Raw genomic sequence first — 144,179 nt, 5'->3', positions numbered from 1 at the left:
GTTTATAGCAAGGATTGATTTGGCAGTTGCAATAGAGGCTTTTCTAAAGCCAATATTATTGTGTATTTGACTAAGATAGCCTACTAAAATCTATACGAACATAATCTAGTATAGATAAACAGATAGTAAATCATATTAATAATAATTTTAACGTTTTATCTCATTTGTCATGTTACTTTTTTCATTCTATAAAATAAGGAAAAGTTTTTCGATAGAACCACATAATAAATGTTATTAATTCAATTATAATTGAGATTTATTAAAGAGTCTGTTTCGTTACCGTGTAATTGATCGTGGTGTATATTATCGATGTTTGGCATAGAGTATGCAAACAAGGGTTGTCAAATTATTTTGCAACTGTCATGCACCACGACACTTGTACTTCCGCCTTCGCCCGGTCGTTCATCTGCTATGCGCGAGCGCCCACCCTTGAAAACACGTGTATCCCAAATCGGATAAGTAATTACCGATTGGCGTAAATTCTATTTCTGAACATCGATATTTTGTGTTAACGGAATTTTCCCTAATGAGGTAAAAGCCACTCGCTATTTCGGCTTGTTGCGATTCTACAGTCTGTTATATTAAATTAATATGCAATGATAATATTTCATAAATTATTTTTGAAATATTTATTTTGGTTACATGTTTAGTTATGCAGATGACAGCACTATTGTCGAGAGATATAAATCCAGTGCCCGTACTTCAAAGGTTGAAATTGAATGTCTTCGGGAGGAAATGATCGATCGCTTAAAACCTTACACTTCAGGCTGTGTCCGATTGGGGCGATGCCAATCTTGTTGGGTTTAATGCAGCGAAAACTCAAGCGTGTTTGTTTTCCGCAAAACGGAGTTCTATATCAACTACTCCGACCTTCCGAAATGTGCCACTAGTAATAGCCGACTGTCTGGAGTTGCTTGGTGTCTCCCTTTCGTCTACACTCAACTTTGGGCAGTTTATTGAATCCAAGGCCCATCTGGCCGCAAAAAAGCTCGGAATTCTGAACAAGGTTAAGCAGTACTTCACACCGGGACAGCTTCTTAACCTTTACCAAGCTCAAGTCCGTTCGTGTGTGGAGTACTGCAGTCACTTGTGGGCTGGCGCCGCTAAATGCCACCTAGGGGCTTTGGATTCAATTGAAAGACGTGCCAAACGTATCATCAACAACCCTTCTTTAGTTGAAGCTCGGCTCTTGAGTCTTGAGCATCGTCGTGAGGTGGCATGTCTTTCGGTGTTCTACAGATTGCATTTCGGAGAATGTGCGTATGGATTACACAATTTAATTCCTCCATCTCCATTTCATAATCGTACCTCGAGGCGCTCCGAAGGATATCATCCTTTTATTGTGGATATCCCCAATATTCGAACTCGCCGCTTCGAGTCTTCCTTCATCATAAAAACAGCTAAGCAATGGAATTCACTCCCTAACACCATTTTTCCTAAACAATACAACTTGGACCTCTTCAAAGCCAGGGTGAATAGGCTCCTTCTAGGCAGACGTGCAACCAAGTAGGCCACATCACCGCTTCCCATCAGGTGGGATTGTGGCCAAACCTCTGCCTATTGTTAATAAAAAAAAAATAACCATATTTGTGTGCAATTAATTAACTGTGGTTAATTAGCGAATGGAAACAAAAAGCAACAAAAATAACGATTCATTGGTAGAATTAAATTGTTAATAAAATATAAATAAATTCATTGAATACACTACCAAAATATAAATAACTAGCGGTCCGCCCCGGCTTCGCCCGCCTATACGAATTCGGAAGAATCCCTTCAAGTAATGGTAAAAGAAATTTTGAAATCGGTCCAGTAGATTAGCCTATTCAATATAAAAATACAAAGGTTTCCTCTTTATAATATTAGTATAGATATGGATAATAAAAAGTGGTCTACCTATTTTTAATAATGATTGGTTATAGCACAGACTAATAATAATATACTACGTATACAAGTTATCTTATACATATAGTTAATTGCGACAAACAAATTTATTATAATAATTATTTAAAAGAAAAAGACATTTCAAATACTTAATCACCATAAACTTAAACACCTCCATGGACGTGGAAAGTGAAAGAACTGAGGAGACACGGGTTCGATTTCCGGTATTAACAAAAGTAAAATGTCGATACTAAGATAAATAATAATATAAATATCAACCATGAATGCAAATATAAAAATTTACTTCTCAAAATATTCGAAATTGTAGTAATTTACAAGCATTTCAGAAATTCAATCAACATTGTAACGTTACGTTGGAATGCTATTAAAATATATGCAATGCAAAAATGTCTCATATTGTAAGATAGAGCATGTAGTTTTAAGTATGTCTCAAGAAAATTAATTGTAAATTTTGCCAAGGCATATCGTAATGTTTTTAATGTACATTTTAAATAAAATTCTCGTGTAAAGCGCATCACACACGGTGAAGATACTATAATATTTTATGTTAAGATTCTCTTATATAAAATATCACAGTATCTTAAGGTATCCGGTATCAGCGTTCTGACCATCATTTTTCTTTTTGTCATTGCGTACTAAGACCCCTGTAGAACCGCCATCCTGTTACAAATGACCCGAAACACTGACACAAAATTTCGGGTCATCATCTTACATCTTACATCCAAACTTGCGTTTGTGTACAAGCTTATTATTATATTTAAACTATTAATACCCAAAATACGTCAAGCGGGTCCACACAGAGCGAGCAGCCTCGCGAGGCAAATTCTGCTCGAAGCAACTCGGTCAGTGAGGACATTTCTCTACCAAGTATATAGTGGAATTTACACGCGATTTCCTCGACCGAGCTGCTTCGCGAGGCTGCTTGCTCTGTGTGAACCCGTATTTTGACGTATTTTGTAATAGTTTGAATATAATATAACTTCTACAAACGCGCACTTGACCACGAATTTGTACGCCAGAAACTTTCCAAAAGTCAGTGTTCTACTTATTATTTTTAAGGTATTATCCCTAATTTTTGGGATCGTTGAAGAGCATTTTAATAATTTTTTTGTGACATTGGTTCAGTCGGGCACAACAAACCCACATTTTATTTTATTTTACAAAGTTATTTATCACCGATTGTAGTTCTGATTTCTTTTAGATAAACTGCCGACCCAGAAGTTGTATAAATCACTTACGTGGAGTTAAAGTTGTCGATGGCGGGCTTTTCTTTTTGCGACATCGTGGCAGTTCAATGAAATCTGAAATTAAACAAAGACGTGTAAATTTGAGTAACTTCTATATAAAAACTACCTAATCTATGGATGATAGATATTGAAACAAATTTTGCTTACATCAGATATAAATAATATTATTAAAATATGAATTTATTACATCAAATTACTACATAACATTATTTCAATATCCTCAAATGATTATCAAAAGATAGGCGAAGTTCTCTATAAAAAATATTTGCACTATTTGAACGTGTACTCAATGCGAACTATGTGATTAGATAATGTATATTCCAGTGACCTACAATTTGGCATTTGACTAACATGTTAAATATATTTTCTTATATTGGGCGGAAAATATCTAAAATATATTATGCTACAGTTAGTGCCAAGTTAGTTTGCGAATAAACTTTATTGAATACAGAGATTCCGGAAGTTTGGGGACATAATGTACAGTACATTATAGTGACAATGTATATTATTATGATTTTGTAATAATCAGAACAGTCAGAACGGGTCAAAATTTCAAGGGAACAACCGCAAGGCTAGCTTTTAAATAATAAAAAAAAGTATCATCAAAATTGGTTCGTCCAGTCGAAAGTTCTGACAAACACAAAAAAATAGAGTCGACTTGAGAAAATACTCCCATTTTCAATTTGATTAAAAAACAATTCACTGGTGATAGTGACATTTTTGCTAACCCGCGGTATTACGAAATTAAAATATGGTACTTGAACTGTATATTGCATATAATATCTACCAGAAGTTAGTTTTTTTTTAAATCTTTATTTTATTAATTAACGAGGGTTTGCCTCCTCCTCTCTTTGTTGATCATGCCACCCTCATTGGCATTACAAAAAGCAAATATCTTCGCTTCACACCTAAATTAACAATTTTATAAATAAATATAGCTTCCTTAAGGAGTTGGTTAAATTGCTGCACCCGTCTAACACGTGGTATTTCGAAAATGATATGGTACTTGAACTGTATATTGCATTCTATCAGAAGTTATCAGAATTTTTATCTAAAAACTGGTAGCTCTCTTGCCAAATATAACTTATCTTATTATTTTAAGTGTAACCTTCAGTTACTTAAATCGTTTTACGTGACTATTATTGAATTTATTTTTATTTAAAAAAATACTCAATTGGTCACGTATTTAAATAATTACTGATGTATTGAAATGATGATATTTTACCACATGAGACGACTTACCAAAATCTCGCTAAAATGGTTAATTTTATAATTAAATATCCAAGTGTGCTTAAACACAAGTGTAATAATAAACTGAAATAAAATGGAGTATGGAGATGCGTTTCAAAGATTGATTTTCTTTTCAGGCGAATGCCGTCTGTGCTCTGCCAGCCTCTAAGTATAATATCTTCTTACCAAGAAGTCTAGGATTCCAGAGTTCGTAAGAAGACCCCAAGTTATAATTTGAGTTACCTACTACACTGAGTATAATCAAATATTGCACGCCTCATAAGCGAAGCGTTGAGGTGGGTACTACTGTCGCTTCGCGCAAAATTTTTAAAATTGCGCCTCATTTTACAAATAATATTGACTGATATAATTATAAATACTGATGTAAAGTTTGTAGTCCCTAGTTAAACACATTTGAATATTAATAATCTGTTCTATCACTTCTACGATAATTTTTTTGACCTTATGTAGTGACTTTAGTATTTTAAATATTGATTTTAAAGTTTGAAATGGATAAAATATGTTTTTGAGGCATTACTGAAACTTCTCATCTGTTATGAAAAACTCGCATCTTCATAATAACGAACTAGTAGTTTACATAAATTATAGAATAAATATTTTTGCAAGCAAATAAAAAATATTGACAAAATAAATATGGAAGGATCCGCTATCAAGGAAAACATTGTCAATCTGTCGAGTGTCCAAGGAATGTTGGAAATTGCTATCAGCTGATGAAAAATTTCCACGTGTTTTTTTTTAATTTATAGTACATAGTAAGTAGTTAATCATAACTAAAATTAACTTCTTTATGCTAGGTATACGAAAAATTAAAGGTAGGCTCCATGTAGGCTCTAATCACAAAAAAATCTGTATTCGTAAGATATACTGACTGACAATCGTTCTAATATTAAACTCAATTTCATAAGGTAGGTAAATAAGGTCAATAATTGCAAAAAAAAGGTTTAAAATTATTCTAATATTGTAACCTAATTGTGTATTCGACGAAATTAAACCTTTTAGTATGAAGGAAAGTTTATTCAATACCTGGAATACTCCGAAGCTTAACAGGATACTCTACATAAATTATCGTACATTTTTAAAATTATACTGAACTAGCGGTCCGCCTCGGCTTCGCCCGTGGTACATGTTTACGTTTTCTCTACATAAGAACCATCCTCGTACTTCAAGGAATATAATAAAAAAAGAATTATCCAAATCGGTTCAACCGTTCTCGAGTTATGCGCTTACCAACACATTTTGCGATTCATTTTTATATATAAGATAAGTTCATTTAATCAGAGAAAATACAGAGAAAAATACAGAAATTGATTGATTCTTTTATCTTTCAGATAAAACAGAATATCTATAGCTTGCTTAGGTATTGGCAGTATCTACTAAATATCGTCATATCCTACAAATATTATAAATACGAAAGTTTGTGAGAATGAGTATGTCTGTGTTTGTTACTTTTTCAAGCAAATACTACTGAACCGATTACAATGAAATTAAGCACACATATAGAGGGTAACTTGGATAACACAAATGAAAGGTTTTATTTTTAAAGAGCAACTATGGAGTTTCTTGCCGATTCTTCTCCATAGATACTGCTTTCCGAATCGGTGGTAAATGTTAAAAATACTTATGTAATGACGATTCGAAAGTGCTACTAAATAGTAGTCTAATTGAATAAATGAATATTTGAGTTTGAGTTTATCCCGGAAATCCCACGGGTACGGCAACTATGCGGCTTTTCTTTGAAAACGCGGGCGAAGCCGCGGGCGGAAAGCTAGTATTCCATAAATTAAGTATTTTACCTACAAGTGTGATAACAACAATTACCTGTAGAAATAGCTAAAAGTAACACAATGTACCATTTTCCAGCATCTAAATGTAATTATAATAGTCCACGAGGAAGATAACGTGGTGATTAACACATAGTTTGTGATAATTTTGTATATTTCAATGTTTTAGATATTGTTGAAACTTACGTTTAAAAATGTAAGTAAAAATAAGAAAATACATATTTTAGATAATATAACAATATAGAATGCATAAATTACTTACTATATTGTGTTATCTTCTTATATATAAAAACTAGCGGTCCGCCCCGGCTTCGCCCGTGGTACATATGAAAAATAGATGTTGGCCGATTCTCAGACTTACCCGATATGCACAGAAAATTTCATGAGAATCGGTCCACCCGTTTCGGAGGAGTATGCAGACTAACATTGTGACACGAGAATTTTATACCTATATAAGATAACAATATAGAATGCATAAATTACTATTGTGTTATAATATTATATTTCTTAAATATCTACACGCAATGACGCGTTTACGCGAAAATATTATGTTATATCTAGTTCTCTTAATTTGTATTGCTTGTATATATTACAATTAAAAACAATTAACTCCGGCTCCTTATTGAGTAACAAAATGTTTTTCAGAATCATGTATATAATATTTATTATGAGTACATTTAAATATCATTAGCATCCAGAAAAAAACATCTCGAATTTCAATCATAAATAATTTTGGAGCTCTATAATAAACTTTATAAAAGTAGAGATTAAAATCATGAAATCGCAAAGACATACTTCTAATAATTTATCATAATTTATTGATGACAGTTTAAACAATTAATTAAGAGTTAAAATACAATCAATCATCCAAGTTAATTCTAGGAATGAGTTGTAAATGTGTGTAAATTCGTAAAAGCTTTTGTTTGACTATGACAGCCTTTCCCAACCTTTTTCAAAGGCGGACCCCTAGCGCCACCTTACCATGATCCGCGGACCCCTAGCGCCACCTTACCATGATCCGCGGACCCCTAGCGCCACCTTACCATGATCCGCGGACCCCTAGCGCCACCTTACCATGATCCGCGGACCCCTAGCGCCACCTTATCATGATCCGCGGACCCTCAAAAACACGTATTCTTATAAGTCAATCTATATTATTTTAAATATTGATTGGTTTCTTGCAGTGTTTTTGTATGGAATAGCTTAACCACTTATCACTTGACAGATTATTCCATCTTAAAACTGAAAAATACAAAGTCCGGCCCGCAGAATAGTCTGGTCTCTAAAGGCTTACGTAATTTTCTTAATTTTTCTGAGGGGTCCGCGGGCCCAGGTTGGGAAACGCTGGACTATGACAATATTATAAATGGCATGTGATGTGACTGGTTTAGAAATGGTTTCGCACCAGCTTGTATTTAAGCTCGTAATGCTTGAATTTAGTCATTAGTTCTAGTTCAATCTACATAATCTAGATATAAGCCATTTTGATTGTAGGTTTGCTTATGTGCCTACGAATCACTACGTAGTATAAAACAAAGTCGCTTTCTCTGTCCATATGTCCATTTGTATGCTTAAATCTTTAAAACTTCGCAACGGATTTTGATACGGTTTTTTTAATAGATAAAGTGATTCAAGAGGAAGGTTTGAGTATATAATTTATTAGGTTTTAGACAAAGCGGACGAAGCCGCGGGCGGTAAGCTAGTTTCGAAATAATACGATGTAGGCACTTGAAGTGTGTGATTATGGCTCAATAATGGCTAGCTAAATTATCGGAAGTATAATATTATGTAAACGCATGTTTATAATAAACACTAGCTTTCCGCCCGCGGCTTCGCCCGCGTTTTCAAAGAAAAACCTGTTCCCGTAGGATTTCCGGGATAAACCCTATCCTATGTCCTTTCTCGGGTATCAAAATATCTCTATACCAAATTTCATGCAAATTGGTTCAGTAGTTAAGGCGTGATTGAGTAACAGACAGACAGACAGAGTTACTTTCGCATTTATAATATTAGTATGGATTAAATCATTATATAGGGTGTCCCAAGAAGTATGGATAATACTGTCGCCAGGAGGTAGAAGACTTAGAGGGCTATCCTAAATCCGAATCACCCCCATGTATATTATGCGATTTTTTGTATTTTCCGAGATATGACGTTTTTTTTTTTAATTTTCACCTATTGCCGAGTACGATGAGATTTTTATTTATGGTGACGTCACTTATTGTGGTAGATGCTTGATTTTTTTTGTGTGCTAAGCTGAAAGATAGGCCAATTCAGTATGGTAACATTTCCTATCGTTAGATCTTTGAATCGAATAAAAAAAAGAATTGAATGCCAAAAAAAAAAAATTACCCAGTATGTTCACAAATTCAAGGGCCCGTAAAAAATAAATTATTAGTAAATTATTAGTATTTCATATTACTTTACAAGATTCAGAGCAACAGCCAACATAACTTTCTTTACGGAGACATCGAAATAATATTGGTTAAGGAATAAGGAATCAATCAAAATATAGACATTCTCTATTATTCTTGTTTATTATATACATTTCAGAACTTATTTATTTTTCGTTTGTTTGTGATCATAATATAAGTATAAACATTTAATAAAAATACACGCTACACGCTCAATAATTAAAACAACCCAAAAATTACTTAATTTATAAAAACGACAATGAACTTCCTTGTAATTTAATATACCTAACAAAAGATAATCTTGTTATATTTAATGCGTGTGAGATTTTCTTTTGTTTTCATATTTAACCACCTTTTTTCAGATTAACAATAATCCCAAAAATCTTAAAATATATAAAATATAAATCTTGTGTCACAATGTTTGTCCTCAATGGAGTCCTAAACCACTTAACCGATTATAATAAAATTCGCACACCATGTGCAGTTCGATCCAATTTGAGAGATAGGATAGTTTAAACATGTAGGTACCACGGGCGAAGCCGGGGCGCACCGCTAGTATTTTTATATGTATTAAACTAGTTGCTCCGCGCGGTTTCACCCCCTTCACTCCTGTTGGTCGTAGCGTGATGATATATGTATAGCCTATAACCTTCCTCGATAAATGGGCTATCTAATACTGAAAGAATTTTTCAAATCGGACCAGTTTCCCGAGATTAGCGCATTCAAACAAACAAACAAACATACTCTTCAGCTTTATAATATTATTATAGATTAATTTTATTAATATATTTCGCCGCCGGTTGTAACTTGTATGCTTATAAAGACTTTTTTCGTGAAAGAGTAATATTAACTAATGAATACCCTATACCTATATTATACTAGCGGTCCGCCCCGGCTTCGCCCGTGGTACATATTTCGCAATAAAAGTTAGCCTATGTTCTTTCTCAGGGTCTAAAGATTATCTGTGCCAAATTTCATCAAAATCGGTCCAGTAGTTTATGCGTGAAAACCATACATACATACATACAAACCTTTCCTCTTTATAATATTAGCACAGTATTACCATTATTTCCTACAGTAAGGAATCGCCTTTGATGTCGCGCGATGCCGCCGCCAGCGTAGGTAATGACGCTGCCACACGAAAATACGCTAGGGTTGCAACAAATGGGAAATAAAACAATTGTGATTATTAATATTATGATGAAATCTTTATTCATATGTACATTCAAAATAATTGCGATTATTAAATCTGATGTAATTATTTGTTCATAAATATATACTTAATTACAGATATTGCACTGCTAAATATTATTTACATGGACACTTTATTTTTGGATGTTCTTAATTGTATATTATAACATTTAACTAAGTAATGCATTCGCATTGGGATGTACAATCTGATTAGAAAATAATGAGAACAACATATATACATAGCTTTGATTTTAATTCAACAGATACATTAATACAATCTTTTTGAAATATTGTTTCCTTCTGGGATTTCAATGTAGATTTACATCCGTAAACCGAACAGTTTGTGCGCGCCATAATAGAATATGTAAGTACCTATGTATAATAAAATTATTACACAAAAAATACGACTGCGACATCCTTTCGCGCTAGGTAAAGCAAACTAAGCGTGTTTGCTTTACGCGGCCCGCGTCGCCCGACCCCCGCCAGTTCCCCTCCGTTTCTCTGCACAAGTACATTCGTCGCACTACTGTAGGAAATAATGGTAATACTGTGATATTAGTATAGATTATCCTCCAAACGTTTGCGCTTACAATAGAATAAGATTATATTTTGTAAAAAAGCACGCTATATTGATTAAACCTGATTTTTTAATTGAAGTCTTAGGTTTTGAACATGTAATAATATTCGCGATAAAACTTTATCTACTCAATATATTTTTTAAAGCATCCAGAAAGTAATTGACTATCTCTTCTCTTTCTCTTATATATAAAAATGAATCGCAAAATGTGTTGGTAAGCGCATAACTCGAGAACGGCTAAACCGATTTCGATAATTCTTTTTTTATTATATTCCTTGAAGTACGAGGATGGTTCTTATGTAGAGAAAACGTAAACATGTACCACGGGCGAAGCCGGGGCGGACCGCTAGTAATATAATAAATTTCGAACAGCGATTGTTAAATAAAATTTAAAATGTTTCTAGTACAATTGCGTAACATATTGGATTATTATAAATGCTAATTATTTAACAATCAGAAAATATAAATGTATTATTTAAAACCACACATATTAAATACAATTCTTTGAGAAGTGTGGTTTTAATTAATGAGTTAATAATAACACGAAATCAACAACGGGTTTGTTCATGTATCTTCATAAAATACAATGAACTAGCTGCTCACGCGGGTTTGTCCGGAATTAAATTAAAATTAGCCTTAGCAACTCAGAAATTATTGTAATATTTTCGCTTGGTTCCGATATCTAAAAAAAAATCGTTCAAACAAACTCTACTATTTATTTATAGAGTTTTTATTCTATTTCTTATTTATAAATTGACTGACCGGTTGGCTTGGTTGGTAGTGGCCCTGCCTTCCAAGCTAGAGGTCGTGGGTTCGATTCCCACCCGGGGCAAATATTTGTGTGATGAACATAGATCTTTGCTCTGTGTCTGGGTGTTAATTATCTATATAAGTATTTATTTAAAAATTATATATTATATATGTATGTATCAGCCATCTGGTTTCCATAACACAAGCGAAAGCTTAGTATGGGATCAGTTTGTGCCGTGTGTGAAAATTGTCCTGAAATATTTATTTATTTATTTATTTATAAATATCTTAACATTAACACAAACTTAAAACAAGTAAATCACGAATTTCTATCGATAGTACTGAATAAGTAGACCTACACTAATAATTATGAGCATCACTACATAGTACCTATAAAACAAAGTCCACCTTTCTCTATCCCTATGTCCCTTTGTATACTTAAATCTTTAAAACTACGCAACGGATTTTGATGCGGTTTTTTTTAATAGATAAAGTGATTCAAGAGGAAGGTTTAAGTATATTATAATTTATTAGGTTTTAGACAAAGCGGGTGAAGCCGCGGGCGGTAAGCTAGTTTTAAATACACCTGAAATAGATATTCAAGTATGCTAAACATAAATCAATGTAGTTCACTAATTAGATAACTGCAACTTGAATTGTTACAAGGTCCACTCACACCTGAGGTCAAGATATTCGAGACAACATTTTAAGTGTGTCATAATTAACGACATTAATTAATGTGATTTTAATTGGTTATTTTCCTATAGTTTAAATAGCTATATTTGACACTGGCTTTGGTTAAAATTTAACAAATTATGTACCTTCCTCGAGAACTACTCTATCTGTTAAGTGGCATTAAAATCCGTTGCGTTTTTCAGTTCTTAGTATGAATAGGGACAAAGTATAGACATACAGAGCTAAGTGACTTTGTTTTATATATTTACTAGCTTACCGCCCGCGGCTTCGCCCGCTTTGTCTAAAACCTAATAAATTATATACTAAAACCTTCCTCTTGAATCACTCTATCTATTAAAAAAAACGCATCAAAATCCGTTGCGTATTTTTAAAGATTTAAGCATAGGTACAAAGGGACATAGGGAAATAGGGACAGAGAAAGCGACTTTGTTTTATACTACCTATGTAGTGATTTATATTATGTAGTTATGAGATATAGTGATAATGTCTAAGAAACAAAAAAAGATTAATTAATTAGAAATTAGTTATATCATGCTGCCTCACGTCACGATATAAAAATAAAAGTTCAGGTGTTATGATTACTTATTGTTTCCTTTTGATGAATATTATATCAAAGTGCAAGTCGCTGGATGCAATAAAAATATTTACCGTAAATTTTATAATGACTAAGTATGTACTTTGTTTCACAAAAGCCTTATATTGTGATAAATGACCACTAAAAGTAGACCCCTCTGTTGTATCACATCGCTTACATAAACAGAGATCAAGTTAGAATTTTCTTCCGCAAATCATTTCTTTTTAGAATTTTTAAAGAATATCCCATTGTTGTTTCGAATTAATAACTTTGACATACAACAATAATTTTTGTATTCAGCACTTGGATATTCTTTTTGAGTTTTGAGTTTTCATAGAGTTTTTAGCATTTTCAAGAATTTATGAATTATTATAAATAAAGATCTTTAAGCTTTATACATTATAAATCTTATTAATTATATAATTAAGGCTCTTTTGCAGAGATTATTCATAAATTATTTAATATTTTATAAGGAAATATTTGCCAATTACAATGTAAAAAGTGTTGATTATGATAAAACTGTCCAGCATTTAACGCCATTGGTGATATATTAATTTTCCTATATTACATTAGCATTGAACAAGAAATAAGTTTTTTTTTTATATTAACCTCAATTTAAACTGGATTTAATTTAGATCCAAGGTACTTTGATGTTTGAAGTGACTGAATCGGAAGCGATCGTAATTTGCCTTTCATTGTACTTTCTTTAATCTCATGTCATTTTTCTAAAATAACCTTTTAGTATTAAGTTTTAATCTATTGCAGTGGCTATAACAGATTATTCAGGATTAATCTGTAGTTGTTTAAAATATTTTAATTATCAGTGCATTTAAATACAACAGAACAGCAGCCATCTTTCTGAATATAAAACTTATTAATTATTCAATGAAATTAATTATCGTAATTAGCATTTAATTTTATATTAATTTTATTCATGATACATCTCGAAAAAGTTGTACACTTATTAATCAATCTGTTTGTCGCAATGACGTTTTTCAATCATGACATTATAGTTTACTAGCTGCGCCCCGCGGTTTCACCCGCGTGGCTCCGCTCCTGTTGGTCAGCGTGATAATATAATAATATAGTCTATAAGCCTTCTTCGATAAATGGGCTATCTAGCACCGAAAGAATTTTTCAAATTGCACCAGTATTTCCTGAGATTAGCGCGTTCAAACAAACCAACAAACAAATAAACTCTTCAGCTTTATAATATTACTAGCGACCCGCCCCGGCTTCGCACGGGTGCAATGCTGATACTAAATACACTACAGAAAAACTGTGAACGTTGTATATAAAAACATAGCGGCCCGCTCCGGCTTCGCACGGGTATCTATACTAATATTATAAAGCTGAAGAGTTTGTTTGTTTGAACGTGCTAATCTCGGGAACTACTGGTCCGATTTGAAAAATTCTTTCGGTGTTAGATAGCCCATTTATCGAGGAAGGTTATAGGCTATATATCATCACGCTACGACCAACAGGGGTGGAGCCACGGGGGTGAAACCGCGCGGAGCAGCTAGTAAAATATATAGCCGTGCGGCGCGTATTTCCAAACTATACATAGCCAGAACGCAACCATAGGAAACTGCTCGTGTATACTTTGTAATGCTGTTTTTTAGTTTGTTATTACAATATATACACAAATTTTGCGTACTGATCGTGTATACTTTGTAACGCGGATGCTTGCTTCTTCTTTCCAAACTATACACGATCAGTACGCAAAATATACCTACTAGGGTAAAAGCCGGATAGTTGCGCCAGTGGGATACTTGCCGCAGTTTCGAATACACTATGTTACGGACATTAGTGGCAATAACGCTTTACTATAGTTGTAAGTACCCCTCCCGCAGACCTCAGTGCCACGTCAATCGTTTGTGTAGAATCACGCGTTTCATCTGTGCGAGCGAAATTGTTCCGCGGTGAAACTTCGATAGGCGTTGAAACTATATTGGTAAGTCATTTGTACTGAATATTTTTGTTACTAATTGTGATTTCAATATAGTTTATGTTTCTTTTCGTGCATTAGACTTTAAATTATACTGTTCATTACATTTTATTGCAAAATATTGTTGATTTATTTCGCAAATAAAAAGGGCAAGTATCCGTATCAAAAAGGATAGTCGCCTTAGAAACTTGTGCGGATAGTTGCTCTCGGGGCAACTATCCGCAACTACAAATTCTTTCACTAGCAAATATTAATATTATTGCGTTTTTATTGGTAATAAGGCATCTCCGTGCGGGTACAATATTCATTTCGCTAATTTTTTATTTAACTTCCAGGAAAATACCCTGTCCTTGATTTTGAAAATGAAAAAAAGACTAGTGACTCATATACTAAAGCTCGGAGACGCAGGATTTCCTCCTGAAAGAAATACAATTCGTCAGCTAGCTTACCAGTTTGCCGAAAATTTGGGGTTAAAGCATAACGGCTGGGCCACAATGGTTAAAAAGCTTTCTGGAAAGAAATCCCGAAATAGTTTTGAGGCAAGCTGAGGGTTTATCAATTGAAAGAGCGAGGGGTCTCAACAAGAAGACGTTGCAAAATTTTTTGATCTACTTATTACCTACTGTCTTAACTGAGAATGAATTGCTGGTTAAACCAGATGGAATATTTAATATGGATGAAACTGTATTGCATGCGATGTGGAAAGATGAAATCCCTCGCTTCTGATGATTAATGCCAAAGTTGTAACAAATAATAAAGACTGATTAAGTGAATTGATATAAATTTGTTTTTTTATTAAAAAAAAATATTGTGTGGCATCTATCCCCTCACGAGGCAAGTATCCTCTGAAGTATTATTTACGATAGGCAACTATCCGCTAGATTAGGCAACTATCCTTCATTTGAGAGGTCAAATAAAACAGGATTTACTCAAAACCTTTAATAATTATGTTTAATAAAATAGGCTAATATGATGGTTTAAAGACCTATCTTTTGATATACATGTTTCATTATTCTTATTAAGTACATAATTTTTCATAATATAGCTTTTTTGAAAAGTGGCGCAACTATCCGGCTTTTACCCTACACCACTTACGCTTGAGCGAAATAATAAATACATAGGCAATCAAAGACTTGTACAGCTATATCTATCTACTTTTATTCTTCTTGATTGATGCAGTAAAATATGGAATAAAAATATTATTAGGTAAGCTTAGAAAAATAAATAGGTAACAGATAAGGGTTACCTATGGGTTAGGTTAGGTTCGTGTTTTTTTTAACTACACAAAAATAGGAGCCCCGCTTCGCGGGGCTCCGTCGCCTCGTAACCGTCTTCTTCTGGACTTATTAGATTCTTACATTTTAGCACAATTGTCAATTGTAAGTCGTGCAGCATAGTCGGGAACGAAGACACAAGCATCCTCGATACAAAGAATATACGATCAGTACGCAACATTACATACACAATACACATTCATTTTAATAATAGATTTCAAAACAGCTTCAAAGCAATACAATAATATAAACGCGAGCAATGGAAAGACGCCGCGCTTACTCCGAAACATACACGATTAGTCCGCATGCGTACTGGCGCTGTATGTTTTGGAGCGCTATTCTTACTTCACTACAAAGTATACGCGAGTATTTGCGTACTGCTGTTGTATAGATTGGAAGAACTTTGTAAAAAAGTTATTTACAAATTATACGTGATTAGTTTCACACCGTTGCGTACTGGCCTTGTATAGTTTGGAAAGACGCCCGTGCGGCCGGCCGGTACCGCGCGCCGCAAACGCTACGTCCCGCAATTTTTAAATCTGTAATAATATCTTAAATCATACGGTGTAAAGAGCCATATAGATCTATATTAAATGAACAATGTATTCAAGGTATTTAATTGGTTAAGGATTAATGCTGTATTGGTTAAAGTCGCTTCGAAAATTAGCCATTATTTGTCGTAAAAAGTAAAGGACAATAAATGATTTATTGTGGGTTATCCATAAGAGATAGACATATACCATCGCGGACTTTTCTGTAGACCTTTTCAATGTTTATAATACTTAGTACATTATTTTGATAAAACTCGTAGGGTTCAGCCTGCGTTTGCAATGTAAGCGGAAAAAATGTAAAACCTTCCTCTTGAATCACTCTATCTATAAAAAAAAACCGGATCAAAATCCGTTGCGTAGTTTCAAAGATTTAAGAGTACAAAGGGACATAGGGACATAGGGACATAGGGACAGGGAAAGCGACTTTGTTTTATACTATGTAGTGATGATAGTATAGAGTAAAGATTAAATCGTATTCAAATTTTTTTTCTGAAATACAATTTCTTCCAGAAATAATAATCTCTATATCTATGAAAGCGATTTATCATCATTGCTCATTGATTTTCTCAGAATCTTTGTATCTTTGTATAGGCATAAATAATATTATGTAAGAATATATTGATATCACTTTATCTGCTTCTGAAGATAGTTGGGAGATGATAGTTAAGATAATAATATAAGAAATTCGTTTTATGGATATGTGATATTATATTTATTGAGATTTGCGTGTTTCATTTAACTCTCTAAATTTTGTTTAACTATGTATTAAAAAAATGAAAGCTAAGTACCTACAATTATAGTCAGGCCAATTTAATAGGCAACATTTGACGTCTATCAATTTTATCTTCGAAGAGAGGTAACCAGCTTAAAAACATCGATTAAAGTGAATTAATCGATACGGATTTAAACATTTGTCAATAGAACTTGAAACACATGTCAATTTTAAAATGTATCAGGCGAATCCCTGTCCCAGTAATATACTTTCTTTCGTTAATTTAAGGAGCAAAATAAGACAAGTACTTATAATACGAAACCACAACGCATTTATTAATTTATGATAATTTTTATTCACAAGTAATCTTGATGCATTCGATTCTAGATGTCAGATTTGATTTTTAGAGTACCTAACGTCTCTGGTATTTAAAAAGAAAAAAGGTTTATTGACACAAAGTTGTAGTGACGTCAGTTCTTTAAATCAGAAATTGTTTTATTATGTTTAAAATGGTTTATCAATAAAATCAAATATTAAAATTACTTGTATCGGTCATTATTATTATAAATATGTAATCGTTATTGAAAAAAGTCAAGCAAATGTGCAGTTCTAACGAAACGAAATAGTTATCATGTTATTCTATGTCGTCGTTACTAGGTTACGTTGTTGAATTTTGTTGAACTGTCAAATGTTGCCTATTAAAATGGCTCTACTATAATATAGGCTAGGTATGATATTAGTTTTTATATTAGCTGTAGTTTTTCATGTCTCTGTAATATTATTGCTACGTAAATTTTACTAGAAGATCAATGAAGGTTATTAATTAAAGTTTTTAGACATTCTAAGAAATAATTCTAGTACACTGTTAGAAAATTATACCGTGTGCTATTGTTATGATTCTCTGAAAAGTTTTGACAAATAACATAACTTAAAATACACTTCATTACATCAGGTTATTTAGGATTATTTCAATTACTTTACTTGCTCAATTTGGAAAATAATTCGAAGTAATTGAGTTTATTAATAGACTGAGACTTAGTAACCATCGATCATGTTTCATTGACGCAATTTTTATTTTATATCCTGAAAATAAAAATTTCAATTTTTAACCGAGGTTTCCTAAGCCTCGGTAGGTTCAAAACCTCAGCATATTATTATTAGTTAACTTAGAATTTATTTTTGCACGCCTCATAAGCGAAGCGTTGAGGTGGGTACTACTGTCACTTCGCGCAAAACATCTGATTTTTCAAACTTAAAATGTTTTTAGTCTATGGGTGTATGTGTGTCTATACACACATACAGACACTAACTTTGAAGGAGTAAGTTTACTCGCACACTGACCTACATCAATATTTGTTAAATACAGGAAAAGGAATCTTCGGAAGAATACAATTCCAACTAAATAACTTTTATTACAAATTTATCTCATCTGCCTGAACTTTGTTCTGAAGATCTCAAAATATTTATTATTAAGTGTCAAAGCAATCGGTAACCTTTGTTGTTAAGTTTTATTCGACCCGGAGTCACATTCCTTAAATTTTGGAATATGTTATATGAAAGCATTCTCAAAAGGGATTTCCGAGAAATGATAACTTTATCGAATAAATTCTGATGATTTCATGGAGACAATGAGAGAGATAAGGTTTTGTTTTTTGGCAGTTTCCGAACTTATTATTTCATTTCTCGTAAATAGTAGATTAGAAGAATCAATTCTTTGAAATTGATATAAACTTATAGTACTTGGAGGACTAGTTTTATTAATATTTTGATGATTTGATGTTATTCATTGAAATGTTCCTAAATTAATTAATTTCAAAATTAAATGAGCAATTCATTATAAGATCGTTATCTTATCTGTAATAGATAATTTGTCAGAAAATTAGAAAGAAATGAGAGGAAATTAAAATAATGGGCATTTGAATAGATATAATTAAATGTAGTACTAATAATATTATAAATGCGAAAGTAACTCTGTCTGTCTGTCTATTACTCAATCATGCCTTAACTACTGAATCAATTTGCATGAAATTTGGTATAGAGATATTTTGATACCCTAGAAAGGACATAGGCTACTTTTTACCCCGAGACATAGGATAAGTTTTATCCCGGAAATCCCCCGGGAACGGGAACTATGCAGGTTTTTCTTTGACTGCGCGGGCGAAGCCGCGGGTGGAAAGCTAGTTTCATATATTGTAAGCAGCATGTATTTCAAAGTTTAATAGAACCAAATAATATATTCATCTTTGCTGAGTTCTTATGTATACAGTAAATCCGGGTAATTGTGAACAGGGGTGATTGGAATCAACTAGCAAGATTGTTTTTTTCAAATCAGATGAATTTCCAAACGTTTGAAAAACCGAAATAGGATCAATAAAATTATATATTATATTTTGCAGTTATAAAAGAAAAGTTATTTAGAATAGGTATTAATAAGTGTAAGTGGAATTGTTTCCAATGACACGACCACCAATTCCACCCTGTTCGCAATTACCCATAATAATTGACCATAATATTAGGTATGTGATTTTAAGGGCTGATAGCGTTTCTCGTTCACCTAGACTTTTGAAAGGCACAAGGCAAGTTTATATGTATATAACTGCCTGATAATATTTTTCTTTTAAATTGAATTGAACTATGTTAAATTTATTTATTTTCATATGATTTCTTATTTGTTGCCATCGCTTATGCTTTTGAATGCATGTTTTAAATATTTGTGTAAAGAATACAATGCGAACGAATTGTTTTATTTTTGGTAATAATGAAAAATTACACAAATATGTGTTGTTCTAAATATTTGAGTTTGAATTCTAATTAATTAAAATTAAATTACTACTATATTATTTAATTACTACGTACCAAGTACCGAAACACACAATTATTATAATATTTTTAAATCATTAAAAGTTAAAACTTACCGTTAAAAATATATATATAATAAATCACGTAAATAATCACGATTTCATGAACATTATAAAAAAATCACTCTCAGTGTGACAACAACGACATTTGCGAACCGACTGGCTAAGAACGTGCGCCGGAGTTTGTCGAATGACCGTTAATTGCGTAATATCAATTTCAACCTTAACTCAAAGTGATAAAATTGATATTGCATTATACAGCTCGTCAAGGCTTTATGCACCCTTCATGAGATAGATTTGTGATAATCTATTTATTTTCAAGATCGGTTGTTATGTGGATTTCACAGAATATTTGATTGCAAATCCAAAATAAAAAAAAAAAACATGAACCTATCGTGGATAAAGTCTTAAACCTCTTCTCTACCAGGAGAACAAAATATGTGCATGATGGCAATTTAATTTTATTCACGCAACTGTCTCCTCTGTGCTCTATTATACATTTACTAGCTTTCCGCCCGCGGCTTCGCCCGCTTTGTCTAAAATATAATAAATTGTAAACTAAAACCTTCCTCGAGAACCATTATATCTATTTAAAAAAACCGCAACAAAATCCGTTGCGTAGTTTTAAAGATTTAAGCATACATGGGGACATAGGGACATAGTCAGCGACTTTGTTTTATACTATGCAGTGATGTACAATTAACATAGAGCCTTGAGGTATATTATAAAAATAAAAAACGAGAGATATCATCACTGACTTTTTGAATGAGAAGATAATAGTATTATATCCATCTCTAACACACTTAACTATCAAATCGTCCAGCTTTTCTCCTTTTCCCATAATGCATTGTGAGTATAAGTATATGTAGAGAGAGTAAACATTTGTTACTTTAGTGTTACATCTAGTCATTTCCGTTATTACTTATATCATGATAAAATCAACAAAATTTCCTTCTTATGTTGCGAAGATGAGTCTCAGAAATAACATAATGCTAATTATAAGAAGAAAACATTAAAATGATTACTGGAATAATTGGTGTAAATCAATACTAAAGCTAGGTAACGAAATGATTACACTAAAATAAACTGCCATTTAATTTTGCAAATCGCATCGACATAATGATAAATTCAGTGGGTAATTCCTTTTCTCTTCATAATGTACAACAAAGTTGGCTACCCCTTCTTAATATAACATCTTAATGAAGGTATAATATTTTATTATTCAATGTTTGAATGGATTCAAAGCACTGTTTTTAATTTCTAAAAATCATACAAAATTGAAACTAAATCCTAAATCTTATATATAAAAATGAATCGCAAAATGTGTTGGTAAGTGCATAACTCGAGAACGGCTGAACCGATTTCGATAATTCTTTTTTTATTATATTCCTTGAAGTACGAGGATGGTTCTTATGGAGAGAAAACGTAAACATGTACCACGGGCGGAGCCGGGGCGGACCGCTAGTAATCTATACTAATATAAAGCTGAAGATTGTTTGTTTAGTTGAACGCGCTTATCTCAGAAACTTAAGCCTGCCACGCCTCTGCTCTATTATTATGTCTCTCTCCATAATACACAGGTACCACCAACAGGAAGATACCCGGTCCTTTGGAAGGCTTACGTGGGGACACAGGTCCAACACGCAGAGGCCCTTTAGAGAATTTAATGTGTTGTGGGACACCAGCCGCAGCCTGCCCATGACTGCACTATAGAGATACAGCCCTGGGCAGTCCGTGGCCAGTGTAGGACTATTGCAAAATATGGGAATTAAAAGTCTGGGCTATGGAAAGGGGGTGTTCGATGGTTGGGTCTATGGGAACTATAGAATTTTAATTAAAAGATTGAAAATGGCAGATTATTATGTAGAAATTGATATTTTGGTTTTATGGCATAAAAGTTATATTAAACTAGCGGTCCGCCCCGGCTTCGCCCGTGGTACATATTTACGTTTTCTCTACATAAAAACCATCCTCGTACTTCAAGGAATATAATAAAAAAAAGAATTATCGAAATCGGTTCAGCCGTTCTCGAGTTATGCGCTTACCAACACATTTTGCGATTCATTTTTATATATAAGACTAGCGGTCCGCCCCGGCTTCGCCCGTGGTACGTAAAATTTACGTTTTCTCTACATAAGAACCATCCTCGTACTTCAAGGAATATAATAAAAAAAGAATTATCGAAATCGGTTCAGCCGTTCTCGAGTTATGCGCTTACCAACACATTTTGCGATTCATTTTTATATATAAGACTAGCGGTCCGCCCCGGCTTCGCCCGTGGTACTTACGTTTTCTCTACATAAAAACCATCCTCGTACTTCAAGGAATATAATAAAAAAAGAATTATCGAAATCGGTTCAGCCGATCACGAGTTATGCGCTTACCAACACATTTTGCGATTCATTTTTATATATAAGATTTATATTAGATTATTATGTATTATATTATTTTTTATGTCAAGACGAAAATGTAGCCATTCGAATATAATATTATGGAACGTCTAACTTTAATTTAAAAGCGTTTCGAAACAGCAACATTTATTAATTATATTAATTATTATATTTATACCATTAAATGATTAATTTTAACCACTGAAAAAGACGATACTGCTAATAATAATAGTAATATGAGCGAGAGAAACGTCTTAGATACAAAATAATCTACGGAAAGTTCTTGTCATCAGTATCTAATATCTATTGAAATCTAAATGTTTTTAACTCATTTCCCAATATATTTGTTTATCGCCTTATCGAATCTTGCTAAACAATTTCTACTTGACATTGTCGTAGAACTAATCTGATAATGAAGCAAGAGGTAAGATGAAAAATAAAGAAAATAAGCGCGGTTTAGCAATTTAAAGAGAATTCGATTTAATGTTTTTTGGTTTTATTATTTGTTGTAAGTTCTTATCGAGGTTGAAGGTTGAAAATTAAAGCATTCTAGTTTTCGATATTTACTGTACATTTTAGTACATTAATATTATCTACTGACCCAATGCAATTTCTTTGTAAGAATAATGTAAGATAATTTTGTAAATTTGCGTTGAATAATACTATTTCTGGAATCTAAATTTCAGGTTTTATTGAAGTGAAAGTGCACAACGCATTTTGGAAATCAGAGAATATATAATTCATAGCTGTTATGTAGTAACGATTTTTTGTCGAAGCTGACCTACGAAATATTCACAAAAAAATTCGTCAAAATCGGTAGCATAACCGGAAGGAATTTAGTTACACTGTGACTATATTTTTTCATAGCTCAAATACCAAAACTTAAGTAGGTATGAACTATGAAGGAAATTGCTGTAAATGATCTAAGAGCTCTATCTACTAAAGCTCTAATATAAAAACATTTTTATTACCGCTCTAGGTATAACAAAAAATAGCTATGTGAACATTACAAGCTATTTATTGAATACTTGCGGTCCGCCCCGGCTTCGCCCGTAGTACATATTTACGTTTTCTCTACATAAGATCCATCCTCGTACTCAAGCAATATAATAAAAAAATAATTATCGAAATCGGTCCACCCGTTCACGCGTGATGCCGTGACCAAGGAAGACGGGTTTCATTTATAAAATACTATCTATACTCGCTCTTATTATTGGTATTCCTTTTCATTGGCGTATTGTTTTGTTAAAGTTAGTTATAAATATTGTAATACAAATAGCTGTAAGGAATCTATGTATGTAAAAAATAAATAAATAAAATAAAATAAACTAGCGGTCCGCCCCGTCTTCGCCCGTGGTACATAATATTTACGTTTTCTCTACATAAGAACCATGCTGGTACTTGAAGGAATATAATAAAAAAAGAATTATCGAAATCGGTTCAGCCGTTCTCGAGTTATGCGCTTACCAACACATTTTGCGATTCATTTTTATATAATAAAGAAGATATACTAGCGGTCCGCCAAGGCTTCGCCCGTGGTACCTACATGTTTAAACTATCCTATCTCTCAAGTTGGATCGAACTGCACATGGTGTGCGAATTTTATTATAATTGGTTAAGTGGTTTAGGAGTCCAACAAACACTGTGACACGAGATTTATATTATATATTAAGAAGAAGATAAGATAAAGATATTTTATCTTCAATTTTAAACTCGTACATTACAAAGTAGTTATTTCAAATATTATGTAAGTAATCATGTAAAGTTGAAATTAAAACAGCTACCCACACATTGAAAAATAAACCTAAGTAATCAATGAGTAGGTTTGGAAAACATTTATATTCTACTGAAGAATATAAACAACTGCAGTGAAGTACTGCTATAAAACGTTTTCTTAGAATAATTTATTGAGCTCCATTTAAACGATTATTCCAATATCTCGTATATTAAAAGATTATCGAGTAATTCCATATGCAAAAATAATGAAATGTTTTTAATAAAGTCTTATTTATTAGAATAATACACTTTTGTAGTTTTTGTTTGTACCTACATATATATATATATATTATTTACTACATATATATATTATATATATATATATATATATATATTATTTGCTTTATTAAATTAAAAAAAGTGTATGTGCTGAGCACACGTATCAGAAGTGAAACTTCTTTGGCAAGATTCAAAGATATCAAAATTGTCGCCTTACTGCATGACGTGACGGTATTACCCTGACGTGACTTTGAAATTTTACTCTTAACGCGACAAAAGAAGTTTCACTTGAATTATTTAATATTAAATCCGTGATTTTCTTAAAATATTGCGCATGAAATGTTCATAACATGTACAAGTATTTTAATCCTCTTTATTACAAATATTTTCGATTATTAATATCAAGTTTATATTAAACTAGTGGTCCGCCCCGGCTTCGCCCGTGGTACATATTTAGTATCCTATGTCCTTCTTCTGGCTCTAAACTACCTCCCGGCCAATTTTCAGCTAAATCGGTTCAGCCGTTCTTGAGTTATAAGTGGAGTAACTAACACGACTTTCTTTTATAGATTACTATCATAATCCAATGACAAACAAAATATTAAAACCTAATGTAAATGGAGTCCTTGACTTAGCAAAGAAAAGGTCCTTGAGGTGTTTCAGGTTAAACTCACACTTTGATAAGATCTGACCTTTCCATGATCACGAAATAGTGACATAGCAATAGTGTATCGGATATTAAAATCTCCGCTAAGTGTTTCAGTGTAAACACTTGAGATAAATACTGCGTAAAGATAAATCTTTAAATAACTTCTTTTGCACTGTTTTTTAGGATTATTTTAAATAATATTTGAATATAACAAAAAAGTATCTATATTAATTATTATAGTTTTAAATTTTCTGCTTCGACGAAATTGGAGTTGTTTAGGATAAAATTATACTTAATTAAGATTATATTATTATTGTTTAGAAAACCTGCTCGAGGTCAAGGAAACAATTCCTCAAAGTTTTATGATTAAATCATGTTTCACTCATTACAATTTTGTTAATGTTAAAAAATAAAACAAGATAGGTATAGATACATAATTCATGGAAACTTTCATTATTAACACTTTTTTATTTTACGATGGAAAAGCCTTTTATAACTTTTTTAATAAAAGTGGAAAAGGTACCGCTGGCATATTTTAAAAAAAATGCTAAAAACAGGTCGTTTAATATTTAATAGCTTTGAAAATTCATAAATGAAATAATTGAATGTACTTACCTAATTATTTAAATATTTTAGGAAACATTTTAGATTCGTAGTTACTAGTTAGGTCATTTATTTTTGCTTGTCAAAAAAATTATGAAAAATTTACCTAATAAATAATTTTACTTATTCCATCATTTTAGTTAAATTTATGGACAAATTCATTAAATCTATACTAATACTAGCGGTCCGCTCCGGCTTCGCCCGTGGTACATATTTCGCAATAAAAGGTAGCCTATGTTCTTTCTCAGGGTCTAAAGATTGTCTGTGCCAAATTTCATCAAAATCGGTTGAGAGGTTTAATCGGGAAAGCGTAACAGACAGACAGACAGACAGAGTTACTTTCGCATTTATAATAATACCTAAGGGATTATAAAGCTGAAGAGCCCATTTATCGAGGAAGGATATAAGACCACACGGGTGAAACTTCGAAGCGCAGCTAGTATAGTATTTAAAGTATAGGAAAAAAATATTGTGTAAAAAACACCTATTGAAATTGTGGCGTGTCTTGGATATGGCAAGATCCAATGGCAGATAGCTTTTGTTAGATGGATTAACTTTGGATACTTTCATATTGCAAATTAGCTAAGAGCCTCTCTTTTTTGACGAATTCATTTTCCATTCTCGTTGATTTACGAAGGTTATCAGTAAGTATCATTTCAACATTTCTGATTATTTTCAAAATACATTTAACATCATTAATTCAAAATACATTCAACTGTAAGTAGGTAGGTACCATGCTAATTAGAAATTAATAGGTAATTATTAATTATTCTAACAGTAAATTATTATCTTTTTAACTTTTAAAGCCTATTTTTTGTTATATCTGAGTATTTAAACATCTAAGTAAGAAGTTATTTCTGATAAAAAAAGAAATACTGAGCAAATAGAGCGATAAAATATTTTAGAGCGCCTGTCCATTTTTATTGGCAATCTTCTAGCGTTCCGTAATTGCTTTTTATCTTTCGATACAGCAACTTTCGTGAAATAACACTTTTAATTTAATGTGTCATATAGATTATGTAATAAAGTATGTTACTTAGGGCCGATTTTTCAATGCTTGGTTAAAACTTATCCGTCCAATAAAGTATTACACGATAATATTAAAATGTCACGTAAACTGTCAAATACGGGCAATAAGAATACGTTTTTAAAATGGTAGTTTTATACATTATTCGATGAATAAGTTTTAACCAAGGATTGAAAAATCAGCCCTTATTGAACTAGTGTAGAAAATTTTATAAACGATTTTGGAAATAATTTATTGATATTTTCTATGCATCAAGTATGTTTTTTTATTATAGTTAAGTACATTTAAATACAATATATTATAGTTCCATTCTTATTTCTCCTCAAAGTAAATCACCGGATTGCTCATATAAATACTAGGATGCTGTTAGTTAAATATTTCTAAATCAGTAGGTACCTATTATATTTAGTAATCGTTCATTGTTTTCCTCCTCATTTGTTGTTCTATTTGCAGGTGTTAAATTGATGTTGTTATATCTTTAAAGTTACATATAGTTAAATTGATATTATTGCTTTCCTTAAAATATGTGCTCGTAGAATGTATGTTTTAATTAATTGACAAATCCATCATATCTGTTATTTTTTTTATAAAAAAAAATAATTAATATTCAAATCACAAATTTGACCAAGTCAAGTCAAATTATAAATGAACGTCGAAAGATGATTTTATTCATAAGGTAAATCGGTACTTATAGTCAATGTAAAAAACAGTTTCTTTTCCTGACAGGAATACAAAATTTTCAAGACTCTACATAAGTAGTAGGTATATTATAAGTACATTAGTAGTAACTACAATCTAAATGCTTGCCTGGATTTTCCCGGGTTGACCGAATATTATTTACAGATTGAATGGAATATAAGTTATAATATCATGAGATAAAAGTTAAACTATGTAAAATTATTACTCCATATTTTGAATATTACCATTACAATCTCTTTGACCTTTGTATGTCGACCGCTGAGACGACGTCCAGACGTGGTATGGGTGGGATTAATCTATAATTATTATCAAACAAAGGTAACTTTATAACAACCTTTACAATCAAGCCCACATGTATAGCGACAGCTTAAATTATAATAAGTTTAAGACATAAATAGAGTTGTGATAAACCAAAAATAATGGCAATGACGTTTTATTGGGGAGAAAATACAGAATGTCTTTATTTATAATACGATGTTACATCCATTACATTATAAAATTAAAATATTAATTTTGACGACTAGAAATCAGATCACGAGTTGTAGAGTCAAGTCCTTTTATAAGCTAATGGTATACTTCTTTGGATCACAACGCCACATTATTATAAAACAGAAATGTTTAAGTGCGAGATGGACTAACGATACTAAGGGTTCCGTACAATTAAGTAAAAAAGAAAATAAAAAGGGTCACCCATTCGACATAAGATCGTGTGAACCGATGCTTTACCTCGGTTTCTTATTATAGGCATAACAGAGATTATATTATCATCTCTGAAAATTTCAACTGTTTAACTATCACGGTTCATGAGATGCAGACAGACATCGAAGTCCGTGTAATAAGATTTAGTTTTATCCTCGCGATACGGATCCCATATAAAGTGTTTGCTGGTGTTTGTGTTACGAAGCGAACCTATCTAGGGAAAAATAGTTTTACAATAGGTATTACAGGTCATTGTTTCTAACTACGTAACCCAGGTATTACTTTTTTCTCAATGTTTTTAAAACCGTATTTGAAATAAAATAAAAAAATTAGTTTGAATTGCTCAGATGTCACAATTTGAAAATGCGGTTGACACTCAGCGTATTTGAAAAATTATAGATAGATCATAGAAGATGTTCTCTATCTGGATTAACCGTTTTGGACATTAATTCATGGATTATCATAAGATATTGTATAGTGCAAAATATATTTTAAGTATATCAACGACTCCTTTTTTCCAGTTCCAACCAGTTAAATCAGGAATCAGGCACTGACTTGGTATGTGAAGAAGATAGCCTTCTAGCAAGCGACCTTTATCTATAAATAACAATTAAGCTTTTTAATACAATGCATTTGTAATCTAAGAATGCATTATATTAAAAACTTACATCAAGAATATTTTAAATGCCTTTGTAGATTTAGCATATAATATTTAATTAATATTCCATGATTATATTCTAATACTTATTAAATCAAAGAATTAATGTCCTACAATTTTAGGATTTTTTTCCGATCAGTTTTTTGTTATAATAATACTTGTACCTACATATTTTCGTAGTCAAAGAGATATGTGTAGTAAATAAAAATAACCATAAAATTTCAATATTTATTATGGCATGAAGAAAACTGTTTATCTATCACTGTACGATGATACATAATAATACAATTATTATGATAAGTAAAGATCTTTGGTTTCTTTAAGGCGATTCGTTAGGAACATCATCCGTTGGAACATCTTCGGGTTTTATATCAACTGTACGTTTCATGCTACTAACTCTCATATTGTCAGCTTCGCTTCTCTTTCCCAAACGTACGCTAACTGGCCCTGTGGGGAAGAATCTGCTTGAAAAGACAACCTCACCCTCACCACAGAATAGTTCAATAGAACTGCCGTCGATATAGATCTTCCAAATCAATTTGCCTTTAGGTTTCCAGTTAGTACGGCGCACTCCATCATTACCACCTCGATCAAGTGTGATAAGACCCCTTGCCTGATTGTAACTTATTTTTACCACACTTGAGTTTGATTCTATTAGTAATTCTAGGTCCCGCATTCTTGTCGTTTCAATTATTATCTCACCAGTATTATCATCTAAAGCAATCACTTTGTCTCCTCGTGTTTTACCAGAGTGAATCGTACGGCCTCTTGCTTCAGATATGTATTTGACAGGTTTCTGAAGAATCCTTCCGTCTTTTGTAAGTCGGATTACTCTCGGGATGGTCATGTGTCCAGTAAAACCTTCATTGTTTTCTGGGTAGTTTTGTTCCCACATATCCATCCAGCAAACAACTACTCTGTTTCCATCATCATCCAAAGTTGTTTGTGTAGCGTACAAGTCATGACCATGGTCAAATTCCTTGAATGAATAAATTGGAGTAAATACGTTAGTATCGTAGTCAAAATTACCTATTACGTAACCTGTTTGGTACAAATTTCTATATTTATCTCCTTCAGGTTTTATGCCTTGCGGTGAGAACAGTAAAACATGATAGCCGTCTAATTCAAAGAAGTCGGGACATTCAAACATATATCCTAGTTTACCGTCTGATTCCAATAGTACAGATGCCATTTCCCAGTTTATTTTGTCAGTAGATACCCAGAGGAGAGCTCGTCCAAGTTTTTCATTATTGCTACCTATGAATGAATTGCCTAATACCATGTAATATTTATCACCATGTTTCCATACTTTGGGATCTCGGAGGTCTGGTTGATATTCACTACCATTAATGACAGGATTCATTTCAAATTTAGTAACAGTGACTCCATCCGTACTTGTTGCCAGTGCCTGGTATTGATTATGATCTGGTGTTTCACCTTTATGATTAACATTTCCTGTATAGTACAGGTTCATTGTATTGTCGTCTACTATACAACTTCCAGAAAACACTCCTCCTACGTCGTACCATTGATCAGGGTACATAGCGATCGGGAGATGTTGCCAATGAAATAGGTCTACACTTTTGGCGTGTCCCCAGTGGGCTATTCCAGGTTCGTAGCTGCTTTCAGGGTTGTACTGGTAGAAGAGATGATATTCACCATTGAAGAAGCAAAAGCCATTGGGATCGTTCATCCAACCCTTTGGCGGAGCGAGATGGTATCTCGGGTAGAAGTTGCTCGATGCATTGATTCTGGAACAAAGAAAAATGAATGCTATGAATAATTGAGCGATCATTTTGTCGCTTCGCAGTAGCGACCTGTTGATAGACAATAATTTATTTCCTCTCATTGTCAAGGTTTATATAGCTCGTCTGTCGTGTCATTTAGGAACACAATTTACCGTGTCGCATATTACGTGGATTGTATTAAGTCGAATAGATTTGAAACGGTTGATGGTTTTAAATGTAATGATGGCTTACTTAAGCCATCAGACCAGGTGTTGATAAATATTTTTCTAAGTAAATATTGTAATATGTTATGAACAATAATATAAGTCACGAAGATAGTGAATGCTTGATTATATCAAGAAAAAAATATCGCGAAAATAAATAAAATTATTAGGTTATTACGTTTTTATTACTTTTTATCGTTTTCCCGAAGAATTTGGATTTCAAAAAAAGTTAAAATGTCAAATATTTCTGAAAGCAAGTTTTGGCTAAGGTTTCGGCCAAGTAACGTTTACTTTTTTTTACTCCAAATGATTTACACTTTCACCTTTTAAAACTATTACTTCTATAACAAGTCACCCTGTATATTTCATACTAGCTGTGCCCTGCGGTTTTACCCGCAGTGCTCCGCTACTGTTGGTCGGCTATAGGCTATATAGCCTTCCTCGATAAATGGGCTATCTAACACCGAAATAATTTTTCAAATCGGACCAGTAGTTCCTGAGATTAGCGCGTTCAAACAAACTAACAAACTCTTCAACTTATAATATTAGTATAGATTAATAATGTTCCACGCGATAATTGTTATACAAAGAACGGTTTTCTAAGTCATTGTGATGTTAATTTAATACATTTTCTATTCATTACACAACAATGATTTACACTCTATTTAAACACGCAACTAATAATGAATACAAGTATTCCTTTATTGATTTATCGGGTATTGTTCAATAACATGAGTTCGTAAGTGATTTCCTATAGGTATATTTGGATCAGAAGTTTTGAGAGGGCAGAAAATAAGCCCTGTATCCCATTCATTACTGAAAAATATGAATATACAGAATATCCACATACCTATCTATAAGGTAACAAAGTAATACTTCTACACTAACACAAAATTAAACTACACATCCAATAAAATTATTGAATCTATCTCATTCATGCAAATACATAGGTAGATTTTCATTCCAAATTTATAGTAATTCATAGTAAGACTTAAGAGCATTGTTAAATATTTTTTAAAAAGTATACCTAAGTATATCGTTCTCAAATCCAAGACATTGATAATGTATGCAAAATATGAATCTCTGTTATGTCGATAATTTTGATACGCCATACATCTATCACGAAAAGAAAAACATTGTTCCTCAAGCACAGAAAAACAAACAATATACCATGGGATATCAGAAATGTATGAAATATAATATCGTCTAACATAAATATGACAGACCTTTCATCTTGTATCAAAATATATATCTCCTAAGACGAGGGTCTCTATAAAATATTTAGTGTGGTGAAGTGATATTATGGTGACACTTCTAACGGCTTAATAACATGACACTTGAATCAATACAGTTTATAAGTACATAGGTACCATGAAAGTAAATACGAATTTATGACATGCCCTACTTCTCTTCGTATTCTCGTTTAACTAAAACACAAATTAAAAACAAAATAAAGTCGTCACTATAAAACTTTAAATAAATTTATTTTAGTATACTTATAATCTTACTAGCGGTCTCGGCTTCGCCAGAGGTACCTACATGTTTAAACTATCCTATCTCTCAAGTTGGATCGAACTGCACATAGTGGTTTAGGAGTCCATTGAGGACAAACATTGTGACACGAGATTTATATATATTAAGATTTTTTTGCGTGACATTCTTAATTTATTTTATGATATTCCCTGTGTAAAATATATAAAAAATCATTCAATAAAAAAAATCATTCAATGGTTCAAAGGATGTGACAGACGGACGGATGGAAAGCGAAAACTTAGTATAACATCTTTATCTTTCGTTCCTGTTTACGGAAATCCAAAGAAAATGATTAATTTCATAATCAGAATGTTTGTATATAACTTTTCGATAAATTTATTCTAAAAGCGTTGTATATTTATAGGAATAGTCCCAAATTCCTGGAGGATGGAAAAATATTTTTAGGTACAAAATATTATTATGTTATGTTTAATTATTTAGGTATTATATTGTGATGTTAAAAATAATTAATCACCTACATTTTTCTTTTATTTTCCACGCTCGAGCTCTACGTGCAATTCGATAGGGTGTGTAAAATACACATAATATAAGGGACCTATTACATTCAAGCAAACTATGATAAATCACCATTTGCTTTTTAACCATAAGACAAAAACCGTGGGCAAAAACGAATCAAACACTAAAAATATAAACTGAATCACCCAAACATTCCTTACGTTGGCTTTTAGTACACTTACTGTAAAAGTTTATAACACTACAAAAGTGACGTAACTTTTTTTACGACGGTCGTAATCGAAAAGATTACATAGGTTTCATTGGATGCTTTACGTCATTAAGTTCGCTATTAATCTGAGTATTGGTTCATAATGTTTGGATATTAATGGGGTTTTTATTAATGTGTACATATCATGAATATTAGTATTTAATGTTTAGAATTTTAATATTTATGTCTAGACTTCAGGACAAATCGAACTTGTAAAATAATTATCTATCTTGATTAATTTAAACAATTGATAAAAAAGTTTATATATGTATATGTTTAATTGATGTTCTAGTATTACTTTATTATCGTCGTCATTAGTTTCTTTATCCATTAATCCACCAGGCCCCGGAATCACAGACACAATAGAAAATCTATTGTGTCGCGGTCGGATCTGGCCGTTCGGGGCTCAATGGGTTAAAACAGCCAAGGCATTTGTTAATCTTCATTGGTGGTGGTGATTGCTTCGCATAAGGCAAAACTAAGAACTCGGTTGCTAGCTCTAGTATAATTTTCACTATAGATAAACTTTGAAACAATTATTGAAGTGAAACTTCTTTATCGGGGCTGGAAAAAAATTTAGTGTAACATTTTTTCGTTATGCGTGACATTTTTCCGTTACGCGCCATCTTTTTCTTATCCCTACCACGCGTGATTCGACGTATTTCTGTAAAGTTGCATATAGTAAATTATTTTTTGAAAAATAAGGTCATAAAGAAGTTTCACTTTTTACGTGTGTACACTAGTACACGCACACATTTTTTGAATACGTCAATTATTTGCTGCATATTAATGGAACATTTTTATACAAAATATAAAAAAACAGTGATAATAAATAAAAAATCATAATCATTCATATTATCATAACCAACAATCTATATAGATCAATAGTCTACAGAACAACTTTAGTTATTAACAAAATCGATGATTTCATCAAAAGTATTGCGTAGTTTGGTAAAACTCTACTGATTCATGGATTAAAAAAGCTATAAAGGAAATTCTTTTCCATTAACATTTTTTGTTTATTAACTTGTGATATTCGTGACTGGATTAACTCAGTAATATGAAACTGTTATTTAATTTGCGTAATAATATCGATGTATTTCATGTACACAAAACATTTACGTAGATAATATTATCGATGTATTGCAGATAATATTGTGATCAGCTTCATACTTTTAGCAATTACGTTCATCCATACTAATATTATAAATGCGAAAGTAACTCTGTCTGTCTGTCTGTTACTCAATCACGCCTTAACTACTGAACCAATTTGCATGAAATTTGGTATAGAGATATTTTGATACCCGAGAAAGTACATAGGATAGGTTTTATCCCGGAGATCCTACGGGAACGGGTTTTTCTTTGAAAACGCGGGCGAAGCCGCGGGCGGTAAGCTAGTATTATATAAAAATAAATGAAGCTCTAAGTAATGTACAACAGATATCTTAATTTACACATTCTCCTTTCAAATCATTTTTGTATGTCACAGATTATAATCTGGCGGTTTTTACAATTTTGCTGCGACATATATCTCATTTCGCACTTTCATCTACTTTCATTACCTTATTGACATAGCTCCAGTGACCTTTAAACCCTTTTAGAGTTAATATTTTAGATTAGTAATTTCACATGGACAACTCTTTGACAAACTAAAAGAGAATTTGAATCCAAATGGGTCATACACGTGTAAATCTTCAAAATTAAGCCGGAAACACACAGGTGCCAAGAATAAGTTAGTTCAGAATATGTGTGTCTCATCCATATAATATGTTCATACGTTGTGTTCAGAATGACAATAGGAGAGTCAGGTAATTGCCCGACTCGTGTAATTTGTTTTAAGCGTGAGAGTGAAAAAAGATTTAGCACGGCCGTAGCCGTTTTAAAATAAAATATTTTTGATTGTCAATATAATATTATTATTCTTTTGATACGACATTGGTATCACTCCGTTTAATTACCTCATGGCTCAGGGAATAAAATATTTTTAATGAATGATTACAAACAGACTATTCACTTTAACTAAAAATTAAATATTTCAATTAGTAATTTGCATAAACTAAAAGCTCTTCATTTTAATCGTCAAGCTATCAAGAAACGACTTTTGGTAATACGTAGGTACACTATTTTAATGTCTCTAATAAAGTTTTCATCATAAAACCATTCTATTCTATTCCAGTCTAAATTGATTTACATTTAAGAAGATTAACTCAGAAAATAAACCTGATGGCACATTTTCAAAATATAACCTTGAGTGTCATAACGTTACGAATTATAATTAATTACATTTTCCATTACTATTAATAAACGTAAAAGGTTGTGAGGATGTTGCTCTTTGAAGCGAAACATTTGATCATATTGTGTCAAATTTGGTACAGAATTTATCCTGAACTAGCGGTCCGCCCCGGCTTCGCCCGTGGTACATATTTACGTTTTCTCTACATAAGAACCATCCTCGTACTTCAAGAAATATAATAAAAAAGAATTATCGAAATCGGTTCAGCCGTTCTCGAGTTATGCGCTTACCAACACATTTTGCGATTCATTTTTATATATAAGACTAGCGGTCCGCCCCGGCTTCGCCCGTGGTACATATTTACATTTTCTCTACATAAAAACCATCCTCGTACTTCAAGGAATATAATAAAAAAAGAATGATCGAAATCTGTTCAGCCGTTCTCGAGTTATGCGCTTACCAACCACCTTACCTTTTGCGATTCATTTTTATATATAAGATTAGTACATAGGCTACGTGTTAACGTACACGAGTGAAATTTAAAGTTATAGATAGAAATTTCACTTCATCTATGTGTGATAAGAACTATTCTAATCCATTTCTAAAACTCAAGTGCTCTTAGGGCTGATTTTTCAATCCTTGGTTAACTGTCAAATGCAGTTAATCTAATTACCCGCATTTGGCAGTTTACAGTACATACGTTATTCAACGAATAAATTTTAACCAAGGATTGAAAAATCAGCCCTTATTAAAGTATCATCAAAATAAATAACCTTCTCTAGTTTACATAAAGGCAAATTTTATTGATTTAAGAGATTAGTTTTAAGGCTCAAATGTGGAACCTCATTTATTCAAAATCACTGAACGATACTATTTGTTTTAGAAATTACTTTGATTATTCTATAAGTTACCTTAGGTACATATATATTCCATATAATATTTACTATAGAATTTTATTTAATGTGCTACATGGTGAGTCCTGTTTAATTCATCGATAGACAGAGATAAAAAGGAATTGCATTGAACGTTAATTAAAAATAAAAGGAGCCTGTGTGCTGAGCACACGCGTCAGAAGTGAAACTTCTTTATGACCTTATTTTTCAAAAAATAATTTACTATATGCACCTTTACAGAAATACGTCGAATCAAAGATGGCGCGTAACGGAAAAAGGTCACGCGTAACGAAAAAATGTTACACTCAATTTTTTTCCAACCCCGATAAAGAAGTTTCACTTCAAAAAAACACTGCTATCAGAAAAAAATAGAATAGCGGAATGTTCTATAAATATGGTATGGAAGAATGTGTATGTGATTGACTAAAAAACCGTGCCAAACTGTGATCGACTCTCAGGGTTGTGGCTCAGATAAATTTGGCACTCGTTTTAGAAACGTCACCTTTATTAAGTACCTTACAAAATAAGATTGAAACATTTATAATGTTTACACAACTATTACAGTAATCAATTACATATTACAAAAATTGTTATCTATATGTGTGTCTTTTTGTTCATGTAGATGTTCAAAACGACTGGATTCATTTTGAAAGGATGTGTCTATCACTAGCAAAAAAGCTTCTGGTTTTATGATTAATGAGACCTGTTATTTAGTATGTTTAATTTTTTTAATTAGTAACGAATTTTCTGAAAAAATTAGCACCGAACGGTGTTAATTTTTTCAGAAAATTCGTTTCTACTTTGAAAGAAAATGCGATATAATATTTACAATTTTGTAACTCTTATATGGTCTGGGCTTAATGTGGGAAGCATAACAGTAGCTGAAAATTAAGAAAAAAACAAGTCCTACGTAAACAACATTTATGTAACCCAATCCATTATGTTAGGCAGGAAAATATAAAGAATTATTTCTAATGCGTTCTGTGGTTCATATTTTACCTTATTTTTCCTTTCATTTCTATGTTTATTTATAGCTCTGTATAAAGTAAACATAGGAAAAAACGGTGTTCAAAAACTTTCATTGTATTCCACTGCGTACGATACCACAGAATCACTATTCACTACTTAATAGACACTACAAAGTCGCTTTCTCTGTCCCTATGTCCCTTTGTATGCTTAAATCTTTAAAACTACGCAACGGATTTTGATGCGGTTTTTTTTATTAGATAGAGTGATCCAAGAGAAAGGTTTTAGTATATAATTTATTAGGGTTTTAGACAAAGCGGGCGAAGCCGCGGGCGGAAAGCTAGTATAGTATATTCAACAAACTACATTGTAATACGAATACAACCTTAATAGTATACGCATTACATGTATACGTTCAATGTACAAAGAACATACATATTTTTAAATTAAATCATAAAATACAATAGGTATTTAATTTTCCAATTTAAACCTTTTTAAAGTGAAACTTTTATTACATCGTCTCAAACTTTTTGGTCTGTGTAGCGCATGTCGCGTGACGGTCGGCTGCCGAGTAGGTATAAAGCAGTGTTCGGAACCGTACGATAAAGTTTCACTTTTACCGTGGTTTCATAAAACCACACAACATTTTTTTTTAGTTAGAATATTGAAATATTATACCAACATAGGTTGATTGGTAATGTTCGCTAAGTAACTACAAGGCAATATTTTTAAGCTCAACAAAATAAAAGTTTAGTTCTTAAATTTGTTTTAATTATTAAAGTGAAACTTCTTAAGGCGCGTTGAAAATAACATTTTAAGGTCGCGTCATGGCAATACTGTCACGTCATGGAGTAAGGCAACGATTTAGGTATCTTTGAATTTTGCCAAAGAAGTTTCAGTTTTGACACGTGTGCTCGGCAACAAGCTCTTTTTTTTGTTTATAATTTGGTGAATTTAAAACTAAAATCATGTACTAATTAATGTGCTGAAACAGGAGATGAAAGGTTTTACAAGTGGCCCGGTATTATTAAACATCACCATAAAAAGACTTTCCATACACCTTAGTAGCCATCCAGTATAAATCTAAATACACAAAACACTTGAAAATAACGTAACTTCAGTTCCGGGACATGCGCAGTAGCCAAAGCAGGTTTATCAGGACGAAGCCAGTCGTACCAAAGCGAGCGACGATCACTGACTGAGCTTTAAGCTCGGAAGTTTTCGTAGCGAAGTTTCGGCGCGTTGTGAAGTGCTTTATGTGCAATTAATTTTGGATTGATATATTTGGAGAAATTATGGATTTAACTGTGTGATTATGTATGTGTGTTGAGTGCTTGTGAGTTAGTTGAAAAGGTGAGCTTTTTATAGTTTAAAAATAAAATAACTATAAATAATTTAAACAATAAGTTTAAAAGGTGAGGTTTATTTGTAACGGTTTTAAAATTAAAGTCCTAGGAATAATAATTTGAATATTTAAAGTTGTTTTATTTTATTTTATTTTTATTTTATTTATTTTAGTAATATATCGCGAATATATTGTTGCGTTCAATTGGTGGAAATAAATGAAAATTTGTAATTATATTTTTCTTTCCAGAAGAAAAAATATTACAGCATTGTATACTATTTTTGGCAGCTTATGCAAATGAATATTAAAAATACGGAAGTGAACTTCCTTTTCTCTAGATAAAATAAACAATAGGTTTAATCTATCACTTTCAGGGATAAATTTAATTCGAATACTGTGTTATAAAATGATTAAATATTAAAAAGGGTATGAGTATTCAACTTTTTTTTTGCGATAGTTGATTTATGTTCCAGTTAAAACAATATCATGGACATTATTTGGAATTAAAAAAATGTAAATATTGCTTAGAATTTTATATTTTATATTATTAACATTTTATATTTTATTGTTTCAAAAATACATTCGATTATTAATAAATCCAATTTGTTTTTAATTCGCTACACGAGACAATTAAAATAATTTTAAAAATACTCTTTAAAGTAAATAAATAAAATGATTTGCCCCAGAAATCTATTTTAAGTCTCGGGCCAAAGAAAATCTGATTGAAAATGGCCAATAAGATTTCAGAATGCCTTGAGGCTCTGCTTCAATTTCCTTAACTTTCACTTGCATTGTAAACTAGAATCTCTTCTTTATTTTATAGGATTCTAAAAGAGTCAGTTTTTTATCATAATATTATATACTATTGTAAGCTTATTTATCAAAATATAAAAAAGCGATTAAAAATAAATATAGTTTAACGAAACTGAAAAACAAGGCTATTTTAAAATATTTTTTTTAATTCAGGAAAATAAGATAAACTCATGACATAATTGTATTGTCACTGCTCCTTGATAAGTGTACCTCTACTAAGTTTGAATTAAATCCTGTTATTTTTTTAATTTAAAGTGGTTCAAAATCGAGTGTGACGCAGTCAATTACAAACAAAGATACAAAGAATACCTACAGATTAAGCTTATCCGTGTGGTTTAATTATCTTTTATCACAGAGGTACCTAGTTTTTATTTTCGTAATATTTTATTCATAATCACCGAGTTGGTTCTATATCACTCAGTTTTTGTCATCTAAATAGATTGACAGTTTTCACTTTCTAAGAAGAAAGATTCATAATAAATGATGGAGGTCGTGAAATATTTCCCCTTTGTAAAGTTGGTGTTTATTATTTTACAATATGATTTGCGGTTATAGGAAAAGGTAAATTATCTTGCTAAAATTGTTGATGGAAAATTTGTGAGGATGAATGTATGTAGGTATGTTTGTTCCTCTTTCACAAGTAAACCATTCAATGGATTTTAATAATACTGGGCACTGGGCAGTGATATAGCCTATGTACCAGAAAAACACATAAATTATAGCAACTTGCTTTTGCACGCGGGTTCGTTATATATTTAAGAGATTCAAAAGCGATTTTGAAGGAAACATACCTACTTGAATAAATTAATTAATATAAAGTTTAATTTCGAGTTATTCTAGGTAATAAGATAATTTATTTCCTAAACTTGAGTTATATGGCTGGTGCCACTTTGTGTGGAGTTTCCAATTTCATACGATATTTTGCCCATACAGCATTTTCAACATAAGTGTATTTGAAAACTTTATTAGCAGTTTTAGATTTTAAGCTTTGAAATTCGATAAACACACATACCTACTTCATAACTACCTAATGTTTTTTTTAAGCGGAAGAGGATGTAAGGTCATGTCGTTTAGTATTTAAAAATAACTAGACTTAATCCGAACCTGTTTGTTTGTTAGTTACGATTTAACTCAAAATCTATTCGATTGATAAAAAAAATATTTTAAGATTTTATGAAGCTTTATAAAATGTATGAATATCGAGCTTTTTATCCGGGTACATGCCAGGCGAAACCGTTTCGGTTTAAAAGCTAGGGATAATAATTAATATGTATCGATTTTTTAGTATTGCAAAGGAAATAGGCTCTCTCATACCTTATGCAATAACGATTTTTGTGTATAAAACATTTCATTTACCACATCAAATAAACGCCACAGTTCAAAATAAACACTACAGTTGAGTAACTTTAATATGAAATTGCTTATTTTTCTTATTTCATTGTTTAATATCGACGATGAAGTATCAATACCTCCTAACTAACATTTTAGCGATTTTCGTTTTATAGCATTTTCGTACTTAAAATAGAGTAATACATAGGCCCATAAAGGTCATTTCTCTGTAAACAGTCAATTTGAGCAAATATTAAAGTGTAGCAATACCTTATAACAAAATTTGCGTCATTTTTGCTGGCAATATATTCTAACTACACCCTGAAGCGTTCGCTCTATGTTTTTAAGCACGCTTTCCTTGGGCTCATTTACAGTTTATTCCTGGGTTAAGAGTTTGGCATGCTTTCAAACCAAGAAGAAAGTATTCTAACACGTGCTTCTCCATCAAACTCAACAAACCATCGAAAAATTGCCATTCTTGAAGAGTTTCTTGATGCTTTTCCAAAACTACAATCGCATTATGCGCGTAAAGATACCAACAAATTGTTCGTAGAGTCAATTAAATTACTAAGCATTGAACATGTTACTGGTTTGACGAAACAGCTGCTGACCTGACGTCTAGCACTTTTGTTTCGTTTGTAATTAATTACCTGGAAAAGCATTGTGTTAGCCAACAGCTGCCTATTATTATATTTTCTGACGGATGCACTTACCAAAATCGCAACGCAGTTATGTCGAACGCACTATTATATTTTAGCAAAAAGTATAATATTACTATAACTCAAAAGTTTTTAGAACCCAGTCACACGCAAATGGAATGCGATTCAGTTCATAGCACCATTGAACGCCAATTTATAATAATATACGGGCATTTCATTTTGCGTGAGAGAGGGAGGTGGGGGAAACCAGCTAAAACTGAAACCACCCGAGCACTTGAAGCCAAGCAGCTTGTGAGGGCTGCCGAAGGCGCTTCAGGGAGGGAACCAGGTGTCTTGCCCTGTACTCCGCAACCCCCGTACATTCCATGATGATTGATGACGTGGGCTGCCGTTTCCTCGGACGCCATGCATGCTCTGCATTGCGGACTGTCTGTGATCCCTAAATTAAAGAGATGTTTGTTGAAGGGGCCGTACCCTGTGAGGGTCCCTGTTATTACACGTAGTAGCACTCTGCGTAGGTTGAGAATCGGACGTGCAAGTCTAGAGTCAAAGTTTGGTAGGGCTTCTCTGGCATGCTTGCAGTCAGATCTGCTTGAACATTCTGCTTTTTGTGCAGTGCTAGTGAGCTGGGTAATCATCAGCCGGATCCAGCTTGCAGGTAGCGGTATAATTGGAAAAGGTCCCATGACCGGTGTTTCAGATGCCCTTCTGGCTAATATGTCAGCAGCATCGTTTCCTCATGAGTTACTGTGTCCTTTTATTCATTGTAGTACTAGGGACTTTACCAGATCACATACCCTAGTTAGGGCTAGGTGACACTAGAATTAACCCTGAAGTGATTTCATGGCTTTTGATTGCCATGAGTGCTGCTTTGCTATCCTATACTTTGCATATGATAGGATCCGAATCGAAAAGTTTTTACATTCCTTTTGATTATGGCTAAAGCTGCAAGTAGAAGTCCTAGGTATTCAGCCTGAAAAACTGTATTACGGGGTCTCAAGGGGTGCGAGATGTTAATGTTTAGGTCCTCAGAGAAGACCAGAAATTTACGTTCCAAGTGATTATGCCACTATAACCAAAGCAGCAAGAAAATCTCGTCCATATGAAGTTGAACAAATTGAAATAATGTTTTATATTAAAACCACTATCTTCGAGCATAATCACGTGTAGTGACAGGATTTTAAATCAACATTTTACTATAGTATTGATACAAAAACCTAATATTAAAATAAAAAAATGTTGTAATCTTTAGAACAATTTCTTCTAAGTATATTGGCAATAAATTGTATCTAAAAAATACGGCTTCCTGTTTAAATACAATTACAAGCAATATCTAATATCTGCATGTTTTTTTAAAAAGCTGTGAAGTTACATTTCATTAATGATTCCATGATATCTAATATCCTTTGATAATGAACGTAAGCTAAAATAATAATTAAAAACGGTAACGAAAAAGAAATAAAACGTTTTTTTTATCTACTGAAAAATGTGGTTTTTGTAGTTAGCATATATTGACACTTCATCGTCGATATGCCGGAGGATGTATGTTCTAGTTCATATTTATTAAGTAAAATATTATGTGGATTTAAAATGTTTAATGTTCTATATTAAGATCATTACTTTAATTAAAATATCTTATATATAAAAATGAATCGCAAAATGTGTTGGTAAGCGCATAACTCGAGAACGGCTGAACCGATTTCGATAATTCTTTTTTTATTATATTCCTTGAAGTACGAGGATGGTTTTTATGTAGAGAAAACGTAAACATATACCACGGGCGAAGCCGGGGCGGACCGCTAGTTATTTAATACATGTGGCGCTCTACTGAAGTGAAACTTGTTTCTTTGTTTTCGTTGTCATTCTTTTCGGAGCGTAAACAATTCCTACAAATGTTAATAATAATTATAATTAGTGAAGTTAAACAGTACCTATAAAACTGTCTATATTATAATATACATTCCAATTAAAAGCTTCGATAATATTATGTAGGTACAACTCAGAATACTAAGTCTTTACTCGAATGATAACTAGATGGCGCTATGTGTGTCAGAACATCAGAGCTTTCAAGAAAATAATGTATTTTTCATTCAAAGGCTGGTAGCACCTGTACCGCTTCGACCGCCTCCTTGGTACAGTGGTTGACGAGGAGTCCTGGGTTCGACTCCCGGTGGAGACGAAGAAAAAAAAAATGTCTCGGTCTGGCAGGATACATAAGGCTGATCAGTGATCACCTACTTGTCCCTAAAGAAAATCGATCAGTGAAACAGATGTATGAATAATGCATCTGCCCCTTACCCCACTTGGGGACACGGGACTTCATTTAGAGCACCTGTATCATCAAAAATGTTTATGGGCATTTAAAATCAGGTGACCCACTTGCCCTGCCATAGAAACTATATTCATTAGACAATTGATTGATTGATAATTTATCAACCAACACCACGGAATTTCTTATTTACCCAAGTATTTCTTATTTCTTATATGAGCCAAAACGTGGGCGGAAATCTCACAGGTAATAAAATGATTGATGACGTCACAGCTAGCCGACCCTCTGTCGTGTGTAACATTCGTTTATATATGAAATAAAACTATTTTATCTTATTATTTTTTATGTTAATACTTAAATCACAAACTCAATTTAAAGGGAAATACACATTCGATTGATCATAGAGTCGGTCACCTCAAACCTATCTCTGGAAAGGCTTTAATTACTTCTTCATCTCTTTATACTCTTGAGAAATCGTACTGAATAATTGACAATATTTCATTTCCTCATACGGATGTATTATGGCTTCATATCCGATTTATTACATCATATTCCTAATTACTTATACGAGTAGAATTTACACGTAGCTTCTTTTTATTACACATATCGTACATTTGAAATTTGCTTAGAAATGGTCCTTCGAGACCCAGTTTTATGTGGCATATTGTCGTTGACAATTCTCATGTTATTTACGCAGATTTATAAGACAGCCATATTAAGCAGTCCCCATTTTTGTGGGCAACTTTTTTCAGTCGTGCTTGTTATGGGAAAATTATGCAACATACATTTGTTGTGTTTTTTGTATTTGCGTAGGAAACAAAGTAATAATTGCATTTGTATACAAAACAATATTACTTTGAACTTACTTTGAATAAATTTACTATAATAATATCGAAAATCGATTCTAATATTATGTAACTCGCATATATATTTTTTTTCATTTCTATTCTAAATCACAACAATTAAATTATATTTTAAACGTTTATTGTTATTAGGCACTTACATGGTGTGAACCGAATGAGTACCTTTCTGTAACTGTAACTCTTATTTAAAAAGGATTATAAATACGTAATTTAACTTCCTATTGCAAAGACTTTACTTATTCTATAACTAGATGACGTTACATGAAATATTGGTCAATTATTATCTATATAATAATTATTTACTTTGAAAATATAACATAATTTAAACAAACACTTCGTTAAAGGTTAATTATAATCATTATTGCCTACGAAATTTGACATTTTGTTCCTTCACATCTATTAATTCTTCCCTAAATTAATCTTTCGAATAATAATGAAAAAAAAAGTCATGACTTCAAAACCGTTTCAAAACATCAATGAATTATTTCTGAGAAGAGACCACAGAATATTATTTTAAAGCCCTCAAAACATCTTTAAACTTTATCTGAAAGTTTAAAAGTTTGAGTAAGAGTAATATCAAATTGTGATTCTAATGGAAATCGGGCCTTTTCAAATGACAATGCGAAATGGTAATTCTCTTTAAAAACCATTTAACAATAATTTATTTAAGGCCATTGTCGTTCATCTTTCACAACAACGCCCCAAAGTGTACAAACTTTTATTTAGGTTTTAGTAATTTCTGTTCTAGGTTTTATTCTTGTCTGATATTTTTGGAATTTATATTATTTTATTAAATTAACAAAATTTGTATCACCAATGCTATGTTCAATCTAAATACAAAATGATTGACAATTTTAGATTTTTGTGGCGGATAACAAATTTTCAGATCTAGACATTAATGGAACCACATGGTAGCATCAGGTTTCAAGTAAAAAAGGAATCATCAAAATCGTTTCACTTATTCGAAAGTTCTGCGGTGACAGAGCCAAAAATACATTCGAATAGATTACCTTCTTTTCTTATGTCGGTTGAAAACTCGATAAATTTAAACCCGAAGGTTATTATTATTAATAACATGAACGGTGTTAGAAATTGGAAAAATATCCAATTAGAAATACACTGGTTCGATCTCTTATATTCTTTCCTCTTGGGAAATCTTGTTTGCAATTTTAAAATTATTGTCTCCTGCTATGTCGCCTTTTGAATAACCAATTTGCATTGAGTTTTATTGTTCGTACTTTATTACCTACTAGCTCTGCCCCGCGGTTTTACCCGCATGACTCCCCTCCTGTTGGTCTTAGAGTAATGATATATACCCTATAGCCTTCCTCGATAAATGGCCTATCTAACACCGAAATTATTTTTAAAATCGGCCCAGTAGTTCCTGAGATTAGCGCGTTCTAACAAACAAACAAACAAACCCAGAGCTTTATAATAAAAAAAGGATAAAAAAATGGGATAAAGGATCTTTATTGCCTATTGTAAGTACAGGTATTTTAAGTACGCTGCACGTTTTTGTATGTGATTTCATTATCTGTACCTTTGCCTTGGAGTAGGCGTAAAGTGAAAAGTTTTAAATTTATTTAATACTATGGTCCTTGTAGTCACGAAACAGCCACATATTTTAACTTACGTCTAGAGTTGATTAAGTTAGGGCTAGATTTAAGACGTGTAGAGTTAGAACTTGGCTCTACATGATATATAATTTCTAGATGGTGCAAACCTAGTAGTTTTGGCAACTTTTGTATATGAATATAATGATTTTTTTAGGATCAAATTATCGTAGGCTCTGATGTAAAGGCTGTATTTTTTAAGGTTAAAGAATGGTGCCTGTACAGACGAGTTCAAAATTTTCTCAAATAATAAACTTGTTTTTTGACTTCTCGTACTTTTATGTAATTTTTTTGCATACTAGTGAACATCCGCGACCTTGACCGACATAAATGAATATTTTCCTGTACCAATATTATTACAAATTTTAGATTATAATATAAGATCTTTGAAAAGTTAAAAGATTCTATTAACAAACATTAATAACATAAATGTAAATAAACGATAAGAAAAGGAACAGAATAAACATAGTCAGTTTATCAACCAAGATTTCATCAACATCTCATAAGTTCGGTGTTTAATACGTCGTAATTCAAATAAGCTTGTACTTTACTCGTCAAATACTTGAACAAGACTGAATAATCGGATAAGGGTGCGTTCATAAAATTGCGATATACATAATACAACATGGCGACGAGCGGAGCGTTAATGTCATACAAATCATCATCAGACCATATACGTTCCCACTGCTGCGACATGGGCCTCCTATGAGGATACAGACCATAATCCACCACGCTGGCCAAATTCGGGTTGGCAGAAGACAGAAAGGTTTCCTCACGATGTTTTCCTTCACCTTTTAGAGCAGTGGTGATGTTATAACATGTGTAGATAAATTGAAAATCAATTTATTTCCTCTACGGTCGCGTGGTCTCGAACCCTCGACTTATCGATTTGAAGTCTTCATCACTGAGCCACCACTGCAACGGAGCGATTAATGCCATACAAATGTCACACAAAAGTATGCGAAAATTCGCAAATGTACAAATGTACCGAATTCTCCGCTATCTTCGCCGTTTGATAAACATGTGTCCATGGCTTTACATTTAATCCCATATACATCCAATTTTGCGCAAGTGCAAATAAGCTGTGTTAATTTGTGGCGTTTGATCTCCCAATAAGGCTTAAATCATGTAGTATAGTAGCTTGGTTTTCTCGGATGTTTTCCATTAGCACTGTAGGAGTTCTGCTACTGATTTGGCGTGTATATTGTGTTGTTAAGGAAATGTTACTGATTAAAGCGCGTCACACACGGTGAAGATACTATAATATTTTATCTTAAGATACTGTAACATAAAAACCGCCATCCTGTTACAAATGACCCGAAATTTTGTGGGTCATTTGTAACAGGATGGCGGTTCTACAGGGGTCTTAGTACGCAATGACAATAAGAAAAATGATGGTCAGAACGCTGATACCGGAAACCTTAAGATACTGTAACATAAAATGTTACAGTATCTGAAGATAAAATATTATAGTATCTTCACCGTGTGTGACGCGCTTAAGTGCCATATCACACTAGCGGATTGCGAGCGGTTTCAAAGCGGAGCGGGTGCGCAACGAATACGTTGCGGGCGCGCAACGAACACGCCGCGGTTGCGCAGCGAATTCGTTGCGGACGCGTCATTTTGTATACTCTCGCACAAAAGCCAGCCCTTCCGCCTTGCCTAACTTCCATTCAATATTTCCATCGTTTCTGTAGCACTCAATTTTTTAACCGTACTGTGGAAATGCACTTACTTAACAGTTAACTAAAGATGTAATAACAACTGGAGTTGTTAAAAAAAGGTGCTATAAAATTGAATTACTAGGACTTTTAGAATGTACCATACATTCCAAAAGTATGTAACGACTGACCAGTATAATCTCTCCCATAGCAACGTATGTTATAAAGAGATTTTGTGAACCTAATTATGAGCAAAGTGATAGTGAGTTGCTGGTTGCTTGATAAAATTTTCTATTCACTGCTATTTATCTAATAATAAGATAGCCCTGTTTTAGTTAAGGAGCTTTAACATTTATTTCACTAATGAACTTTCTTAATGAGCAATTAAGTTATCTGATTGCATTTCGACCAAGATTTAATAGATAAAACAATACCCTAAACATTAACATGTTATGAAACTCGTAAAAAGTGACTCGTCACTAAGTGACATATCACACTAGCGGATTGCGAGCGGTTTCAAAGCGGAGCGGGTGCGCAACGAATACGTTGCGGTTGCGCAGCGAATTCGTTGCGGACGCGTGGCAGATGCGCAACGTTTACGTCGCAGTCATGTACACTCATTAACAAAATGGAATCCGTGCTGGTTGTTACTTATAACTTGTGATAGTATAATAATTATGAGATCATTATTTTTTACGAGTTTCATAACATGTTAATGTTTAGGGTATTGTTTTATCTATTAAATCTTGGTCGAAATGCAATCAGATAACTTAATTGCTCATTAAGAAAGTTCATTAGTGAAATAAATGTTAAAGCTCCTTAACTAAAACAGGGCTATCTTATTATTAGATAAATAGCAGTGAATAGAAAATTTTATCAAGCAACCAGCAACTCACTATCACTTTGCTCATAATTAGGTTCACAAAATCTCTTTATAACATACGTTGCTATGGGAGAGATTATACTGGTCAGTCGTTACATACTTTTGGAATGTATGGTACATTCTAAAAGTCCTAGTAATTCAATTTTATAGCACCTTTTTTTAACAACTCCAGTTGTTATTACATCTTTAGTTAACTGTTAAGTAAGTGCATTTCCACAGTACGGTTAAAAAATTGAGTGCTACAGAAACGATGGAAATATTGAATGGAAGTTAGGCAAGGCGGAAGGGCTGGCTTTTGTGCGAGAGTATACAAAATGACGCGTCCGCAACGAATTCGCTGCGCAACCGCGGCGTGTTCGTTGCGCGCCCGCAACGTATTCGTTGCGCACCCGCTCCGCTTTGAAACCGCTCGCAATCCGCTAGTGTGATATGGCACTTAGGTTACGTCACTGGACAGTTATATCACGGCTTCCTAAGGTTAATGGTTTGAAATGAATTCAGGTATTTTTTAGAACTATCCATCACAAAAATGAAGTTTGGGAGCCCAGATTTAATTCATGTAAGGCTATGTAAACATATTTTTTACCCGATTACAAAAAATCTAATGCGTATGCAATATTACGTACATGTTATTTTATTGAGACTATAATAATATTATGACATGATCTTTTAAGTCTTAGAAAAACAATTTACAATATATTATTTGTGTACATAAACATGTTATGCTGTTTAAACAATTATTACTTCAAAACAATAACCTAATTAAATTATGATTCCTATGTTTTTGTTGTTTACGTTTACCTAAGTTTTGGGAACTGACAGTCGACAATCAGAATTCGTTTAATATTAATTAAAATATATATAATCTTTTAGTTAGACATAATTTTAATTAAATGTTTTAGTATGTAATTAACCTAAATTTCGGATTTCATTTCGTTGTAACAAACAATAATTATTAAACTGTCAAAACTAAGTTTTTTGGCTACTGAGACCTTATTATTTCATATATTCATTTTATATAATACATGATAACATAGAGAGAAAATTTCCGAATATTTTTATTCGCTTAGAGTTATAATATATTGTGCCTAAATCCATTTCCAATCCCAATGAAAATACGTATAGAGCAACAAACAAGTTATACAAATATAAATTCGCATTTTAAATCCGTTTAAACGTCTTTAATTTCTAAAAGCAAAATTAATTCCACATCACATCAACCAAAACAAAATAATACCCAGAAAGATTTTTAATCACATTACATTTTACCCTTACAATTCCATGTATCAATTTAAATTGAAAATGTACTTGAATTAAAATATTTGGACGATTAATGTCTCAACTGGTAAACACATGTGCGATAAATAAAAACGTTACATCTTTTATTGAACAGCCGGCGCTTTTGTGAATACTAATCGAAATAAACTTCAATTGATCGGTCTTCCAGGGACTAACAAATTTACTGCTAGGTTGCTGATTTTAAATAGGATATATTTTCTTGTGCATCATCACTACAAAGTCGCTTTCCCTGTCCCTATGTCCCTTTGTACGCTTAAATCTTTGAAACTACGCAACGGATTTTGATGCGGTTTTTTTTAGTAGATAGAGTAATTCAAGGGGAAGGTTTATATGTATAATAATATCCATTAAATAGTGGAAAAGTACTGTTATTTTTGAGGTTTCTAATGTGATGTCGTAAAAAATTACATTTTTTCCGCTTACGTTGCAAACGCAGGCTGACGAGTTTTATCAAAATAATGAACTAAGTATTATACACATTGAAAAGGTCTACAGAAAAGTCCCCGACGGTATATGTCTATCTCTTATGGATAACCCACAATAACTTTTTTTTGTCATTTACTTTTTACGACAAATAGTGGCTAATTTGCGATGCGATTTTAACTAATACAGCATTAATCCTTAACCAATTAAATACCTTGAATACATTGTTCATTTAATATAGATCTATATGGCCCTTTACACCGTATGATTTAAGTGAATATTTTCGAAGATATTACAGATTTAGAAATTGCGGGACGTAGCGTTTGCGGCGGTACCGGCCGGCCGCCCGGCTATCTATTTTATACCCGTGCGAAGCCGGAGCGGGCCGCTATGTTTTTATATACAAGGTTCACAGTTATTCTGTAGTGTATTTAGTATCAGCATTGCACCCGTGCGAAGCCGGGGCGGGTCGCTAGTATATTTATAAAGCATTTGAATGCCATAAAAACAAAAATATAAATTCAGGCTATATTATATCAAGCTAAGACCAACAGAAGCGGAGCACTGCGGGTAAAACCGCGGGGCACAGCTAGTATGTTATAAAGTCCTGGGCAACACATAGTTTCAATACAAATATGAACTCTGTTCATTGTTTGTATAAAATCTATAGATCCGTCTTATTACGAAGACCTTCTCTGAAGTTTATACTGAATTTCTAAAGTGTTTTGTTTACATTATTATCAAACCAAGGACTTATACTTACTCGTGTAGATATCATATAATTGTTTACTATCATATGTCTTAATCGATTAAATTGTCGTTAAAATCTTCTGGATTTTTCTGGACTTAAGTACATTTTAAAAGAATTCTTCATTATTCATAAGAAAGAAGAAAATTTAAATTACCTATACTATGTGGGTACCCTTACTATTTTGACGGTTTATTTTTTCTGAAGTAGGTAGTGTATGCATAGTTCGTATCTAAAATGGTTACTAAACCAATTACAACGAAATTGACCTTCTATGTTTTCCCATAGCATTCTATTAACACTTATCGCTCATTGATACCCAGCAAACAAAAGCTTAATATCTATTGTATTTGAAACAAAGGTCCACCACACAATAGTATAGAGAAGATTGTCCTTTTCATAGATAAGAAAGGAGTTGTTTTCAATGTTATGGAAATTGCCGTAACACACTCGATATGTACGAAACTATCACGCTTCGCTTCGCTTTCGCTGAGCGAAAATCCTACTAATATTATAAATGGGAAAGTTTGTGAGGATGGATGGATGTTTGTGACTCATTCACGCAAATACTACTGAACCGATTACAATGAAATTTGGTATGTACCTAGGTAGCTAAAGATCCAGAATAAGACATAGGCGAGCGAAGCCGCGGGCGGAAATCTAGTTCTAAGGAATTAGAGGTTTTCGTATGGGTACCTAGTTGAAATTATTCAGATGATTTGATCAACGAATGGAACGCTTACAAAGAATACCTACCTGTTTTTAAGAGATTTGAATAAGAAAAGGATAAATAAATCTGTATGGGGAACAGATAGAGCATAATTGTCTCTAGTGGATGCGATTGTACTAAATTTGATAATTTACTACAACGGTGTTTTGTACAATAAAGTATTATAAATAAATAAACCTACGGATTAGGTAATACGGATTTCCTTTCATAATTATTAATATCCCAGAATTCTCTTTTGTACACAGGAAACCTTTTACATAATAAAGTTAAAAACACTATCCCAGCTAACTGTTTATTATTCACACCGCTAAGTTTCCTGAACATTAAACCGCTGAACGGAATTGCATACATTATGATAAAGGGATCCTAGGAAAAGAGCTTCTTTTGTCGCAAAATTGAATTTAATAAAGCTTATAGAGGGCATGAAACTACGCATTGGAGAGGTTGTCACACTATAAAGTAAATAAAAACCGATATTTACTTGAATAAGATACAAACATGAAATTATTGTAGGTATTGTCACCGATCCTTGATAAGCGTATAACTTAAGTCTAGTTTACATATTATTATCTATACACAGATATGTATATGTATGTATTTATACAATTTTATATTTGTTTTATGTAGTATGCATGTATTTAATAATATGTACCATGTATATAATTTATAGTTATATAAGTAAATTGTATATATTATTAATAAAAATGTAATTGTGTATATTCGAGTGTAGTATATTCATCTATATTTATCTTTATTTATATATCTACTTGTATATCTATTTTAATTAGGTATTATCATTTATTTATTTATCTTGTTTTTTTGTTCCTTGCCTTTTTTCTTCTACCTACCATCGTAATTTCAGTAAGCTTGTTACCTTTTGCCCAGGTTGCCTGGAAGAGATCACTTCTAAGTGATAAGGCCGCCTAATAAACTATACTGTTTTTTGTTTTGTATATTAGCAATAAGTTTTCTATGTATAGTTTTATTGAAGGGTAAATATATAAATAAATAAATAAATAAGCGTTCAAATTTTTATTTAAAACAGATCGTTAAAAGTGAGTCAAAATCGTGCCTAAAACGGTTACATAAAAACTTACTAACATACAGCTGAAGCTAAGACATTGCTTCGTACCAAATTTCAATATTCTGAGTTCACGGAAGCCATCCTGTTTTGATTGCGAATGTCGCAATATATGAAAATATGCAGCATAAACGGTCTTTGGATTGTATTGGTTTGCAAGTTTGATTTTTTTGCAACCTGAGTAGTAGACTTAATTTTATTCAGATTATAAATAATAAAGAAATTCATACTTTTGTAATAGAATAGGTATTTTAATAATTCTATTATTGGCGCCAGGTGTGACCTTGAAACGAAATCGACTCTCGACAGATGAAAGTACCTACCACATTAAAAACTTCGGGATCGTAATTTTTGGCTGAATAATTTTATATATTTAATGCTAAATTACGTTCTTCGCTTCTTAAAATTAAAATTCGGTTGTTACTTCGTTGTGAATAAAAATTTTTATGATGCATTTTTTGTTACAATTGATGATTTTTAATCGTAAATAATTTAATTTCTGTTTTCTGGGATAGGCACACGCGTAGGATTCCCCAGAAATTCGTCCAATTTCGTATAGTTCATAAATTTCTGGATACTGGTTTATAGCAGACTTTGGCAGACAGGCAAAAATGGATACCTCGAATACCTACATTCCCAATTACGTTAGGTTATTCTTTAATGTTTTTTATTTAATTAATTTTGATGTTCAATACCTAAATTAATATTAATAGCATACCTAGTACGTAAGTAGTGATTAATGTACCTAATTACTATTACATTAGAAATAAAATTAGTAATAACTAATTTAGAAACAGAACTCACTTTGATATTTTTCGGCAAAAGAAATGAACTATGTTTTAATCATATTACCTACTCTGCTAAAATCATTTTAATATCTGACCAGAGCTTGGTCAAAGGAACGACTGTACAAAATGTAAGCTTAAGGTGATGAATTAATTTTTCTAACATTTACGGCCCTTTTCAAACCTTCCTAATTTTTATATTATTAAAGTTGTCGTGATGAAAATTCTTGACAAGAAAGTTCAATAGTAACACAATACGTCTACCGTTTTAGAAACATGATTCCATGATATTTTCTCGATAGAAAAAAAATACAAAGTTATCATTGTTATTTTTTTTTAATCTCTGGCATCTTCAAAATAACAAACGTAAAGTTACGACTTTTTGGATATTAACTATAAAATATACAACCTATACGTCTACCGTGTTAGAATTTTGAAATATGCGATGGTTTTGAAATAAACAAGAAATACTTGAAATTAGCGCGCGACCAGCCAATATAGCGAGAGCCGCCCTGTACCTTCCTACCCCGATCGCTGCACGAGTCATTCCCGCTACGGCTGTCATACGGGGAACTTGTGTCGCTCGCGCAATCGTAAAAAAGGGTGACAACACGATAAGACAAAATGAGACAAATGGGGACAATAAAGAAAATAAGAAGAAGAAACATAAAGGTTGGAGGAAAAAGAATGCTTACAATTGGAACAAATTAATGAAGTAAGTTGGTTTTATTTTAAATTTGATGATAATTGTATTATAGACGATGTTTGATATGTACCCCTGTTTTAAGTACATAACGAATGTGTAAGATTTTTTCATTTATAGCATAAATAATCTTTTCAGAAAAACGGAATCCAGAAGGAAAATAAACCCACTGATTGTTCACAATGTGAATCCACTCCTTCGTAAGTACCTTTATTCAGTCAAAAATGTATGTTATCAAAGCTCTACTGGTTTTATCGCATGATTCCATTTTTAGCAAAAAGCAACAAAGTGCAAAGAAATAAAAAATCATGGTGAACTTAGTGGAAGTATGGCGGACATAATATGGAACAGGAGCTCATTGGAGTAGTATTATATTTAAAAAAAATACAAAATAATTTCAAGAATTACATTTCTTAGAAGGTGGTAGATAAGTATGTTGTGTAAAGAATTTGATGTTGATATTTATTTCATTTATACTTACTACACCTGTGCGGGAAATTGCTTAGTAATAAAACACGTTTATATTCATATTTACATAGTAATGTGAGTTTTCATTTCGAAAAATTTTGTGTAAGTATATTAAATTGAGTTCCTGGGTGATCTGGAAACACAATTGGGCCCGGAAGATGGCGCTGCAGTCACTCCTCCTAATGACATGAACCGATTTGGATGAATATTTGTGTGCACATTTCATTTTTGTGTGATGATTGGTTGATTCGCTTTCACATTAGCTAATATTATGTATTTTTGTTGTTAGAAAGTAAACTTAATTTAATGTTTATAATACATTATTATTGGTATAAAATATAAGCCAGTGTTCGTCTCACATTTGCTGTACCTGCCTACCTACCCTACCAGGGCCTAACTTTGTTCTGGCTATTTTATTTTGATTATTTGTAATGAATAATTACAATTATAATAGAGTGCAAAAAATAAATACATGCGTCAATATATTTTGTTTTTTTTAAACAATTTTTTTATTTAAAAAAATATCATTCCGACCGCGCTGCCGTCCTTTAACTAGAAAGCCGTTAAGCCCACGAAGTGAGTTTCGAGTAAATGGCAAAAAACACGGAAATCGTTATTTCTTAAAAATTATGACACTTAGAATAATTATTGTGAGATACATCGATCGAAATTTAATTATATTATATATAAATAATAGTTTTTACCCAGAAACTGTTATAATTTATTTTTAAATTCAATTTTTCTCGTTTAGTTCAGCATATAATCTGAAAATTTTAACTATTTACTGGACAAGACGGCCGTTAACATACCATAGCGACTTTTTAGCTAAGTAATTTAGTATTTTTATTTTCATTTTGGGATTTTTTTTTATTTAGTAATAAAATGCTTACCTAAAACGTCGTTTTACTCTACTTTTAAGCTATGACTTTCGCTTTAATTTAAATTTCAAAAACTTTATAATCAACGGTTAAGGGCTTTTAGATGCTTTTGTACTATGATTCTATATAGTTGTACTAAATTTTAATCTTACTAATGTTAAAAATTTGCTGCTGTCTTAGGCTTTGCTCTCGGGAATTACATCCTCTAGGTCAACCAATGGAAAGGAAAAGGATCAAAAGCTTTTAGGTTTAAGTATTAAGGATTTAAACACTATCTAAATTAATGGTTCTTGCGTCTGTTTGTGAGTAACAAGTATTGTAACTCTTTTACTAAATGACTCTTTTAAGTTGTTGATAAAATTAACCTTTATTTCTCGTCATGTTCACGTTTATTTCATTACAGAGGCTCATTAAGGGGTTAAGATTATAGATAAATCTTCTCGCTTTTCTTTTTGGAACCGTATATTCATTTAGAATTGCAATTTTAACGTTATTTTATAAATATTCTTCTGCGAAGCCATCATACGAGTCACGGATATGTGAGTACATATAGAACCACAAACAATGTAAACATAAATCGTTTCCTGAAAAAAAAATTAAGACTTGTGCACGAGGTTTTTGAAAAAATACACCCTGGTTTCAATAGGGCTTCAAGCTCTTACATGTGGGATGCTCTTAATAAATAATGTAGAACCGCTTATCAAATGATTAGAAGACTCTTTCATCCACATTCAGAAAATATAATATACCAGAATATGTGGAAAATAGCAGGAGGTAGAAAACTTTTTATTTGCTACAATGTAAAAAATACAAATCTTAATAATCTAATACATATAAAGATAAGAAAAAATAGCAATAGTTGCAAAATGGACTCCCCGTCAGCGGGTCAAAGGTAGTGTACTCCTAACAATTTTTGTATCACCATCTCTAGTACATTGCTTGACAGTCGATTACTAATTCCACCCAAGGGGTAAATTACATAATTAATAAATAGTTTTAAAAATTAAATAGTACAGACTGTCTTTCTTCTCTTTCTCGGTTACAGAGACAAATCAGAGTCTAAACAGAGAAGTACGATTGAAAGTTCGCACTGTCGTAACCATCTTACCTACCAAATTTTCGTAACTTTGACTTCTTATATTTTCCGTAATTTAGCTGCTAGATTGTTTAAAACTTAGTAAACCTGATCAAAAACAATACGTCTTGTAAAAGAAAATCAAAAACAATCGGTACTCTGCTTGGGAGCGACATTATTTCATCATCACTCTCATCCCCAAAACTGATGCATCACCAGAATCGTATAACTGCCTTTTGGCTAAAAAATGAGGGTTAGCTGCTTTGTAGCTAAGCAAAAAAGTGTTATTAGAATTTTTCCTAAATAAAATTACTTAACTAAAAAAGCGTTAAGGGCGAGTAACTGCAAATAAGGTAAGGATTTCCATTGGAATAGTTATATGAAAGCTTATCATAAAGCAGTTATAGTCCTTTTGCGTCTCTATAGTCAAGTATAATCTGATAACGTACTTTTAGTCAAGTAAAAAGCTAAAAAATAATAATTAAATCTGGCGGTTAAGGTACTTTAAAGGAAATTTAGCGAATTAGTGTTGGTTAGACGCTTTCAAGTTATGGAATCGCTGAAAATTGTGTTATTTAACGGCTTACAATATTTTTATATCTCTATAACTATTAATGCTAGAGAAATGATTCTTAGACAGAAAGATAGAGAATTTTGAACTCTGTCACCCTACATTTAAAACTGAAAATTGACCATTTGTTGGTTAACGGCTTTTTAGTTAAAGGACGGCAGCGCGGCTTTGCCCGCGTGGAATTAGATTATATCGTGAATCCTGTCTTATCCCACAGAAGTGTTCAGTTCGGATAAAAAGTATCCTTTGTGTAAATCCAGGCAATTAGCTATATTTTATCAAAATTGGTAATGTAGTCTTGACGTGATTAAGTAACAACTAACAAAAAAATATACAAATTAACATCCAAAGTTTCGCATCAGTTTTACTGTATTAGTGATATCTTCCACTCTTGACTTTGACTGAGAAGAATTAGGGTTTATAACTTCTTTCAGAAATATTAAGGCTTTGTCAGATAGGACGCGTATTTTAGCGCTGCGTAGTAGCGCTGCAGCGTCCTGTTTTAACGTCGCGCGAGGCTTCGTCAAACAGAACGCTTTAGCGCGCGTTAGGACACAGCAATTGATATTATTAAGGCTGCATGTTGTTTACATAATTATTACTTACGAACAAAACAAGGTACTCCGGAGTCGGAAGAATTTTTTACTTACCAGTTTCATTAATTTCTTCTCCGATTTGTGCCCACAATTTAGCCTTCATTGATATATCTTTATAGTTTATATGAACTATCCTTCGTATTATATAAGCATGGATATTTTCTAAGCAATTCTATCAAATTTTCGGTCATTATGCAGTATTTTATTATTATTTTACGCCTATTAACTCCGACGCTAAAATAAAATTTGTAAAAAAATACAACACCCGACGTTAAAGCGTCCTAACGCCGCGACAGAGCGTTGCGTACTGCTAGCGCCGGCGCTCTGTTTGACAGTATTCTACGATGGTAGTAGAACACATCTTAGCGTCATAGCGCGGCGTCAACTTAACGCTCTGACGCGCGCTAAGTACGCGTCCTGTCTGACAAAGCCTTTACCTTTCATTTCTGGGCATGACGTAATACCTACGTCAGCATCAAATTCTATTTAAATCCATTCAGTAGTCCGCGTTATTGAGTACCATTTCATTTTTTCAGAGTAACAATATTTTTTGTTATTTTAAAGATTATTAATTATAACCTGTATTATTTTGTAATAAAGTAAACATTACGAAATAATAATAATTATTAATAATGTCTAAGTAGTTGTTAAAAAGAAGATTATTTGTTTATAAGCAAGAAAATAAAACCAATAAATCAACAATTAAATATATGTATAAGAATATTATAACTGTATGACGACTCCATACATGTTTGTCCCGAGTCGGCCAGCGGCAGCGCGGCGAGTTTGCAAGAATGACTTCGCGCACACCCGCGTTCGCGATAGCGAGCTATTAGACTCCGCCCGCCAAGCAGTAGATTTTTTTTTGTGTATCGTCTTAAGCTGATTAGGCCTTTGGGTATCACTATACTTTTAGCAAAAAATATTAAGTTATTTTTAGGTCGGGTAAAGTAGGGATTATCTCATTCTTGGATAAAATAATATCATGTCATAATAAACCGTAATTGTTTTAAGCGCTTTAGTGAAGGTCAGTGGTCTTATAGACCGGGAGATATTGACACAATATTTCGAGTCATTTGTAACAGGATGGCGGTTCTACAGGGTTCTTAGTACGCAATGACAAAAAGAAAAATGATGGTGTGAACGCTGGTACCGGCGACTTAGTCACGTGAGCGTTAGTCGAACTTGTCGGAAAATAGCGAAAGACAAACGATTTGTAACAGTATGGCATTTATTTTTCCTGTAAGTTTGAGGATCAACGAATATAAATACAAAATTTCAAAGATCTAGGTGTTGGAAATCTTCACTTATATAAATTAATAATAAATTAATTTTTCAAGTATGACAGCACTTTTTCCCCCTACTAGAAGTATGGCAAATATAATAATGGTCACATTTTATCAAATACTCTCCAAAAATCCAAATGCAATACTGGTACAAAAAGTTTGGCGAAATAAAAATTTTTTGCAGATTTTTGGTGGTATGGCGACCATTTGGAATCATCCGAAAAGTATGGCATGGCGATTTTCGTAAATGGCTGCACGACGATGGTTACCTGTGCAAAAGTTAGCCTGGTACAAATTGTTGAATAATTGTTTTATTTAAATCAACACATTCGCGTCGGTATGGCGGGCTGTAAGTCACACCGGAAAAGTATGGCATGACACTACCGCCTATGTACTTCTTTTTTATGGGCTATCGGTAAATTCTAAAATTTTTGTGTTACAAATCGTTTGACTTTCGCTATTTTTCCGACGAGTTCGACTAACGCCCACGCGACTAAGCCACCGGTACCAGCGTTCACACCATCATTTTTCTTTTTGTCATTGCGTACTAAGACCCCTGTAGAACCGCCATCCTGTTACAAATGACTCGAAATTTTGTGTCAATATCTCCCGGTCTATTACGCACCAAATTAAAAATAGCTTCATAACATTTGTTATGACATTTTTTCACTGATTCTTCAGAATATAGCAAATGTATAATTGTGATAAGCTTAACCTTTGTTAATATTTGTTCCCAAAAAATCTTTCTGATCGGAAATTGTGAATCTTATGTAAGATGAAAATTGGTTATTTAAGCCAATTGTTAAGTCCCTTTAGATTTCATTCTTCATATCTTCAGGTGGGTAGATAATCTGTGCCTACTCACTGGGAACTAATCAAATGATCAGGAAGAAGCCATTATATTATTATATAAAAATGTCATCGTTATTTTGCCAATTTGGTATTGGTATTTTGTATGGAATAGTCTACTTTTATTGAAAATAAAAAGATTTGAACACGTGTACGTAACCTTTTACTTTGTGAACTAACTGAAATAAAACACATAATAAATTTAAAACTGCATCAAAACAATTTCTCCACATATTAGGAATAAGCTTTTTTTGCGTACGGTTCAATTACAATAACTTTGGTGATTGTAGTATGAAAAAGAGTCACGAAATAAAGGAACAAGGGCCAATAAGTTTTGCAAAATCAAATATATTTAATATCACACACTTTCTTAAATAATAAACCAAAAAAAAATACGTGGGCACTCGGGGACTGCCACGGTAAAGCTATTGCATGCTATGCCTTCAAGCCACACCTCCGCGCCCGTCGGAGTGGGGAGCGTGAGGTTTTTCGTCACTAAATTTCTGGATTCGGTCCGCGCGCTCAAGGCCCGCGATAGAAGCTATGCAATAGCTTAAAAAAATATCAAATAATGACGATTTAAATAAATGATGATTATGAGAATAAATAATTCGGTTTACAATAATAGATAAAATAAAATAAATATTAGTCTTACCTACTACATACCTAATAAAAAGCGAAGTTCTATGCTTTCGTTTTAAAGTAAACAGACATTTGATATAGTTAATGTACTTATACTGAGACTTATACAATGTACAACATATTACCTATTATAGCTTGCAGGTAAACTTTTATTTGTCAAACTTAGACTCTATTTTATTTTTCTCCAGAGATCAACCTTTCGGTTCAACGCTCACACTATAAAAAGGAGTCTACGTGTAAAATGTTTTTAACTGCGTAAAAAGTTCTAAGTAAAATATTTCAAAGTAAATTCTTATAATACCTCTGCTACATTATGCTGCATTTTTAAAAAGTGATAACACCGATTGAACACCGTTCAATAATAATTAAACCCCGCTAATGAACAAGTTTAAAAGAAAACTTCCGTCTTAACTTTATTCCTTTTGTTTTGTAAATAAAAGCGCCTTATCCATGAAAAAGGTAATAAATCCTGTGCCTCAAGCAACGGAATATTTGCGAAGTTCAAACGTTCATAATCCATATTATTTAATATTATAAATGCGAAAGTAACTCTGTCTGTCTGTCTGTTACTCAATCACGCCTAAGCTACTGAACCAATTTGCATGAAATTTGGTATGGAGATATTTTGATACCCGAGAAAGGACATAGGCTACTTTTTATTGCGAAATATGTACTACGGGCGAAGCGGGGGCGGACCGCTAGTTTATTATATTTGATCAAATACGTATAAAATTAAAAGACGTTGAATTTCCTACAAATTTCCTTTAAGCTTTGTCCGGAATTGGATCGTATCAGGAAATTACCATCATTTTAAGGATGGTGAAATGTGGGTGAATAAAAAAAAACAAATTTATTTTATGGACATTCTAGTACTAAATAATAATCTATGAAGAATTTTGTTTGAACGCACTAATCTTAGGAACTACTGGTCCGATTTGAAATTCTTTCGGTGTTACACAGCCCATTTATCCAGGAAAGGTATAGGCTATATAATATCATCTTGCTAAGACCTATAGGAGCGGAGCAATGCGGGTAAAACCGCGGGGCACAACTAATACAAAATAAACTTTGTTGTTAAATAAACTTAACGCGCTAATCGTAAGTGGACCGCTAGGCTATGATGGACACATAAGTACCTTAATTAGTATAAAAATAGAAAAAATTGAATGCCTTATGATGAAATAATTGAATGTTTAGCAAAACTAATAAGTTATGACCTAAAATAAAATTTAAGGATTCTGGCTAACCTCCGCAAAAAACTCGATTAATTTTTGACACGCTTCTCTCTCATATTATATAGATTTTATAGCCATAATGAAACTATGCTAGATATTTTTAGGGATATTATGCGTATATACCAAGATGATCTCTCGTGGGCGTAGACACGAGGTTACTGTTAGTTTACTCGAGCACTGCAGTCACGTTTTAAAAGCTTTTAAATTCGTGTCTGACAGACAACGACTAACGAGGGTGTTAGAGATCCTTCTATAACAACATATTATATGTATTAGACTTTTTTTAATTATTATGATGGCTACAAAATATTTAAGCCTCGTAAAGCCTTGAGTATCATATCAATAATTTATGACGAGTTAATTCATAATAATATATTTATACGTTTATTAAAGAAAAACGTCCTGAAATGGGAAATTTTCGAAATTACTACATTTTGCAAAATGTCTCTGCTCCAGAGTATTTACTTCGTTTGTACTACATAGATAGCGCTGTAGGTACTCGCTGTACTCAAATGTCCAATATTTTTCCTAACTTAGATTAAACAGCTGCCTAATCTTATTTTTTGTTCCAGATCAAAATGGAGCCGAACATAACGCTTCTATTCAACATAAGTTCGCTCCTGATGCGTGACGTCACTTCTAGCGTGTCATCGGTGATCGCAGTGCGAAATAAGAACGTGTCAAACGCGTATGAATGGCGGTTCGTTTTGCCGCCATATTTCTTGATTTTTCTGCTGTCGATATCTGGCAATTGCTTGGTGATAGCAACCCTGACGAGCAATAGACGGATGCGGACTGTGACGAATGTGTATCTGTTGAATTTGGTAAGTACTATGTAATATGGCAGAGAAAAAAATATAGTATATGCTTTTTATATATATACTTTTTCTTGTTTAGATTCTACAAAAAAACTTATTGTAAAAGAAAGAGAGAAAGATTTTAAATATGAAAATGTCTTATATTATAATCGATACAGTATAGATGAAAGATTTATTATTTAAACGAAATAAGCCCCGAATACACTTTTTTACTAACCGGTCTTGAAAATAATTCTTTCACCAACAGAATGCTACATGGTTCTTCAATGAAGCAGGCTTAATTTGATAATGTTCATCATTTTATAGTAACAATGATAATATTCTGTATATTTCAAATAAATACATATTACCCATATTAGTTGATAGTTAATTCAATGACGATACGAAATATCAGCATGACTGACATAATTATAGTGAAAATTACTTCGTCCAATTTGCCTTTGATGTGTGTAAAGTAGCTCTAGCTGTTATTAGATGTTATATAAGAAACAGTCTTACATAAATATTGATACAATCGCCCCACATGCCATATTACAAGGCGTACAAATTGTAGGATAGAAAAAGCCAGTACAAAAACATCACAGATTTCAGACAACTGTCGAGATAGAACCAACATGTATAGAATATCAAATAATTTTCTGTACATATTTTTTCTCCCAAAAGAGCAATAGAAAAGGGCATTCTCCGGTGTTGAAATACCTTTTGTGATCTGCCAAAATCATTCTTTTTTATTTCCTTGTAACGATAAGACGTGACTGTAATTTTTAAAAGCAATCAATTTTATACTTCCCCATTCATATAGCTATCCATACTATAATATTTTTTAATGCGACTGTCTATTGCGCTTTCAACGCTAAACTACAGCACCGATTTCGATGAAATTTGACGAACATTTTTTTCTCAAGGTATTTATTGTCCGCGGTTATAAACACAAGGCATAAATGTTTAAATAAGTAAGTCTTTTTTTTTGTGAAAATAAATATATTTTGATTAAATTTTATTATCTAAATATGGTTAGATCAATAGACCAACATATAGACAGATAAGTAACCTTAAAAGTTAGGTTTTAAGTCACTGTACGTAAAGTCATATCACTAAAAGCAGCAATTAAAATGTTTTCTGTCATGCAACTCAATCATTAAGTCTATTTTATAATGTTAAGTAATTTTATTTGACCTAGACTAGTTAAATAAAGTAATCACATAATCTAGATATAGATAGAGCAAATTACCTTGATTTTTCGATTCATAGAATAAATAATCAAATCAAACCAAATATTACTCATATAGGTTAGGTGCAATTACATTTTAGACATTTTCAAACTCTATAAAATTAATCGTAGTACAAAATATATTGTCATTATTTTGCCATCTTGAAAGTCAATTTGAATAACTTAGTTTTATTAAGTCCAAGTTGTGAAATTCAGCTAAACTATGTTAAACATTTTCAAGGTTTTTCTTGGACGTTTAATATGTACAACGAAAACTGTTTCAATATAACATAAACTGTCCTTAAAATATAAATTTACAACCAAATTCCTTACCGACCCCTTCACCCATGAAGGTTTTCATATTCAAAATATTTTACTTTTCTTTTTTCTAGTATATGGCTCTACCAGATTGCAAAAGATAATTTTAACCTATGTTCTGTTATAACTTATGTTTATTTGTATTTTTGCACGCCTCATAAGCGAAGCGTTGAGGTGGGTACTACTGTCACTTCGCGCAAAACATCTGATTTTTCAAACTTAAAATGTCTTTATGTATCATACATTGCACTTGTAAGATAATACATACACACACATATTAAGAAAAAACACTATTTTTAACGTTCATGATATTTTTGATGTCATTTTTGTTATTTAAACTAGTTAAAAAACAGTTTAAAAAAGTTCTGTCTTGGACGTCCGTGTGTCTGTATGTGCGGATCCTTTTTCTTGTTAACACGATAGCGACCGAAATACTTTACTAATCGAGTCTTTTTTTTTTTCTCTTACGCTTGAGTATGCTCAGGAATAGAACCCTTTCATTTTTCAGGGTCTGATTCGATGTGGTTTAATTGTTATTAAATAAACAAAAATAGTAATTAATAAATAATTATTAAAAAAAAATATGAGGCGTGCACTTTTGGATTTTCCAAACTATTTTGACTTAAGATTGTGGAAATATGTTATTGTTATATATAATAATATGTATTTTCCTACTTTCTGCTTGTACTTTGTAGTAAGTGCTTTTAATGTGTATTTATCCATTAAAAACACCAAAACTGAAATCTTTCACTTTTCTTATATTATGGGCCGGGCGTTGATAAGTGAAGTTCTTGTACAGATCATGTTCGTGCCTGTTGAGGAAAATTAAAAGCAATATTGAGTGCCGTAGTAGGCACTCAATATTGCTTTTAATTTTCCTCAACAGGTCAATCAGATCGATAGAATATAATTACAATTTAGATAAAACGAGCTACTTGCCTCGCCTTCGCCCGAGAATAAATCCAACTAATTAAATGCGAAAGTTTTTATGTTTGATTGTTTGTTTGTTACTCCTTCACGCAAAAACTGATGAACCTGAACACACAGGATAATCCCACGGGAAATATGTGTGTTTTCCTTTTACTAAAGCTAGTCTAGAAGATTTTTTAAATCTTTATAGCAGTTTTATATAAGTAAGTACTAAATTACTATGTATGGTGTAATATAATTGGTAACCTCTAAAGATGTGGGATAAGCCTACTGCTGTTATCCAATTAGCATGCTTAACTCTTTTATATGGCCTAATAGTTTCCTTTCTGAAGATCATACATATCTACGTCTTATTATATGCTTACTGCGAAAGTGTTTGTTTCTCCTTCTTTCGCGTAGCAACAGAACAATTTTATGGTATGGTATAACGTTTGTGTCTGCAGATAGAAGGCTAGACAGTGACACTAATTTTATAGAGGTGCAACATATAATTCCCATAGAAATTTCCTTAACTACGCAAACAAAGCCGCGGGCGGTAAGCTAGTCTACCATATAACTAACATTACATTATATTTCAGGCAATATCGGATTTCCTGCTGGGCGTATTTTGCCTGCCTTTCACCTTGGTTGGGCAGATTTATAGAAGATTCTTATTCGGCGCTACACTGTGCAAGTTGATACCTTTTTTGCAAGGTAAGAATTTGTAGACCTCTTCGTAAGAAATAGAATAGTTTCTGTCTCAAAAAAAGGCCGGTGGGACTCGGGGACTGCCGCGGTAAAGCTATTGCATGCTATGCCTTCAAGCCACACCTCCGCGCCCGTCGGAGTGGGGAACGTGAGGTTTTTCGTTGCGCAATTTCTGAATTCGGTCCCCGCGCTCAAGGCCCGCGATAGAAGCTATGCAATAGCTTAAAAATGTAAGAGCTAAAGCGTTTCATACATAATCTCTGAGCTACGTCGCTACGATATTTCAGCTTAATCCATTAAAAGGTCTTACGTTACGTTACTTTCATATTTATAATATTAATTCCAACTAATTACAGTTATTATTTGATTATACAATCCTTAATAATGTTCTCATATAGAATAGTTAATGTGGAACTGCTTAGCGTTACAGATATCCTTTCATCAAAGTATCACATAATATGTAAAAGGTAATTTACTATTTAACTATTTAATCTAATATTTCGCTCAAGGAAATAATAATATATCGTCTAGAGCCTATCATAATAATTTGTCATAATTACATCAGGGGAACCAAATGGACATTACGCAGATGAACAATTAATGTTTCTCTGACATTCCCTTATGCAATAAGTCTTAAATTATACATATGTTTTAGTGTATTAAATAAATATTATAATGATCTATTGCTAAATCGAAATAAAGAAGTACGATTTTGGCAGATAAAGCAAGATAATTTCAATGCGGAAATATTCGGCAAAGGTGTAGGTGTTTTATTGGTTGTAACTAAACGGTACTAAAACAACACACATGTAGAGGAATGAAGCAATTCCCAAGCGTATACAAGTGATACATAAAGCATTGAGGAATGCTCTGCTAAATCAAACACACTGCATTCTGTTAATGGGTACCAAAGCTACGCTCCAACGAGACCAGATACTCAGCTCTACAATTAGGTCGTTAGTTCCCCTTTGTGATGAATTTTAACTGAATCAGTAAGGGTGATTTTCCACTAATAATGTGAGAGAAAAATCTGTCGTGCTAGGATGTCTAGCTGTCTAAATGTGCGTGTTTCCACAAAAGTTGTACGAGGAAAATTTGTGGTGCGAGTATTCGTTGCGAAGCTGTGAAATGACTTCTTTTGCTCAAAATTAAAGAACTAACGAATATAATATGAGTACCTCGCAAACAGCCCTCGCTTGCTTCGTATGCGCAAAACCTAGCACCACTGAGTCGTTTTCATCAGAGCTGTGAGTGAGGCTAGGTAAATGAAGCGATTCTATTGGTTCTATAAAAACACTTCCCTCGCTACGCATCCCCACACATCTTTGGTTGAAATGCACCCTAATGTTTCAATTTCAATACGAGAGTTCGTCTATAATTTGGTCACTCCACAAATAAGACTTTAGTCTACGGGGAAATTGTAAAAATATTCCTTCAATCACGTTGACTCAGCTTTTCCCCAAAGTCATTTGCCTTTCTGAATATGAATGTATCGTAAATTAATACCCAGTCCTCTAATACTTGATCTATAAACATTTATTCTATAGAGTATTTTCTGGAATGGGACATAAAATAATGTTGGGTACAGAATAATTTATGGGAAACATTAATAAATCGGATTACGAAACATTAGGTAATATTGTGAAATGAAACATAAAAGAATATTGTATGCGGATTAATTTATGGATAACTCTGAAGGTTATAAACCGTTTTATTACAAAACATTAATAACACTTTTAATTGCATTATCTTCTCGTTTACAGCTTTTCTGTCGAGTAATTGGGTTTGAAGTTTTATTTAACTTTGTAGATCACGCTAATCTGGTTAATCCAATTCAAGATTTTTGGATGTAGGGACACATATATGCAATTCGCTGATCGAGCTTTTTGTATATGTGTGCGTCCACATTGTTTCCCCGACGCTTTCTACATTTATTATAGAATTATTATTCAGTAGTGCATAACGGCTAGCTTAAACAACACATATTGTAAAAAAGGATTAAAAGTGATTAAAGTAAAGGCGTTATTATTTGGGCAACCTTGGGGGCAGCAGAACTACTCTACATTGGTGACCCCAACGTGATTAGAAATTTTCAGTAAACGTATTTAATCCTCTTTCGAACAGAAAAGAAGTTGGTCAAAAATAATTTTATAGGATCGGATAATACATATTATTATATATGCAACTCAAAGACAGATAGTAATTTGATTTTAATTTATGTATTTATCACATGGGTGGTTGTAACATTGTAATCAGTAACAAAGTAGGATCTTTGATTTAGGGCCGATTTTTCAATGCTTGGATAAAACTTATCCGACCAATAAAGTATTACACCATAATATTAAAATGTCACGTTAACTGTCAAATACGGGCAATTAGAATACGTTTTTAAAATGGTAGTTTTATACATTAATCGACGAATAAGTTTTATCCAAGCATTGAAAAATCGGCCCTTATGCAAATAGCGCACAAATAAAATATCCTACTTTGTGTACACGTCAACAATGTGGTTACATCACAGAATATTTATTATTAAAAATATAAAGATAATTAGTCTTTAAAATATCCTGTTAATGCTGATAAAGAACAATTTCCCATGTAAATCTACCTTTGATATTCAAAGAACAATTTATTAGCGAAGACCACACAAACGTTTAAATATCCGGACGATAATTTCAAGCAATTCTCTATAGCTATACGTTTTAATTAGAGGTCATTAATGTTCATTTGTGGCTAGTTTTGCATTATTAACGTCTATCGTTAATGGTATAAAACTGTTCCTTGATAAACAGAATTTATAAGGAGAAGAGCGTCGTAAGCTCATAGAAAACATTAAAGTTTTAAAATGCTATACGCTCTTTGTGAAGTCTAGTCTTTAGAATTTTACTCTCAATATTAAAACTTCCAAGAAGTGAGAATGGACGATTCTTTTCGTGATCTCGTTTTCTGTGAATAATTCGTCTCAGTGAATAATTGCGTTCGTGACATATTGTAGTAGCCAATTGATAAAATATAACGTTCACCAATTACATAATAGGCGAGTTATATTTCGAATTGTTAGCGAATAAATCTGTTTACAATTATTAAAGGTATTGGTATATTTAATATTTCATGCAATTCATTAAATTTTAATTAGTTCATAATTATCTATAAACCACATTGTGTCCGGGTTGATTCGAGAGCAAAACCGAAGCCTCACTTAGGAATAATGTACATTTATACTGGATTTAGAAGCAGTTCCGTCCGGCAGCTTTCGATCTGTATGCTTCCAAAACAAACAGTGAAACTATCTAAAGTTCCTCCCTATGTTACTCTATAGATATCAGCTTCTAGTTAAATATCATTTCGATTGTATGAGTATTCAATATCTCTTGAGCACTGCAAGATGCTACGTCTCACTTCTTTTAAATTAACAAATATATTTATTACATCAACAATTTATGTCATAAATAACAAAATCCAATATATTTTGTAATTGTAAAATATATACGGAAAAGTGAGAGGAAAATATCAAACTTTGTTGTTTGTTCTTTAAGATCAACGCGTAGTAAACTCCACGTATCAAGTACTGTTTGTAAACAATACGTGTTTCCTTACGATATTATATACGTATCTGTATAATGTTCCCATTCAATTAATTAGCTTGAAACTTTTTATAATGCTTTATTCTGAAGTGTAGCGAGTTTCTGATACTTATTACATATACAAATACCTACGTGTGTGTCTTTATATTTTACTAGCGGTCCGCCCCGGCTTCGCCCGTGGTACATATTTACGTTTTCTCTACATAAAAACCATCCTCGTACTTCAAGGAATATAATAAAAAAAGAATTATCGAAATCGGTTCAGTTCTCGAGTTATGCGCTTACCAACACATTTTGCGATTCATTTTTATATATATAAGAAGATAAGTTACTATTCGTAGCACAGCTAGTGACTTTTTGGTTTCACCCGCATTGCTCCGCTCCTGTTGGTCTTAGTGTGGTGATATAGCCTATAGCCTTCCTCGATAAATGTGCTATCTAACACCGAAAGAATTTTTCAAATCGGACCAGTAGTTCATGAGATTAGCGGGTTCAAACAAACAAACTCTTCAGCTTTATAATATAAGTTTACATTAAACACCTTTTGCTAAAGGTTTTCTTGGAACCCGTAAACTAGGAATTTACCGGTAGTTCCGATATAGGTTTATCTTATCATGAATAGATACACCACATAAATATTATTCTCTCTGTTCTTAAAAGTGAATATGAACGGCGTTCCTTGTTTTAAAGTAGGATATTTAAATGAAAACGAAAATGTGGTTTGGCGGGATTCGAAACCGCGACCTTACCTTTATCAATCAACCCCAGTTCGTTCCCCAATTTGTTACTTTTACGTAAAATGTACGAGAAAATTCCATGTGATCTATCAAGACTTACTAGAAGTAGACATTCTACGTTTAACAAATAATTTATTGTGTTTATCTGTGTATACGTAGCTAGCTGTAATCCGCTCCTGTTGGTCTTAGCGTGAAGAAATATTATACTATTATAGCCTTCCTCGATAAATGGACTATCTAACGCCGAAAGAATTTTTCAAATCGGACCAGTAGTTTCTTTGATTAGCGCGTTCAAACAAACAAACAAACTCATCAGCTTTAAAATAACCTGTACCTTTTTTCATCCCGAAATAAAGAATTATCTTCATGAAAAAACAGTTAAATAAAGAAAGTTTGAATGCTAATAGTTTTTCGAAGTAAATGTGATCATTTATTTTTATAATTTTTCATACAAATCTTTTTTTTTATCTTAGTTTAACTTCAACATTTTAGAATAAATAAGAATGGTATAATTTATTCTGGCTTTATTATAATTAGTTTCGTCCTATTGTTTTTGTTACATTTACTATTAAATTTGTGATGTCGAGAATTTCTGCCTTTTCATCTAAAACAGGTTTCGAGGTTCAAAAATGTATCAAATATATTTAATTTCATAATATATTTTTATTTGGTAGTGTCTCTTGTTAACAAGAGTATCAGGTACATAATTGTATATCTTTAAGTTACTTGTAAGCACAGCAAATATTTTAACTTCTTTACCAATAGTAAATTATTATAGCGCATTAGATACAAATGTTTTAAGCCAAGATTAGTTATATTGCACTTAGTGGTACTGAGTTTAAGTGTTAAAGATTGGCCAAAGAAGTAGATTTTTTTTAATTGATTTAGAAAAAACGGTAAGTAATAATAAAATAAACAAAACACAAAATGTCTGCTAATAACATTTGAAATCAACGTTACCAAATTATTGTTACATTTACCTTTTTAAATTTTAGTGAAACCCAAAATATTATATTATAATGAATCCACAAAGATAAAACTCGACACTGTACGGAAGAGATCACTTACATGCGGGCAAATTTTTAACATTGTATATATGAAATTTTCCCTGATAACTTTATAAGCAAAATGCTTTATATTTTGACGGGTTATTAAGTATTAATTAGCAAGTTATTAAAGGATGAAGTGCTTGTTGAACGTCAAATACTTCCATCGTATACTTACGCATTTGCTGTGGCGGTGTGTGGTGTTATGGCTACTTTATAATAATTCATTTATTCATTGAAACATCATTGGTCCACTTATTAGTAACAACATTCTTAAACCTATGTTAGTACTACTTACTTACTTAATATCCTAAGGCCCCTAGGTGGGGTATAGGGCGTAGACAGTAGGTACATCGCCATGTATCCCGATTCTAGGTAATCGTTAAATCTACTATCTAGGTACTAATACCTAGATAGTAGATTTTATATCTATGTTAGTAACAATTCCAAATTTATTTTTTAAATTTTATTATCATTATAATATTTTATTCTGGTCAACATTATTATAGGTACGTAAATGATGACATTAATTTACAAAATCTGTATTTTTCTGTAAAGTAAGTCTTGTAATCTGAATAATATGTTTAATGAATGAGATTATTTGCATACTTTTTAGTTTATAATTTATATTATAGTGTTGTTATATTAAATAAATAAATATTTCGGGACTATATTCACAAACGGCACGATCTGATCCCATACTAAGCTTTGGCTTGTGTTATCGATGCCAGATGGCTGATAAACATATCTACATATATAATTTTAAATAAATACTTATATAGATAATTAAGACAGACCAAACATCTTTGTTCATCACACAAATATTTGCCCCGGGTGGGAATCGAACCCACGACCAGTGGCTTGGAAGGCAGGGTCACTACCAACCAAGCCAACCGGCCAGTCCAATTTATTATTATTTTATTTGCTGCTGAAACACAATATGAAACCACATGAAACGCAACCGTAGTAATACAAACTTACGAACAATTCACGTTATTTAACGTCAAAGTGTATAGTATTATGACGTATTAATTCAATGAGCGTATACGTCAGTCAGGTTTAATTTAGTTTTAGTTAATTTTAATAAAGAGAAGCTGAAGGTTTAATCAAGAATTATGTGAAATTGCATACTAAGTGTAAATTATATTGCTTCCCAACCAAGGTTATACATTTCACGGTATTAAGAAGAAATCATTTTCATTGACAATCTTTTTACCTAATTCAATTCAATTATATAAGGGACGAATTAAGAACAACCTCCTGCTTTCAAAATTCGTCAAAAAAAATTGTCATATTTTTTTCAGAAGACATTTCTTGGACGCTTTTTACTAATAAATCGAAACAATAAATTTAATTTCATTGTCTGCGCTACCACAATCGTGATATGAAAAAAATAGCGTGACATCTAGGCATCGAAAATGGATAGAAAATTTAATATTAAATTTGCCGCACGTGCAAGCGCAAGTTTGGAAGCTCAAATTAAATCGCGTCTTTCAGCGGTTCTAGTTTGAAATATTAATAAGCTATTGGCTGTAATCTATTGCAAAGGTCACGTTAAAAATGCAATTTTCCAATAATACCAGTATCGATTTGGATATAATCGATTTGAGACCGAGTCTGGAAGCACGTTCTAAATAAGGCTCTTCTGATCGGCCATGTTTGTCATCAATATGTTTATCATAGACAATACTCTCTTGTTTTGTATGGAAAGGCATATTGTAACCGTATATTATTGAAAATTTCTTTTGTACGAGTACGAGTACGAGTTGGTTTATTAATTAAATAATATATGTATTTATTTTATATAACTTAAAACAAATATATAAAGTTTGTAGAAGTAACAAGTTATAATAATAATATTATGTGTATTGATTAAAATATAAAACCTTATGTAGATAAAGTATCGAAATCGAGATCAATTAATTCTTAATCAATTATTAAATGTAAACGATTTGCGTTCTCATAATCAATCAGTTTATTAATTAGTCTTCATTAATTATTGAGGAGAATATTAGATGAAAATCGATTTCATGCGGTTTAAATGGTTTAAAAGCTTAACCGCAATTCGTTGGCTATCAAAATCCCTACTAATATTATAAATGCGAAAATAAAGCGCGGTAAAGCGATTGCATAGCATGCCTTCAAGCCACACCTCCGAGCCCGTCGAAGTGCGGAGCGTGAGGTTTTTTCGTTACGGAATTTCACGATTCGGTCCTCGCGCTCAAGGCCCGCGATAGAAGCTATGCAATAGCTTAAAAAAATTGAACATATTCAATTTTTGTCACTCAAAAGGATTTGCTAAACTTATCACGTTGCTCGTGAGTTACTAAGAAGAAATTTATAAGTATTACAATATTCTTACTCGATCTTAATGTATTATATATCGGAAAATCGGAAACATTCAGGCAAACGCGATCCAGATGTGAATCGACATGATTTATATTCGTATTGAGTTTTACGGAATGAATAAAGCAAAGGTTCCAAGATTTATTGAAGGTAGGCACAATTTTATATAAGAAATAAATTTTCCGTATTCGTGATAGATGATATTAATGATTGACGAAATTTTAGATGGTTCTTTGGTATACGTTATGTAAGGTTTTTCTAGTTTTATTTATTTCCTATGGGGCAGTTGTTCGATCTAACTTTCGTTAATAAAATAAAGATTCAAATTATTGTATTTGGTTAATTAACTACATTTTAAGGCTATCTCGTAAATAATATTGTCCATGATCGAAATCGCCCTTAACCCTATAGAAATCTGTTCAAACTACTTAATTACCAAGCAAACTACATAGTTGATATTTGACGAAAATCCTTCAATAAATAAGAAACTCAATTAAGCCTGGTAACTATAGTTTACACTTTCAACAAAGCCTAATTGAATCCCAGACAATGTTAGTTTTGCTAAGTAGATTGGTACTCGATTTCTATCCATCCCTACACTTAAGATATTACAGCTTTTGGTCATCCATACATAATTTGAAAACGAAGAAACATAATTGATACAAGATGAGGTTAGCCTTGCTTAACTAGCTGTGCTCCTCGGTTTAATTCGAATTGCTTCGCTCGTATTGGTCTAAGCGTGATTAATGATGCTATTATCATAGTGGTCTATAGCCTTCCTCGATAAATAGACTATCTAACAGTGTAATCATTTTTCAAATCGGACCCGTGTTCCCTGAGATAAGCGCGCTCAAGCAAACAAACTTCAGCTTTAAAATATTATATTAGTCAAGATAACAATCAGTGTTATAAATCTGCTAAAAGGTATTTAATTGCCATAATATTCGCCAAAAAGCAAGACAACATGGACAATAATGATTGTTTTAATGTTAATTGATGGCTTGCTAATTACCAGCTTTTCACACAATTCGCGGAAGCAACCATTAAGATGATTAATCAAAAATACATTTAATTCATGAATGACTTTGAAATGATTAAAATCTTAAGGACTTAGCTGTTGATTGAACAAAGCTTCATCTCATTTCCTTAAGTAATTGGGATTTTCAATAAGCCTTGGATTTTTTAAGCCCGCTTTGGCATTGTAAATTGAATGTTTTTTGAATGGCTGTGAAGTTTTGAAGCTCTTGCACTGAAAATCGGAATGAATTAAGCTGAAATTTGGTCATTCTGACATGGAATAGCAATTTATACTACACAAGCTCTTTTTTCGATTTTTTCTGTATTTTATTGTGTGCTTTCTTTCTTCAACGGGTATACTTACGAGTTATAAATTACGAATGACATTTAGGTATAATATGATATACCTATTGATAATTCTATAATTGTTTGATAACACAATGATTCTGTTCTTTGTATTGTAGAATGTCTTAGGACACTTGGCTTATAAATATTCAAAAAATATCCCCCAATTAAAACGTAGACGTTCTTCAAGGCTATGCTTGTGCTGACCAGGAATGAAAATCTTTCTACTTATATTATCATCTTTTTGGAGTAATGTTGCTTTTTCAACTAAAATTTTCAAAATTGTTTGTGCTTTCTGCTATTTAGAGACAGAAAATATCTAACGTTACCTTGAATATTCTTACATATTTTCTCAACTTGATCCTACAAAGAATATTTTGAACCGCCACAATTTGATTTATTCTTTCAAGCCACGCCAATATTCCAAATGGTATAGAAATGACACTGATGGAATTGAAACTTTGTTTTACATTCGAGAATATTCGACTCTGTTGATGCTGAGGCTTAAGGGCGATCTGCACTCGTACATTTTTAATTAAATTCAGTGTACAAAATATTCTAGGACAGCTTGTATTTCCAGTTATTTGGCTATTGGTAAAACAAATTTAGTTAATTTTCCTTGACATTATAATTATTATTGTACTGAGTACCTACTCTAATGATTATTACTGAACTACCATACACTACATAACTACACACATCTATATAAAAAAAAATAATCTTAAAAAAATAGTTACATATTTGCCTAAAGGTTGTCTTGCAGACTCAAATGCCCTTTTATTCCAAATAAACTATTTTGAATTTGAATTTTGATTGAAATGCCATTTATACAAATCAATAATCATGTTTATTTCAGTCAGACCTTTTGTACAAGAAGTAACAAATAAACTTTAATACTTATTTTAATCCCACACAATATTAAAATATTTTTTCCTTTACAGCGGTTTCAGTTTCCGTGGACGTATGGACACTAGTCGCCATTTCTCTAGAGAGATACTTCGCGATATGCAGACCACTTGAATCCAGAAAGTGGCAGACCCAATGTCACGCGTACAAGATGATTGCTACGGTCTGGCTGCTGTCTCTGGCGTTGAATTCACCTATACTGATCGTGTCTACGTTACAGCCTATGAGAGGAAATGGTATGTTTTTAAATTATTAATATAGTCTTGTTATATTGCGAGTATGAGGCACTGGTTTTAATAATGAGTGCGGTTTAAAAATGGCACTTACAAAGCTTAATAGCAATTGTATAGTTTAATTTAAGAATGTTATAAATTCGTCGTAGGTATGTCGTATTCGGGTAAGATAGAGAATGAAGGCACACGTAGAAAATGCGTTAAGTACAATAGTTTCATCTCAGTAAGGCCCTAATTAGTGATAAAAACTGAAATATTACTTTTAAATTCAATGGATAATGTACTCCAAGTGAGAAAATGCTTCATCCATTTTTCTCCTTAAATCTAGTCAAACTATAAAAAGCAAAACTTCCTTATGCTCTGGAATCCAATAACGCTTTTCCGCTGTGTAACTAGCTATAACAACCGTTGACAAGTAATTTGGTGGCAATTACATACTGCTTTATTTAGTCTGTGGTCGTAAAACCGCCGTGTTTAGTTAAATATGGCAGTAATTCGCATGTCACGGTAAAGGGCCAAAGCTTGGAAAAGGGCCATTAAATATAGTAGGTATAGTAGAGTCATAAAGGTAACAAGCCATTACTTTTTAGGGTTCCGTAGCCAAAATGGCAAAAACGGAACCCTTATAGTTTCGTCATGTCCGTCTGTCCGTCTGTCCGTCTGTCCGTCTGTCACAGCCGATTTACTCGGAAACTATAAGTACTACAGTGATGAAATTTGATGGGAATATGTGTTGTATGAACCGCTACAAAAATATGACACTAAATAGTAAAAAAAAGAATTGGGGGTGGGGCCCCCCATACATGTAACTGAGGGATGAAATTTTTTTTTTCGATGTACATACCCGTGTGGGGTATCAATGGAAAGGTCTTTTAAAATGATATAAAGTTTTCTAAAAAACATTTTTCTTAAAGTGAACGGTTTTTGAGATATCAGCTCTCAAAGTCGTAAAAAGTATGTCCCCCCCCCTCTATTTTTATAACTACGGGGTATAAAATTCTAAAAAAAATAGAGGTGATGCATGCTAATTAACTCTTTCAACGATTTTTGGTTTGATCAAAGTATCTCTTATAGTTTTTGAGATAGGTTGATTTAACTGTAATTTATTATATTTGCTGCTACGGAACCCTTTGTGCGCGAGCCCGACTCGCACTTGGCCGGTTTTTTATTCATAATACTTCATAATTTTACTCGAGCGTGTATAATTTTTATTTGATATTGTGACTAAAAACCTCACATTTGCGTGACGGTATCTCATAAAGTCGCTACTTCGAATATTGCTCATCTTCATTTATAAGTAATAGTACCTATATAAGTGACATTTTTTTTGATGATTATTATCAACTAGCTGCTCCGCGCAGTTTCACCCCCGTGGCTCCACCCCTGTTGGTCGTAGCGCGATGATATATAGCCTATAACCTTCCTCGATAAATGGGCTATCTAACACCGAAAGAATTTTTCAAATCGGACCAGTAGTTCCCGAGATTAGCGCGTTCAAACAAACAAACAAACAAACAAACTCTTCAGCTTTATAATATTAGTATAGATTATTCAAATATTATTTTGTTAACGTTTTAGGTATAATTTAGACGAATATTATTCCACTTATTGATCGTTACTCAATAAAGAAAGACTTTATACAGGCTATAAAAGTATTTCCCATAAACAACGGAAATCTACAATTATTATTACAAAAGCCTATGGGCTATGTTCTCGAACAAATCCTTTGAATTCAATGCCCATAGAAAAAAAATCAACTACTGTTGTTAGAATAATCCGAATGCCTTGCAATTCCCGTTCTGTGTACTTTAAACCAACAAGTTTTTTCTCACAATAGGAACTTGAAACTTTAAAACAACCGATGAAATTTTCAATGAGTTTCCTCGAAACAGAGTTTGTGCAACTATTGTTAGTGATGTGAAATTTGTAATACTTTTAATGATCGCGTTGAATGAGGGAATGTAATTAGAAAATGTATAGAAATTTTGGAGGATAAAAAGACATGATATTTTGTCGATTTTTATGGAAGTATAAGAGTGGGCAAACGGGCTTGTGGAGTGCCTTTTTTAAGTGGGGAAATCTTGCATAGATACCCACGGCCCCCGGGGAAGGAGCCGAGGGTTATGCCGGATTTTTACCGACTGTGGCTTGCTTGTGGAGTGCCTGATCGTAAGCGAGTCCACCGCCCATATTCATCCACATGGGAAAAAAAGATTTATGATTATTATTTTTTTTTAAACAACTAATATAACTTATAATCTTCTCTTTTTTAATGATCTCCCCCAGCAGAGCAACGCCACAAATGTCTTTGTCTCCTAACATGTGTAACATTTGTTTTAAACGAGGACAAAAAAGCAGTTTAACATTTTACAAAATAACATCTTTCATCTATGTTTTAAAATATATGACTTAAAATTTTCACTTTAATATCCTCTTTCTGACTAAAGTACGACGATTGATCGATGGGTGTTTCTTACTCTTTCGTGTAAAACTTAACATATTTATCTTGACTCTATAACTTGGAATATTAAATATACTAGGTACTTCGGAAAGATAAAGGAGAAGCAAAAAAACCTGCAGTCTTAAACGACCTGCATTATAAATAAATATATTTAGATTCATCATGTTACGTTAGCAATAAACAAATACTGAATTCATCTGGATTAAATTGGCCACAGAAACCTAGCACAGCCAGGAATACCACTAAGCAATTTGTATTAATGCCGAGCGAGCGAAGACACACACCTAAAATTATAGTATTGAGTAAGTTAGGTATGGCATTTAAATATTTACATTATAAGGTCAGTAAAACAATTGTTAAAACTAAAAATCTCAATAGCATCTTATACATATTAATTATCTATATATTATATAAGCTGAAGAGTTTGTTTGTTTATTTGTTTGAACGCGCTAATTTCAGGGACAACTGGTCCGAATTTGAAAAATTATTTCGGTGTTAGATAGCCCATTTATTGAGAAAGGCTAAATATCATCACGCTAATAAGCACTGCGGGTAAAACCACGGGGCACAGCTAGTAATCAATATTTTCCACCATTAGTTCTCTATTCAACTAAACTAAAACCTGTCGTGGAAAAAACTCCACGAAGTTTTGATACAAGATTAATCACACAACTATCTCTATTTGTTATAATATTCTTTCTTTTTGAGTACTTAGTAAATCTATGATTAAAAAGCTACGTCCTAGGCAAGATTGATGTAGACCCGCGAAGTATTGTATCATATTTGATAGATTACATTTATTCTTTGTTATTTGTAGTATAAAAAGTCGCTTTCGAAACTTACATAGAATTATCCTTTCCTTCGTAAAAGACGATTCATGCGTATATGGTTTGCGTGATATGAATCGCTTATAGCAGGAAGGGATTGCTATGGTTTTACTGTTTATGCGTGTAATATAGTATTATATGCATGTTCGTGTATGATTCTTGTGCGAATAAATTTATGGCCACAAAAGATTTGGATAGTAAGGGCGCTTTTCCACCAATATTGTGCGAGGAATGTGTTTATAAATAACCAAATAGTATCGCTTCAAACTTCAAACTAAATGAAGCGATATGTTTGGTTCTTATATACACATTCCTTGCTACACATCCTCCCACGTAAGTGGTCGAAAAGCACCCTAAGTATACATATTGCATTATAAATAAGAAAGATAGACAGCAGATGTGGCAATCGCGTTTTTTCTTAAATAAATAGTGTGTTGGCGATTGTGAATACATTTGAATATATTTGTTATCTCATACGCAAACATAATATTATAGCATTTTGGTTTAAACTACGTACTGTTCTATATGATTAATGCATTTTACGTGCATTAATTACATTTTGACGCGATTAATTTTTAAATATTTTAATAAAACTCTATATAAATCATAGTTCCGATACTTAAGAATTTTATAATAAAACGTATCATTATCGCCAACTGTTCCTTAAATAAATGACTGTATAAAAATTGCAGTTCTGTTGCAAATGGCTCGCTTTTCCTGTATTATTTTTATTTCTTTATAAGATTGCAAGAAGGCTCTATAACTTATATAGATATACTTAATGCTGGTTTTTTTTCATAAAACTACTAGCTGAAATGAATTCTATTTTGCTAACAGTAATTACTGCTAATCCTAATACCAAGTGTTTCAATATTACGAAATATATCTCAAAAAAAATTATAGAAATCGATCGAGCCGTTTCGTAGCAGTAGCTACGACTACAAACACTATATTAATTCGTATACAATATTGTTATAAAATTTCTGTGCTTTACGGTATTAACAGTGTATTTTGTAAAAGAAAATTAAGATATATTGTTGGTTGCATCCGAATATGTTTAGCCAAGCGTGCTTAATTGATAAGCATCAAAACACGAACGTTTATGCTTATCGTATTGCCAGGCATGTGCTTCTGACAAGTCCATTATAAAATCATTAATAATGCTTACTATCTATTTATATCAGCATATGCAGAAATATCTGTTCAGTTAATATAAAATGAAAAACCTTTAAGTCGTTTTAGAAATAATAATCTTTTATGCATTTATTAAATGTAATGTAATAATTAGATTTATCAACTATCTTTTTTAATATTTGCACACCCAATCAATGGGTAGAATGTATTAGCCATATAATATTGTAATTAAAACATCTATAATTTGTAACTACATTCTTGCAAATAAATATAATTTGAATTTGAATTTCAATTTGAAAAATGTATATGCTATCAAGTCAGAAAGATAAAGATAACACTAAGACAATAATAATAAATTAAAATAGCCATTAACTGTGCTTTAAAAGTATTTGAAATGAAATTACGGATTCCCAGTGGTATCTCATTTTCAATGCATGAAGATAAACTTTTTACTCGTAATGGGATCAGCTTCTATTCTATGCAGTTTTTTATAGCAAATAAAGATATTAAACAATGCGATATTTTTCTCTTTAATACTATTAATTTAGTTTCACGTGAGAAATCAAAACAAATTCGTAGCGAAGGATTGACAATAAGTCTTTGAAAAATCCGGGGAAGGAAGAGATTCAAAAAATCTATTTTTGCATACAGTCAAACATCATACAGCGAATATACTTATTATACTAGCTTACCGCCCGCGGCTTCGCCCGCTTTGTCTAAAACCTAATAAATGATATACTATCACCTTCCTCTTGAATCACTTTATCTATTAAAAAAACCGCATCAAAATCCGTTGCGTAGTTTTAAAGATTTAAGCACACGAACGGACATAGGGACATAGGGACGGAGAAAGCGACTTTGTTTTATACTATGTAGTGATTTGTTTGTAATTTTGTACGTAATTTAAGGCCTCTACTCATCTTCTTTACTTCAATGAAATGGTTACCATTGCAGTATAAATAAAACTATCCGACAATAAATAGACACATTTATACATTGTACGCTATATGTCGGGAGCCGCTGGATGCAGGCCGCCGGTGACCGGTCGTGGTGGAAAACCCTGAGGGAGGCCTTTGTCCAGCAGTGGACGTCCCACGGCTGAAACGACGACGCTATATGTATTTTGATACGATGTAAACGTTGTTTATTCGATCAACTAACTCATTTCCCTTCCGTTAATTGTTTACAATTCAGTCCAACCAATTTGTACCATTATGTTTTCAAATACAAGCTTAATCAACGAATTAAACAATACTTTGGTGGAATATAATGAACCCTTGTAATAACAATTATCTCGGAATGAGCGCGGTCTGAATTGTTTCGACGGCTTCAAGCGAGTGGTGTCAACTCGATGGGTATTTAGCAAACGATTTAATAAATTGGCTATTTTCCTAATAATATAATATAATTTTTATATATAATATAATTTTTATTAATGAAATAAGTGGGCTATTTTCCTAGTAAGTAAAATTTTATTTGTTGAATAAAAAAAAAAATAAAAATAATATATGAAGTGTTATCAATGAAACTACACGAATGTTAAAAATGAATTCGGAATAATAATATTATATAATTCTTTTGGGGAAACTTATTTTAAACTATTTGTTAAATACAATTTAAGTTAATAATTTATGGGTTTCGTTACTAATACCCTAATTTATTAGATAAATTTAATCAATAACATGGACGACGAATTCCACTATTCAACGTATTGCTTTTAAAAAATAAATGTAAACCAATCTCAGACATTCATCTTGTGATGAAATAACACATAAAATACACTCCTAAGTTACCGTAAAAATGTAATTTTTACTTCAGAGCTAAATAGCTTCTAGCAGCAACATTTAAATGTTTGCAAAGATTGTCTGCGTGCTGCTTACGTTTGCACTGCATATTTCATCAGGCTACAGCCCCTTTTTACACGCCATATTTCAATATTTCATCTTTTATTTTCGTGAAATAAAACAGCAAGAGCATTCAAATCTCTATGAAATATAATATTCAAAGGCATGCATGCTTAAAAATGTAACAAATAAGATTTTTTATGTTTTAAATGTATATTGTATAGGTACCCTTATGCTCGTATAAAATCAAACAAAAGAAAATACTAAGTAACAAATAATAAATTTTCGATTTAAAATCTAAATAATAAAAATCTACACTAATGCTTTTTATCTGTCAGTCTGTCTGTATGCGCTTATGACAACAGCAGTACCGGTCAAATGTGGCTACTTGACCACATTTTTTTACTTTTTCTTAGCTAACTTATTTATATTAAATTTTTATTAACATTTTATGATTTGTTCATGTCATGAATGATTTCATCATTCACTTTTACTAGGTATTTCTTTAAAATATATTGAATCTGACATTATTTACAAATAAACGTAATACAGGTCAAGTTGACACTGATGTGGTATCTTGACCTTGCACATCAGTTTTCATAGGTAGATGCTTAACATTCTTGTTTTAGGCTAAGTTGCTATTACTTTTTAATTCTTCGACTTTTTAAATATTGCAGCCCGAAGCTTTACAATAAACTGTTAGGCTCTGGCTTCCTGGTCAAGTTGCCACGGGATTTGTAATGATTTCATACAAAGCATTACATGTCGGATAGGGTTGTCAAAAACAAGACACAAATTTTAATGAACTATTTATTTATTAAACTAAATTTAATACATATGTATATGTATATTACTTAATACTTATAGGTATTTATTAATAGGTAAGGAAACATTTCTTTTTCATTAGAAATATGCTAAATCGTTGTCATCAAAGAGAGTATAAGTATCTGGATTGTCCGAAATTTGCAGCAAATTTATTGATTTTACTATGCAAAACTCGAAACAGATAAAAAAAGGAAAAAATGCAGTCACGTTATTTTTTGTGTCAACCCTAGGCGTAGGTCAAGTTGCCACGCAGCGGTCAATGGCAACTTGACCTAACCTGAGGCATCAATGCCCAAGCAAATATTTCGACAGATGAGCCTAAAGTTGGATAGTTCCCACTGTAAAATCAATCTCTAGGGTTTATTACACAACATATCAAAACTGTACTCACCTGAGATGTGCAGTTTAAGCTCTACAAACATAATAATACTGACACCGGCAAAAGATCCTTAGTCACAGTCACACTTCGAATCGTTATATTGCGAGAACCAACAGCGTTACCGCTTTAAAATTAAAATATGTTGCCAATTAATATTTTAAAAACCTACCAACATCGATACGTTAGGTCAATTTGCTTTCAATTCGACAAAATTTGATATTTTGTTGTTAAACGGAAGGTGTGGTCAAGTTGCCAAGTAAAGGTCAAGTAGCCACATTTGACGGTACCAATTAAGAACAAAAATAGTGGAAGACTCAGAGTCAAACATATTTGTCGGCAGTTGAAACAGCGGGGCACAGATAATAACTTTTTTACGATTTTTGCTTACAAATGAAAAATCGTAAAAATTTCAGCTTCTTATAAAAGCATACACAGTATAATTAACATTTAGATTCGTTGAAATTGCAGATGAAATCTGAATTCGATCTTGATTTAATCCCCTTAAACCTTATTTACGCATCATGGCCTGAGATTTAGAGCTAGATACCGTTTAAAAAGACTACCCTCATTTGTGTAGAAATTGCGCTCAAGCCTGTGGAATGCCTTGAAATTGAAGATATGATACGGTCTAGATTTCAATGTGAGATATGAAAAATTTAGTACCAAAGTAAATTTTCACATACTACGCATTTGAGATAAAAAAACGTGGGTATCTTTGGAAGATTTCCCCACTTTAAAAAAAAAGGTAGCCCATACCTTTTGGTTCTGAGAATTTCAATTAGAATACAATGTAATATAAAAACTAATTATTATTGAATCAACTACCAAAAAAACGTTTTGTTTTTTATTTACCTACTTCAAAGTTTCCTAAACTTTTAAATGAAAGTTTTGAACTACAAAAAATGTATTTCTAACAGCTGTTATCCTTGCATAATTATAATGTACTATTTGTATGAATTATTTTCAAATAAGTACCTACTTTATTTTAATATAAAAACAAGTAGGTACTTTTACACGTGTATCGATGATAGATTCAAATTATGGACCGCCAAGGATGTCTCATAACAATAAAGGGATGCCTAAAATAACGTATTCCTTTACTTTATCTTTTTCATTAAATATTATTTCGCGTGTTTATCGAAGATTTGGTAATAATGAAATATTATTTTGTTATATCCACATTCTTATATTTTTGTGGAGTTAATAATATTGTTCTAGTATTCTGAATCAACAGCCTGTGTAACTTTATTCTAATAACTATCTTATTTTTACTTTTTGGTGAAAATATTTTTATTTTATTTTTATTTGTACTTAAGTCTAAGCACCCATAACATTTTTATAAAATAAAAATATCAATCACATTTTTTCAAAACCTTGGAAATTATCCTTTATATTATCCTATAAAAACTTGCATTAGTCCATTTTTATCTATTTTACTTATTAATAGAATACTTACTTACTCACTTACTCCTCTGGCGCTGAAACCCCAAAGTGGGTCTTGGCCTCTGAGACGAGAACTCTCCATCTTCCCCGGTCCTGAGCGGTCTCTTGCCAATTATTATTGGCTCGTAGCACGCGCAGGTCCGCCTCTACTCGATCGCGCCAGCGATACCTAGGTCGTCCAACCGGCCGTCGGCCCAGGGGTCGCGGTCGCCCCAAGTATGCCCTCTTCAGTCTATTTATATCTATCTATCTATATTAATAGAATACAAAAATAAAACTTCCACGTGTTACTGAAATGCATTTATACTTAAATCATAAATTCTTTTTATAGCTGGCCAATAGAAAAGGCTTGCATCATTCGTATCCAATAATATCCACGCTATCCTGGTTTCCGAATCATGGCTCAAGCCTTCCCTTCCTTCAGCCAATTATTCCCTTCCCGGTTTCCATCTTATCCGAAACGATCGTATTGGCAGAGGTGGTGGTGGAGTAGCAATTTATCTTCGGACTCATATCCCCTTCAAAATGATCCAATCTTCCTCCCAACCCCCTCCAAGCAATACTACCGAACATCTCCTTATAGAAGTCCAACTTCCTCATTCCAAAATTCTCCTCGGCGTCTTCTATAGTCCTTCTTTGACCAATAACTATTTCTCTTCCTTTGACCTTCTCCTTGATGACCTTACTCCTGAGTATAACCATCTTATTCTCATGGGCGACTTTAATACATGCTTACTTAAGAATGACCACCGAAGTAAGAAATTATACTCTCTCCTAAATTCACATAATCTCCATATACTGCCGCTTAATCCTACACATTTTTCTCCTGGCTGCTCCCCTTCCCTTCTTGATCTCATCATTGTCTCCTCTCCCCTTTCCGTATCCAAACATGGTCAGTGCTCTGCTGATGAATTTTCCTATCACGACCTCATCTTCTTATCCTATAAACTCCGTCCTCCTAAGCTCAAACCTTCATCTATCCTGCTGCGTAATTTTGCCGGTATGGATCACGACCAACTTCGACTAGATGCTTCTGAGTGTGATTGGCAAACAGTTTTTGACGCAGATACAATGGATCTCAAAGTGAACTTATTCAACGATATTATGCTCGCACTGTATGATAAACATGCTCCTTTAAGACCTGTTAGGAAAAAACACACACCTGCTCCGTGGCTGTCTCCAGAAATAAAATCCCTTCTTAGTAAAAAACATCGTGCTAAGACCAAACTGAAGATGGCCAAATCCACTGAGATGCAGGACAAATATAAAACTATACGTAATCGTTGCAACGTATTGTGTAGGGATGCACAAAGACGTCATATTCACAAGTCGGTCGAGAACGGCGACCCTGTTAAAATATGGAAATTTTTAAAATCTCTAGGAGTTGGTAAATCTTCCCATACCTTCCCTTCATGTAACATCAACCTGGATAATTTAAATTCTCACTTTGCTTCTTCATCTTCACTTAACGCCACTGTAAAAATTAACTCTACCCTTAATAATCTTTCTACCGCTTCTACTCCTGATTTTCCTCCGTTTATTTTTAAACAAAGTTCTGTTGATGAAGTTAAGAGGGCTATCCTGTCCATATCGTCGAATGCCATCGGTATTGATCTTATCAGTCGTAATATGATCATTCCTATCCTTGATATCATTATTCCCGTCATTACCCATATCCTAAATTTTTCAATCATCTCCGGAACTTTTCCTAGCTCCTGGAAGGATGCTCACATCATTCCCCTCCCCAAAAAACCTAATCCATCAAACTTATCCGATTTCCGTCCTATTTCCATCCTACCATTTTTGTCCAAAGTACTCGAGCGCCTTATCCATTCCCAGCTTAGCACTTTCCTTAACATTAATAATATCCTTAGTCCTTATCAGTCTGGTTTCCGTCCTGGTCATAGTACGACCACTGCACTTGTTAAAGTTACAGATGACATTCGTTACGGTATGGATAGCAAGCAACTCACAGTTTTAGCACTTCTTGATTTTAGCAATGCCTTCAACATGGTAAATCATGATATTCTGCTGAGTTTGCTTCGTCTCATTAACTTTTCATCGACAGTTCTTGATTGGTTTTCAAGTTACCTGGGCGATCGGCGGCAGCGTGTTTTGTTGGATGAAAAACAGTCAACTTGGTGCGCAGTTTCCGCCGGTGTGCCTCAGGGTGGCGTCTTGTCACCTCTTCTCTTTGCCATTTTCATAAATAATCTCACTTCTCAATTAACTTCTCCCTACCATATGTTTGCTGACGACTTACAAATTTATACCCATTCTACGCTCGATGAACTACCAAATGCTGTTCATTTTATTAACAATGAACCGGCTAAAATTGTCATTTGGTGCGATCAATTCGGCCTTAAGATCAACCCCGCAAAAAGCCAGGTTATTGTAGTTGGTAGTCCTTACCAAATATCTGAGGTTGACTGGGGTATATTGCCTGCTGTACATATTAACGGTGTTATAATACCTTTTAGTAAGCATGTTAAAAACTTAGGTATTCACTTAGATCAAACTTTATCTTGGTCTCACCAGATTCAAGAACTTGGTCGGAAATTTTACGCCGCGTCTAGTTCTCTACGACGTCTGCGTAACTTCTTACCCATACCGACAAAAATTATGTTAGCACAGTCCCTACTCCTTCCCATTATTGATTACGCTGATGCATGCTTTCCTGATTTAACAGTTGAGCAACTAGACAAACTTGAGCGACTTCAGAATTACGGTATTCGGTTCGTATTTGGTCTCCGTAAATACGACCACGTCTCCTCTTTCCGCAAGAAACTCAAGTGGCTCCCAATTCGTCTTCGCCGGAATGTGCATTATTTGCTTCTCCTGTACCGTATCCTTTTTGACCCTAAGACCCCCTCCTATCTTAAAACGAAATTCAACTTCCTGCATTGTGAAAGCTATTCTCTTCGTTCGGTCGATAGGCTTGTTCTGTCTACTCCTTTTCGTCGCACTCATTACTTTGGTAATTCCTTTACAGTCACTGCTATAAACCTATGGAATGAACTGCCGATAAACATCAGACAAGCCCAATCCCTTGCTTGTTTTAAAAATCTCGTCCGAAATCACTATTTAAATTTGGCTTTTGACTCGGTATAGCATATTTAGCTCATTATATGTATTATAATATGTATATTATTTCTTTAATGACTCCTTGTCCTTTGTCTTTTATTATTTTATATGTATATGTATTCATATGTATGTAAATGTATATATATATATAGGTATATATTTTTTTACTTATGTTATGTTTATTTTTGTTTACGTATGTGTTTATTTTATAGTGTTTAGTTTATTCATAATCTTTATTTAATAGTATTTTGTTATCTTTGTATAACATTATTATTTATTTATCTTTGCGTATACTTTCTACCTACCTACCTCCTATTTCTAGTTTATTATTTATCCTTTCTATCAGTTGGTTGCCTGGAAGAGATCACTCTTAAGTGATAAGGCCGCCTTCTGTGCTGTTTTTCTCTTAGAATAAGTTTTGTTTGTATTTTATGTATTTTGGCAGCACAATAAAGAGTATAAATAATAAATAAATAAATAAAAGGGAAAAGTATAGCATCTTATAGTGGGGGTGTAAATCTTCGTTGTCTTATATGCATTAAGATCACGTTATATCTTTTGAAAATGATGTTATTTATTTTATAGTGGGAACGTAAGATACTATATACTTATATATGTATAATCAAGCTGAAGAGTTTGTTTCTTTGAACGCGCTAATCTTAGGAACTATTGGTCCGATTTGAAAAATTATTTCGGTTTTAGATAGCCTATTTATCGAGGAAGGCTATAGGTTATACATGTATTTCATTACGCTAAGACCAACAGACGCGGAGCCACGCGGGTGAAACCGCGAAGCGCAGCTAGTAGTATATAAAAAAGGTGCAAGATTGCAAATTTTTTGTTGAATATCGCATTGGAACTATAAAAATCAATAAATCATAATTCTCTGTTTGCCGTGAAATCTGTTTTCAATCGAAAATTTTCCAATCAACGTCTTATATTTAGCAGCTCTATCAGTCACATTCAGTATTTTAATTAAGCACATTCATATATGGATTTTAGTGTACGAAAATTCATGATAAATAATCTATTTATATCATTAACGATGAATATAATTAATCACGTTTTAGATCCACTCAAAGTCATTATTTTCTAAATGAGTAGACTAAATTCAAATATTATTTTGAGTTTTGCCACTAATAATTTCTACCTTTAGCATATTTAGTGAGTATATCAGTTCTAATCATTAATTAGTACGTTAAATGATAGCTTTGAAGATTAATTTTCTCCGTAAATTTAATAAATCCATGTTAGTTAGTTCACAAATAAACTTTACGGCTCACAGATTTTCACAGACCCTTCTCTATCGCATTGGAAATTGTATTTGTAACACGACTTGTTACAACGTTCAAGCATTGAAATTGTATGATAACTGTATTCGATTAAGATAACAACAAATTCATGCAATCACTTCTTAAAAGAAATAAATAATATCTTTATATTATCAGTTAGGTAATAACATTTTATTCAAGCTCTTATAAAAATAGAACAAAACGAATGCGGAAATTAGTGAGGACAAAAACAATAACCGATAAGGGTTCTTGACCGCCTTTCACGAAAATATTGTATGAAAATACCATGTTAATGGAAAAACTTATACGTTGCCCCTTTTGTAACCAAAGAACGGTCATCTGAAATATTAAGATATGCGTACAAATGCTTCCTTGTTCAGAATTTCTTGATAAATATACCACAGAATTAGTTTGGAGTTACGTCGTTGTTCTCGGGTCGTGAAAGTTATGGTCTTACAAAGTTGTTAAGGCAAGTTTTTCCTTTATCTATACATTAACACGCCATAACGCGACTCGTCGTAAATGTTTCCCAAATGGGTTGTGATGGTACATGAGTCGTTTTCAAAATAATTGTACATTACTACAAAATGTTTGTCCCCCTAAAAAATCTTCGAAAAAAATATGGTTACGACTGAAATAAATCATTGTTAACGTTTTACAGACTAAACTTAAGCATACTGCACATCATTTCTGATAAAAAGCAATGAATTGCGATTCAAATTCTTACATAAATTGAATGTGAAAATAAAGTAACAAAAAAAGCTCCATACATTTTTTTATTGTCCCCTATGTGGACGACAATGAAAACCAATATTTTTATCAGAATTTTTGTATGAAACTTCCTATTTTTTTGTATCATAATTAAAAAGCAATGTTTGAAGTGTTATATCTGATAGATTAAACTATTTAAATTACCTTAAATAAACGAAGAATGACATATTATAAACATCGTTACAATTTCGTGACACTGATTTATTGACATAATTAACCAACTTCTTGTATCACAAAGAAGAGGAATCTAACTCTAATCATTGGCAACACTGGTCATGTCACGAAAAGTAAGGTAACATTAACGCGCCGCCATTTTGTTCGTCGTCCAGACATGGAAGAAGTCCTGTAGTGTGCTGTGCAAAAAATTTAGTTACAATTTCCTAACGACGTATTCTCAACAAAAGTAAGTACATTTTGAAGAATTCACCTACCGCAATTGTAATATACTTAAATTATGACTAGAGTAATAGATTACACTTTCAATCTAATGGTAAATGTGATTATGTTTTGTGTAAAAGTATTTCTTAGGTTATTTTTTACATGTTACTGACGAACGATTTCTTGACATTTACTGACGTCAGTAAATTGTAGACGGTAAAGCTGTGGTCTCATGTGTAAAGTATGAAAATAAGATATTAAAATGTGTGTTTAATTAATGTAACGAATAAAAATAAAGGAGAAAAACAATAAATCTCTCAAGATTATTTTTTTGTAACTACAGGCCATACTTTTTTAAACCATGATGTAGGGTTAGTAAAGTCGGGCTTAGGGACTTGACTTTTCCTGGGATCTGATAACTTTTTTATAGTGAAAGCGGATCAGTGAGTCTTGGCCTCCAATTTTACAAGTGGTTTCTGATGGGATAACGCTTGCCTTATTGCATTTAGTGTTGATCTTTTGTTTTTATTTTTATTCAAAATACATATATCCAACAGCTTTTTTTAGTTTCAGAATGCCGCTAACCGGTGCCGAACGGCAAAAAAATACATTGAAAAACTAAAAAAGCAAGACCCTGAAAAATATGAAAAGAAAAGGAAAAAACTCCTCGAGAAAGTGAAACAAAGACAAAGAAAAATATCAGATCTTAATGACAGTGAAAAAGAAGCTCGAAGACAAAAATGGAAAGAAACTAATGATAGAAGAAAAGAAAAGGAAAAGCAAACAGAGAATTATAAAAATTGATTGTTTGTTGATTATTTTGTAACTAAAAATATTTTTTTTTAACTAGTGACTTCTTACTTTTTTATATGTAATATTACCTTATTCTGAATACAGCCTTACTTTTACAACTTCCTGACATTTCCTAACGAAACAGTTTACTGACAATTTCGTGACGTACAAATATTTTGAAAATGACCCACATGTTTCTTTGTTTCCGTGTTATAATGCCTATGTCGAATATATGTTTCATCGTGATACGTTTATTTTAAGGTTTATTTCGCCGTAAAACTGTTATATTAGAATGTGAACGAGATTGTAAGCTGTTGAAAATTTGTGATTCTTTTTATACTGCTTGTAACTTAGCGCATTATTTTTCGGTAAAATTAATTTTACATAGTATACGATAGAACCATTTTACGGTGACATAATATTATATAATACTAGCTGTGCCGCGCGGTATCACGCATGGACGAACCCACAAGCAAAATTATTTATTTTTATAGCGCATGTGTTAGTGAGATCCATGCTCATAAAATTTCGTATATAATATAGGTATGTATGTATGTAGTGGAACGCAGGTGAGGGTCGTTAAAAAGAGGTCAGAATTTGATCGCCAGTTGATCCTAGTTAATATTAATAGTATCCTAGATACTTTAGGGAGTTTATTTATAGCCCGCTTTGGCTCATTAGTTCAGGGATAGGGATTCGATCTGTTGATATATTGTTTGTGAAAGTTGGAGTTACGTCCATACGTCACGTAAGTAGTAGTGGGTAGCAACTATAATTAGTATGTTTTATTCATACTTATTTATAGTTTAATGTAATTACGCATATCCTATTCTAAAAGCTTAGGTAATAAAGCTTGTCATGAACCATGTGTAGTAAACATTTATGTACATAATACGTTACAGTCAAGCTTGCCAACAACCATGTCTAGTACATACATTTATATAGGTATGTTTATGTTAAAGCCATAGATCATTGCCTGAAAAACCACATATGACTGAAAAGTCAGTCAAAAACGTTTTTGACCGACGTCCTTAGTCCTAATAAATCCTGTTTTTTATCATTTCAGAGAGCCCGGAAATAACACTCTCACATTTCTCTCAATTCTCTTTAGTGTATAAAATGGTGGCTGTACAAATTGTTCACAACACATTATATTGATTAGCTCGGCCATTGTTAATTGCAAGCACCCTTGCTCCCACACTTTGATCAAAAGCCATTCCTTTATAGGGTACTAGATTTCCGCCCGCGGCTTCGCCCGCGTTTTCAAAGGAAAACCCGCATAGTTCCCGTTCCCGTTCCCGTGGGATTTCCGAGATAAAACCTATCCTATGTGTTAATCCAAGTTACCCTCTATATGTGTGCTAAATTTCATTGTAATCGGTTCAGTAGTTTTTACGTGAAAGAGTAACAAACATCCATACATCCATACATCCATACATCCATACAAACTTTCGCCTTTATAATAGTATTAAGAATTAAGATATAACCGGTAATGGCACACCCACATCATTTGCAATTGTATTTATAATTGAAGTATGTGGGATTTACACGAGTAAGGTATTAATTATTACAGGAAAAATATGACGCTTTGAGTTATTGGGTTCTATAAATATATTTTTTTCAAATAGATATAATGATTACTTTAGCATTGATAATGTTCGTACAAAGATAAATTGATATTCAAGTATTTATTTACTTCTTTTTATATTTATACTTATATTATAAGCTGATGAATTTGTTGAGATTGAACGCACTAATATCAGGAACCACAGGTCCGATTTGAAAAATTATTTTACTGTTGAAAAGTACATTTACGTGAAAGTACATTTATCGAGGAAGGTAGGTAGGTAAATACCATTATGCTAAGGCCAAATGCCAATAGCAGCAGAGTAATGAAGAAACCGCGGGACACAGCAAGTAGGTAATTCAAAAAAGAGGATTAAATATATCAACATTTAAATAATCCTATTTCATCCATCCTATACTTGCCCGTTTATTCAATTTCACAATGAGTGCTAGTAGGTACTCCAAAGGGTTTCATTTGAACAAAAAGGTTTTTTGTCTGAATTTACCAAAACACAATGTAACGCCTAAAAAAAGGAAATCGTACGTTGACCCGAGATTTCGAAATCGTAAAAAAAATGTATAAATCCACCGTTTACGTAAAAAAGTGAAGTCCTACGTCCCCAAGTGGGGTAAGGGGCAGATGCATTATACATCTGTTACACTGATCGATTTTCTTTAGGGACAAGAAGGTGATCAGCCTTCTGTGTCCTGCCAGACCGAGACCTTTTTTTTCTTCGTCTCCACCGGGAATCGAACCCAGGACCCCTCGGTGTTACGCTCACGCGTCAACCACTGTACCAAGGAGGCGGTCCACCGTTTACGTAAGACCCTTTTAAATCTAAATGTCCGGAAAATCTACACCTCGTTATAATAAGATACCTAATATAAGTAGTTAATAATAAAACACACTTAAATTATACTTTTCGTTGTGAAAAGAACGCTTGAAGGAGTTACGTAACTATATAAATAACAAATATTTATACTGTTAAGATATAAAGTCACAACGAGATTCAATATCTGTCTACAAAATAGCCATAGAATTAAACGAGATTTGAAATTCGCTATCAAATATTATGTTAGGTTCATAAATTTTTATGCGGCCCTCATATTTATTTACTATCCGACACTTAAATATTTCTCTTTCCCAATTTCATGGATCAGTGTTCTTTGCGGTACAAGGGTGGAATATGAATGAATTAAATTGACTTATACTTTTGCATAAATATTGGTAAATAAGATCAATCAATCACACACATAGTATAAAAGATCGATTTTTTTAATTATTCAATTTCATAATAGGTATCTCTGTTAATTTTATCTATATCACTTTTTGTATTGAATTTTAGGCATAAATATATAGAATCTTCGCAAGACCATTAAATGCATTTGGTCGCAAAAACACATGACGTTATAATTTTAATGGCAATAATATAGGTTTGTTTGATTCCATTAATGGGATACAAAACATAATAAAATAGTAATATCTTAGTGCGTCACTAATGAAAGCAAACAGCCGTTTTATAGTGTCGTATATTCAGTACATAAACTCAAGGAAAGATACTTCTTACTGTAACGTTCTTGAATTATGTAGTTGGTGTCTAACTAGCTTTTTAATCTGATAGCATTTTAAATTAAGCCCTGGCTGTACGATGCATTTTAAATAGATTTTGATTCTCATCTTAAATGTTATTAGCAATGATGGATTAACTTAGTAATATAAGAAAATAAGACTTTTATTAATGATCGAGGTTTAAAGATAATCGACTTGAAATTTATAAGTTTGAACAAATTTGAACTCTAGTAGGTATTTAAATTTACAACTTTCTAGTTGCACATTTTATAACCACTATCCTGAAGTGACAATATCAAAGACTTAAATAAAATAATCTTGAATTGGTTACAATCAAATGCTAGGTATCTTAGATAGAGTTTTAAAATCTTATATATCTTATATATAAAAATGAATCTCAAAATGTGTTGGTAAGCGCATAACTCGAGAACGGCTGAACCAATTTCGATAATTCTTTTTTTATTATATTCCTTGAAGTACGAGGATGGTTCTTATGTAGAGAAAACGTAAATATTATGTACCACGGGCGAAGCCGGGGCGGACCGCTAGTCTTCTATAATATAAAAATGAATCGCAAAATGTGTTGGTAAGCGCATAACTCGAGAACGGCTGAACCGATTTCGATAATTCTTTTTTTATTATATTCCTTGAAGTACTAGGATGGTTTTTATGTAGAGAAAACGTAAACATGTACCACGGGCGAAGCCGGGGCGGACCGCTAGTTATCTATAAAGTCAACAAATGAACGGTATCGAATACAAATACTAATGCAAATAACATCGAATAATCTAGCTCATTTAGTTCGCATTTAGAATCTACGCCGTATCTTCACGAGTACAGGGGACGTTTAATATATTTGTGCAAGACGCATTCTATTGAACATGCCTTTTCCACTTTACTTATTGATGTGAGAATAGAGAGGTTTCATTTACCGATACTTATTCGAAATAGATTTCCTGAAAACGTTATATTTTCAGAAACTGTGGTTATTTTATTGAATAATGTTTTCACACAAAAATGACTTGACCGATTTCAAAATTCTTTCATTTCGGGCGGGCGGAGATGGCCTCCCCATCATAGTATTGTATTTATATAACTTACATATTCAAATTGTATATATTTATGCACTTGTGCGTGTAAGATGAGGACAGGGGATGGGGAGGATGGAGGATGACAGGGTACTTCTGACCTATGAACACTAGGGAGTTCCTCATTGCATATAACTTTCTATCTGCGGCTTCACCCGTGAAATTAAAGGAAATTCCTATGAGAATGAGATGTTTCACCTCGTTAAATGTAGTTAACTTTATCCTATCCTATCCCTAGACACAAAAATTATACCATTACCATTCATTGGTTACGACCATTGAGGTATTATTATAGAGAGGACACCACGAACAAAATCTGTGTAACAAGCGCGCGCGGCGGCGCGGGCCGGCTAGTGACTCATACACTTTGTAGATATTCTGCCTCTTATTACTTATAAATTAAAACCAATCAATGTAACAAATAAATTTTGTTTGTCTTATTAAAAAAATATGAATAAAATTATCAATTAAAACCAATCAATGTAACAAAAAAAATGGTTTGAGACGATTGACTCTAACTCGTGTTAGAAATAGTTTAGTAGCGATGCCCTCTCTCGTACGTACATGGTAATGGTTACGACATAAAAGGAAAATAAACAAACACACTTGAATTTCTAATATTAGAAGTTTTATAATCATTTCCATTTTGGAATTTGAACTCCGGCTCACACATAAAACTCTGTGTGTGAAAGTCGTTTTAAACTGATGTAAAATGCATCTGAACTGTGACTAACGATGAGAACGTGACCTAAGTTACATTTTTCGTATTTACATTTCTTGAATTGTCGAAGAAACTAGTACTACTTGAGATATATTATGTCCTAGACTTAGTCCTAGAAATAAGATTTAACGTTAAAATAATTTATACCTGTAGTATTCTTTATCGTTTAATCAAATCCGAACTAGATTCTGTATTTTTTAGAAATTAACCAACGGATTTCTATCGAATCAAGCACAAGTAAATACTATCAATTTTATGCTCGAAACATCCTGTGCAAACACATTATATTTATTACACACTATAAATGACAGCTGGGAAATCGGTAAAATAAATAAAAATATCTACTCCTAACAAAAGCCAAGATTTAAAACTTGCTAATTATTTTCTACAACTAGGAACTTAATACTTAACTCAAGCTTAACTAAACTCACGACTAAGTTTTGCCACATGTGCTATCCGCATTTAATTCAAATTAATAATATTAATATTGTGCACCCCACGAGGCGAAACTGCATAGCTATAAGCAGGCTGATCATTTTTCCAGAAATATCATTCATTACTTCTATATACTTTTATTTTAATATTGGTCTAATTCTAAAACTTCATTTTTTCAACACAGAAGAGTTTAGACAGGATATAATAAATTTTATATATAAAATCAACATTTTATTTGCCATATATAATTTTTATTCTTTGCAATAAATATATTATTATTCCTTTTGTTATTCCGGTTTATGTAGGCCGCACATCTTTTGTCTTCCTTGCGAATTACAAACGGTGTTTATGCGACTGTGAGCGTTGCTACAAACCTCGTAAGGTTTCGCATCGCAAAATGGTTTTAAATAAATGTGAAATTTTGTTTTCTAAATAAAAAAAAGACGTGTGGCACTCGGGGACTGCCGCGGTAAAGCTATTGCATGCTATGCCTTCAAGCCACACCTCCGCGCCCATCGGACTAGGGAGCGTGAGGTTTTTTCGTTACGGAATTTTTGGATTCGGTCCCCGCGCTCAAGGCCCGCGATAGAAGCTATGCAATAGCTTAATAAATATCTTTCTTCTTATATATAAAAATGAATCGCAAAATGTGTTGGTAAGCGCATAACTTGAGAACGGCTGAACCGATTTCGATAATTCTTTTTTTATTATATTCCTTGAAGTACGAGGATGGTTCTTATGTAGAGAAAACGTAAATATGTACCACGGACGAAGCCGGGGCGGACCGCTAGTAAATACATAAAATTTCCTTCTTTATAGAAGGCGTTATAGTGTTTATACGCACAAGCCTAATATAATGAAAATTTCATTGTTCCAGCATACAAATGCCGTGAAGTCTGGACGAGCCTTGAACTAGAAAGGGCGTTCAACCTGGGTCTCGACGCAGCATTACTTCTCATACCGTTCTTCATCATGTCGTTTGCATATTCGCTGATCGTCACCAAGCTTTGGCGAGGCATGCAACATGAAATACAGCACAGCTTCAATTGGCAGAAACATTGTGAGTTGAATTATATTTTAATATTATTATATTATGTAATGGTATACTCGAACATACTCACACGCTCATACACACATACACAAACACACATGCACACAAAATGACAGAGTGATTCTCGAGGAAGGTTTTAGTATATAATAAAACTAAGCTCAACACTTTTTACTTCTTATTATTTTCTGGCGTATTTGCTCAATCAGTCAAAAAATCTCAACTTTTTTTACAAATCAATAACTATATTTCCAGAAAAAACTTTTCTTGTTAAAAAAGTGTTAAAAAAAATCTGCCACAAAACAAATAGTCATCACTTTTTGGTTGTGGAAATCCTTTGACGCAGTTGAGTAAACATGGCGGATACTATTTGGTTTTTTGTGACGAACAATTTCTAGCTGAAATTGGTGGACGATGTATGAAAGGATTGCTAATAGTTGGACGAATTGTATACAAAAGGATTTGCTATTTTCATAAAAATTGAAAAACAAGTAATAAAGACCATTAAAAATACCATACCAGGAGAGTGTAAAAGTACCATTACGAGAAAACTGATTCAGTTTACGAATAATTATCATGTTCTAATAATTTTACTACACATAAACCTATCGATAGGTTTATAGGCTATCTTACAAACTCCAATCTTCACATAAGCGTGAATAATAATCATATTAACGACTTGATAACGTATGCTCGATTTTTCCAAGTTCCCATAAGATTTAGTTCGTGGAAATGTAACAATATGTAAAGGCATCTATTGAAACAATATTAATTATGTTACATAAACATGTGATTAATTATGTTACATAACACATACGTGTATATGTACATGCACTGTATATTAATGATAAGTTATATATGCTTATATAACCATCTGGAAGATATTATATTATGTTAATATACGTAGAAAAAAGCTTACATGGATTAGTTATTTTTTTATGTCAAAGCAAGCAAAGGAGCAGGTGGGCCACCTGATGTTAAGTGGTCACCACCGCCCATAAACACCAGTTACACTTCTAGTGTTACAGCTTTGCCGGCCTTTTATGCACAAAACAGCTCTTTTTGGGAACACCGCAGGTGGCAAGTATGAATGAATAAAAAGGCGAGTTATTTTAGTACGAGGAAAACATTGCAATGTATTTGTATATAATAGAGTTTTATTCGTGAGCCGGTCAATGTACTCTGTTGTTCATTCATTTGAATCGAGTATGATTTAAGCATTTTATGAAATGGTATGATTTATTCACGACGTGACCAAAATAATACAGTTCGTTTTTTAGAATATCTTGAATTGAGTCTTTATTAAGTTGGACTATTTTGATAAAATTTAATTTTATTAATAAATTTATAGTACCTAAGTTCAACTCACGCATAATTAAATCTATGAGATTATAATTTAAAGTACTTAACTATAAATAACTAAGATATTGTTGATTTCAAATTATTGTGGGAGCCCTTAGCTATTCCGGTAATAATTCTTGTAGTTACTTATATAGAACATTGGTTTATTTTGTTATATTTAGCAATTTGATTTCGTAAGTGCTGTAAAGTGTCTAATTATTAAACTCAAAATATAGTAGACCTATATGACTCCAGCATCACGAATAAATTTAGTTTGTTTATATGAGTTAATAGTATTATTAAATACCTAGTGGGTAGTATAAACACTATCGTTGTATTTTCTAGTGTTTTATTTTGAGTGTTTGACTATCGTTGTTCTAAAATATGTTGACTAATTACAACAATTATATTATCCATTATAGGTAGATCTATGCAACGCTGGTACAGTACGTTTCTGATTAGGTAATCGACCGTAAATGAATCATATGACACATGTGATAGATGAGGGGTAATATTAAGTGACAAACCAAGTATGTTATTATCTTGTTAATTACAGAATTATTTTTATTTATAAGAAAATACTTTTTCTAAGTATAAGGAGAATGAAGGAATTATCACTATAAACCTTTCACTGCATATTATAATTGCTTACGTCGTGTAAACTGTAAACTACTAATGAAAACAATTGCATTCTCATTAGACATTCGGAACCAAATGATCCTAACTATAATATTTTAACAGATTGGTGATTCAAAAGTTCTTTTAAAAGAAGCGTACTTGTTAATGATTTACCTTGTTCTAAATAAAAGTAATTTGTAATTTAACCTCGTCACTTAGAAAAGAACGTTGGTAAAGGGAGTGCCATCTATTTTTATAGAATATGCATGCGTTAAAACGACCACTCACTCTTATTAATCCATTATAGTAATTGACTTGATGCATTCTTTAATAGAATGTTCGAGGTAGTGTCAATTTTCCTGATAGCTGTAAAATTAGTTCCGGGAAATATTAATTGTTAATATCGAATGCAAAAAGTGAATTGGTGTTGGTGTAGTGTGACAGAATGTTTGAATGGACGGAGCAACTTCGATATATAAGCATTTTAGCTTTTTCTAGCTCTTGTTCTAATGTTTTCTGGTTGATTATAAAAACTAAAATATAACTTCATCACAGATTGCTTCAACACTTGATCTGAAACATTCTGCAGTCTTTGTTAACTTATAAATGTTTCAATGAATCAAGTCTTAAAAGGAGGATTAGGTTCTTCCAAAATCTAATTTGCCACTTAATATATTTGTTATGGAATGAAGCCTTCGATAGAAGCATATTATTTAATAAAAAAATGTATTCTCCAACAAAATTCGATCTTAACAATACTGTAATTAAACATCATTGTTATAAAACAATGATCCTTAATTTTCAATTCATTAAAATGTATTGTAACTATGAAGATAATATAATACTCACAATGAGAAGATTTATATTGAGATTGGTAAAACCTTTGGAAGTCTTAGTGACAAATTGATTTTCCTTTTTTGGGCCCGAAGCGATTTGAAAAGATTCCGGTAAGCACGTAATATATCTGGGCAAATAAAACCAAATTGCGCAGGTTTTTAACACATTTTTATGAATTTTTCCTGTATGTTTGTATAAGTAAGTAACTGAATACTTTGTACTCAATTATGATCTAGGTACTTTAAATGGACAGATGAAATTCAAACTTTGTTCATTTCTCAAGGAGTTTATCTTAGTGATGACTGTTTCTCAGTTTTTTGTTTGTTGTTTTTCTATTTTTACTTTATATGTAGTTAGTAGTAGTATTTAGTTAGTAATACACGTGCGTTTAAATTAATATAGTTACAGAGGGCTTTTTGGTTCAAATCAGATTATGGTTTGGCTTTATTAGTGGCCGTGGTTGTTAATAGCTGCTACGTTACGAGATTTTAGCTACAAATTTCTAATTTTATGTTTAAATTATGCCCGTTGATATGCAAGCTTATGAGATTTGAATGCCTCGTGTATTATTTGTCTCTACGTTAAATGTGTATTGGATTTTAAGTCGAATTTTCGAAAAGAAAGACTTTTTTTCTTTATTATTTTCAAGACGTACGTTACTTACGTACGCGTAAAATGCTATTAATCTTGGAATTTTCTTTATTTTATTTTTTTAGAAATTAAATTAGAAATAATATAACAATACAATACATTTCAATATATGGTGGAAAACCGTATGAACAATAGAATTTAGAATTCTATTTGGCTTATGACAGAAGCATCTCCATTGAATGGGATTCATACAAAGGTTTATTATGCACATTGCCTTACCACTTCAGGCTTCAGCTGCAGTATACGGGTAGAGTACGAGTAAATATTATTTTCATTATAACGTATATTCAAATTTAATACATGTTTTAAAACATTTAACTCCAGTAAAGCAAGTACTTGAGTAACTAATAACACAGATGAGCGCTAAATTTTTGACCCTTTAAACACTAAAGGGTCTGCTGAAATTACCTACATCTTACAATAAACCGCTATTATTTTAATTATCCTTTCGCCTAAGCTTCCAAAATATAATTTAGATATCGTCTGAAATAACAGCGTCTAGTTGAAATGAAAATGGCCCTAACCCTATTTTGTAGAACATTACTAAGTACCATAATCCTATATTTTATTTCACCAGTCACGTAAAGGCTTTAGCTGACGAAAGAAAGAAATATTTTGTTCTAAGAAAAACACTCGAGACGGGGATTATTCAGTTCGCAAGGGATTTTCTTGATTTGGGCCTAGTGCAAATTCTTTGAAGTACGGTCGGATTTAATGCAATAAAGAAAAACACTGCTTGCATTCAAGGTCATGTCCCTTGGGGCTCAATCGATAGCTTATGATATCATTCGTTATATTACTTAGTATCTCATGCTAAGCGATCGAAGTTAAATTATTATGGCTTTAGTTGGCTATAACTACTCAAATTACTTTGACCTGTTAATTTTAATTTATACATTATAATATTATTTCCTTTTTTTCCAGTACACACAGATGGTGGTACTTGCAAGAACAGTCACCTGCTGCCAACGACACCGATTCTGAACGGCAATTCAACCGAATTGTGTTGTAGGAATGGGTGCAATGCTAAGAAATTAAAGGTAAGTGGCTAATTGGATGTAATCTTAAAATACTTTAAAGTGTAACATTTTACTAATTGGTAACTACGGGGTAAACGGATAATAAGAAGTGATGCTGTTGAGATATAAAGAAACATTCAATTTTATAATAATTAGGAGTCGTGATCGCAGGCATCAAGTTCTTTCTCATACAAATTAGTATCTATCACAATTTAAATTTAAAGCAATTATTTTATGTTCTTTAAGATTTATTTCTAGTGTATACATCTATCGAGTCATGTTCAGCATTGTGAGCCCGTGAACATTTAAAATACCACCTCATTTTTCTAATAAATAATGCCATTCACAACTTTATTTAATAAATAACTATCTTGAGAGTTTGATACTCATAAAACTCACAAAAATTCTTCATTTTCTACAAAAATCCTTATCAAAACTAAAAATTTTAGACCAAATATTCCGAGAACAAAAACTAAATTTATCCAAGATGCTATTTCGATAAAACTTCTTATAATATTGTACCCTTGATATTGTAATAAATTTCGATGCTCTAGATAACAAAGCCAAAATTTTGATACAAGATCGTAAATTTTACTACATTTGGCTCTCATGTATGTTCACTTAATACTTATCATATTTTTATAAGTTAATAACAATACATATTGCTATTGTATGAAGTAAAAATGGCATTATATACAAGAAATATATTATATAGCAGTAGATAGCAACTTGCTTGCTTGAATATTATTTCTCCTGTTTTTGTTAGTGGCTAATATAATATAATTATCATTTTTCAGATATATAATATTTTCTATAGCTATTAAAACTACAAGGTAGATAACCATGTATTAGCAATACATAATGTTGTTATCTTGTTGGTATAGTCAATAAAAACCCAGGTGCACGTTTTATAAGAAAAACTTTATTACAATGAAAAATATATGTGTTACACGAGTAATGTCCGCAGAGAAGAGGAAGTACAAAACAAAATGTTGACATTACATAAAAAGTGACCACAGATTATTGAAGGCGCTTTATTATAACACATAATTTCCTAAAAAGTTCTGATATTGATCTTATCATATTTTGTTTCAAAAGTGTTATCACATAATATTTTGAAAAATATTATAGACCGGGAGATACTGACACAAAATTTCGAGTCATTTGTAACAGGATGGCGGTTCTACAGGGTTCTTAGTACGCAATGACAAAAAGAAAAATGATGGTGTGAACGCTGGTACCGGCGGCTTAGTCGCGTGGGCGTTAGTCGAACTCGTCGGAAAATAGCGAAAGTCAAACGATTTGTAACAGTATGGCACTTATTTTTCCTGTAAGTTTGAGGATCAACGAATATAAATACAAAATTTCAAAGATCTAGGTGTTGGAAATCTTCACTTATATAAATTAATAATAAATTTATTTTTCAAGTATGACAGCACTTTTTCCCCCTACTAGAAGTATGGCAAATATAATAATGGTCACATTTTATCAAATACTCTCCAAAAAGCCAAATGCAATACTGGTACAAAAAGATAGGCGAAATAAAAAATTTTTGCAGATTTTCGGCGGTATGGCGACCATTTGGAATCGTCCGAAAAGTATGGCATGGCGATTTTCGTAAATGGCTGCACGACGATGGTTACCTGTGCAAAAGTTAGCTTGGTACAAATGGTTGAATAATTGTTTTTTTTAAATCAACACATTCGCGTCGGTATGGCGGGCTGTAAGTCATACTGGAAAAGTATGGCATGACACTACCGCCTACTTCTTTTTATGGGCTATCGGTAAATTCTAAAATTTTTGTGTTACAAATCGTTTGACTTTCGCTATTTTTCCGACGAGTTCGACTAACGCCCACGCGACTAACCCACCGGTACCAGCGTTCACACCATCATTTCTCTTTTTGTCATTGCGTACTAAGACCCCTGTAGAACCGCCATCCTGTTACAAATGACTCGAAATTTTGTGTCAGTATCTCCCGGTCTATTAACTTTCGTTTTAAAAAAGCGCATGTATCACATACATACTAATTATATTTAAATCTAGTGACAATAAATTGCAATAATAATTTATGCTGGATACAATCCACATTGAGTTTACATTGTATAATTAGTATTTGTTTAATAATTACGTATTCATTCTAATTAAAAGTTTAAATGTACAATGACGTCATTTAAAATAATACAACATTGAGTCGGTTTATCTGTCTGTTGTTGGAAACTAGTTATTTACCAGTTTCATTAACATTTGTAATATTAAATAATTAATCTATTCATTTGAAATTGTTAATTATTTTTGTAAAGTTGCTTTTCAAAACATTTAATTGTGGAAAATCATTCTCAATTAATTTTCTGTTTATTTTCAAAATATCTCAAATATTGTTATTGTACGTTATTGTTATTGTTTTATTTATCTATGTAATATTTTATTTTAATAACTATACATCATTTTATAAGTTCCTTTAAACCTTTTTGTGTCAGTATAAACTATTTAAGCCATGATCACCCAATTAAACAGTTCAGTGAACCAAAAAACGTTCAAATGTGTCAATTTCCTGGGACCAAAGAAAATGTGTGAGTGATTACCGTTCAAGAGTCGTTATAAAAAACGTAATATAACTTATTTTGGAGTTTATTTTTCAAAGTTATTTGTTAGATAATTACGTCTAATATCTGTGGTATTTGGTACGTACCACTTAAGTGCAAAATGGTGATTTTTGGGTATGAGCGTTTGAAAGTTTTCACGGTTGCTACCCTGTTGCTACAGATCGGAATAAACACTTGAGTAAAACAAATTTATGATATTTAAATGTCTATTATGTTCAAGTTTTGAACACTTACAAAAAAAATAAAAAAAATGTTCTAGTTCAAGAGTAATTGTTACTTAACATGTTTGTACCAAAAGAAAAAATGTGAAAATGATGTGAAAATGTCTAAAACGTGTGTACTTAAGTGGATTAGAGCATATTTATTTGTACTCTTAATTAGTATTTATTCCTATTTTTACCTTAATGGAAAGGATTTTTCTTTTTTTTTTTTCGACGGAGACATAAACAGACATTAAAAAAACAAATATTATGGGGAAACGTCTTCCATACAAATAGATTTAACCATATATAAAAACAAAAACGAATAGGAGTGTGATTTGCCACAAATAAGTACTCATAAAAAAGCCAGGAAATATTGTGATTTTCGTGCAATATGCAATTCTCTGATACTCTCTCTACAAAGTAAAATCCTAAAAGTAGTGTGTGTGGTTCAGAAGTCACGGTAGTTCGCTTGCCTGCCGTGCTAGATGCTGCGGGATCGATCCCATCAACCGACATGTACCAATGTGTCTTTTTCGGATGCATAAGTAGATTCTCTAATAAATAACCAGAGATACATCTTCTATAACAAGAAAACATCATCATTTCTAATAACAGGAAAACATCGTGATGGCAACCGGGATTATGGTCTGAAATCACCAACCAGCAGTGAGCAAGCGTGGTGATTACTGCTCATGTCTTCTCCTTGTGAGAAGATGTCTTTACCCTGCAAATAGTTACGAGCTGGATCCAGTCAAATAAAATTTGTTTGTAAAACGTACCACTACAACATTAATTCATAGTCGTCATCACTGTCACTGAAAGTCATAAGATTGTTTCTAGTCGGACCATGAGACAATGATTTGAAATCATAAATTGGATCACTTATTGGCAGGAGATCTAAGATATCTTTGAATTTCAGAGCATCGATATTGATAGGCTCATTAGAGGCCAATGGCAAAGCCACTTCGGAGAATTCTATCTTTTCTCAGTTCTCTTAAACCAGAAATACAGAAACTCTTCATTTTCACTCAAAGAGTATTTAAAATCTACGTCATTAGACTTTTCATACATCAACCAGAAAATACAGTTCTAACCAAATGTAGTTTTGTCTGTTGCAGTATTTCTTTTGATAAAATGAGTAGGTAGTCAATAGTTTCGAAAATGGAAAGAAGTCAGATTCATTAATTAATTTTACATCATGGCGATTGCTGGTCATTTTCATTTATCTCGGGGAACGGAGATGGTGCTGTTTCTTTTTTGAATGAATCTTTCAATATCTGCTTAACAGGCAAGATATTATACCGTTTTTGACCTGGAAAACACTGAATATAAAATAAGTTACTCTACTTCTTCAGCCAAACGGTTAATAAATTGCCATAAGCATGATGCGATTTCATCCGCACCTCTTTGAGCTATTCCTTCATACATAACATAATGGAATGTTCGTTTAGTAGTAACTTTGCGGATTTTTAAATTAAAAGTCCAAAATTTCTTTTATAAAAGGCTACAGATGCAGTTAAATTTGGAATCTGTAAACAAACAGCTTTTATCTTTTAGTTTCATAGTGAAATGTTGCCATAAGCTCCGATTTTTCTAAATCTATTCTAATCTGACATGAAAGAATGAATTTGAAGAGACAAAGAATCAAACCTTGTGCATGTAGGTATCGTTATTTGGCTTTTTAAACGTTTACCAATCTTTAAATCGATTTAAAGATTGGTAAACGTTTCTGAACACACTAAGTCTAAAAGATCTTGCATCACATGCATGTTTCTTTATAGATAATAGGCTTGAGACCTAATGTCTGAAGATTTAAATTATGTGCCAAATAACGTTATATTTAAGTAAGGGAGAACTCAGAGAAGACCTGTTAAGTTCACAAATAATTTTATTTGATTTGGTACAAATAAGTTAAGTGATGATAATAATTATTCAAGTTTGGTCTAATTATGTTAAGTGCTCTTACGTTGTAAATGGCCGTTCGTTGATTGATTATTCGTTTTACAAGTCTATGTTAAGTTATATTAATATATTTGTATCAAATAAAAATATTTTTTTTTGTACTTAAGTGGTTTTGATACAACCTATTTAAGGTATTTCTACTATCAGTAGGCTTATGTGACATAGACCAAACGAAAGAGGACGTTTTTATCAGTATAGATGGCCAAAAAACAAAAAATGGCCATTTTTGCACTTACGAGGTATATACCAAACACCACAGATATATTGCATACAAAAATAAAAAGACATAATATTATGCAAAAAGCTTATCCTAAAGATGCTGAAATCATATCCCTATAACTTTTTCACAAACATTTCAAACTGAAAAACTCAGTGCACTTTACGATAGAGAATTTATTCAATAAATCTTTTTATTTGTTGATCCTTAGAAGTTTGCTCCAGTAATGGGAAAAAAACACGTGCAGATTTACCGATTACTAACTAATAGATAGGATACATCCCCAGGGAAATAAAGTTATATCTACCCTCAATTACAGAGACTTTGAACTTTTCAAGACATTTTAAAGTGAAACTTCGGTTTTGTTCCGTAAGGAACTTGTGGAATTTTATGCCAGTTGTTGTGCTATTGGTTGTTTGGATGTGAAATTGTTGTTTATTCGTAGTAACCTTTCTTGGGAAGTGAGAATGGAGTCGTAATTGTAGGCGGTGTAGGTGTGTTGTAATTGTATTTGTTGTTGAAATTTTGTATTTTGAAATGATTCTTTTGTTGTGTGTATACCTACGTTTGATTAAATCATTGATGAGATGAAAATAACGTAATATTACGATTTTTATTTTGCCGAGTCTCTTTGTTGTTTTTTTCTATTAATGCTTTTTACTGTATTTTCGTGATTTAAATAAAAACATTCAAAATGATAATATACCTTTTCAGTCTAATCAGTGAACGTCAAAGTATATAATAATATATTGATTGTGTAAGGTATTTCAGTTCACTGGTTTAGGAGATATGGGGTATTCCATAAGTATTTATATCAGTTTTGGCTACACACCGTCAAGATAAGCTTATTAATAAGTATCAAGACTATTATTATACTCTTACAACTTTATTTCAATATATAGAGAGCAATTTTTGGGTCAAAAAAATTGGTTGTCTGTAAAGTCGGTTTTACTGACGATAGTTGAACGTGACAACATCCGATTGTGCTTCTTTGTCGCTTGTTACGCGCTCTCGCTTGCACTTCCAGCCTTACATGGAACGCCTCATAGCGAGGTAACGCCGCATGTCATGTTTTTTCGTGCGTGCAGCCGGCTCTATCGCATTATAAGACGTTGTCACGTCAAAAATAAATATTTCTATAAATTATTACTGAAGATTCCATTGAATACCCTCAAGGTAAAATTTACGGTATCTATCACAATAATCACCACAAGCACTTTCCGAAATTAATAATTTTGTTTTAAATTTTCAAATGAGGAAATAATTTGAACAATTAATCAAGTTTAATTAATACGGTGTTCGTCGAAAACAATTAAGGTGTTTGTATAAGAGTTCTATACAATTAATATTTTGAACAGGTACAATAATACGAACAGCGTAAACTTTTTGCTGTGCTTTATGGAAATGTATTGCTTAAAGGTTTTACGGAGTTTTAGGGTATCTTTATTTATATTATTTGTAACTTTACGTAGAGTGGAGTTCCTTTCTACATTCACACATTAAAAATAGATATTCTAATAAACTATGTAATAATATATTATCTATGTATATGGAAAAAAACGGATTTTAATGATACATAATATAAGTTTTGATTCGATTACGATAAAAAATTATACTATAAAAATATTCCTACGATAAGCCGTTGCGGTGCACGGCACGATCTGATCCCATAGGTACCAAGCTTTCGCTTGTGTTATGGAAACCAGATGGCTGATAAACATACATATAGAATTTTAAATAAATACTTAATATAACTTATTAACACCCAGACACAGAGCAAACATCTATGTTCATTACACAAATATTTGCCCCAGGTGGGAATCGAACCCACGACCTCTGGCTTGGAAGGCAGGCTTATTACCAACTAAGCCAACCGGTCAGTCAAACTATGGGAATGGAAACATGTAGTCTAAACTATTACTTCACGATAGTTAAATCAAGTTTGAAAACTACAAACATTATAATTACATAATTATTTCTCCCCAAGTTGTCATTAAATGGTTACCTAACTTACCCTCTAAGTTTCCAAACTTAGTTCTTTACTTGACATAATACTGATTTGTTAGGTCGTTTCAAGTTAATTCTCTGTCAATAATATAATAATTATATTAAATGTTCATATAATTTTCAGTTTAAACTTCAGTAATTTGGTTATATAATTTTGAGTCTACTCCTGTAGGGTAAACGTATAAATAGTAGTTCTGACTTTGATTTCGTATTTATTTAATAAAAGGTATGCAGCAACTAAGTTAAGTAAGTGGTTTCATATATTATCATAATTATATTAACATATTTTTAAAAGGTAGAACCTTGTAGCCGGAATTCAACTATGATTTAACCGTCATTGTAAAAAAATAAAAAAGTGTATAATTTATCACACAAAATACGGAAAGAAGACTCTAAAACAAGAATGGGAATAGGAATTTCCAATATATTTTTAAGCTATTGCATAGCTTCTATCGCGGGCCTTGAGCGCGGGGACCGAATCCAGAAATTCCGTAACGAAAAAACCTCACGCTCCCCAATCCGCCGGACACGGAGGTGTGGCTTGAAATAGCTTTGCTATTGCGCCGCGGTAAAGCTATTGCTTTACCGCGGCAGTCCCCGAGTGCCACACGTCTTTTTTTTTAATATCAGATAATAATATGAGGATATAATAAACAATTGAATGATATATCCATAAAAAAAAATTAACAAATAAATGTAACTGGAAATAAACAAAAAGTTAAGACAACTTACAACACGACGTCTCACAAAACTTGTTGTTTCATAGAACAGGATCAAAGTTGAAGCACGTGCACATTTTACACAATATTAATGATTCTTGGTAAACCACTACTTTGATATTCAGGAACTAGTTAGAATTCCCTAATTAATAGGATCTGAGCGGAATAAATATAGTATCTACTGCTTTAAGACATGCAGAAGTTGTTAATAAGTATAGAATGGGATGAGTAAATAGTATTTAGGCATCCTACTAGTAGTATCTACACTAATATTATAAAGAGGAAAACTTTGTTTGTTTGTTTGATTGTAATGAATAGGCTCATAAACTACTGGACCGATTTTAAAAATTCTTTCACCATTCGAAAGCTACATTATCCACGAGTAACATAGGCTAGGTTTTATCCCAGAAATCCCACGGGAACGGGAACTATGCAGGTTTTTCTTAGAAAACGCGGGCGAAGCCGCAGGCGGAAAGCTAGTATATAATAAATGCAAAAGTTTGTGAGGAACAGATTACAATGATATTTAGCACACGTATAGAGGGTAACTTGGATTAACACTTATGATAGGTTTTATCCCGGAAATCCCACGGGAACGGGAACTATGCGGGTTATTCTAGAAAACGCGGGCGAAGCCGCGGATGGAAAGCTAGTACCTATATTAAAAATGCAAAAGTTTGAATATCTATCTGTTGTGCCTGAAGACCTTAGATAAAAGTTTTTGTTATTATTTTTTTCGGCGAGTGAAACCGTGGGATACAGATAGTATATTTACTGTTATCATTCAAATATTAAAAGATGTATAAATACTTCTTATTTATTTGCATAAATATGAAATATAATTTTAAAGTTCATAGTCAGAGTTATCTCTGAACTTCGATGTAGTTTGCTTAAAGAGCTCACATGTTATGATTTTTCTTACTTTGAATTTTTACTTTTATAAACTTATTATCTGCGAGTATAAGTTATGAAGTACCTACAGAGCAAGTGCAGTAAATTATTTGTAAAACATTTGGATTTTTTTTTCTTACTCATGCCCGTGCATGAAAATAAGTTTTAAGTGAGAGAATAAATTTGAGAACAGTTGCCGAGTAACATACACAGTATAATGTTAATAGGTACTGATTTAAAAATATGTTCGAGTCTTTTTTATAATAAATCTAAGTAGTCCTTTTTCTAAGATATAAAAATATGTCATAACCACTCATCATCAGCCTGTAGGCGTTCCCACTGCCTTCTATGAGGATTCAGGCTATTAATAAACCACCACAATTCAGCTGGCCAAGTTCTTGTTGGCGGATGTTATGACCATCACGTAAGCGCATTAATGAGCCCCTTGGGATTGTCCTTTGTTATTCACTATATTAAAAACCTATACATATATTTTTGTTGAAGGAAAACGAGCAGCGGCTAGAAGCAGAGAAGAAGCAAGCATATTGCATGCATGCGGATTTAGAATTCAGACACGTGGTTCGTTCCACGCACATCGATAAAAGCATAGAAGCGAAACGAAAGGTAACCATTTTACTTTTATATTATACTAGCGCTAACGGTCCCCCCCGGCTTTGCCCGTGGTACATATTTTGCAATAAAAAAAGCCTATGTTCTTTCTCAGGGTCTAAAGATTATCCGTGCCAAATTTCATCAAAATCGATCCAGTAGTTTATGCGTGAAAACCATACATACATACATACAAACCTTTCCTCTTTATAATATTAGTATAGATTGACTGATATATACTAACATTAAATTTGATATGTGATCTAAACTTTTGATTTATAGGCCCATGCATAGATATATAGAAAGTGGAGATAGTTACTTACAATTTTTTTAATTCTTAGTTTAAAATAGGTTTTGAGAAAAATAACATATTTGTTTCATATTTTATGAAATAATATGAGGAGGTTACCAAGACGTTGATCTGAAATCATTTTATTTTTCCCTATGACTGTGATTGTAGTGTACACTTAACTATTTACTCTTATTTGTTGATATAAGTATGTAACACGTATAATCCATACTAATATTATAAATGCGAAAGTAACTCTGTCTGTCTGTCTGTTACTCAATCACGCCTTAACAACTGAACCAATTTGCATGAAATTTGGTATAGAGATATTTTGATACCCGAGAAAGGCCATAGGATAGGTTTTATCCCGGAAATCCTACGGGAACGGGTTTTTCTTTGAAAACGCGGGCGAAACCGCGGGCGGAAAGCTAGTTGGAAATATTTTTTTAACTTTCCAATACATAGCGATTATTTTATATTATATGTTTAAAATACGTCCATAAAAAGTAAATGAACTGATTTAATCGTAGGAACATAAAATGCTATCTGTTTGAGAAGCACATAGCCTTAGTCTTGTCCTAAGTAAATGTTTGGACACATTCAATATTGTATGTCTATGAAGTATAAAATGGTTGGATAGAGACATTAACATACATTCTACGTTGTAAAAACATATTATTTATTAAAGACCGTAGATATATGATAAGGTTTTGAATTTTTATTATTTTAAGCCCTTCTCTTTATATTACATGCAGATTTTATTTATTTAACTGATAGGCACTTAATGAACGTCTGGTATCAAATGTTATACATGTTATCAAAGCAAATTTCTATTTTTGTGTAAAAACCCGAAACTTTCGAAACTATTTCTTTTCGGTCAAATCATTTTTAAACTAACACTAGTTTCTATAATTTCTGAAAACTCTATTTTTTAAGGTATTTTTAAGCAAAATCAACACTGTTAACTGTAATCTTATTTCTCCAATATTAATAAATAATAGTGTAGAGAGACTCTAAATAATTCATTATTTCTAGGTCATACGGATGCTGTTCGTGATCATTCTAGAATTCTTCGTGTGCTGGACACCACTGCATGTTATCAACACGGTAAGAATCTATTATCTTATATATAAAATTCTCGTGTCACAATGTTAGTCTGCATACTCCTCCGAAACGGGTGGACCGATTCTCATGAAATTTTCTGTGCATATCGGGTAAGTCTGAGAATCGGCCAACATCTATTTTTCATATGTACCACGGGCGAAGCCGGGGCGGGCCGCTAGTATACTATAAAAACTTAATTTTTACATACAAAAAATAAGCCCTAGAAGTAGCAGCCGTCTTAAAAAAACGGACATAGATAACTCTATAATCCTTTTTCCTTTGTCTTACTCTACTCTTTAATTCTTGGTCAATAGTGAATAGTCTTCTTCCAAGCAACTCGATGTAGAAATAGATATAGATATATATCTACATCAAGTTGCTTGGAAGAAATCGCGTATGAGCGATAAAGCCGCTCTTTGTTCTATTATAAGCTATCTTATCTATGTAACAAAATTTATTACTGTGTATGGACAATAAAGAGTATTGCATTAATTCATTAATTCATTCTATAATAATACCACATCTATATTAATCATACTATATTTGATCAAGCTTTTTATTCATTTTTTTGGTACCATACTTTAAGAAACTAATCTTTCTACAAACCATAATAATTTTTCAAAAGGCTGATAATTTAATTTTCCGTTACCATTGGCTACCTAAAAATGTTGATTCAATTTAGATTTTATGTGAGAAATTTTTATTGGACAAACTTTATAATTGTAAAAGTTTGAATATGCAATATATTTATCGGTGTTTAGAAATTTGGCTACAAAATGCTCAAACGGCCAGGACATTTATCTGTTAATAAGGGAAGGTATTCAATTCGATAATGAATGGACATAAAAATTCTAAATCCGATAAAATTTATTAGTCACTAAAAATCTAGCGCGTTTTTTAAGTAAATTATTATACTTATAAAAAACAACAGTATACCACACAATGTCATTACCCACAGGAAAACAACATATTTAAATAACAATAACTCAATCAATACACATAATTTTCAGAAACAATTATATCAAAAATGACTGTATTTATCAATTCGATTCTGTATTTATCGGAAACCTGGAAAAAATAGACATTGGATGTGGGTTGATCGGTTTGTGTGACATGAACAAAGGTTTTAAAGGCTAATTAAACCTTGTATTGATTATAGTTTAATTTTCATACTATTAACTATGGTTGGTTCAAATTATTTTTTATTTGTAGTAGATATATATAAGTTTAATACTAAAATAGATATTTTAAGAATAATATCTCAAAAGTAAAAAGCTAAGATAACGCTAATAAGATATTTCATACTAGATTTCCGCCCGCGGCTTCGCCCGCGTTTGCAAAGGAAAACCCGCATAGTTCCCGTTCCCGTGGGATTTCCGGGATAAAATCTATGTGTTAATCCAAGTTACCCTCTATATGTGTGCTAAATTTCATTGTAATCGGTTCAGTAGTTTTTACGTAAAAGAGTAACAAACATCCATACATCCATACATCCTTACAAACTTTCGCCTTTATAATATATATTAGATATTAGATGTAAAGAAGAAATAAAAACCTTCTTATTTTATTGTCAGCCTTATTTAATAATAGTAATCCTGTTTGATTACCTTTTATTCTGTTGACCTGTGATGGCATAAAGCTAGTATTAGGACTAGTTTCGCATTCATATAAGTATTATTTTGGGTTCATATTTTTTGTGAGAAATGAGTAGATATTTTGTAGAGGTTTTCTCGTGATACATGAAGATTGGAAGCTTTTATTTATAGTGTTATCCGTAGCTTTCAATTTTTATCGATTTTTCATATATGACGTAAAAATATATAAATAGTATGTAAAAGTATTCCTTTATTTTTTCTTTTCCAATGAATCCACTTAAATCAAACTATCCAGATACAAAATATCCTCACAGTAGCAAAGCTTCTTCAGAATTTGCTAACAGTTAATTTCTTAAAAAACTGGGTTGCGTAAGAACCCCCGTCGTTTTTAGCAATGTCACTTAAAAATAACGATGTATTTTATACAATGCGTAGAATTGCAGGAATCATAACCAGCTGTTTATTATTTTCTTCGATGGTTTCGATTCGACTTGAATTACGACCAAAAAGAATTAGATTCAAAAAGAATGATCATGTCATAATTTTTATTTGCAAAACATTGAATTTTTTTAATAACTTTTGCATTATATCAACTTATAATAATGTTTGCATTATATTAACATCACATCGTTAGAGATCGTACAGACTGTGATATTTATTCCTTTTTACTTCCTTTCCTCATTAAAAACCAGGAACTTGTTATAATGTAACGTATTTTATCAAGATGCCGTCCTCTTTGAGTTTTATAATAATTAAAAATACGATAAAAATATTGTTATAAATAGAAGATGTGACGTAAGTACTTTATTTACGTTTTAACTAGCTTTTCTCCTGTTGTTTTACTTGTATAATTTACATTTGGATTACATCCTTGGAATCTTTAGGACTCGTCTCTATAGAGATTCCTTGAAAAAAATATATGAAACGCGAGCGACATCTACCTATAATTTAATTTTATGTGTATAAATAAAATACTATTTAATTAAACCTAATTCAGCTTCTAAATTCTTTCAAATTAATTCATTCATAAATGTTACTTATTTCAAAAGATCTTTAGGATATTAATATTATATTTCGTGGATTTCCTTCAAACGTATATGAAAAGCTTTCAGCATGTGTTCACATTCACATAGCCATGAATTAAATCCGAACATAATAAATGCATGCTTTTGTTATAAATGAAACGTCAGTTGAGTGGCATGAAAAGGCTTTGGGCTTTTATAAATATATGTTTAACAATGATAATGAATGAATGGTTAACTGGTCCGATAAACATTAGAAATTAGTCAATAGGCGGGTATCTACAGAGCGAGCAGCCTCGCGAAACAATTGCTGCGCGACGCAGCATGATACACGCTACATCGTGCCGGGGATGGACCGTGGTGCGGTCGGAGCCGGGAAGCAACAATATCCGTAGACATATCAACGACGTACAAACATAAATCAATTCATACAAAAAGTATAGGGGCATGGACGGGGCACGGACCCGCGACATGGTGTAGCGTTAATCATGCAAAATAATAATTGTTCTTGGCTCGGCCAATGAAAATGACGTCACTCCAACATAGTTTTGCGCAGCAACTGCCTCGTGAGGCTGCTCGCTCTGTGTACCCGCCTATTAGAAATATAATGCACAAATATTCATGAAATACATATTATTCGTTTCATATTCTATCGCTCTCATAGCCACCGCTGTACGTGCTATCCGAGTTATTCGGTTAATTCTAACTTTTATTATAAATATTAGAGAAATTGTTGGATAGAAAACTTTTATATTAGGTACCTATTATATTATATTTTTTTTTTTATTTTTATTATCGTATCTTTGTAATCTACAGTCGAATCAATTAACAAGATCATCAATTACAATAATAAGCAAGTTTTATTATAATTTATGATTTCCATATCCGCAGTAAAGCTTCAAAAGAAGCGTCATTTTATCTATACATCTTCTATACAAATATTATAAAGAGGAAAGGTTTGATTTTTTGTTTGTTTGTTTGTTTGTATGAATTGAATAGGCTCCGAAACTACTTGGCAGATTTGAAAAATTCTTTCACTGTTGGAAAGCTACATCATTTCTGAGTGACATAGGCTAGGTTTTATCCCGGAAATCCCACGGGAACGGGAACTATGCGGGTTTTTTTTTGAAAACGCGGGCGAAGCCGCAGGCGGAAAGCTAGTATCAGATATAGGAAAAGTAGGATTAAGTATAAGCAGTCTGATTGCACGTCTCCTTGAACAGGTTTTAAAGACTCTTCTGATGTATTTGTATGTAAAGCTTTACATATTTGATCGTAGTCGTTTCAGTTGAGCCGATAGTTTGTGAACTTTGCGATATAGGGAGATGGATTCAATATAGATTATCCGTTCATTATTGATGTGCAAATAATTATTTTGAGTAAAAAAAATTTACGGAAAGGTTCGAAAGTGATTTACCTTAAACTTTCCAGAACTAGACAAAATTTTAATGGGACCTTGTATCATTAAAATAATATGTTCACCCAATCTGTTTCCTTTTTCGATAGTCAGTTGAGAATTATGAAGACAGAAAACATATTTTGTCTTCAAGGTTGCTTGTTATTATGTAGTGACATTTGGAATTTGACTCAGCGTCTATGAGAACAAAGGTCAAATCCCACAAACGGTAAACAAATACATTTTTCAGAAACTTCAACAATGTCACACAACAGGCGAATCAGTCACAAACGCTGTTTCAGTCAGAAAATTGCTCTGTTTGAACAGCAGTCCTAGGAGATTGCAAGCTCTATAAAATTATCATGAAATTGTCAAAGGTCAAACCAGAAAATGTAGTCAGTTTTGGATTCCCAATTTTGGGGACGATTGCATTACCCATTGACGTGAAGTCTTTCCAATTTATGACTATAGACTCTTTATTTAAATAGGATTTGAGGAAACCTCATACGTTGCGTTTTTAAAGTAGGTAATCTTGTAAATTCTGCATTTTTAACATTACTTAGAAATTATTTTTATATGTACTGCTATGATTTTTGTTTCTTATGTATCAACAAACATTTTGTATAGAAAGATACAAGTTATGAATGTAAGGAAATTGTTAACTTAATTATTTCAATATTAATATTTTATAAGAAGTCTTTATAATGAGAAACATAATAAGTAAATCAATCCACATTATGAACCATTCGAAGTAAGAAATACATGTTGAAGTAGTTTACTTTACAAATAATATTACAATGTAAAGAAAGACAATGTAGGTCTGATCACTTACAAAATATGAATAAAGGAAACTTGAAACGAATATGTAGGTATTGTTCTTCGTATTATGAAATGGGTATTCATTTATCTGAAATAAAAGCTGATTTTAAATATGCGTCGCCTTCTGGTTTGAAATTTAAAGTAAGTGTAGATTGACAAAACACTATTAATAAATAAGAAATATTTTATACTTACATAATAAAGACCAGAGAAAGATCAATGTTACAGCTCTTTGTCATAGAAAACCTTCAAAGACCACTTGACCAATTTTGCAACTGACGGGTAATATATTAGACAACAACTCATAGTTACACAACTTTCGAATACTAAGCAAGAAGCCTGTAATATGTTACAAGCCCCAAATATAAGCCAAAAGTTAACAAGTTCTGGTCAAGTCATATCGTTAAAAGTTGCTCTGACAAACTTCTATGACCATTACATCATAGGCGAGACTATAAGTATCTTTTGGCCACAGTTCTGTCGGAAAGCTGATAACTATATGTAGATAATACGTAGTCAATTTGACACGTACAGAATTGATCATTTGATTAGTTCAGAAGTTGTTGTTTCAACAGGTCGGATTATAATAAAATTGTTATAAAAACACAATGGTATTGAAAGTATTAACTTCTACCACTATCACTACCATTACGGATACAATAAAAATATATTTTCAGCTTTTGTTTCCATACAAAACAAACCTTTTTGCTTATATTGGAAAATATCTGGTCTACATAGTATTCCAATACCTTTTTATTAAAAAATAACTGACCTCGTATTTTGTATTCTTTATCGAATAAAGAGTTAGCAGTTTAAATCTCTGTCTTTATAGAAGCTACATGATAAAAATAGTCTTTATCGCAAACAACAAGTATCTGCCGTATTAGTTTTGTTAGAGAAAATAAACTGAAAATGTTTAATCTTTTCTCTTTTCAAGGCGTTCACATTCACCCGAAATCACCTCAAAACTATATTATTCAATAATACTACATAACAACATTATATACTACTACTCCATAAAAGGATATCGTCTATCTATAAGTTTTAATATAAGCCCTTTTTCCAGATCTATCTCTTCTACCCCGACGAGCTATACAAGTACGTCGGCTCGAAGGGCATTGTCTCCTTACAACTTCTGGCCTACTGCTCCTCCTGTTGCAATCCCATCACCTACTGCTTCATGAACCGCAAGTTCCGACAGGCCTTCATCAGCCTCTTCAAGACTTGTAAGCTGCTCAGGTAACTTTGCTTGCTTAACTAGTTTGAATACTGTTTGAATTTCTATTTTTTTAGGATCATGAGTTGTATGCATAATTAGCTGATACAGAATGATGAATGTACGACTATTTAAAAGTGACTGTGTAAAGCTATAGATTTCTGATCAAACATTTTTTTGTTAATGGTTAATCAATATTTACAAAGTTCAATTTCAACTTATAAATGTTAGATTACATAATAATAATAATAGGAACTAGCGTGGTACGAAATATCGTGTCCCAATGATTATAATCGTCATACTTATTCACTGTGTAAAAAGTTGCATCTTATCAGATTTTAAAAACACAATAGCGTTTCTTATTCCTAAGGAAAATATCATATCCGCCTTTTCTGGTTTCTAAAATGATTATAATTGTGTCTGGAAAGTCAGTTCGTAAAGAACAAACATTATAAGAAAGAAAGAAAGAAAGAAAAAAACGTTTATTTAATGACACATAGCCTCACACGTACATAATGAAAAACAATTTATACAATACTTATATGCTACAATACTTACTTACTACAATACTTAAAAATACACATTGAAGTGTGTAGTCTGTGAAGCATGATGCCATTAAAAGGGGAAATCATTCGGTGAACATCTGTGACGTAAAAAAAAACGTCACAGCACCGATTTTCAGTGAGCCCCCATTTTTTTTTATAACAAAAACAGTACTGAAATTCTCGCAGACAAAATAATTACTATAAAAACGAACTTTTGCACGTAATCTAAATAACGATAACGATCTAATTACGATAGTTTTCCAGGTGGTGTTTCCCTGAGAAGTCCGAGGGCAAGCAGGCGACTCCGCCACCTTCCAGCCAAGACGTTACTGCTTGTATTATAAGGGGCAGCCACACTGGACGCACTGGTAAGTAATTCATGTTTAAAAGGGGTTTAAACGCGATTTAAATCTGTTAAAATATACGTAATATTATGTGAATAAATACTCGCTTAATATCAAACACATGAAAATGGAATCAGCAAATAGATCAAATTCATATTTGTAATTATTAGAGTTAATTGAGTACCTATGCAATATAAATCGTAACTAAAAACATAAAATCGTAACCTAAACAGAACCACTTAACATACAAATGTTTTTTAACAACGAAGTAAGGTTGAAATGAGACCTTCCTTTTGTATAGGCCAAGTATTTTAAACAATTAGTTTTGTACTTTTTAATATTTTTAACAAGTCAGTATACAATTTATAAAAGAAATTAAACAAATATATTTTAATGACACGTGAATCGTGTATTTTACACTATAATATAAACGCCACTTTTTTTTTATAGTGGGGAAATCTTCCAAAGATACCCACAGCCCCCGGGGAAGAGCCGTGGGTTATGTCGGATTCTTACCGACTAAAACCCCACTGTGTTCCGTCGAGCCGCTTTAATGATGGGGCCGCGGGTATTTGTTAGAATTCTTACGCCACTACTACTACATCTTGATTACTTCATTACATTAGATTTTTTACATGAATAAAAATAATTTGTTGAAGATATTCAAATGGGACTAAGTCCTTTATATACTGACAGACGTTTTCAATATTCATGTTAATATTGTACATAATAAAGTATGCGTTTGATACAAGATGTATTACTGTTAATCCATCAAATGTGTTATATGTAGATAGATTGCCTCTAGCCTATTTCAGGCTTTATTCTTGTATAAATCAGTCTTGAATATCCGTTTCTATGTATCAACACTACAGTAATCAAACATCAGTCAAGATTTAGAAATGCCTTATAATAGGTATTATTATAAACTGTAGGCGTTATAAATGAATCAAAATTACGAAGGACAAAATTACTCCAGAAGAAACTGTGGTAATTTTTATTTTTTAACTGACTTCAAAAAAAGGGATGAGGTTATCAATTCAGCCGGTATATTTCTTTTAACGAAGTCTTGTTCATATAATAAATGTTTTAGTTTGAATTCAAAAACAAATCTAATATATAAGTTTGGGATAGTAAAAATAATATGTTATGAGGATTCAAAAAATACATCTAGAAGAAGTCTTATTGAGTTAATGTTTGAGTGTGTTTCGTAGAAATGTAGGAACTACTCATGGCTTTGTCTTTGTTCCGATTCATCATTGATACTATAGTAACAGTTTGTGTTCAGATGGTAAACATCAATATCCTGATACTACTGTGATTCGGTTCCATCGACTATTTGTAATGGAAAATCATTATCAAGAGTTTGATTTCATAAACATTGAAGACAATAAAGTCGTTACCATGTTAATCTTAATACTATTATAAAGGCGAAAGTTTGTATGGATGTTTGTTACTCTTTCACGTAAAAACTACTGAACCGATTACAATGAAATTTAGCACACATAATTATAGAGGGTAACTTGGATTAACACATAGGTTTTATCTCGGAAATCCCACGGTAACGGGAACTATTCGGGTTTTCCTTTGAATACGCTGGCGAAGTTAGTTTTATATAATTTAAAGTGTTTTTGTTCATTTTTTTACATTTTTAGGATTTGGCGGTCAACTCAAGTTTCAGGTTAGGCAACTAAAAGGTCAGTTGAAAATTATGGCTTAACTTCAGAGGATATTTTAGCAAAGGGGCTTTATATTTATGATCCACCCGGTTTCACATAGGAGCAAAAAGTCTACGCAAGCCGGAACAATTTTAGCCTTGCGGTTTCGGATTATGTTACTTATTAAAACACAAAATGTGAAGAGGAATTATATTTAAATAAATCCTTCCGGGATTCACAATATTTATACGTGTAGTCTTTACCTTTCGTAAATAAAAAATTATCACATCAAATCAGCTAAAGTGTGTAAATAAAAATACGCTAGGGCCTATCCATATACAGATTACATGCATGCATGCACATTTGAGAATTTATATATATTTTTTTACGTATTTTAGTGGGCTTATGTTTCGTCACAATATATTAATGAAAGTTTATGTTCCGTAGAATTTACTGTTGATCATTACTGCAGTGGCTATAAGTACTTAAATATATTCGTTTTAACGTTTTATGTGAAAAGTATATAAAACATCATTGAAATTTAAACAAACAGAACTCGTAGATGAGATTTAATGAAATAAAAAATAAGCTTTTATAAACACATTTTAATAAATTTAAGCACATTTTAATAAATTTGATGCTTAATATCATTATTAATATGATGATTAAAAATGCTTTCAAAGGATTATTATATGCTGTGTTCGTTATAGGTACTAGTTTTAAATAATGAACATTGTCGAAAGCTTTTGTACATTCATTCAATTTATAAAAAAGCCAGTATTAAAATTACATAAAGAAATAATATTGTAATTTATTCAATGCAATAATATAATTGTTAGGACGAATCCAATTATCAATTCCCTATTACCTACCTAAGTGCATTTATTAAAACAAACCAAATCGAAGAACGCTTTAGTTCATTGATAATATTAGTTTAGTAAAAATGACCGTTACTATCTTTACTATGAATAATTTCATGAATCTACTACATATCATAAGAAAGTCCTAAGTAGTTGGTAACACTTAAAATAAACACAATTTCATACTTTGAAGGTCATAATTTTCTTAATAATTTAAAGCTTAATAATTTTCTCTGTTTACAAACCGGAGTGGGAAATCTCCTACGCGTTGCGTAACAAGAAATTGTACCGTATAAAGGTCTATAAATATATTGTTTGTTGATTTAAAACTGTTTTGTACGTAGTGTTCACTGCAATTGTTTGTTTCTATTGTCCTGGTGTTGTTCAACAGAGTGATTTTTATTTCCACGACATTCTTAGAAACATTATTATAGGATACTTAATTTATTTTTATATTATAAATGCGAAAGTGTGGTAGGAATTTCCCGTACATACATATTTTGTAAATGCGATCAGAGAATAGGAAACTTCAGATATGACGGTCTCAAGAAGGTTTAGCCACTTGAGCAGGATATATGCGCATTTATATTTAAAGTATTATTATACAAGCATGAGCGCATTTGTATTGTTGATAGAAGTAGAAGTATGACGACTGTACAGTAGTTATATTATTTTACATACGATTCTAACAATATATTGTTAGAATCGTATGTAAAATAAAATATTCAATCCTCATAGACGATTTCTATAGTCCTTTGATTTTATCAGATTCTACGTTATCCACACGGATATAAAAATGTTAATGTCTATTCTTATCATGAGGTCATAATGGTTATATCAAATTATAGATCTAAAAAGTAACTACCAAAAAAATTATTCCTTTATGCAGACAAGCTACTGGTGATTTTGAATATCTAAAGACGATGCAATCTATCCAACATCCTGACTACATTTACGTTGAACATACTGAAAAACATTCTATTAGATAGCTACATTTTTTCCCACTAGAAGGAGAAGTTACCTCTTCGAGTCAGAATCACTGCACAAACACAATATGCTTGAAATTAAACTCTCATAACACGACCTTTATTTAATTCCACAAAAATTTTAGTGCATTCAATACAAACCTCGAAGCATTAAAATCTTCATTGTCTAAAGTGCCACTCTAAATAGCGTGGCTGCCCACGCCAATTAATAACCACTTCTACTTGGATATAGACTTAGATATAGACAATTCAGCACAATACAAATTTACTATTTAATTATTGTAGGTTTAAGACTTTTAAAATAGTTTCAATAGGATTCGGAATGCTCTCTAAATGCTCTATAGTTATTAAGTTATACTTGGTATCTCTTGTTATATCAAAATATTCATAAATGTCGTTAATTATTAACATCAAACTATGGTATAGTGTCAAAAATACCATCAATTCTGATTCTTCAAATACTAGAATTCGACTAGATGAAACTTCAACCACTCCCTTTTAATGTGAAGAAAAAATCGAGACACGCTACAGCGAATCACGCGAAATACAAGCAAAGGCCTCAGCATAAGATTTACACGAACAAATAAAAATTATTTTATAATAAACTAGCGACCCGCCCCGGCTTCGCACGGGTGCAATGCTGATACTAAATACACTACAGAAAAACTGTGAACGTTGTATATAAAAACATAGCGGCCCGGGCGGCCGGTACCGCCGCAAACGCTACATCCCGCAATTTTTAAATCTGTAATATCTTCGAAAATATTCACTTAAATCATACGGTGTAAAGTTCCATATAGATCTATATTAAATGAACAATGTATTCAAGGTATTTAATTGGTTAAGGATTAATGCTGTATTGGTGAAAATCGCTTCGAAAATTAGCTATTATTTGTCGTAAAAAGTAAATGACAAAAAAATGTTATTGTGGGTTATCCATATAAGAGATAGACATATACCATCGCGGACTTTTCTGTAGACCTTTTCAATGTATATAATACTTAGTACATTATTTTGATAAAACTCGTAGGGTTCAGCCTGCGTTTGCAATATAAGCGGAAACAATGTAATTTTTTACGATATCACATTAGAAACCTCAAAAATAACAGTACTTCTCCACTATTTAATGGATGTTATCTAATACATATTATAAAGGCGAAAGTTTGTAAGGATGTATGGATGTATGGATGTATGGATGTATGGATGTATGGATGTATGGATGTTTGTTACTCTTTCACGTAAAAACTACTGAACCGATTACAATGAAATTTAGCACACATATAGAGGGTAACTTGGATTAACACATAGGATAGTTTTTATCCCGGAAATCCCACGGGAACGGGAACTATGCGGGTTTTCCTTTGCAAACGCGGGCGAAGCCGCGGGCGGAAATCTAGTTATACATATAAACCTTCCTCTTGAATCACTCTATCTATTAAAAAAAACCGCATCAAAATCCGTTGCGTAGTTTCAAAGATTTAAGCGTACAAAGGGACATAGGGACATAGGGACAGGGAAATCGACTTTGTTTTATACTATGTAGTGACTAGCTGCGCTCCGCGGTTTCACCCGCGTGGCTCCGCTCCTGTTGGTCTTAGCGTGATGATATTATATAGCCTTCCTTGATGAATGGGCTATCTAACACCGTATAAGAATTTTTCAAATTGGACCAGTTCCTGAGATTAGCGCGTTCAGACAAACAAACAAACTCTCCAGCTTCACTACATAGTATAAAACAAAGTCGCTTTCCCTGTCCCTATGTCCCTATGTCCCTTTGTACGCTTAAATCTTTGAAACTACGCAACGGATTTTGATGCGGTTTTTTTTAATAGATAGAGTGATTCAAGAGGAAGGTTTATATGTATAATAAGATCCATTAAGTAGTGGAGAAGTACTGTTATTTTTGAGGTTTCTAATGTGATGTCGTAAAAAATTACATTTATTCCGCTTACATTGCAAACGCAGGCTGAACCGTACGAGTTTTATCAAAATAATGTACTAAGTATTATACACATTGAAAAGGTCTACAGAAAAGTCCGCGATGGTATATGTCTATCTCTTATGGATAACCCACAATAACTTTTTTTTGTCATTTTTTTTTACGACAAATAATGGCTAATTTTCGAAGCGATTTTAACCAATACAGCATTAATCCTTAGCCAATTAAATACCATGGATACATTGTTCATTTAATATAGATCTATATACACCGTATGATTTAAGTGAATATTTTCGAAGATATAACAGATTTAAAAATTGCGGGACGTAGCGTTTGCGGCCGCCCGGCTATGTATTTTATACCCGTGTGATGCCGGAGCGGGCCGCTATATTTTTATACCTATACAACGTTCACAATTTTTCTGTAGTGTATTTATCAGCATTGCACCCGTGCGAAGCCGGGGCGGGTCGCTAGTTATAATATTAAAGTATAGATTATTATTTCAATTATATTTTAATTAAGGTCCATATCATAAGCTATATAGACGAGAAGTCCGTAAAAATAAAAGTAATGCCATCAGGATTTCATTACAAAGTCCATACCTTTATTAAGGCAAAGTGTAGTTTACAGGCTCTGACGCAAATTTACTGTATAGTCAATACGTTTAGCCATAAATCTCTCTGAAGTATCGTTGCGATGAATTAAACAGATTCTGATTGATTCGTTTTCAATCGACAAGGGAATTGGAATTCATGCAGTATTCTCTGTATGTGTGTACTCTCATATTTGTCTAGTATGTTTGTTTGCTTGTAGATTTAGTTCGAGTGTGGAAATTCTATTAATATCTTAAATGTGACGTTCGCTCGCTTATTTGACGATCAAATTGATGGATTTTGATAAAATACATTTGTAATTTTGTCTTGTAAAGATAGTACATAGATATTGAACCGATTGTGAAATACTAGATTTCCACCCGCGGCTTCGCCCGCGCAGTAAAAGAAAAACCCGCATAGTTCCCGTTCCCGTGGGATTTCCGGGATAAAACCTATCCTATGTCCCGGGGTAAAAAGAAGCCTATATCATTTCTCGGGTATCAAAATATCTCTATACCAAATTTCATGCAAATTGGTTCAGTAGTTAAGGCGTGATTGAGTAACAGACAGACAGACAGAGTTACTTTCGTATTCATAATAATAATAAGTATAATATATGTATGGATTTCACCTGGAAAAATCCACGTAATTGCTAATGGGCATAGACTTTATTTTTGCTAGTCGTGTTCAATCAAGCCAGTTAGTTTTGTGGAAAATATAGTTTATTACTTTCTTTCACTTTGTGGAGTCAGGATAAACTTTTATTTCCTCTCTAATGAACTCATACAACAGGATAAGATACTTTATCTCCGTACACGCGGCAAACAAGGTAGACTATAACAAAACTAGCTCGAGCCTGCGGCTTCGCCCGCGTTTTCAAAGATGAAACCGCATATTTCCTGTTCTTGTGAGATTTCCGGGATACAAACTACCCTATGTGTCCAATCCAAGATACCATCTATGTTTGCCTCATGAAATACATTTTTTGCGTGAAAGAGTAACAAACATACTCACAAACTTTCGTATCTGTACTAATATTATAAAGCTGAAGAGTTTGTTTGTTTGTTTGTTTGAACGCGCTAATTTCGGGAACTACGGGTCTGATTTAAAAAATTCTTTCGGTGTTAGAAAGCTCATTTATCGAGAAAGGTTATAGGCTATAATATATCATCACGCTACGACCAATAGGAGCGGAGCCACGGGGGTGAAACCGCGGGGAGCAGCTAGATTATATATTAGTGGGGTATATATAATTATAATATATAATTTTTAATTTTTAAGTTATCAATTGTTACTAACAAAATGAGTCCTGATGCTTGAATTAATAAATAAATTATTATTTATTATTATTATATTTAATGATACGTAATGATACAAAAGCTTCTGTTAGTTTCTATCGCTAATTATAATTAATAAAAATTATTATAAGTCAGGTCCCCACAAAGCGAGCAGCCTCGCGAAGCAATTGCTACGCAAAGTAGCTCTCTCAAATGGCAAGATCAAGGGCCATTGTTGAACTAGCTGCTTCGCGCAGCACTTGCTTCGCAAGGCTGCTTGCTCTGTGTGGACCCGGCTAATTAAACTAACAAAGCTCACATTTTGTTATTGTTAATTATTATATATGTTCCATGCATAAAGCTTGTATTTTATAAATCTAAAAAAGAACGTGAAAAAAGGCGCGTATGACCGTAAATTTTACTAGTCATTTTTAAATCCATTCTTTAGATGTTTCGTAGCCGTTATATTAATCCTATGAGCTTGTGAAAATATCTTTAGTATTTTCATAACAGACTGAACTCGAATAAAAACTAAAAAGGCATCCAATTTGCTTTGCTGTCGCTGCATTGCACTCATATTACATGTTTTAAAGAATAAAAACATCTTAAAATCTTTGTGTACTGAATTTTTTTTCTGAACTAGCCTTATGGCCCCCGGTTACGCCTATGTTAATCCTGGATAAAAAATGTTATAGAATTCTTAACTGGGTTAAAAAATTATTGAAAGCGGGTTTGTAGTTTTTAATTTAAAGAATTTCAAAAGAAGAATAATTAAATTGAAGAAAGCATACCTTTAAATTCTATTTCCCTATATTATTTACCTTCCATATCCAGACAGTCAATATCGAAAAGTTGCTTTTAAAGAGTTACAAATAGCCTTTAGAGTATAGACCGTTAAAATTTCCAGTTCTATTCGAATACTATTATACTATATCTAAAGAAAATAGGGACATAAATCTTCACCAATTTCCTTAAGTCAACAAACAGTATTTAGGAAACTAGTTTTCGTACTGAAATTTGGGAATGTCTTTGGAATAGCAACATGCATGTATCCTTGGAACGTAATTCTGTTCGTTGCATTTACGGAATATAAATTTTGTATGTACGGAACATTATCCATACTAATATTATAAATGCGAAAGTAACTCTGTCTGATGTTAGTGAACTTAGCAGATCATTTTTAGCAGATCAAAAAAAAAATGTGAGTTCTTATCGCGTGCAGTTGAGTTCTACAGTTCCTGATACTTTTTAAAAATAGTTCTGGCGTTTTTACCTTAAAAAACGACATTTGAAAAAATGATCTGCCAACTTCCCGTAGTAGATAATTTTTAGCAGATCAAAAAAAATGTGAGTTCTTATCGCGTGCAGTTGAGTTCTACAGTTCCTGATACTTTTTAGAAATAGTTCTGGCGTTTTTACCTTAAAAAACGACATTTAAAAAAATAATCTGCCAACTTCCCGTAGCAGATCATTTTTAGCAGATCAAAAAAAAAATGTGAGTTCTTATCGCGTGCAGTTGAGTTCTACAGTTCCTGATACTTTTTAGAAATACTCGCGTAAAATGAAACACTAGAAAATTTATTTATGTCATATTTTATCACGCCGTAGCACCATGCCGTAGCACCATGCCGTAGCATCACGCCGTAGCATCACGCCGTAGTATCATGCCGTAGCTTCATGCCGTAGCATCATGCCGTAGCATCATGCCGTAGCATCGCGCCGTAGCATTACGCTAGCATCACGCCGTAGCATCATGCCGTAGCATCATGCCGTAGCATCATGCCGTAGCATCATGCCGTAGCATCACGCCGTAGCATCATGCCGTAGCATCATGCCGTAGCATCACACCGTAGCATCACACCGTAGCATCACACCGTAGCATCACGCCGTAGCATCACGCCGTAACACATGCCGTAGCTTTACGCCGTAGCATCACGTCGTAGCATCACAGCGTAGCATCACGCTGTAGCATCACGTCGTAGCATCACGTCGTAGCATTACGCTAGCATCACGCCGTAGCATCATGCCGTAGCATCATGCCGTAGCATCACGCCGTAGCATCATGCCGTAGCATCATGCCGTAGCATCACACCGTAGCATCACACCGTAGGTAAAAACGCCAGAACTATTTCTAAAAAGTATCAGGAACTGTAGAACTCAACTGCACGCGATAAGAACTCACATTTTTTTTTGATCTGCTAAAAATGATCTGCTACGGGAAGTTGGCAGATCATTTTTTCAAATGTCGTTAAAGTATCAGGAACTGTAGAACTCAACTGCACGCGATAAGAACTCACATTTTTTTTTTTGATGTGCTAAAAATGATCTGCTAAGTTCACTAACATCTCTGTCTGTCTGTCTGTTACTGAATCACGCCTTAACTACTGAACCAATTTGCATGAAATTTGGTATGTAGATATTTTGATACCTGAGAAAGGACATAGGCTACCTTTTATTGCGAAATATGTACCCCTGGCGAAGCCGGGGCGGATCACTAGTTTAAGATAAATTGGGTCTCTCAAATGTCTATGTTTTTCATCTTTTTTTATTATAATTTTGCTTTCATTAAATAATCCGCGGGCACTAGCGAGTTCGTCTGTTTAAAATAAGTTTTTTGTTTGCAATCCTCATCAGTTTAAAAAATTAAAGTATTCAAGTATACCTACCTATAATTATTCACCTATGAAAGTTTATTCGATTTATAAACAAAACTATCAAACATCAACTAAGTTCGCTTACGTTATTTGGTTTATATACTAGCTTAAAACCCGCGGCTTCTCCCGCTTTGTTTAAAACCTAATCAATTATATACTAAAACTTTATTAGAAATTATATTTTAAAGCCTTATTTTTTGATCACTCACCTCAATCAAATTCTCTCCTTACGCATATAGGTACATACGGTAGCCTGGAACTTGGAAGAGATCGCTAGCTAGCGATAAGGCCGCCGTTTGAACATATCTTTCTCTATTTTATGTTCTTTCTGTATTTGTACTTTCTTATATGTGTGCAATAAAGTATAAAATAAATAAAACCTTCCTCTTGAATCACTCTATCTATTAAAAAAAACTGCATCAAAATCCGTTGCGTAGTTTTAAAGATTTAAGCATACAACGTGACATAGGGGCAGAGAAAGCGACTTTGTTTTATACTATGTAGTGATATACAGTAGCCTCGAATTGCATTACATTGTGTACGAGGATTGAGATCACCGGTAATAATTGCAACCCAAATAGGATTACAAATTACAATTCCATCTATATACTAGATATAATTTATTGCTGTATTAGGAAATAGTTCTTCATACCAACTTACATGATACAGGTTTTATGAAAAGCCGGCATTGTTAGCCTTTTGTTTAATTGTTTATTATATTTTTAACAATAAACTAAACCTTACCTATTTGGGCGTAAAACTTACGGATCGCGTCCAAAATGAGATACTGCGCTCAAAAACACTGATAATCGATGTAGCTCACAAAGCTGCTGAGCTGAAATGGAACTGGGCTGGCCATGTTTGCCGAATGTCGGAGGAGTTTTGGGCGAAAATTACCACTTTGCGGATCCCCAACAAGGACAAAAGGCTGCGTGGCAGGCCCAGAACAAGATGGCGGGACGAGCTTGATTCCCATTTAGCAGATTGGAGCAAAATTGTTCAAAATAGGGAGAAATGGATTGAGGGAAGAGAGGCCTTTGCTCAGCAGTGGGACAGCCATGGCTCATAATAATAATAAATATATTTCAAATGGCCAACCAACCGGCAGGTACTAGGCTTCCAAATAAAAAAAATTATCATTCAAATCAGTTCACCAAGTCGAAAGTTCTAAGGTAACAAACGCAACAAAAATTGCAGTGGAAATGAGAGTCTCTTTTTTTCGTTTGAAAAATGCATCAAAATATTTCAAGAAGGTGAACAATTTTTAATAAAGTTGTGCAATTTATAATTCAGTGACAATGCAAATTTCAGCGCATTTCTAGAAAGGAAGACATTTACATACTTAATTAACATTGTCTCAGAGCAACTTTATAATCTGAAGAGTTCGACTTCATAATAATAATATTATATTGTAGTTTATTACTTTAGAGGAATTTTAATTCATTTCATTTCAAGGTGTTTTTCATCATCATCATCATCTGCTTAGATACGTTCCCACTGTTGGGACACGGGCCTCCTATGAGGATACAGGCCGTAGTCCCACGCTCGCCACGCTCACTAAGTGCGGGTTGGCTAGATATCACGTGTTGTCGAACTTTTGATTCAAAGACATGTCGGTTTCCTCACGATGTGTGTGAACGTGTTTTTATATACATACCTATTTAAATTTTCAATTCTTATTGGATATTAGAAGAATATTATGTTTATTGAATATTTTTTTTTTGCTCTAGCAATAACATGTACACACAAATAACACAAATAAAGTTTCTCAGAAGTCAATAATTTCATTTATTCATCAGTTTTCTAAAAAAACTGAGAATAAATCAGTTCTTAGTATAACCCTTACTAAGTACGCTTGCTGCAAAATATTTAAAATGTTCTTCAAGAAATTAATAGATGCAGTTTTAAATCCGATTAAAATATTTGCCTTCAAAGGAAACCTATTACATTTCCTTGGAAAATTTGAAGTTGGTTTGTCGAAAATATTTTTTTTAATTTGCATTTTTGTGACTTTTTAACATTCAAAGACACTGATTTGTTATTAAAAGGTTACGTATTTACATTTGAATGGAGTTATTTTAACGTCATATTTTAAGGGTTAATAATTTTTCCGCCCGCGGCTCAGTCTGCGAAATACTGAAACTACATTAAAAACTGTTGCGTAGTTTTAAAGATACACAGAGAGATGCAGATAGACAGTGGCCGCGACTTTGTTTATTTTTCTATGTAATAATGTGATAGGTATTTATTATAAATTGAAAAATGTCCGGATTTAGATAAAATTAGACGCCCTTAGCACTTTATACAGGTTGCATATTTTAGGACACTTTACCAGACAAGTTACAGTTATCTCACAGTTATCTATACAATTTTTTTTCTAACAGTGGTAATCTATCTTAGTTTAGATTGCATATTTAAGAATACTTTGAAGCCCGAAAAGCTCGTATCAATGCGACCATTTTTCGACAAATCTGGTAGTTATTTCAGTGATTAAATAAACAATATTGTTCCAGAGTTGGATGGGCTAGAAGGTGAGGATTGTGTTTAGCAGCGGCTCACAAAACACCACGGTGGGAAGCGCGCACCCCGCCCTGCCAGCTGTCGTTGTCGCGCGGCCCGTTACACAGGTAATATTTATTTATTTATTACACTCAATTAAATGAAAATAAGAGTCTTTCTCTATGTTCACCGTGTAATTTAAGATAATCCTCTCTTACCTATCTCCTCTCATACCAAATTTCACATTTATCTTCAATGTTTCCAAAATTAAAAATGACGAAATTTATAACAAACTTGTAACCCCTATTTACCTATGTGTAGACGAATGCATTTTTTAAATTTTAATTACTGAATTTTTTACAGTTGACGAACTTGCAACCCCTCTTTGATCCCCTTAGAAATGGAATATCCAAAAATCCTCTACGTAATAAAACGTTAGAGCAAATTTCAACATTCTACGCTCAGTAGTTTCGCCTTGTCCGGCAGTACCAAGCGGAAGAGTTTTATTTTGTATGCTATATTAATAGCTGAATTAATAATACTAAAATAAAGTTCAAGACATAAATAATAAGGCAGTGCCACCTGAAACTTGATAAATAAATTCATCTATTTTATAGACTACAGGCCCGTGTTGAAAAAATTATGGGTCATTTGACCCACCAGGTGACCTATCTAGAACGATATAAGAGCATAAAATAATAAGATTCAGCACTATGACGTCACTTGTAAGCTGTCCACCTGAGTGCAGATGAGAATTCGAAGGTTCAGGTAGAGATTTTCTCCCCTTGTCTCCATGATTTTTGTACGGCGTTGCGGAATAATTGATTAAAAGTAGTATAGAAATAGTATGACACAGATGCCGTACAAAATCAAATGACCAAATTTACCCCGGCAACTGTCGAAAAATTAAAATAAATTCCGACTTTGTGGACCACCATTTTTGTACGGCTTCTGTGTCATACTATTTCTATACTGCTTTTAAGCCATTATTCCGCAACGCCGTACAAAAATCATGGAGACAAGGGGAGAAAATCTCTACCTGAACTTTCGAATTCTCATCTGCACTCAGGTGGACAGCTTACGAGTGTCGTCATAGTGCTGAATCTTATTATTTTATGCTCTTATATCATTCTAGATAGGTCAGGTGGTGGGTCAAATGACCCATAATTTTTTCAACATGGGCCTGTAGTCTATTAGGATATTTACTCGACTGTCAAGGCTTTGTCTAATCGTTTATATTAGAAGCTTTTTGAGTCACCGTTTATTCTATATTTAGTGCAAAAGCCCAAAGTTTTGAAATAAGGCAGAAATGTTATTTCAACTTCTTCAAGAACAAGTATAATGAAAACATTATTTTCATGTTTGTTCAAGCGAATAGAAATAATTGAATTTTATTTCAAACCTTGATTATATAAGCTTAATTATTTTTAACAAAAATAAATTTAAAATTGATTTTCAGTAGAACTATTTTTATTTCTCAATATAGCAACCACGTTATATTTGTGTATTGTTTGCACCAAAATATCGTCATTGTTTTGAATAAGTTATTTAGCAAAATATTAATTGTATTTATACAATTTCAGACAAATCTATCAGTATCAGTGTTTTTTAATATAAACTAACTGTAAATCATAAAATAATTTGGAAAATCCAAAAGTGCACGCCTCATAATTTTTTTTTAATAAATATTTATTAATTATTATTTTTGTTTATTTAATAACAATTAAACCACATCGAATCAGACCCTGAAAAATGAAAGGGTCCTATTCCTGAGCATACTCAAGCGTAAGAGAAAAAAAAAGACTCGATTAGTAAAGTATTTCGGTCGCTATCGTGTTAACAAGAAAAAGGATCCGCACATACAGACACACGGACGTCCAAGACAGAACTTTTTTAAACTGTTTTTTAACTAGTTTAAATAACAAAAATGACATCAAAAATATCATGAACGTTAAAAATAGTGTTTTTTCTTAATATGTGTGTGTATACGTATTATCTTACAAGTGCAATGTATGATACATAAAGACATTTTAAGTTTGAAAAATCAGATGTTTTGCGCGAAGTGACAGTAGTACCCACCTCAACGCTTCGCTTATGAGGCGTGCAAAATTCCCGAGAAATTACTCTATTTCATTTCGCTCTGAATATTCCTCGAAGCTCAATTTAATAACAGTGCATTTGTAAATCTAACTACATAGTATGACTTTCATGATATACGAGCTGGTGATCGAAATTCAAGCTGTTCATTTTAACGACTCTCTCATTCGACCGCACGCTTTGCGATGATACGTTTGACAAATATGCATTCTAATTCGAAAACAACGATTATATGCATCATCACGATACGCGGAATACAGTCTAAAAAAGATACAAGAACCGTTTAACCATTTATCGTAATGTAATAAGGAGAAAGTGTGTGTGTTTGTCTCTATTTTTCACACCGGAGTATTTTACGATATGTTTTTTTGTGTCTGGAGATAGTAAGGAGACTAGAGGCTACTCTATAATATCGCGGTGAAATATCTTATTTCCACGGGAATATCCTTTGACCACACAAACAAAAACATAGAGAAAAAATTATTTCATACGTGTAATCACAAATCCAAGAGAAAGTCAAAATAATTTCTGAAACAGATAAAAGTGAAAGCCACACTTTGTGAAATATTTTTATATTATGATGCAATGACGTGAAAACTGAAACGGGAAAATACATTTGTTATCGACAATAAACTGGTATCAATATTTTTTTGTCCCGTCACGTCTACATTTACTTTGTTCCCTTTTTTACAAAGTACTAAAGGTACTTTATCTCATAATATGAAAGAATATTCTTCTTCGAATCTTATAATCGGATATGGTGTATTAAAACACATTTTTTTTATTGAAGTGAAAGATTTTTCTTTATCGGGGTTGGAAAAAAATTAAGTGTAACATTTTTTCGTTACGCGTGACATTTTTCCGTTACGCGCCATCTTTTTCTTATCCCTACCACGCGTGATTCTGTAAAGTTGAACATAGTAAATTATTTTTTGAAAAATAATTAGGTCATAAAGAAGTATCACTTCTTACGTGTGTACACTAGTACACGCACACATTTTTATTTTCATATTTGTGTGTAACCCAAGTTTATGTAACTACCGATAGGATTTGGAACTTGTTTCATTTTGATTGTACTGGGATGGCTGAAATAGATAAGTTTTGGCACTGTCTGATTTTGCCCGATTGGAAAGATCCAATATTTAAAGGATTTTATCTACAAAATAAGACAAATTAGTAGAGTAACCTTTAAATAATTTAATATGTGTGTACCTTCTATTAAGTACGTAGATTCAAATTAATTAGTATTCTCACTGTTATTTTGTTTATCTACGGGTCCTTAATCCCGCATCACAAGATCCTAATTTACATTATGTGAAACCGTACTTATACTTTCGGTCCTAAAAACCGAGCCCTTTTTCTTCCTTTATTCAAAGGGCAGATTTGCCAGATTTGTCGGTCCAGAGATTGTAACCGACCTACATCTGTTTTTAATTAAATGTTTTGAGTATTCTGTACTTAAAACTTTGCCGTACATTCTAAAAACGACAGCTTTCAATATTAGACTACAAGCCCGCATAGGACAAAAATATGGGTCAAATGAACCACCAGGGGACATATCTAGAACGATAGCAGAGCAAAAAATAATAAGATTCATCACTATGCCGTCACTTGTAAGCTGTCCAACTGAGTGCAGATGAGAATTGAAAAGTACAGGTAGACTCGGTAAATTTTGGTCATATATTTTTGTACGGCATTCTTAACCATCAATAGATCCATTAAAAATAATAAGAAACCGCTCAGTGCCGTACAAAAATGGTGGTCCACCAAGTCGGAATTTTTATTTAATTTCCGAGAGTTACCGGGGGTAAATTTGGTCATTTGACCATGTACGGCATCTGTGTCATACTATTGCTATACTGCTTTTAATCCATTATTCCGCAACGCCGTACAAAAATCATGGGGACAAGGGGAAAAAATCGAGAGTTGTAATCCCCTCTCTTTCCCCACTCCAGGGGGTCATTTGACACAACACGAAATAAATTTATTTTTAAAGTATTTTATGCATAGATAATATTTTTTCATGTGCCGTACATTTTCGTTGGTTCAAAGGGGAAAAATCTGAAAAAGAAAAAATCCATATGACGAAATGTTTGCTTTATATTTTTATAATAAAATATAAATATACATTAATATTAAGAAGCTCGAGGTGGTTAATTATCACCTTGGAAAGTCGGAGTCAGGTGGAATGGACTCCGTTAAATTGATGAACTAATAAAAAAGCTATGAACGAAAAGATGTGAATTATATGCAATCAGTCCATGAATACAGGTAAAGTCACAAGCAAATTCTAGTAATATATACATATTCAAAATGTACAAGTAAAGCGCTTTCAAATGATACCAAACACTGCATATTTATCTTAACTTTATTTTTTTACTCTGTATGTTTTGTCCGCTAGACTCTAGAGGGCGCCACATTAGATTTTGTGAAACCCCATATAGCCTTTAGCTAGCTGGTCGCTGGTTATCCAGTGAACAATTCAGACGCCTCTAATGATATGTCATTTGTCGAATTCTGATAAGTAGTTTAGAAGTTACGAGGGAATAGATGAACATACATACATGACCTGTAAACAACCATAACCCTCCTTTTGCTTTGCCGTAGTTGGGTAAAAATATGTTAATGCCGTACTGTATCAAATGGCCATAAAGCACTGTTAAAATTGTAGCTTTCGTCGCTTTCATCAGCCTAAAAGATGTGGTCTGCACAAAAATGTACGGCATCGTTTTTTCCTAATTTATCTATGTTAATACTATTTAAAACAACGGATAAAGTGTAGAAAACTATTATATTTCATTAATCTACGATGTTTAAACTTTAACAAAATTTCTGGTTTTGCATTTCTCTATAACTTTTTTTAGAACGGTTTCTTTTGAACGGCAATACTATACAACAATTGAATTTTACAATATCATGTTAAAAAAAAAGTTCCCGTACAGGGTCAAATGACCTTACAGCTCTTTATATCAAGAATTCGATTAAATTAAGATGATTATTGGTATACATTTAAAAGAACAATTATTTTTTGACGGCATTGCTTTTAATAGTACTTTTGAGTGCTAGATAATGTTTTGGAACCCAAGCCGTACTTAGTCAAATGACCCCCTGGAGTGGGGAAAGAGAGGGGATTACAACTCTCGATTTTTTCCCCTTGTCCCCATGATTTTTGTACGGCGTTGCGGAATAATGGATTAAAAGCAGTATAGCAATAGTATGACACAGATGCCGTACATGGTCAAATGACCAAATTTACCCCCGGTAACTCTCGGAAATTAAATAAAAATTCCGACTTGGTGGACCACCATTTTTGTACGGCACTGAGCGGTTTCTTATTATTTTTAATGGATCTATCGATGGTTAAGAATGCCGTACAAAAATATATGACCAAAATTTACCGAGTCTACCTGTACTTTTCAATTCTCATCTGCACTCAGTTGGACAGCTTACAAGTGACGGCATAGTGATGAATCTTATTATTTTTTGCTCTGCTATCGTTCTAGATATGTCCCCTGGTGGTTCATTTGACCCATATTTTTGTCCTATGCGGGCTTGTAGTCTATATCTATTTCTTCATATGAATTTCATAATGTGCATTAATATGAGGTTTTTATTCAAGGTTTTCACTGAAATTGGATATTGGATAGATGTCTATTTTTAGCGCTATTCTTAAATTATTCATATTTGAGAAAAATATCATCCCCGTACATATTTTCTCCGAACCAGGAAAGAAAAGCCGTCGGAAATAGCGAACATTCCTATAATCACAATGGCCATATTTTTGGATGAATGGGCTGATGCTCAGTCGAATGAATGCCTCGATATGAATATATCATCAGATACATAATCTATTTCTTATTTATATCAAGGAAAATCGGTTTAGTTACACCACCGAAGAATAGTGTAGGGGGAACGAAAAAGAATGAATTAAATGATTTTTTCATTTAATTCATTCCTTACCATAAAGTCTACCTGTGTGACTAGCAGTTAACGTTAAAAATATGTACACATATGCTTATTAATACATTTTTTTTAATATGCACGCCACTGTTTACAAATCAAAATTATGAAGGTACTTTTAACTTAGGTACTAAATAATGTTATTAAGGTTCAAGTAATAAAACTTCAATTCCAACATCTTATTAGTTAACAAAGAACAAAAAGATTCTATATATAAACCAAATTCCTATTGAAACGTTTTCGTATAAAAACATTGGACTACAATTATAATATGGTATAGATCACAAACTAACAAAAGAAATCCTATTAATATTATAAATGTGAAAGTTTGTAAGTATGGATGTATGGATGTTTGTTACTCTTTCATGCAAAAACTACTGAACCGATTACAATGAATTTTAGCACACATATAGAGGGTAAATTGGATTAACACATAGGATAGGTTTTATCCCGGAAATCCCACGGGAACGGGAACTATGCGGGTTTATCTTTGAAAATGCGGGCGAAGCCGCGGGCGGAAAGCTAGTACATAATATTATAACATCATATTACAAGACATATTACAAGACACGCCTAAAATAATAGTCAAGATAGTAGGTATTATTCGAATAAGAACCCTCTTTTCATAAGAGTTCTTTGCTATTAATAGATATCTCTCATCAAATATGTTCGATGACTCAGTTACAATTTATTAGGTAGCAGATATTCAATTCAGTATTATTAGACGAAATGACTTTATACTTATGTAAGGATAAACAATTAATATTCTATTGTTATTTAATCAAGATCAAAATAGATTTTTACACATAAAGATATTTTATTTGTATCTTGAAATCAACGTTTGAATAGACATAAATTCTGATTGATGTTGAATGTTTCTTGAAATTCGAAGAAACCATTTTCCCTTTTCATAGAGGTAATAAATTTTAGTTATACTTATTTTATTTCAATGTTTACTTACCATATAGTATTTTCTAGTGTTTGATTTTACGCGAGTATTATACATTTAGAAATTAAAGACTTTTTAACGGATTTTAAACGCGATTTATTCATTATATTATTTTCCCGACGTTTCGAACACTCTACAGCGAGCGTGGTCACGGGGAGAGGAACGTCGGGAAAATAATATAATGAATAAATCGCGTTTAAAATCCGTTAAAAAGTCTTTAATTTCTAAATACTTACCATATTTTATTTTTTAAAGCTATGTATTTGTATTGATATTAAACATACCAAAAATCGAAGTTATTGCCCAAAAAAGTTCAACCTGTAATATTATTAACTGTACAAATATAGGTCTTCGTTTGATCAGATTTTCATGTATCAGTGAACACAATGCTAACATGAAAAACATGTTACGCATTGTATTTGTTGTTTTTGAAGTGAAACTTCTTTATCGGGGTTGGAAAAAAAATTTAGTGTAACATTTTTTCGTTACGCGTGACATTTTTCCGTTACGCGCCATCTTGTTATCCCTACCACGCGTGATTGACGTATTTCTGTAAAGTTGCATATAGTAAATTATTTTTTGAAAAATAAGGTCATAAAGAAGTTTCACTTCTTACGTGTGTACACTAGTAGGTACACACATTTTTTTTATATTTTAGGAATGATTTGATGTTTTCTATCGTTGTAATAGAAACATAAGCATTTATCAACCAATTTTGTTCTTTTAAAAACATGTTTAGTTACATGGTTTTATTTTCTAATTAAATCAGAATAAACAGTAATCACATAGGTAGAGTAAATTATTAAAGTATTTATAGTTATTCATGTTTTGAAATAGCCTTTTTAATATCGATAAGAAAGTAATTGAAATAACTTAAAACCTCTAAAAACAACTTTAATACTGAAAAAAAACAACAAAATGAACTCGAATTTAAGATAAGCCTGCTAAATTAGGTCGCATTCACTGAGAATTTATATAAAGACTTACGATCATGAGGTTCATTGTTATTTCCCCTGCCTTTGAAGTGAAAAATAACATTCTATTACACGGGTCGAATCTACAATTCGGGATTTGTATACCTTAAGTCCAGAGAGAGGTTCCCACCTAATTTTCCCGTGGGGATTTGAAGGATATCTTTTGAAAATAGGTCAACCGTATCTTTAGAATTTACCTAATTTAGGCCAAATTCTTGCTATAATTAGTCTCAATAATTAATTTTTGTTTTACTTAAATTCGACGTGGGTGCCGACATCGTTGAACATTAAAATAGCATCTACTATCTATGACTTTAATTATTAAGAGACTAAAGTGTAATATTATTATATTTTGTTACTTTCAAGTGGTGAAAACTCACTTTTTGTAGAAAAATGTTGTAATTCCTAATACTCAATGACCTTTTTGTCAACAGGTAATAGAAACAGGAAAGGAAGGGAGTCAATTCCTTTATCGCATTACCTGGCCCCGCACGGCGCAGTCAAAGGGGCCAACGCCTGCAGCACAGCCGCTTTATGAATAGAAGAAACAGTGAAAGATACAAGTAATTAGAAAAAGATAGGACTTACGTTACTGTATTGTAAAAGATAGACAACGACACTATATTAACTAAACAGTGAAAATGTGTTCAGTGAAATGACAGTGAAAAATATCGAAAGTTTTAATAGTGGAAACGAGCTTGATAAATGATGTATATAATTTATGAAACTACAGTTTATAAGAGACAAGCTTCGTATTTACTATAAGCGACCTTACAATTAAGGTAAAAAATGTTTTTGACGAGAACATTGAACTATTTTGTGGATTAATTATAAGTTGTATCTGATTGTACATATTAGTATAAGTATATTGTACATATTATTATATAGTACCTACTAATGTATTTATTACAAATGTATTAGGTTAGTGGAAACATAGTTTTATAAGGGCCGATTTTTCAATGCTTGGATAAAACTTATTCGTCGGATAATGTATAAAACTACCATTTTAAAAACATATTCTAATTGCCCGTATTTGACAGTTTACGTGACATTTTAATATTATCGTGTAATACTTTATTGGACGGATAAGTTTTATCCAAGCATTGAAAAATCGGCCCTAAGACAAGTAAATAAATTTAAGAAGTCAACTTTATTCAGTACTAATTAACTTTGGCCTAATCTTAATACATAAGCTCAAATATATAAACTTCTGTATTAATTTATTCTCCAGACTTGATTAATTTAATAAGAAAAATATGTATTATATACATAACTTTATATATGACCACTCTAATGAAACAACTATTTTTAGGTTCATATATTATATTATGTTCTGTATCTATATTGTTTTATCTGAATTCATACAGTAAATAAAACCTATCTCTATCGTAAAGGTCCAGTTTACTCCCGCAATGTTCACGAGAAAAATAACTATTCATTTAAAACTTTTCAACATTCAGAAATCTTCCTAAAAGGTCTTATTCCCAGTTACAAAGTAAATATGTAGTTCTATTACAAGTCGTAAAACAGTAGGGTTTTTTATTACGTGAAATTACTTACGACCTTCTGACCTTAAATATTTGAGGAAATCAATCAAATTCCTCACGGGATGTTGGCACAGTATTACAATAGGAAATAATATTGTAATACTGTGATGTTGGTATGTATATTGTAGGTATGTTGTATTCTAATATCTCGGGATATTTCCGGATTTCTGTGGACTTTGGAACACAATTTATGACTTGAATCTTTGAACAGTGCATTTGGCTTCGAAATTTGTTTAATCCGTTTGATATCTTTTTTTTCTTTTCGTTGTTCAAATTCATTTTTGAACGTTGCTTTCAATTTTATAAAGAACTGATTTCCATGATACAATAATTGCAACAATTATAATGTCCTAATTTTTATTATAATGTGATACCCAGAATGGCATACTTGTAGCTAAATGCCTACTATTAATTCTGTGTATTCGAGTTATAAAGTCATATATAAATTGTTTGCAATTGATAATCAAATTACAGGCAATTTGCATTTCAGATAATTTTGTTAATACAATTAATACAATTAAAAAAAATGTTAATACAATTCGATATGTTCTATGATAATTTCTTTTAAGTACTTATTAGCCTAATTCTTAACTCCTTATTTCACGTGAAAATTAAGTCTGATAAATTCTAGAGCACTATTTTCCTCAAGCTACAGAGATTAATATAATATATTCATGCTTGTTTAACCTAAAGAAAATTATGAGCATCTAAGTTTACGTTCAGTATCTTTCAGTACCTTTTATTACTATAAAATGATTTTACTAATTGTTTGTGTTGTTCTTTAAAAATAGTACCGTCAAATGTGGCTACTTGACCTTTACTTGGCAACTTGACCACACCTTCCGTTTAACAACAAAATATCAAATTTTGTAGAATTGAAAGCAAATTGACCTAACGTATCGATGTTGGTAGGTTTTTAAAATATTAATTGGCAACATATTTTAATTTTAAAGCGGTAACGCTGTTGGTTCTCGCAATATAACGTATCGAAGTGTGACTGTGACTAAGGATCTTTTGCCGGTGTCAGTATTATTATGTTTGTAGAGCTTAAACTGCACATCTCAGGTGAGTACAGTTTTGATATGTTGTGTAATAAACCCTAGAGATTGATTTTACAGTGGGAACTATCCAATTTTAGGCTCATCTGTCGAAATATTTGCTTGGGCATTGATGCCTCAGGTTAGGTCAAGTTGCCATTGACCGCTGCGTGGCAACTTGACCGACGCCTAGGGTTGACACAAAAAAATAACGTGACTGCATTTTTTCCTTCTTTTATCTGTTTCGAGTTTTGCATAGTAAAATCAATAAATTTGCTGCAAATTTCGGACAATCCAGATACTTATACTCTCTTTGATGACAACGATTTAGCATATTTCTAATGAAAAATAAATGTTTCCTTACCTATTAATAAATACCTATAAGTATTAAGTAATATACATATACATATGTATTAAATTTGGTTTAATAAATAAATAGTTCATTAAAACTTGTGTTTTGTTTGTGACAACCCTATCCGACATGTAATGATTTGTATGAAATCATTACAAATCCCGTGGCAACTTGACCAGGTAGCCAGAGCCTAACAGTTTATTGTAAAACTTCGGGCTGCAATATTTAAAAAGTCGAAGACTTAAAAAATAATAGCAACTTAGCCTAAAACAAGAATGTTAAGCATCTACCTATGAAAACTGATGTGCAGGGTCAAGATACCACATCAGTGTCAACTTGACCTGTATTACGTTTATTTGTAAATAATGTTAGATTCAATATATTTTAAAGAAATACCTAGTAAAAGTGAATGATGAAATCATTCATGACATGAACAAATCATAAAATGTTAATAAAAGTTTAACATAAATAAGTTAGCTAAGAAAAAGTAAAAAAATGTGGTCAAGTAGCCACATTTGACCGGTAGCTTAAAAGTCAATTCAAAAGTTCAATTCAATTCAAATTCACTTAAAAAGCATCGTTAAGTTTTCTTAAATTTACCAATATGACACATAACTTGCTTTAGATTTTAGCTTAAAGAACCTTCTTCCACTCATAAAATAAGTAGCTATAACACAACTAAGAACCAATGAAAAGAAAAATGCAGACGATGGAGCAATTTCGTAAAAAGAAGCCGTTATAACAACGTAATGAAAGAATTGCTATTAAATTATGTATTTCGAAATTGTGCGGAACTTTTGAATCGTTTCGAAATTCCTTAAATTCAAAGGGTGAATGAAAAAAGTTCAATTTGTTTATTCCTCTTCACGGGCTTCTTTTTTTCACCACAATTATGACAATAAAGACTAAAATGGCATACGTTCTCTATAGACATAGTGTGTTCGTTTTTCTTGCCAATTTTTATAGAAAGAAGTTGATTAAACATGTCTTAATAGAACCTGCAGAAAAATCAAATGAATCAATCTTGATATCATTACTGACTAACTGATCAATCACTCGTCGTAGACTTCAACAATCTTTTAATATTATTTGCATAGAAAGTAGTGTAATGCTTCTTGCAATTTCGTATAATTTATGCTTCTAAATAAGGAAATGGAACTGTTTTATAAGCTTGTAACAAATACACAATATGTAGTCATAAACATGTTTAACTCTCTACGTGTTTGTTTTTATTACAATTGGTCCCTTTGGGCCAATTAAAGTGATGTTAATAGCAGAATAGCGTTAGCAAATGCGACCGAGATTTATAGGTGTGAATTAAGACGATAGTTTTCAGCTGTGAACTAGCTAATTACCTAAATAATAATAATATATTTTTGACACTTGGCGCATTGGTTTATTGCCT

General features: G+C 32.5%; 2 protein-coding genes across 2 annotated transcripts in view; one reads left to right on the top strand and one right to left on the bottom strand.

The window, feature by feature from the left end:
- Nucleotides 1-3,205, bottom strand: part of LOC149902565 (proton-coupled amino acid transporter-like protein acs) — an 11,971-nt gene extending 8,766 nt beyond the window's left edge. The window contains exon 1 of the mRNA XM_090110498.1: nucleotides 3,141-3,205. Coding sequence (XP_089966624.1) covers nucleotides 3,141-3,184 — 44 coding nt within the window. The 5' untranslated portion in view covers nucleotides 3,185-3,205. The remainder of the gene's footprint in view (nucleotides 1-3,140) is intronic.
- Nucleotides 3,206-62,128: 58,923 nt separating this feature from the next.
- Nucleotides 62,129-140,591, top strand: LOC149902564 (cholecystokinin receptor-like). The gene is made up of 11 exons (XM_090110501.1): nucleotides 62,129-62,374; nucleotides 65,405-65,519; nucleotides 75,530-75,730; nucleotides 97,215-97,397; nucleotides 101,757-101,872; nucleotides 110,961-111,080; nucleotides 112,390-112,461; nucleotides 118,357-118,529; nucleotides 119,316-119,419; nucleotides 131,873-131,986; nucleotides 140,273-140,591. Exons 1-10 carry the CDS (start codon nucleotides 62,129-62,131, stop codon nucleotides 131,905-131,907), a joined length of 1,365 nt encoding a protein of 454 aa, XP_089966627.1. The 3' UTR covers nucleotides 131,908-131,986; nucleotides 140,273-140,591.
- Nucleotides 140,592-144,179: the final 3,588 nt, after the last annotated feature.

The sequence above is a fragment of the Colias eurytheme genome, chromosome 15 (assembly GCF_061535395.1).
Source record: "Colias eurytheme isolate Ceu_HAF_F1 chromosome 15, ilColEury1 Martin Lab GWU primary, whole genome shotgun sequence".
NCBI classification, from domain to species: Eukaryota; Metazoa; Arthropoda; class Insecta; order Lepidoptera; family Pieridae; genus Colias; species Colias eurytheme.
This window is presented reverse-complemented; position numbering and strand designations above follow the sequence as displayed.

Excerpts from the sequence above, each read along its gene's own strand:
- LOC149902564 (XM_090110501.1), top strand. The coding sequence starts at position 62,129 with ATGGAGCCGAACATAACGCTTCTATTCAACATAAGTTCGCTCCTGATG. Across the intron at positions 75,731-97,214 it reads ACAGCCTATGAGAGGAAATG|CATACAAATGCCGTGAAGTC; the intron begins GTATGTTTTTAA and ends TCATTGTTCCAG. Across the intron at positions 111,081-112,389 it reads GCATAGAAGCGAAACGAAAG|GTCATACGGATGCTGTTCGT; the intron begins GTAACCATTTTA and ends CATTATTTCTAG.